This window comes from Eupeodes corollae, chromosome 1, assembly GCF_945859685.1.
Source record: "Eupeodes corollae chromosome 1, idEupCoro1.1, whole genome shotgun sequence".
NCBI classification, from domain to species: Eukaryota; Metazoa; Arthropoda; class Insecta; order Diptera; family Syrphidae; genus Eupeodes; species Eupeodes corollae.
This window is the reverse complement of record NC_079147.1, coordinates 241,962,170-242,106,348: the sequence shown is the minus strand read 5'-3', so window position 1 is coordinate 242,106,348 and position 144,179 is coordinate 241,962,170. Positions and strand designations below refer to the sequence as shown.

General features: G+C 34.5%; 7 protein-coding genes across 15 annotated transcripts in view; 5 read left to right on the top strand and 2 right to left on the bottom strand.

Moving 5' to 3' along the window:
- Positions 1-17,103, bottom strand: part of LOC129952849 (endoribonuclease Dicer) — a 24,383-nt gene extending 7,280 nt beyond the window's left edge. The window contains exons 1-5 of the mRNA XM_056065726.1: positions 16,857-17,103; positions 16,647-16,795; positions 16,397-16,574; positions 16,013-16,320; positions 1-577 (exon numbers count right to left, since the gene is read on the bottom strand). The exon at positions 1-577 is cut by the window's left edge and continues 123 nt beyond it. Coding sequence (XP_055921701.1) covers positions 1-577; positions 16,013-16,320; positions 16,397-16,574; positions 16,647-16,795; positions 16,857-16,877 — 1,233 coding nt within the window. The 5' untranslated portion in view covers positions 16,878-17,103. The remainder of the gene's footprint in view (positions 578-16,012; positions 16,321-16,396; positions 16,575-16,646; positions 16,796-16,856) is intronic.
- A 2,045-nt stretch (positions 17,104-19,148) lies between these two features.
- Positions 19,149-29,649, top strand: LOC129940500 (vang-like protein 2). Its single transcript, XM_056048856.1, has 3 exons — positions 19,149-19,306; positions 19,384-19,982; positions 27,741-29,649. Exons 2-3 carry the CDS (start codon positions 19,739-19,741, stop codon positions 29,237-29,239), a joined length of 1,743 nt encoding a protein of 580 aa, XP_055904831.1. The 5' UTR covers positions 19,149-19,306; positions 19,384-19,738; the 3' UTR covers positions 29,240-29,649.
- Positions 29,650-55,776: 26,127 nt separating this feature from the next.
- On the top strand, positions 55,777-58,345 carry LOC129938464 (aarF domain-containing kinase 1). Of its 2 annotated transcripts, XM_056046050.1 has the most exons (3): positions 55,792-56,048; positions 56,280-57,552; positions 57,619-58,345. In XM_056046050.1, exons 2-3 carry the CDS (start codon positions 56,347-56,349, stop codon positions 57,958-57,960), a joined length of 1,548 nt encoding a protein of 515 aa, XP_055902025.1. In that variant the 5' UTR covers positions 55,792-56,048; positions 56,280-56,346; the 3' UTR covers positions 57,961-58,345. The 2 variants fall into 2 exon arrangements, with proteins under 2 accessions (XP_055902026.1, XP_055902025.1); XM_056046051.1 differs by having other exon boundaries at positions 55,777-57,552.
- A 1,804-nt stretch (positions 58,346-60,149) lies between these two features.
- On the top strand, positions 60,150-62,132 carry LOC129940938 (acetyl-CoA acetyltransferase, mitochondrial). 2 transcript variants are annotated; one of them, XM_056049465.1, is made up of 3 exons: positions 60,150-60,308; positions 60,369-61,570; positions 61,831-62,132. In XM_056049465.1, the coding sequence occupies exons 1-3, from the start codon at positions 60,282-60,284 to the stop codon at positions 62,102-62,104; spliced, it is 1,503 nt and encodes a 500-aa protein (XP_055905440.1). In that variant the 5' UTR covers positions 60,150-60,281; the 3' UTR covers positions 62,105-62,132. The 2 variants fall into 2 exon arrangements, with proteins under 2 accessions (XP_055905440.1, XP_055905441.1); XM_056049466.1 differs by lacking the exon at positions 61,831-62,132 and having other exon boundaries at positions 60,369-61,764.
- Positions 62,133-65,652: 3,520 nt separating this feature from the next.
- LOC129939062 (putative nuclease HARBI1) lies at positions 65,653-67,194 on the top strand. Its single transcript, XM_056046928.1, has 4 exons — positions 65,653-65,837; positions 65,955-66,396; positions 66,456-66,600; positions 66,658-67,194. The coding sequence occupies exons 1-4, from the start codon at positions 65,731-65,733 to the stop codon at positions 67,044-67,046; spliced, it is 1,083 nt and encodes a 360-aa protein (XP_055902903.1). The 5' UTR covers positions 65,653-65,730; the 3' UTR covers positions 67,047-67,194.
- Positions 67,192-68,294, bottom strand: LOC129939063 (uncharacterized). Of its 2 annotated transcripts, none has more exons than XM_056046929.1 (3): positions 68,137-68,294; positions 67,889-68,069; positions 67,192-67,827 (listed from the first exon to the last, which is right to left on the bottom strand). In XM_056046929.1, the coding sequence occupies exons 1-3, from the start codon at positions 68,151-68,153 to the stop codon at positions 67,192-67,194; spliced, it is 834 nt and encodes a 277-aa protein (XP_055902904.1). In that variant the 5' UTR covers positions 68,154-68,294. The 2 variants fall into 2 exon arrangements, with proteins under 2 accessions (XP_055902904.1, XP_055902905.1); XM_056046930.1 differs by having other exon boundaries at positions 68,129-68,292.
- A 6,352-nt stretch (positions 68,295-74,646) lies between these two features.
- Positions 74,647-116,149, top strand: LOC129943189 (receptor expression-enhancing protein 2-like). 6 transcript variants are annotated; one of them, XM_056052470.1, is made up of 9 exons: positions 74,647-75,100; positions 91,950-92,022; positions 92,244-92,441; positions 92,497-92,610; positions 99,291-99,377; positions 99,449-99,591; positions 103,277-103,406; positions 103,506-104,443; positions 115,078-116,149. In XM_056052470.1, exons 1-8 carry the CDS (start codon positions 75,069-75,071, stop codon positions 104,409-104,411), a joined length of 1,683 nt encoding a protein of 560 aa, XP_055908445.1. In that variant the 5' UTR covers positions 74,647-75,068; the 3' UTR covers positions 104,412-104,443; positions 115,078-116,149. The 6 variants fall into 6 exon arrangements, 5 of the variants coding, with proteins under 5 accessions (XP_055908445.1, XP_055908446.1, XP_055908444.1 ...); XM_056052471.1 differs by lacking the exon at positions 74,647-75,100 and adding an exon at positions 90,519-90,537; XR_008781183.1 differs by lacking the exon at positions 74,647-75,100 and having other exon boundaries at positions 91,258-92,022; positions 103,506-104,543.
- Positions 116,150-144,179: the final 28,030 nt, after the last annotated feature.

Sequence of the window (144,179 nt, the reverse complement as noted above, 5' to 3'; positions counted from 1 at the left end):
AACAAAGTATAAGCATTTAGCAGTGTATCGACGTTGAACAAAAACCAAAGCACTTATTTCATCACCTTTCTTTGAACTGAATTCCGAAACCAAATAGGACAACAGATATTGAACTTTGGATTTGGAAAAATTAAGTATAATATCAGCTTCATCCATGTCGTCTTCGTCATCGTCATCATCCGATATAAATGCTTTTATTTTCTTTATCAATAAATGACGAATTAATTCACATTTGGTTATAACATATCTGAACATCTTGCGCAAATATAATGTTGGGGCGTTGCGTTTATTTACTTCAAGTTGGACTATAGCTGCCATTATAGCCACAGACGCAGCATACAAACCCATATCATCCATTTGGTAGACAAAATCAGTTAAAAGAGATTTGATTTGTTTCCGTTTGGAGGGTTCGCGTATTTTAACAAGACCTTTTGAGTATTTAGTTTTCTCTCCCGTTTCCCAATAATCTAGTTGCGTACAGCAGTTTTGAATTATTGCTCTGATTTGATTTTCAACATCATACACCATAGATTCGTCAGGGTATTTAACCATTATTTCATAAGGTTTTGTTGAATAGCTGCAAAGATTTATTTGATTATTAGCTTAATTAATTGTTGTTTTGATTAATTTGTTTATAAAATTTAACTAGTATTTATTTTTAATTAGTATTTATTTTGTATGGATTTTGAAGTAGAAACTTTTTTATTAAACAAATAACAATAAGGGCTTATAGGGTTTGCAAAAAATCTGCATGTTGAAGACTCGTATTTATTTTCAACCTCACACTCAAAAATCCAACTTGGAAATAATGTACATAGTTAAAAATTACAAAGTTACTAAGTTTCTAGAATAAGAGATTTTGTTTGTCAAGGGGTATATAAATTAAGACACCTAAAGTAAGGGACACCTGTATACAACACCAGGCGCATTAGTTAGTCAATTCGAAACTGTGATATTAAAGACAAAAGCAAATATGTAAAATAAGAAACATTGGGTAAGTTCAGGCGAATAAGGGACTTGAAAGTAAGGCAACTTTCTAGTTAATGATAGGCCAGCTGCCAAAAAATTACCTTTAAATTAAGACAACTTTAATCGAAAGTTGACTGGAAAGTTAGTCAAGAAAAATCTCCCTAACTATAAAGTCAAGTCAACTTATGTCATAATGATAAATGATCATGTTTTTTCATTCAAGTGAAAGCTTAGCTTTACTACTCTATAATTTATATATTTTCTGGACAATTCCATTTAATGTTTTCTGTAAAAGGGCTCCTTGTAAATTTAAAAAAGAAATAAGTACTATCCCTCTACAATACAAAAGACAAATCGAATTGGACTTGTAGCATTTTGGGGAGTGTTTTGTAGACAATAATGTGTTTGGTAGTTCTTGTACTATGAACTTAATGTAGTAGATGTTTGTGAAGGAAAGTTCTGAATTTGAAATTCATGACAGTTGGAAAACTAATTAGTTGCCTTTGTCAAAATTTACGTTCAAAGGATGAGCAAATGAAGTCCCTTATGTTAGCTGAACCTGCCAATTTTTGATTTGAAAACTTTAACTTATCTTTTGTGGTTTTAAATTAAAAAAAAAAGAGGCTGGGATGCGACCCACACTGATAACTTTCCATCCTGTCTGTCGATTTGTCTTGCTTAAAAGTTTGTCTATATGCATTTTTACCAAATTTGCGCACTATTTTTTGTAGATTTTATTTTTTATGAAAAAAACGGACTGTTGGATTTTTATATAAAAATTACTGAATATTGAAAACAATAGTTTCTCTGAAATAAAATAAGTTTGAAGCCAATATTTTTTTATTTTTGAAAAGCTATTTGAGCCGAAAGTAAATTTTTACCAAGTTTTAGTAGGTATTGTTTTTTTAGAGTTTTATTTTTTGTAAAAAAACTGTCAATTCGAATTTTTTAAAAATTTTACCAAATGTTGAAAACAATATTACTTATAAGATAAAATTAGTTTGAAGCCAATATTTAAAATTTTTGAAGAGATATTTGAGTCGAAAATCAATTTTTACCACATTTTATACATTTTTTTCAGGTTTTTATTTTTTGTAAGAAAACTGTCAATTCGATTTTTCTCATAATTTGTCCTAATGTTGAAAACAATATTTATTATAAGAAAAAATTAGTTAGAACCTATTATCTCAAAGTTTTTAAAAGATATTTGAGTCGAAAATCATTTTTTACGAACTTTTGTTAATTTTTTTTTTCGGTTTTTATTTTTTTGTACAAAAACTGTCGAATCGATTTTTTTCAAACTTTAACTGAATATTGACAACAAGATGTTTTGAAAGATAAAAGAAAATTAAAGCCAATATCTCAAAGTTTTGAAAAGACATTTGAGTCGAAAATCAATTTTTACCAACACATTTTTTTTCAGGTTTTTAATTTTTGTAAAAAAACTGTCAATTCGATTTTTCTCAAAATTTTTCCTAATGTTGAAAACAATATTAGAACCTATTATCTCAAAGTTTTTAAAAGATATTTGAGTCGAAAATCATTTTTTACGAACTTTTGCTAATTTTTTTTTCGGTTTTTATTTTTTTGTACAAAAACTGTCAAATCGATTTTTTTCAAACTTTAACTGAATATTGACAATAAGATGTTTTGAAAGATAAAAGTAAATTAAAGCCAATATCTCAAAGTTTTGAAAAGATATTTGAGTCGAAAATCCATTTTTACCATTTTTTATACATTTTTTTTAGGTTTTTATTTTTTGTAAAAAAAACTGTCAATTAGATTTTTTTCAAAATGTTATCAGATGTCAAAAACATTATTCTTCGTTGCTCAAAATTGTTTTAGAGATGAAATCATATTTCAGTCGTAAAATTTTGGAGGTGGCAAATTTTTTTTTCAGTTTTATTGATTTATAAAAAAACCGTTATATTGATTTTTTTCAAAAAATATGCCTGTTTGGTATCACATTACAATATATTATATAAAATTTAATTCAAGTCTCTAGCGTTTTTTAAGCAGAATAATTAATTCAAAACTGGGCAACTCTTCTAGTAGACGATTCGTTAGTAGAGGGACACCGCAAGGTGGTGTTCTATCCCCTCTCCTCTGGAACCTAGTGGTGAATGAAATCCTAACTAGTCTGGATGCGGAGGGTTTCAGAGTGATAGCCTATGCGGACGACGTTGCTATAGCAGTTTCAGGAAAGCATCTTAATATCCTAAAAGAACTCTTACAAAATGCCTTGGACAGACTAATACTCTGGGCTGATCGGTGTGGACTGGGTGTTAACCCACACAAAACCGATCTGGTCTTATTTTCGAGGAGATACAAAATTCCATTTGTCAACCCTCCTTACATTAAAGGAATCCAATTAAAATTCTCAGACGAGGCCAAATACCTAGGTCTTGTCTTAGACAAAAAACTAAATTGGAAACGCAACATACAGGAAAGAGTCAAAAAAGCTACTGTAGCTCTCTTTTCTTGCAAAAAAGCTATTGGTAATAAATGGGGTTTACAACCCAGAATCACGCATTGGCTATACACACCGGTAATCAGACCGATTTTAACGTACGGTGTGGCAGTATGGTGGACTGCTTTAGAGAAAGGTATAAACAGGGATAAGTTGAATAAAGTTCAACGTTCAGCCTGCCTATGTATAAGCGGATCGCTTCGCACGACCCCGTCTGCGGCACTGGACACCTTGCTCTACCTTACACCTCTTGACATATTTAGTAAACAAATAGCTGCAAGCTCTGCTATCCGCCTCAATGCTTCGTCGCAGTGGACTAACAACAACATTGGCCACTCCGTAATTCTAAGGTACTTAGAATCAATTCCAAAGCACACAGACTACACCATCCCCCAACTACAATTCGATAGGAATTTCCAGATTTCTATACCTACCAGATCTTTTTGGGAGGATAGGACATTCTTAGAGGATGAGTCAATCCACTTTTACACAGATGGCTCAAAGACCAAAGAAGGGGTTGGTGGTGGTGTGTACTCTGAACGACTGAAATTAAGTCTCTCATTCCGCCTTCCCAATCATTGTAGTGTGTTCCAGGCGGAACTTTTGGCGATTAAGGAAGTCTTGTCTTGGCTCAAAGAAAACGTGATATCAACATCTGATATCCGTATTTTCTCCGACAGCCAGGCCGCTATCAAATCTCTGGACTCAGTCTCTACAAACTCTATAACAGTCCATAACTGTCGATCATCTCTTATGGAGATGGCGCAACAGTTTAATATTCACCTTTGCTGGGTGCCGGGCCATAGAGACATTCCAGGTAACTGTAAGGCAGATGAACTCGCCAGGAACGGTACAGTACAACCCATCCTACCACGTTTGGCAAGTACTGGCATACCAATCGCTACTTGTAAACTGCTACTAATGCAAGACGCTGTGAGGAGGGCAGGCACCAGGTGGACCAACATCACCACGTGTCAAGCCACAAAAAACATCTGGCCAACACTGGATTTAAAACGTTCAAGGTGCTTGCTCTCTCTAAGCAGATCGCATATAAGCTCGATAATAGGTGTCATAACCGGACACTGTCTAATAGGAAAGCACGCCTTGAGACTAGGCGTATTCTCAAATGACTTTTGCAGAAGCTGTATGGACGAGGAAGAGGAAGAAACGGTTCTTCATCTTCTCTGCACATGCCCTGCTCTAGCTCGAAAACGCAAGAATTACCTAGGAGAATTCTTCTTTAACGATCTAAACGATCTAAATCATATCGGGATAATCAGCCTCTCACGTTTCGTAAGAGACTCTAACTGGTTCCATTGAGCTTAGGAGGAAGCCTCAAGATTCATGTGGTATCACAATGGGCCATTAAACTGGCCTAAGTGTGTCCGTTCCATCTTGGACAGCCACTATAACCTAACCTAACCTAACCTAGCGTTTTTGGTTCGTAAGATATTTACGGTTAACCAAAATTTTCACCTTTTTTTTAAACTGCTATGGTAAAAAAACCACCCACGCAATTTTCTTGAGAGCCCTTTCTGCATCTTTCTGCCTTATTATCTGTATAACAAAATTTATTTGAAGTCGATATCTCTTCTGGTTCTTGAGCTATGGACGACGAAAAAAACGTCGCGAACGTACGGACGTACGGACGTACAAACGTACGTACAAACGTACGTACACACGCACGCACAGACATCTTTCTAAAAATCTTTTATTTCGACTCTAGGGACCTTGAAACATCGAGAAATGTCAAAATTTTCAATTTGACAAATCGGACCCATTACAATAACTTCCTATTTGAAGTTAAAAAAAAAAACAAATTTGAGTATTAGTATTTAAATACTGAACGATTTTTTCATTTTGAATTCTTGTGTCTTTACCGAGCAGCATGGGAAATTTTAAATACTTTTGTAGTTGCATTTAGCCTAACACAATCCCTTGACTACGTAGCAGCCACTAGCTTAGTGAATGCCCCCACTGTCTTTTATTAAATAACGTCTTTTATTGAAATAAATATTTAAAAAAAAAAAACGTATTTAAGTTTACTTGGCAAGCGTACTGTTGGTTATTTTATTTTATAACTCATAGTAAGATAACAACTCTTTCATGACAAATAGTTCACAGCTATTTGTTTAAGAATCCCAAGCTCTAGAGTCAAATAAGTCCATGAGGTCACCAAGTTTGATTTTTATTGTATGTACTAACTTTAGAAACCATATTTATGAATAGCAAAACATCTCTTTTTGTTTAAAGATTTGTATTATCTTACACTGCATCTGCAGTCAGGCGTAAAAACTTACATCACTCTCACAGATAATTTATAAAACACTAAAATAAACACATCTGCATTTAAGAAAGAATAAGTTTTTAATCATTTCATATTTTTTTGAACAGTTGTTGGTGCAAAAATGTTGATATTTTAATTTTATTTTATTGCTTATTATTCGACTTTATTTACATAAATGTTTGAGACCGGAGGCTGTGCAGAACATTGTATATGATATTTTGATTGATATGCTACTGGGGAATGAACAGCACTTTATCCTTTAAATTTTCAATGTTTTAAGTTTTTTTTGATAAGAATACTTCTGTAAATTTAGATTCTTAGTTAAAGCATTCTTTGTTAGAATGGGACCCAAATATTTACATTCTCACAAAAGCTTATTTTGTCATATAAAATGCCTTAAGTTGTGTTCCTGATATTTCGGATAATGACCGAAAATGTTTATCTCGGTAGTATTTTTTCTCTAGAACTTCTTATTATTTGCCTATATTGTTCAGAAGTATAGATGAATTCGTGCTACTGTAATTCCTATTCTGAAAATTCCGATCGCTTTCTAGATATGTATATGTGTCCGACTTTTAATAATTTGTTCTTTATCATAGCAAAATACTCTACTAAATTATGTAGTGGATTCACAAATTCGCATTGCTGGAAAATATGAAGAGTTCATTCATCACCTCAGTGCTTCCTCTATGTGCTATGTCTACGCTTCATGCCATCATGCAAGACATTTCGACATGTATTCTAGAAATGACATGTGCAGTACATATTCCGAAATCGGTTTTGTGTGGGTTAACACCCAGTCCACACCGATCAGCCCAAAGTATTAGTCTGTCCATGGCATTTTGTAAGAGTTCTTTTATGATGTTAAGATGCTTTCCTGAAACTGCTATAGCAACGTCGTCCGCATAGGCTATCACTCTGAAACCCTCCGCATCCAGACCAGTTAAGATTTAATTCACCACCAGGTTCCAGAGGAGAGGGGATAGAACACCACTTTGTGGTGTCCCTCTACTAACGTATCGTCTACCAGAAGAGTTGGCAAGTTTTGAGTTAATTATTCTGCTAGTAAGCATTAAATGAATTAACTCCCGAAGCGAATTCTTTACATTTAGAGATGTTATTGCAGATGTGTCCACGTTTGTTAAAGGCACCTTCGATATCAAGAAAAGCAACCATAGTGAACTCTTTATGATGGAGGGAATATTCGATGGTGCGTACTAAAGTGTGTAACGCTGTTTCTACCGATTTACCTTTACAGTAAGCATGTTGAGACGAAGACAGAAGTCTTGTATCGATACTTGCCCTTAAATGAGTAATGATAGACTTATAGGTCGTAGATCTTTAGGATTGACTTGCGAACATTTAGCTGCTTTGGGTATAAAAACAACTTTAACTTCTCTCAATGCCGAGGGAACATGGACCAGGTAAAAACAGCTGGTAAAAATTGCCTCAATGATTGGTGCAATTATGTCAGAAGTCTTTTGTAACTCGGCTGGTATTATTCCATCTGGTCCTGCAGATTTAAATGATTTAAAGCTGTTGAGAGCTTTTGTAGCTTGTTCCTTGTGATCAGACCTTGTGGATATGTTGTATTTGAACGTATATAATTGTTGCAAGTTTCGGTAAGAGAACTACCAGGAAAGTGAGTGTCCAATAGTAAGTTCAGCGATTCATTACTTGAATTTGTCAAGGAGCCATCTGCATTTTTGAAGCAGCATGGCATTGTTGGACTAGTTGAAAGAATTTTCCGTAACCTAGAGGCTTTAGAAGTTTCTTTTATCGTGCCACAGAAGGATCGCCAAGAATATCGCTTCGATTTCCTTAGTGCCTTCTTGTAGATTCTTAGGGATTCTTTGTAAGAGTCCCAGTGAGGGGCTAGTCTTGCGGCTTTGGCCCGGTTGAAAAGTTTCTTTTTTCTTGAGCGAGAAAAGCTCTGAGGCCCACCATTGTGGTTTCCTCTTTCCTCTTATGTGTATAAGAGGAAAAGCAATTTCTAGCGATCTGTTTCATAGCTGAGGTAAGGTTCAGCGTTAGAGGAAGGACTAGATAGTCCAGGTTCTAGTAAACTCTGTAATGATATGTACAGGATATGAAGCCCAGTCAGTTTTTAAACAGTAGAAATGTGGGAGATGAAAATGGTGAACTGACTTGTTGTTGTTGGGTGGATTTTCTAAATTTTATAAAAAACTCTCTGTCTTATCCAAACCATACTCTGATCAGTAGAGAAAACAAGCACTGTACAAAATTTAATTTTGCCAAAAGAGCTTATCTGGCACCCAAGCATGTTTCATGAGTATCAAATTAAACTGGACCAACTGGTAAATTTGAATAAATATATAACAGTCTTACAAATATAAATAATCAAACTGAAAATATGAAACATAAGATCTTCTGTATGATCCAAAAAATAAATGGTTTGACGCACAGTGCTCAAACGCTAGGCGGAAAATGTTTACTTGCTTAAGAGTGTACCAGAAATACAAAATTGATTCGTTGAGAGTAAGATATAATGAAAGTGCCAAACATTTTTAAAGAATTTGTAAGGAAAAAAAAACGTATGCATATGTATATCAAAACACTCTGCTTATTAAGCTCATTAATATAAGGAACTGTAAGGATTGGTGGGCCTTGGCAAATTCACTTAAAAAGAAAACAATTATTGTTGGTACTAACTTATCCGTTATTTTCCAAGCGTGATAAATGCAGTTCTTGATTGAAAGTTTTCATTAACAGAATTGTGTACAGTGTTATCCGGGTTAAAAGCCAACAAATCACCAGGTTTAGACCGAATACCTTTCGAGTTTTATAAAAACGCACCCCTTAGTTTTATTAATGAGATTTTGCTATTTTTTAATAATATTTGATATATTATATAGTGATACTGAGTCAGCAGTATGGGATGGTACCTCATGTTCTAAATTTTTTAATGTCCGTCAAGGTGTAAAGCAAGGCTGTAAGCTAAGTCCAACTTTGTTCGCAATATATTTAAATGATTTAAGTAGCGAATGGCCTAGGGGGGTTGAAATATGTGGTATTAGAATAAAGGTGTTACTTAACGCTGATGATTTGGTTCTATTGGCAGAATCCCTTCAAGAACTTCAAAGCATGATAAAGAAACTTGCAGAGTACTGCGAACGTTGGAAGTTAATCATTAATCTGTCAAAATCATAATATTTGGTTTTGCGAAAGGGTGCAAGACGTCAGCTTGAGCAAAAATGGTTGATGAATGAAAATCAATACCTCGGGGTACTATTAACTTACAATCTCAAATACAAGAAACATCTGGTAAACAAATTAACAAGCTCAAAAAATGCAATCAATTTTTCGTGGTCTTCTTTTATTAATAATCAGAATATTTCCCAAAGCAATAAGTTGAACATTTTTGAGGCAGCTTCGAGATCTATCATGTGTTATGCGGCACCTATTTGGGGACAGTGTGACGTTAAAAAACTGTTACGTTATTTCCTGAAAAAATGCTATTTCCTCCAAAAAAAAACACTATCAACTAAATGTTTCACCTCGAAACAGATATCAACAAAATGTTTATATTTACTCTCAATTTACATTTTGAAAATTCTTCATTGTGAAAGTACATACGGAAAGTTTTTAGTTATCCAGGAAACCGACTCCCAAAAGTATTAGCAGAGGAAACAATTCAAAAGTCAACATTCTGGGTTAATGATTGGGTTAAAGTTTTTGGTGATGCTGGAATTGAATTGAACTTTTATTCTCAACTTATTGATTGAAGTTTGAACCATAAGAACGTTATTGAAACTTAAATTAGAAAGGCTTGGGGAAAAATTTTAAAATGGCACGAATGTCACACTTTCATGATGAATATTGTCGTCTTGAATATACGAAAAATGAGTTCTATTTTAATGACGTGTTGCAAGCTACGAGTAAAGTCCTATCATTGATTTTTGAGGCAAGAGGCGGGCTTCTGAATATTAATGCTTAGGCATTTAAAGATAACACAAATAGAATATGCTCAATTTGTAACTTGGATCTAGCTAAAACTACTTTCCATCTTGTGGCAATTTGTCCAACTTATAAAAGAATTAGATTTTTCTACTTCGGGAAAAAAAGTTGAACGAAAGATGAATTTTACATAAAAATGAATGGCTAAAACTACACAACTCTTTATTTGCCCATATCTTTTAGAGGTTTTGAAATATAGAAAGTTAATTATTAATGAGTACATTTTGAAATACAGTGAGTGTCATTAATATTCGGTTTTTATCATGCAATTTCTTTTTTCATATTTTCCACTTATAAACATTATTATAAATCTTAGTATTTGTTTATTTTATTTATGAATGAATATATTCTTTACAATTGATCAAAAATTATCCGCCATTTACCATCCTCCCCCAAGATTATTAGATGTAAACGCATAAAGGCTGAATGTAAACGCTCCATTAATATTCGGTTTTTTCTTCCTCTGCTTGTTTTGACATTTCTTAAGACTAACGGTTTGTTTTTTTTAAATGTAAAATTAAACCAAACTAGTCTGTAGGTTTTTGCGAACATTTGTAAAGTAATTAGAAGTCAAACATTATAGAATTATTCAATAAATAAAACATGGGTCGTAAAGGACAAAATTCGAGTCTTGAAAAAAGAAAACTTGTGATTATTCAACACGAAAAAGGTGAAACTTACAAGAAAATTGCAGAGTTATTAAATATGAAGCCAAACACTGTCGGGGATATAGTTCGGAGATACAAAAATGAAGGAAGAATCGAGTCAAAGAAGCAGTTGGGCCAACCAAAAAAACTTACGGCGAAAGAAGAACGGCTTATAGTACGAAAGATCAAAGCTAATCCTCGTTTACGTGCCCCAAAAATAGTTGAAGAAGAATTGAATGCAAAAAGCAAATATCTGCATCAACCATTCGTCGTACCATCAAAGCATATGGCTAAGGTGGTCGTGTTGCCCGAAAGAAGCCCTTCATTAATGTGAGCAATAGGAAAATTCGAGTCAACTTCGCGAAGGAGCATAAAAACAAGGATGCAAGTTGGTGGGACGACGTTATTTTTGCCGACGAGAGTAAGTTTAATCTCTTTGGTTCAGACAGAAGGGTTATGGTTTCTCGGAAACCTAACGAAGAGCTAAAGGGCAAAAATTTAAAACCAACTGTCAAACATGGCGGCGGGCACGTCATGGTTTGGGGTTGCATATCTGCAAAAGGCATGGGGAAACTTGTTTTCATCGACGGCATTATAAATAAAAAACAATATTTGAGAATTTTGACAGAAAATTTGAGACAAAGTGCTGAGAGATTGGGTTTTTTGCGCAGTTTCAAGTTTTACCAGGACAACGATCCGAAACTGTCCAAAAGTTATCCAAAACCTGCGCAATCCCCAGTCTAAAACCCCATTGAAAATTTGTAGGATTAATTGGATCGAAGAGTTCGTGAAAACCCCGTTACTTCAATAAGTGGACTTAAAATTCGAGACCAAGAAGGATGGAACAAGATTAGTGTTGAATATCTTTCAAAAATTATAAAAAACATGCCTCAAAGACTTCAAGGAGTCATATCCAATCAAGGTTATCCGACAAAATATTAAATCTTTTCTTAAAAAATGAATTTCTTAACGATGCATTTGTGTTTTTAGAAAAAAACGAATATTAATGAACTATGTTTTTTTAAAGTTTTGTTCATTTTCTATTTTTTTATTTGTTTAGCTTTTAGTTTGGTAACCAAAAATTATACCATTTAATAAGAAATAATACATTCTTTTTTTACAAGCAAGAAATAGTTGTATATATTTTATTTTTAAACAACAAGTCGAAGTAAAAAAAAAAATTAACAAAAACCGAATATTAAAGGCAGTCACTGTATATATAAATGAAATATAATGTTATATACAGTGTCGGACAAAACTAAAGCACGAAATCATTTTATTTTGAAAAAAGTCAAATAAAACTACAAATTATATTTTTTAAATAATAATATTATTGTCTTAAATTAAAAGTATTTAGATTTGCTATCATTATTTACATATTTAAAATATTACAAAATATTAAGAATTCTTATGAAAAACGGTTGGACAAAACCATTGTATATATATATTTCCTATAGTACTCCTATGGAACGAAAATTTTTATTTCATCTCCCCGCCGTTTATGGCGCTGCGTGTATCAAAATGCTTGGTAGGAAATCAAAAATGAGGAGAAAATTACTAAAGAAAGAATGAGAAAAGTAAATTTGTTTAGGTTCCATAAGCATTAATATGTTCGAGGGAGTTAGCCAAAGTACAAATTTCAAACCAAAAAGGAATAATATTTGTTTACATTTTTGTTTTGCTTTCACGCGTGAATGTAGAGGAGATGTGCATATGTATTCATATGCTTGTAGCTATGTATACTTTAACGTTATAGGTATTTTGAATTTAAAAATTGTCGTTAGATTTTAAATTTTCAATTTTCAATTTTTGTGAAAAATGAAATGTTGCCAAATTTGGCATATGATGCATTGAAGATTTTAAATATATTCAGTTATTTTGTTGTTGTTATTCTTGCGTATTATTTGTTATTTGTACGCATCAAGTATAAACACAATCAAAAATTAAAATTTATTCAAAACTTGGATGATTTTTGTTTTTTAACGGCTAAATAGGGTGTACTGAATTGAATTTTAAATTTTTATATAAAAACATTCAAATAAATAAATACAATATAATATAAAACTAGGTTCAAAAATTAACCTTACAGATATCAATGCCTTTATTTGAAAGATATAAGCCTAATATATAAGATATCGTGATTTTGACAGAATGGAAGTGTTTCTTGTGTGGAGATATGATTATGATAACATTAATTGCTTCTATAGAACTCTTCGATTCATATAGTCCAGAATATTTTACTTTTTTTTCGGTTTTAATCTTTTAAGGTCTTTTCTTGTAAAAGATACAAACATACTTGTAAGTGCATTGTATGCCGAGTTTGCACCTTGTTTCAAGAGTTTTTTTTCGGCGGGCATTTTAATTAGCATGTCTAGGAATTTAGCAACAAAAACTTCTCAAAAATTGATATCTTATCAGAACAAATAGCCCATTTGACTCTAGTATATGGGATCTTACTAAAGAATTCGTAGATAGTTGGAGGTTTAACTGCAAGTACTGACGAAATAAAAATTATTACCGAAAAGCTAATCAAGAAAAAAAAATCTTTTTGAAAACAAAAAAGTCCCTTTTAAAGTGAAGTGAGATTTTGTACCTGTTATCTTTTTGGCAACACTGGTTTAAACGGCTGACGCACGTTTCGTGTTTTGTTTCACCGTCAAACATCTTCAGTTTGGTCTATAATTGCACCATAAATCGTCTTACAAACGAACAACGCTTGCAATTTGTTGAATTGAAATATTGGAAATTGGACTAAGCGAATGGACCCCTTGAGGCGCGGTAAAGTTCAACATCTGCATGAAATAATATTCAAAAATTAAATTATATGGACCGTACTATCCATTCAAATAAAGATTTCATGCATTTTTCCGAATTGTATGTGTTTGTTTTTAACTTTCATGCTTTCATATGACTTTTAAAAATTCACACAAACATATAGAATTAAACATATAAAACGAAAAAACTGAAGGAATTACGTGAAACTACATTTTTGGTATACAAAAGATAAAATATAATTTTTTTTTGATTTAAGAGTCATATCAAAAATAAAGACAATTATCAGGAACACCCTATTGAATTGGAAAACAAATATATTATATTCACTACCTACCCCAAAAAAAATACTCATGCAGTACTGTTTTGCGTTGTTATTGTTTCTCTTATAAATACTTTTTCTATTTCTTGCCAAAGCATAACCGTAAAAACTTTCCTCTTCAAGTATAATATGCATACACACATATAATTTCAAAACATTGTTGCTATTATCTCCCTCGATCTCCTACTACATTTGCATAGGTTCTTCTCTATTTTCTATTCTTTAATTAATGTTGAATTTTCTCTCATTCTCAACTATTGAGGGGTATAAAAAAAGGGATCAAATTCAATCATCTCCACGCCTCTCAGATGTCGCTTCGATCGTTCCTCTTCATGAGAGTACTATAGAAAATATATATACAATGACAAAACTAAAGCACATTTCTTAAACACAATCTTTAAAACTATTTAAATTTCAATATTTAGTGGCATATCCTTTATTTTTTATGACGGCAGCTCATCGATGCGCCATGGAGTTGATAAGGTTTTCTATGTACTGGCTGGGGATATTATTCCAAGCACTTTGAGCCTTGGTTTTTTGCAATTGGGGCGATCAATCCTCAGATCTACAATTCCCCATAGATTCTCTATGGGGTTGAGTTCAGGGGATTGTGCTGGCCATTGCATTACTTTATTTATTATTTAGGATGGTTTCATGTTGAAATATCCATCTCAATGGCATGTTTTCTTCTGTATAAGGATACATGACATTTTGAAGGATAACTCTATACATGAAACGATGCATTATACGTCTTATTCTGTAGATCGGTCCGACTCCTTCACTGGAAAAACATCCCCAGACCATAATACTACCCCCACCGTGTTTTATTGTTCCTTTTGAATAGCGAGGACTTAAACGTTTACCTTCTGGCCTGCGTACTGTATGAAATCCGTCGGATCCTTTCAAATTGAACTTCGATTCATCAGAGAAGAGGACCGTCCTCCATTTCGCCGCATTCCAGTTCAAATGTGCTTTTGCAAATTCAAGTCTGGCACGTCTCTTCTTCGCAGAAATAAATGGTTTTTTCGCTGTTCGATATTATCGGAGGCCAACATCAACCGCTCTTCTCCGGATAGTCCTGCTTGATATCTTTAAACCCAATTCTTTTTTTAATGATTTCCGATGATATGAATGGATCTTTTTTAATAATCCTGATGATTTTTCTGTCTTCGCGATTTGAAGTTTTTCGCGGTCTACCACCACTATGAATAGTTTGCACTGTTCCTCGAGCACGAAAACAAGAAATTACTCGGGAAATCACTGAATGATTAATACCAATTTTTTTGCTTATGAATGTAACTGATTCAGCATTATTGAAATCGGACACAATTTTTTCTTTTAATTCTTCGGAGTATTTATCGTGAGCCATTTTAAAATCTCGATGCAATGCTTGCAACGGATGACGCGGAATGGTGAACAAATCACTTTTCTTAGTCGCAATGGAAAAAAACATAAGAAAGAAACAGTTATTTTTTCATAAGAATTCTAAATATGTAAATAATAATAGCAAATCTAAAAACTGTTAATTTAAGACAATAATATTATTATTTAAAATAAATAAACAAAAATAATTGTATATCATAATTTGTAGTTTTATTTGAATTTTTTCAAAATAAAACGATTTCGTGCTTTAGTTTTGACCGACACTGTATATACATGTATATCAACATAAACATAAACATTTCACACTTTCAATATTTTAAGTTTAATTCCGTCAGTTTTCTCCCATTTCAATGTACGTGATTTTCACTTCGAATACCTAATTAGCTACGAAATTATTCACTTATAAGTTCTAAATAGAAACGAATCAATATTTCAGAATTAAAATAAACAAAATAAAAAAAATCGAATTTCTTTGATATTTGATACTATTATGTATAAAGCATAGACAAACCATATATATGGTTTGTCTATGGTATAAAGACAGAGTTAATGTTATACACACTAGGGTGGTCATCCAAAATGATCTAAAGCAACGGGAAAACTACACATTTTTAAATTCCTTTTCTTTAATCATTAAACGCAGCTCAGCCTACAAGGAGTGTACATAGATTTTTTTATAAAAACAACCCTTTAAAAAAAAGTAATAAAAAAATCATTTCTACAATTTTGATTAATTGAAATTAAAATTTTGACTTACGTAACTTTTAAGATATGTATGTTTTTAAAACTAACCTATTCCTATAGTAGTCAAAAATAAAAAACCAAAAACTATCTGTTTTTTTTACTGCAATAGGAAACTATGAACATTTATTTCCTTTTTTATTTTATTTTTATCGTTGCATGAAATTCTAAACTTTTTCACAGAGCTGTAGAAATATTTGGATTTCTAACCACATTCAAAATACCATGAATTAACCGACTCAACTTCCTTGATTTGAATGTTATAAAAAGTTTTCAAATGCCAAAAAAGAAAACGTAAACACCCTTACCTACACAAACAAAACAGAACCGAACGTGCACCAACTAGAGCAAGCCACGTCAGCAATATTGAAATACAAACTGCATTCTATTTACAATTGAACAAACAAAGTTAAAGATTTATAAAGAGTAGGTACAGTACTTACAGCAAAACATTATGGAATTCGTCCAAATTCTCTACTGTAATGATCTTTCCTCGAAAAACAGCTTCCAATTCCTTGAGATATGTTAAAATATCTCCTTTTTTTTCTGTTTTTAACAAAACCCCCGTCAACCCGACAACCCTCGGTAGCTCAGCTTGATTGGCATATAAGAAGAGAGATAAGAAGCGATGCATTGGATGAGATTTGGTTGCATGATGACACTCGTCCATAACAACGCAGCTCAAATCATTGATGGACAAATACTGATGGGTGACCATGTCTACAAACACCTGACTCGTTCCTACAAAAACCTGTGGAGCGCAGTTAATGGAGATGGAGATGGATACTAATAAAACATTCAAATTGCATCATTATTTGTCTACTTACTTGATTGCCCATAATTTCAGATTCCCATTTTTCCTGAGGCCAATTGTCGACGTTCATATCACCAATAAAGAGCCCAACTTTGAAATTTGTCACATTGGCTATTTCTCGGGCATTTTGACGAGCTAACTCGACTGTATTGCAAAGGAAAACACAACGCTTTCCACCTTCATTAAATGGCCTTAATTGATGTCGCATTCAAATATTGATAAGATTATAGATGTTTATTTTAGTTTTTGTTAAGTATACTTACTTTTGGAAATCCTTTGAAAAATGCTTAATCAACATAACTGCTATATAAGTTTTGCCACTTCCTGTTGGTAGATATATTATAGAATTGTGCTTAATTGCGTGTTCAAGAAGCCGCAACTGGTAAGGTCGGGCAACCTTTTCTCCCGGTTTCTTTATGAGATCAAGATTTGATTTTTTAATGTCCATAATAATTGATACTATGCTAAATTACCTTCACAATATTGTTTTCCATTTTTATTTTTAAATTAAATTGAATTACTATAAGATTTGCTTTTTTTCTGTTTGAATTAACAAAAACGAAAGACGATGTGGACTTATCACCACACGGATCGTTTCTGGTCAATGTTCGGCATCAAGTTTAATCACGAACCACAGCGACAGCCAAGCAAAACACAGTCGGCCATGAATATTTCTTTTGACTTCTGGAAAAAAAATACTTGTAACTTGAATGGGGAGTTCCCTGACTTCGTTTAAAAATAAAAACAAAACACAGATGTGACATTTAGAGATAGGAAACTTGGAAAGTTGCAACTTATACCCCCCCCCCCCTCAACAACACAATTTGCTTAAATTTTGTATTTTTATATTATTGTGAATTGATTTTCTTGACACAATAAATGTTTTGGTACCTTTACTTCATTTTGACAGAACTTTGAACTTTGGGCAGTGCTCACATTGGATGCGTATGAGGCGTCTCGTTTTGAAGTTTTATCATTTTATTAAAAATGTCCATTTTATTTATTCAGAAAAACATGTAATAATTACGAAACCTGTTAACAGAAAAACATAGCCAAGAATGGTAATCCCATATAATAAAAGTTGGCAGCTGACCCAAAAAAAATAAAAAAAGCGAAAGAGACATTAATATTAAGATTTAGTTTGAAAATGTGCGTAACCGACTTAAAGGTAATTTAAAGAAACCATAGGAAAACTGTTCGTTAGTTTCTCTAAGTGGAAAATTGGCTAGTAGACTAATAGCCTATTTGAGAAAAACTAAGACGGATTTATCTGTCAATCTTTTTTACTTCCTATAAAATACTGTAACTTTATGGCTGTACAGTGATGTCATGATGTTACAAGTTTTTTAAGAATTTCATTTACAATTCCTTTTAATTTGTAGGTTCATGCAACTAATTGGAATATTTTCCTTACGTTTTTATTATATCAAGAATTATAAGTACCTTTTTATCATCCCTTTTGGAAAAACACTGTGCATCTAATTATAGCCGCATTTTTATTTCTAACTTGGGGTCTCCATTGAACATTTCCGATAACATCGGCCTGTCATCAGATAATCCAATATTGACCAACAATCCAAAATCCAGTCCATGATCAGGTCATCGCAGTTTGGATTTTTCGAGTGGATTAAAATTCTGTCATCAACTTTGACGTTTGTGTTGTATGTAGTGGTGAGCGCCCATTTTCCGCAGTCTTTTTGAAATAAAAATTTCATTTCGTTTAAATTGTCATCGAGTGCGGCCATACCTCTATATTTTTGACATTAAGTAAGTAAAATTTATTAAAGAAAATGGAAATATATTTAAATTCTTATATTGTTGTTGCTTACAGTACTCAAAGGAAATTTTGTATATAATTTATTTTAATTTTAAATTAAATTAAATTCGGTGGCGCAACAGTCCGTTTGAGAACTAGGGCCTAGTGACTGACAACTCTCAACCATTCCTGTGTGTGGGAACTGTTGTCAGGGATGGAAGGGACCTACAGTTTTAAGGCGAATCCGAACAGAAAATTTGAGAAAACACTTTTCATGACAAGAATTACTCTTGAAGGATTTGTCAATTCCTCGCAAGAGGCAGTACCTGCGAAAATTATTTTTTTTGTTTTTTTTTTTTTTAATTAAGGTGGCACAGGCAGGGATCGAACCCAAGACCTCTCGCATGACAATCCAACGCACTAACCATCATGCCACGGGTACTACCCTATTTTATTTTGTAAAAAAACAACAGCTACCGACACAAAAGGTAAATCAACAAAAAAGTAAACCACAGATTAACCGTTGTGTCAAAAGTGACATTTGAGGTTGCTCATGGCAAGACATAATATGCCCAGTCAAAAAAAACATTGGATTGCGGATGAGATTACGGAAGAGGAGTTGAATTGGATTCTACGCTTGTGGAGGCCCAGGGTAAGCAATATTTTGTTGGATGCTATTATAAAGATTAATTGCTCCTCGAATTTCCTATAATGCACAAATTAAGTTCTTTTCCGTTTTTCTGTTCTCTTCTTTTTCTAACATAAAATATGAATTCTTTATTTGGCGTACCTTTTGTTTTGCAGAAATCAAATGTAGATGCATGTAACTCCACCATCAATAGAGATCGCCTCCAAGAAATATGTGAATTTCAACCTTTTGCTCTCCAGTACATTATCGTGTGCCCTGAGGGTAATTTTTATTTGTGTTGTTTCTTTTTTGACATAACGTAACGTATCTAACAGTCAAACCAATCCGCAGGTCCACCAACTTAAAATATCAAATAAATGAAATATTCGCTAATAAGAAAATGGCTTCTTTGTGTGCAAAGTGTGGAATTTCTAAATAGTTTTATAGTCTTTCTAGTTAACGTATTTTCTTTACGCTTTTTTCATAAAAAAGAAATACAATACAATCAATATGTATTTCACTAAATAAAACTATACAACGTAAGAAAACACATTGAGAAGTTTTAATTGATAAGCGTCTATAAAAAAGAAAACTAATAAAATACTTAATTTTCCAGACAAAAATAATGCTGGCACTTGTTGGTAACGTCTTGGTCTTCTTGTTCTTTGTCGGTCTCCTCGGTACGCAAGAAGTCGCAAAGCATTCTTTCTTACAAATCAAGTTTATTGATTAACCATTGAATATTAAGAGTGTGAGAGACGAATATTAAATGCAATCAAATTAAATAGAATAGAAATAAAAGGAATGCTGCCGTTGCTTTTGTTCTCAGTGACTTCTTGGTTGGATTTTATTTCATTTGATTTGCATTTGGATTACTTTGCTTTGGCTCCTGCTGCGGACTCGAATTCGGCTTTAACATTTTTATCTCTAAAGAGAAATAGTGATTTTTTTAAACTGTCGTTAAACATACTATGGAAAACGAGTCTGTAAAGTCTGAGCATAGTGGTCGTTCACGTCGCTCAAGAAGTCATAATAATAATAGTTCAGGCGGCGGCGGCGGTGGTGGTGGTAACGGGGGAGGAGGAGGCGGTGGTGGTACCATTAACAATAGCTATCATCGAGACCGGACGAGGCACTCGCATCGGAGTACCCATTCCAAATCAAGCAAACAGCCAAGGGATATGGCTCCATTCCAAACAAGCGTCAACATGACTGGTGAGTATAGTATTTAAAATAATCATAAAGGGTGGGTCATATTAGTTTCTTTTTTAAAAGGCACCGAAATTAATAACATAAATTGTTTTCCATGTATTATGACTTTAAGAACATTAACAGTGATTATGGAACAGTTCAATTTTTCAAAACTTTGTTTACTGTTTCGGGCTTAAATAATATTTCTCTTAAGTGCTTAAAATGCTTTTAGATTATTAGTATAACTATCAGGTAGTTGACAATGGGCTTTGTCGCCCTTATACAGTGTGCAGATGCGGCCCTTCCATATGCTCAGCATTTATTTTACTACAATGTTTCCACTTCCGCCTTTGCAGCCTTCGGTTCGAGTTTAATGCACTGGTTGCATCTGCTCAAGACTTTCAAGCTTCATTTCTGCTTCTATACCCTCTCAACATCTTCGAACGCACGCATGCACTCTCTTTTTCCTCCTGTAAAGTCAGGTGCTCTTCTCTCCTCTTCTGCTCATTGAGCTTTACCGACGTTGCTCATCAAACCAGGGGTTTCTTGTTGGTGGCTGTTTAAAACCTAAAACGACAGAGGCGGCTTTTCTGATTGCATCTTGGCTACAACGAGGTAGTGGTCCGGTGTTAGCTATTCGATGATGGTGAAAGCGTGTCTTGCGTCGAACGCAATATGGTCAATCCGGTGGATTGTAGATTGGTCTGGATAACTATTAGGTTCCTTTATGGATGTTGAGGTGTTAAACACGCGTACTAGCTACAATGACGTTTCGCCCTGCAGCAAAATCGATAAGCCTGACTCCGTTATCGAAAGTGTTATCGTTCAGAATGTTTTACCCTATTATTCCACAAAAATGTCTTCCGTTTTTAGCTTGGCATGAAAATCTCCCAAGACAATTTAAATATCGTAGCTAGGACACTATTCATACCTATGCTTTGTCCATGACCTCGAAGAACATATCCTTCTTGTTGTCACCCTTCTCTTTTTTTTTACACAGATGGCTCAAAAACCAAAGAAGGGGTTGGTGGAGGTGTGTACTCTGAACGACTGAAATTAAGTCTCTCATTCCGCCTTCCCAATCATTGTAGCGTGTTACAGGCGGAACTTTTGGCGATTAAGGAAGTCTTGTCTTGGCTCAAAGAAAACGTGATATCAACATCTGATATCCGTATTTTCTCTGACAGCCAGGCCGCTATCAAATCTCTGGACTCTGTCTCTACAAACTCTATAACAGTCCTTAACTGTCGATCATCTCCAATGGAGATGGCGCAACAGTTTAATATTCACATTTGCTGGGTGCCGGGTCATAGAGACATTCCAGGTAACTGTAAGGCAGATGAACTCGCCAGGAACGGTACAGTACAGCCCATCCTACCATGTTTGGCAAGTACTGGCATACCAATCGCTACTTGTAAACTGTTGCTAATGCAAGACGCTGCGAGGAGGGCAGGCACCAGGTGGAACAACATCACCACGTGTCAAGCCACAAAAAACATCTGGCCAACACTGGTGCTTGCTCTCTCTAAGCAGATCGCATATAAGCTCGATAATAGGTGTCATAACCGGACACTGTCTAATAGGAAAGCACGCCATGAGACTAGGCGTATTCTCAAATGACTTTTGCAGAAGCTGTATGGACGAGGAAGAGGAAGAAACTGTTCTTCATCTTCTCTGCACATGCCCTGCTCTAGCTCGAAAACGCAAGAATTACCTTGGAGAATTCTTCTTTAACGATCTAAACGATCTAAATCATATCAGTATAATCAGCCTCTCACGTTTCGTAAGGGACTCTAGCTGGTTCCATTGAGCTTAGGAGGTAGCCTCAAGATTCATGTGGACCTCAGTCAAGAGGACCTCCAGCCATTACGAAAAACAATGCCCGATTGGGATTTCAAATCATTGATGTCTTCTGCCCAATTGGATTCAGAGTAAGCGGAAATTGGTTTGCCTGTTCCGAATACAGAATTTTTTAATTAATTGTTCCTTTTAAATACTTAAGAACAGATAAAGCTAAATTCCAGTGCTGCTTTCTTGGGTCTTGATTGAATTGAGACAACATCTAACATGTTGTGGGCGACTTAAATTAGAGAGATGTAAAAGGCTACCGATGAGTTCCTTGTATGATTGTTTATCAACGGATGTTCGTTCTTCATTCTGTGAGGGTTCTTTCTCCATTATAGTATCAGGTGGCATTGGTAGGGTATTCGGCTTGCAATTCAAGAGTTTGTATTTGGTTTCTTACATAAGACGGGTTGACTTATTGTAACAGTTCCTTTGGCACGGTCTCGTAATACTTCTAGTCCAATAGTAGTTCGTGGTTCACCTAGATCTCGAATATCAAAATTAGTTTTTAAATGTCATTTGTTGCTACGATCAAATCATCTACATAAGCAGCTATGAAAATAACTAAGTTTAAATTTCTTTTAAAATAAATACACGAGTCATAGCTGGAATTAATAAAACCATCCTGTTTTAAAATGGTGTCTTATTTCTTATTCCACTGATGACCAGATTGTTTTAAGCCGTAAATAGACTTTTTAAGCTTACAGACTTTATTTTTATTTTGAAAACATCCTTCAGGCAATTCCAAAAAGATGGTTTCATCCAAGTCTCCATAGAGGAAAGCGGTAGACACATCTATATGAAAAAGATCCAAGTCTTCCTGTGTAGCAATAGCGTATAATAGTCTAATTGAACTTATTTCTACAACGGGCGCGAACGTTTCGAAATAATCTACTCCATACTGTTGTGTATATCCTTTTGCAACCAGTCTAGCCTTCCTGCATTCGACTGAGCCATTAGGATGAAATTTGGTCTTGAAAACCCATCTGCAACCGACATTATTGGTATCCTTTAGTCGGTCTACAAACTCCCATGCCCCATTTTTATTTAGAAGTTCCATTTCTGATTTTATCGCGTCTCTCCATTCATCTGCAAGTTCTGACATTTCTATTTCTTTCATACTCTTTGGGTCGGTTAAATTCACAAGATTTGCAGATTCGTTAAGTGGCACAGTTCCTCTGGTGTATTGCTATCGTTCGGTTTAGTGGGACATCAGTCACGAATATACGCAGAGGTATGAACTAGTTCGGCCCATAAAAACTTCGGCAAGTCGGCATCAACCATTAGGCAACGTGCCATTTCTACGAGGGTTCTGTTCGCACGTTCTGCAACCCCGTTTTGCTGGGGAGTGTATGCGGATGTAAATTCTTGTTTAATTCCACTAGCCTTACAGATCTCGGAAAAAGCCCTACTCGTATATTCAGAACCATTATCTGATCTTAATCTTCTAATTCTAAGGTTCGTTTGATTCTCGACATAGTTTTAAACTCAATCTCTTGTACAATATTCAAAAAGGCCTTTTGTAATATTTCTTGCCTCCAGTTGCATTCTTCCCTTTAGGGAGGCGGAATGAGATGCTTAGATTAAGCTTTTCTGAGTACACTTCACTTCCAACTCCCTCAGTTGCCTTGGATCCATCTGTACAAAAATTAATGCTTTTGTCATCCAAAAGTTTTTTAGCTTCTTATTCATCTTTGGATTGAATGGACACCTGGAAGCTTTTTCCAGATTAGGGGGCGGATCTGGGCCTCAACCAATATGCGTCTCCAGCCAGCTCGGTCCCTAGCTAGCTGGTTCCATTTTCGCACGCCAAGTTGGTTGAAATCCTCTCCCACCTGGGTGCGCCACCTGAGTCGCGGTCTTCCTCTACTGCGCCGTCCCTCGGAGCGTTGATGTCCATCCGCTCTACATGACCTAGCCATCTAAGCCATTGGACTTTAATTCTGCTAACTAGGTCAGTGTCGCTGTACAGCCCGTACAGTTGGTCGTTATATCTTCTCCTCCATTCTCCATCTATGCGTACGGGACCAAAAATCACCCGAAGAATTTTTCTCTCGAAGCATCCTAAGACGCTCTCATCTTTCTTTGACAGGGTCCAAGCCTCAGCGCCATAAATGAGAACCGGGATGATGAGTGTCTTATGGATGGTGATTTTAGATACTCGAGAGAGGACTTTATTTCTCAATTCCCTTCTTAGTCCAAACAAGCAGCGATTTGTAAGACTTATTCTTCGTTTGATTTAAGCGCTGGTGTCGTTGCCTGTATTAATGGCGGTGCCTAGGTAGACAAAGTCCTTAACTACCTCAAAGTTATAGCTGTCCATGGTGACGTTTTGTCCAAGACGTCGTTGTTCAGTGTCCTTTTTTGATGACAGCATATACTTGGTCTTGCCCAGACCAAGTGATGACAGTGCATCGCCTTGTCTAGAACCTTTTTTGACATCAAATGCATCGGTGAGATGTTTTCCGACCTTGATAGAGCTGCGTGCATTCTCCATCGTCATTCTGCAAAAACGGAGTTTGACAGGGATGCCAAAACTAGACTTTGCTCTGTAGAGCTCTTCCCTATGGATGCTGTTATACGCGGCTTTAACATCGATAAAAAGATGGTGGGTATTGATTTGAAGCTCATATGTTGATTCCAAGATCTGCCGTAGTGTGAATATTTGGTCGATAGTGGACTTTCCTGTTCTGAAGCCACACTGATAACGACATATCAGGTTGTTGACGAACGGCTTCAGACGTTCACATAATACAGTAGAACAGATACTATGCTGAGATTCCACTCATCGGGCATGCTTTCTTCCGACTATATTCTGCAGATGAGTTGGTGCATGCTCCCTTCCAAGTAATCGTCTACTGCTTTAAATAGTTCGGCAGCGATGCCGATATAGCTATCTTCACTTCGTCAAGGTCGGGTAGGCGGAATTGTTGATCTGCGTCGCCGAGGTTGAGTGGTTCTATCTCCCTTACAGCGGAATTCGGTTCGTCATCGCCGTTATTTAATTTGGAGAAGTGATCTTTCCATATTCTCAGCATCGACTGCGGTTCTACTACGATGTTCCCCTGATCGTCTTTACGAACATTTACGAACCTCATTCCTGTTGTGATATTCATTCCCTTTATCTACTCGATCGCGCGCTTCTCATGCTCTCTTTTTTTCCATCTAAGAAGCCGTTGTTTCTCTCTCCTCTTCTGCTCTTAGAGTCGTCGTCAAACCAGGGGTTTCGCTGTGGTGGCCGTGTGAAACCTAGCACTTTAGAGGCGGCATCTCTGATGGCTGCAAGGCAATGTTGCCACTGGTTTTCAATGCTTAATGCAGGCAGCATAGGACTCCTTAAGAGGTTATTAGAGACTCGATCGGAAAAGGATATGGCAGTCTCTTGCGATTGTAGCCGTCTAACGTCGAATCTTCTCACAGTACTTCCTTGTTTTGGCTTGGATCGGGATATCCGTAGCCGTACCTTGGCTACAACGAGGTAGTGATCCGAGTCAATGTTGGCCTCTCGGAATGTTCGGATATCCTTGATTGATCAGTAGATTTTCATGTACCCTTGTGGATATTAAGATGCGTGAACTGCGTACTAGCTACCAGAACGTCTCGCCCCGCAGCGAAATTGACCAGCCTGAATCCGTTGTCGGAGGTAGTGTCGTGCAGGCTGTATCTCCCGATTATGCCACCAAAGATGTCTTCTCTTCCTAGCTTAGCATTAAAATCTCCTAAGACAATTTTAATGTCATAGCCAGGGCACTGCTCATATGTCTTGTCCAAGAGCTCGAAGAATATGTCTTTGGTGTCTTCATCTTTCTCATCTGTTGGGGCATGCGCGCATATTAGGCTTATGTTGGCGAATTTAACCTTGATGCGGATTGTCGTGATGCGCTCGCTCACACTGTTGAAACTCAAGACTTTTTGCCTGAGCCTAGTTCCAACAACAAATCCACACCCAAATAGACGCTGTCTTTGTTCTCGGTAGCAGTTGCCTCAGTAGATATCGCAGTCTTTTAGTTTGCGTTTGCTTGGTCCATCCCATCGCACTTCTTGGATGGCTGTAATAACTGCCTTGCAGCAGTTTAGGGCTTCCGCTAATTGTTCGGCTGCACGTGGTCTGTTAAGGGAACTAACATTCCACGTATCCGAAGTTCGTTGTCCTTATTTCGTTTGCGTGGGTTGTCAACAGTGAATCCGTCCGTATCCGAGGCTTGTTGGTGCTTCGAAACTAAAGGTATTTTGTACGTGGCCAGGAAGTCACCCCGACGGCACAACCCCCAACCTGGAGGGCCAGATCCTTAGTATAACTCCAAGGAAGGGGAGCCGGATAAACCGCTCCTTACAGGCCTGGGCTCCGAATATGTCGAAGAAGCCCTATAAGGTGTTCACTAAGTAGTTCAACCTTACTGGAACTGTAGACGCCACCGTTGATTCCATCTCTAGAATTCGTCCGCTGCCGCCTGTATAAGGAGAGGTGCCTTAGTGGAAACATCTCTCCCCCCTCTCTCGTTTACTGTCCCCAACAACTTTTCAATGGGGTTGGAAACGAATCTCCAGTTGAGGTACTAGGCACCCGATGTTCACCGCGTAGTAGGAGTAGGAGTTGATAAACAGAGGTGGGTTTTGAGAAAAACCTGTGAACGCTTGTGTCCTATTGAATGCACATGTCTACCATTTGAACATCGTTTTTTTTCAAATTGAGGTTTTGGAATAGTGTAGTCTATGCACTGTGGCATAGAACCAAAGAGGTTCAAAATGATGGAGTGCCCCACATTGTTGTTGCAACCCCGTACATAAGTATTGGTAGGACGACCTATGTGTATAGCAAATAGGTTATGAGAGGTTGAAAAACCCATTTGCTTCCTATGGCTTTCTTGCAAAAGAAAAGAGCTATTGTAGCTTTTTTAACTCTTTCCTGAGTATTAGGTTTCCAACTTAATTTGTTGTCCAATATCTGACCAAGATATTTGGCTTTATTGGTAAAAATTAGTTGTACACCTTTTATTGAAGGAGGCTCAATTACTGGGATCTTGTATTTTCGTCTAAAAAGGACGAGGTCTGTTTTTTGAGGATTAATACTAAGTCCGCAGTGATCAGCCCATCTAGTGAGTATATTGAGTGCGTTTTGGAGAAGGTCTCAGTAAGACGATAAGATAACGATCTCTGTCCCTCGGAGCCAACACGTTTACCCAGTTTTGGGTCCCATGATAATGTTAGTAGAGCTTCCCCCAAAATGCGTTTCGAGAAAGAGGTACTTTTAAAAACTAATTAGACCTAAATTATTGCTATTGATTAGTATCCTTACAGTTCACTACTCAATATTTCCTCTCGTGACGAAAATGAGTTCGTCTGATTTTGTTAGGCAGTGTGGAGACGAGAAGACAAACTGGGCTACCTTTCACTTTTTGTGCGAATGCCTAGCTAAGTTAATAAAAACAACACCAAGGATACAAAGAAATACTGATATTTTCAGGAAATATTGAAATCAGCCTTCCACATATTCTAACCCTAATCATAAGGAGCATACTTAATTGACATGAATGAGAGTGTAATGCTCTTTAAATATTGCTGATGCGTCACCCCGTAAAATCTAACTTAAACTGGCCATGTCGGTGTTTACGGAAAAAAGGGTCTACGACTTAACCGACAGGACCAGTGAAGTACAGAAAACTAAATTAAAAGAAAAATCAACAAAGGAATTGAGACGTATAGATCTCGAATCTTTGGTTTGATCCTTTCTAAGACTAACACCAATACCAATTGCGCATTAAATGAATTCCATTTCCAAATCTATCTACATTAGGCTTTGAGGTCGCAACGCAATTATATCAAACTTATTCCATGTTTTTTTTTTTTACTAAATTATTGAATTCAAAATGGGAAAAATCAATACATAAAAGTATTTTTGTTTTATAAAATAAATATAGTATTTCAAAACTTTTTCAGGAGACGAAAATCGTGACGGACAGGAGATTATCGAAGTTCAAATACTACCACAAGATGAAAACTGGGGAGAAAACACAACCGCTGTTACTGGCAACACATCCGAGCAAAGTATTTCCATGGAAGACATTAACAGTACATGGAATAGAGATAACGAAACTAGTTTAGGTTTTGCCTGCAAACGATATATAGAATCAGTGTTTTGTTTGATTCTTGGTTTTGTATCATTTTTTTCCCCTGTGGCTATGGTAATGATGCCGAAATTGGGATTTTTTCCCTCGGCTTTCGATCATCCCGAGCTAACGCAAACGGTAAAAACACAACTGCTAGCGTGCAGTAGCGAATGTAAAGGTCTACTGGTATCGCTTACAGCAAGACTCATCCTATTGGCGCTTGGTTTGTGGGCTTTATTTTTGCGACGACCAAGTGCAACTATGCCGAGAATATTTCTATTTCGAGCCACCGTTCTGCTGCTAGTTACGGTGTCAACATTCTCTTATTGGCTTTTCTATATTGTGCAGGTAACAAATGGAGCCAAGATAGTCGTCGAGACGGGAGGCGATGCTGTAGACTATAAATCGTTGGTGGCCTATGCAACAAATTTCGTCGACACTTTGATATTTATTCATTATATTGCTGTTGTTCTGCTTGAATTGAGGCACACTCAACCTACGTATTATGTAAAAATCATTCGCTCACCGGACGGTGTAAGTCGGTCATACACACTGGGCCAGCTAAGTATACAGAGGGCTGCGGTTTGGGTACTCCAGCGGTACTATGTTGACTTTCCCATATACAATCCGTATTTGGAGAGGATTCCCATATCAAAATCACAGCGAAACAAAATATCCACAAGTTTCAAATACTATGAGGTCGATGGAGTTAGTACAGCGCAACAACAGAGCCAGAGCAGAGCGGTTTTAGCTGCGAATGCCCGTCGTCGAGATTCTTCGCACAACGAACGATTCTACGAAGAACACGAATACGAACGGCGAGTGAAGAAGAGACGTGCTCGCCTTATTACCGCTGCAGAGGAAGCATTCACTCACATCAAACGTATTCACAATGAACCTGCGCCAGCCATACCTCTCGATCCCCACGAAGCGGCACAAGCCGTTTTCCCATCAATGGCTCGAGCCCTACAAAAATACCTCCGAGTAACGCGACAACAACCCCGTCACACCTTCGAAAGTATTCTAAAGCACTTGGCACACTGCCTAAAGCACGATCTATCACCCAGAGCATTTCTGGAACCATATCTCACCGAAACGCCGGTTTTGCAAAGCGAAAAAGAACGTCGTTGGGTTCAATCGTGGTCGCTTATCTGCGATGAGCTTCTATCACGACCCATATCCAATGAATGCACATTTCAGTTGATTCAAAATGATGTCTCGCTGATCGTGGCAATTCATAAATTGCCTCATTTTAACATATCTGAAGAAGTCGTTGATCCAAAAAGTAACAAATTTGTCTTAAAACTCAATTCAGAGACATCTGTATGACAAAATAGCAACCAAACATCATCCTCATATTTGCACATTTTAGTATAGGAAAAATAAACATTTTATAGACTAAAACTTCTACAAAGAAGACACAACATATCAATATTAAGAAACCAACATAAAAAAAACTTCGAATAGTATTCCTCATCCATTATCCGTCATCGCATCCTTGTCTTGTGTCCCTTAAACCGATGTCCTTAAACTATATACTTTAAAAGCAATTAACTTTAAAAGCGAAGAAAAATCTCGTTTCTTAAAACATTAACCTAATGCTTTACATATTTTTTTATAGTACATAAATTATATAAATGTAGTTTTTGTTTATTTTTAATTTAGGTTAGAACTCATTAAATACTATTCCACTGTAGGCTTTAAGATTAATAATATTTTTATTATATATTTTTTTTTTTTAGAAAATTAACGCGCTCATACTATGTAAAATTAAAGATTCCTCTTGACATGATAATAATACTGAGAGTAATGGAAAAATACATTTTAAGTATTTCATACACTCAATGACTGCAAAAATAAAATGAACAAAAGTAAATCAACATAAATATAAGATTAGATTTTAAGAACAATTTTTTACTATAAATGGTAAGTGCACAAAAATACATTTATTATATACCTTAAATCAAAATAAGAATCCCACTTAAAAATAAAATAAAAATTATGTCACATAAAATACAAAATGACAGCTATTTAAAAATATTTATTTGTTCGTTTGTTTTTTTTTTTTTAGGTTTTTAAATGTTTTACTTTTGTATAATCTAGACAATTTTTCGTAATAAATAATCATTTTATAACGCATTTTAATTAAACAACAAAGAAAAAAATAGAAAAGAAAAATGAGGTTGAGAATCAAAAAGATTGAAGAATAATGAAGAATCGCATTTGTAATGCTAGTTGATGAAGAGATTTTAGTATTAAGAAAAATTGAACCTTTTTGTAAGATAAAGTTCCATTTTTTAAATTTGAAAACCTAGTGTTTTATTATGAGAACCTTATATTTTATTCTACAGAAGTGAAAATTAATTTAATTTCAATTTGGATTTAAGTTTAATTCGATAACATCGTGGGAAAACTGCTTGGAATGCTTTTTGGATTTTTGTTCCCCGGGATTTTGATTGAATAAATTAACCTTAAGATTCATGATAAAGTCCGTTCAGGAAAATACGATCTCAGTTTTTTCAATGTGCTTTCAGTCACTGAGAGCACATATGACTCAAAATCACCAAGGTGCAGAATTGGCTTTGCTAGCAATTTAATGCCTTGAATCTTGACTTAATTGAAAAAAAGAAAAATGAATAAAGTACTTAAACTAACCTGTTTTGTGTGTCCATCAAACAATATAATTTATTAATAAGGGAAATTTAAAATGAAATCAAAAAAATCATTTCGGGAACACGTCCTAATTTACAATCTTCAACAACAAGTCCAAAATATAATTGAAAAATTTAAGGTATTCAACCCCGGTCATAACTCAATTCAGCGTATTTTTTATACAAAATGTAGTTTTAGAGATAAAGATTATAAATTTTTAACTATAAAAATGCAAAAATAGTTTGTCCCAATACCTTATAAGCCATTTTAGTAAACATATCGATAATCGATCAAAAATAATTTTAAGTAAATCCAGCCAACAATGCAGTAAATCCAAAGAACAATAACAAAGTCGGCTGTCAGAGCATTTTTCGTCAAATAAATTATATCTAAATGTTAAGTACCTTTCTATTCATTATTCGTAGAGCGTCCGTCATTCCGTGAACGTATTTATTACATTTAATTATTGATACAATTCTTTTTTCCGACTCGAAATAACAAGAAGCCTCAAATATGTTCCTATTGACAAAGTCAGACCGCATTTAAGATGGCCGCCGCGCCGTATAATCAAAGGGCGCTCTTAATTGAAATCGTCATTTCGGGAACGTTCCCGGACATATTTTGACGTATTTTCCTTGTTAAGATTTTGTATGTATTGTTTTCAATATTGCTTATTTAATATATGTAGATACATAATACACACATGTTATAAATCAAAGCTTTAATTATGTGCTTTGTATTGTTCTTGTTGATTTTATCGAACTTAGGAAAACGTTCTCGAATTGATGGTTTTTATAAGATATTTAATACTAAAAGATATTTCTAATAAAGTATAGGATTCTGTGCACTGCCCTGTCAAAGTTTATTAATATACAAATTTTAAAACAGTATAAGCTTGCAATTTTTATTGTCATAAAACTAATTTTGAAATTTAAATTTGCAACCTTGGTGATTTTAAGCCATATGTACATATGTATGTACGTATTCTCATATGCATTCTCATGCTTACTCTTGACGAAGCCAAATCTTTGAATTCTTATTTTCCTAAGACCGACTGCTTTTTGGTAAGTTTTAATTCGTTTTTTTTTAATTTCAGGTTATTCAATATTATTTTAACGATCGACTACATAAGATAATTGAGTTATTTCAAAGATCCTACAAAAAAGAGGGATAACTAAAGGAATTCATAATAATTAATAATATTAAATACAAATTCAATTGGCATCAAATCAAGCTATTTCTTAAAACATTTAATTCAAACAACGGATACATTATCATTAACTAGAATTTCCTACAAAAAGCTTATTTGTAAAGAATAAATAATTTCCAGAATGCTATGAATCAAAGCTAACGGTAAGCTCAAACAATTTTTAAAATATGTTTATAAGATTTTTAAAATGATTACTTAAACGCTATTGTACATTTTATATGTGTTCAATTCTTAAAAAGCTACATTACTTACTACGCGCTTTATGTCATATGATATTAATTGATGGATTTGTCTATTCATCGCAGGTTACAAAACCCTTGCGCCAACCCACACAGTGGTTCGGGTTGTATGGGAGACCGCATAAAAGTCTGTAAAATCTGAACTATTAAACGAATTTTAATGACATTTTACACACATGTTATTAGTCTTATACATGCTTGGTCAAAACTTGATGAAAAATTATTAGAAAAAAAGTTATTGACATTTTTATAAAATTTGAGGCTTTTGTTGTTATATTTAAATAAATGTTTTTTTTTAGTAAAATCCCTTAGGGCATGTCTTAATACTTCATATTGGCGTTTCTGCTTGTATAAATAGAATCGTCAGTTGTGAGAACGGAATAAGTCTACTTTTTTTAGAAATTCACTTATTGATGCAGATGTTATCTTTAGACGTAGATACGTCTTCTAAGTCGAAAAAAAAACAAACAAAATATTTTGGTTGTCGTATTAACAGGGGGTGAAAAATTTCATAAGTTTGAAGAACAGTCCTCAAAAGGTGGCTGCCAACTCATGTGTAAGGCTTAGAGCCACCTCTCAATGGACGCGTCTGTCTCCACAAATTCTCAAACAGTCCACGATTGTCTATCATCTCTGAATGAGATGACGGATCAGTTTAACATTCACCTCATTTGGGTGCCGGGCCACAGAGACCTTCCGGGAAATTGCAAAGCCGATGAGCTCGGCAAAAACAGAACACTTCTGCCTTATGTTAGACAAAAACATAACATAGGAACACCACTTGCTACATGCAAATATCTTCTCAAGCTATATGCTCTAGAAACAACAAATGCTAGATGGTCACAAAGTACCACCTGCCTAGCAACCAAAAATCGGAATTGATCTTTTTGAATTTCAAAAGAAAGTTTACATGCTAGTTGTTGACTATTACTCTAAATATATTGAAATCGCTCTTTTAAATAGTGGTTTTGCTAGCAAAAAACTAATTTTGGAACTTAAATCTATATTCGCTCGGCACGGCATGCATTCCGAAAATAGTGGTAAGTGACAATGGACCACCTTTTTCTTCGACAGAATTTAACCACTTTTGCAAATCTTGGAACATTGAACATGTCACATCTAGTCCTTATACACCGAGGTCAAATGGTCTTGCAGAAAGATCAATTCAAACTATAAAACGATTGTTGAAGAAAACCTTAGAAAGTAATTCCGATCCATATATTGCACTTTTAAATTACAGGGCAACACCGAACTTTACTACATACTCACCCGCAGAATTGTTGATGAATAGAAAACTAAGAACTAAAATTCCAACCAATTTTGAAAATTTAAAGCCTGTTAGAGTAGATGAGCAAAAGGTTAATTTGGCCTTTAAAACTAATAATGAATCAATGAAAAAATATTATAATCGAACAACAAAACCCTTAAAAGAATAAGAGAATGGGGGAAATATATACTATCAGAAAATTCCTAAATCGATTTGGTACCCGGGAGTTGTTAAGGAGAAATGTTCAGAGCCTCGATCGTATTTAATTCAGGATGAAAATAATCAGATTTATCGACTTAATAGGCAGCAAATTAGAAAGGTTCCCTCGCCGCCGAACAAACCAATTGTTGAAACTTTGTTGGATCCACAAAGTAGTCCATCAAGTGATGGTTCAGTTTTGAGTCCTGAATGTGATAACGAAGATCATATTTTAGCTTCAAAAAATAATAAACCAATGACATATAGATCTGGAAGACCACTCAGGCCACCAGATCGATTAACATATTATAACTAAAATACACTTTTTTAATACTGATATTGAAATCTATAAAATACTTGATCTTGTACCACATAATATTTAAATTTACATATATTGCTATGAATTATGATATATATTATTGAAGGTATATATTTTACATTATTATGATTAGATATATTAAAAAGCTTAGTATTATATTAATATATATTAAAAGGGAGATGTTAGAGTAAGTGTTATACAGTATAACAACATGTAAACTAACTAAGTAGGTACATGCTTATATGACATCAACATTATCATAATAAAGTCAGTTATATCTTGTCAGCCGTGTGTTTCACTTGTATAATACAAATATGACCAAGTATTGACTTAAAACGGTCAAAAAGCTTGATATCACTGAGCAGACAAAGTATAAGCTCTACAATTGGAGTAATAACGGGACACTGCCTCATAGGAAGACATGCTCTGAGGCTAGGGGTCTACACAAATGACTTCTGTAGAAGCTGCATGGACGAGGAGGAAGAGGAAACAGTCCAACACCTTCTATGTACATGTCCAGCACTCTCCATTAGAAGGAATTACTTTCTCGGTAATCCCTTCTTCGATAACACCAGTGAACTGGCAACGATTGACACAAAACATCTCTCTAACTTTATTAAAAGTACAAAATGGTTTGTTTAAATTCATTACTCTCCCATGAGTAACCTCATTAGTGGTATCACAATGGACCCTTGAAGTCTACGTGTGTCAATGACAGCCACTCCAACCTAACCTAAGAACAGTCCTGGACTTTTCTATTCTTAAAACTTATGGAATTTCGTGTACATTATTGAGTTGTAGATTTCTTAAAGATTTTCTCGGAATCATTTCTTGTAAGGAAAAACTACTTATTTTTTAATTCAGCTTTGACAGGTCACTAGGCAAAAAAATGAAATGTAAGATTTTACCTCTTTTATGGCGAAGTTGCGTTATTTATACCTGTCTATATTATATCTATAAGAATTTTTTTTTACCAAAAAGTAAATGTTCGGCAAACAGAGAAATATATTGGGGTCATTAGGAAAACCCACGAACTTTATGAAAGAAAATAAAAAAAGGTATTTTTTTTTCAAACTGCGCGAAAAAGTGTACGGATCTCGAAAAACTTATTCTATAAATGTGACGTTATTTTCCATCAATATCTATTTTGGTTTCTATATTAGAGAGTAAACTATTTTGAGTCTAACAGTTTTTGAAAAAATGTTTTATTAGCGAAAACTGTGACTCTATGTATTTTGCGTCCATGATTGAAGACGAACACTGAAGGCATAGCAAAGCGAGGAACTGATGACGTTTGCAGTTTGCTGTGAAAGAGTATTCAAAATCTTGATCCTGCTATCAACCAACACACTAGTAAGATTCTTCCTGCTCCTAGTTTCATTGGGTCGTTTTAAGGTAATTCATCAGTACTTTCCTGTACGGGGTCACTCATGCTACAATGTGATCGGAATTTGGGACAGCAAACACGCTTATAAGAAGAACTGATCGGATATACACTCCCTGCGAATACAACAGAATGATATTCGACGCAAAACGAAATGGATTATTTAGAGTAACGAGCATTTCGTCTGATGATTATACAGGATTTCAAATTATTACAAGAAAACCAGCAAATCATTAAACAAGGATTCTATGTTTATGATTTCTAAATACAGACATCTGACCTACAGCTCAACATCTATAGGGCGCGTGAAAGCTTTGGAATGGATCGACGGTCTTATAAAAAACCAGTTTTTGCTCCAAAAGCGCCTCGCCACTCCAGCCTTACCAACGACAATGGCTTTTGAAAATAAGATTCTTATAAACCATAAAAAGATGGAGGATGTCAGCAAAATCATATCGTATACTTTTGTATGGTATCTTGCTTATGTATACCAATTTTTTTTTTAAATTACATAATCTCTACTATTACTTAAATATTTTGTTATCATTTAAAGCTTTATTTTAAATAAATTATGTATTTATTTCATTTAAATTTGAGTTTTATTTGAAATTACAAACCGTGATCTTCATTTTATCTATAGGTCAAAAAAGTAAAATATAGACGCTATTCAGTTTTTTGCGTTTTCCCAAAACTTTTGCAAAATGGACTTATACCGTTCTCACAACTGACGATTCTTTTTTGTTTTAGTAAAATCTTTTAGGGCATGTCCTAATACTTCATATTGGTGTTTCTGCTTGTATACATTATAATGCAACAGCCTTATCCGGATCAAATTGTTAGCAGGGAAAGCTTTCTAATGTTGCTGCATAGTTTATCTCTTCTTGAGCAAAAATATTTATAATTTCGTTCCTCTTATACCTTTTAGCTCGATCACACTATTCGTCAAAACTCTTTCGTGGTCTTTCCGTATTAGTTGACGTTCCGGGAAATACACTTTGGGTTAGTTCTACTTCGAAAACTCCCTCGAGCCAATGAGTGTATTTTTTTTTTCAAAATTACTTTTTTTTGTATGAACTGCGTTCCACAGACTTAAAAAATGAGACATAAAACGTTTCTTCAATTCTAACAGTACAGTTTCTATTTGCTCAGAAATTAAGTTTGGGTATTTTTTTACAAAATATGGTAGAAGGTTTTGACCATCATGACCATTAGTAATAAGTTCACTATACACAACACCGAATAAGGAATTTAGATTGAATCCATTTTAATGTATTGAATTCACTATACATATATGTTTGCTATTATATTTCACTTCTTGTTTGATCAAAGAGTAAAAATTGTTCTTAAACACCTTGCAGAAATGCTCAATAACTCAATACTGACTTTTTTTCATTAATCCTTTATATACATAGATATAATTAAGAGATTTTACTCTATTAAGCCAGGTAATAAAAAATTACGCAATACGCAACAAAAACAAAGCAATAAAACTTTAAAAATAACAGCTTTTTTATTTCTACCTGCCCTACTTTTAGTGAAAAATTAAAAAAAAAAATAAGGACTATACCTAATCCTTTTCTTTATTTTGTATTAAGCTGTATCATATAATTTAAAATATCATAAAGCTATATTGTTTATCGTGTGTTGAAAAATTAAAGACAGAAATAAATGGTTTCGCAAAAATCGAAATTCTTAGACCTGGGTCAATGTATTAAATTTGTTTCATTTTTAAAATAAATAACAATGGGCTTAACAAGTTCATTCTGACAATTAATACGGAAGAAATCAAACTTTTTGGTAAACACCACCGTCAAAACAGAGTTTTTAAAAATCCGATTCAGTGAAACATTTTTGATCATAACTTCCACATCTGCACGTATGTCTTCCACTCCCCTTCGATGCATACGGGACCGTAGATCACACGAAGAACTTTTCTCTCGAAGCGACTTAAGGTGCTTTCATACGCTTTTGTCATGGTCCATGCTTCTGCACCGTATAGCAGGACGGGGATGATAAGGGTCTTATATAGCAACACTTTGGTCCCTCGAGAGAGGGCTTTACCACTCAATTGCTTTCTTATTTTAGTTATTCTGCGTTTGATCTCAGCGCTGGTGTTGTTTTCTGCGTTTACAGCGGAGCCTAGGTAGACGAAGTCCTTGACTACCTCAAAGTTACGTCTGTCGATTGTGACGTTTTGACCAAAACGTCGGTGTTGTATGTCCTTTCTAGACGACAGCATGTACTTTGTTTTGCCCTCATTAAGCGTTAAACCCATTTTTGCCGCCTCTGCCTCAAAACTCACAAAAGCCCCATTGACATCACGCTGAGTTCTTCCGATTATGTCAATGTCATCAGCATATGCCAGTAATTGGACAGACTTTTAAAAGATAGTGCCTCTAGTGTTGACGTGTGAGTTTTGCACTATTCTTTCAAGCACGATGTTAAAAAAATCACATGACATCGCATCACCTTGTCTAAAACCTTTTTTGACATCGAAAGGGTCTGTTAAGTTGTTTCCAACCTTTATGCAACAGGGTGAATTTTCCATGGTCATTCTGCACAAACGAACGAGTTTGGCAGTGATGCCAAAACTAGACATGGCTCTATACAGCTCGTCTCTGTAGATGCTGTCATATGCGGCCTTGAAATCGATGAAAAGATGGTGGGTGTCGATTTGGTGTTCTTGGGTTTTTTCCAAAACCTGCCGTAATGTGAATATTTGATCAACTGTGGACTTTCCTGGTCTAAAACCACACTGATAAGGACCTATCAGGTTGTTGACGATGGGCTTTAGACGTTCACATATTACGGCAGAGAAGATTTTATAGGCGATGTTAAGTAGACTTATTCCTCTATAGTTGGTGCAGTTTAGAGGGTCTCTTTTTTTCAGGATCGGGCAAACAATACTGAGAAGATATTGTATCTTACTGTGTAATGCTATTCCTTTTTAATAAAGAACTAAAGAACCTTACAGATAAGTTGGTGCATGCTCCTAACCAACTTATCTCCAGCTGCGTTAAAGAGCTCGGCATTCAAGCCATCCGCTCCAGCGGCTTTATTAGACTTCAACTTAGATAAGGCAATCTTTACTTCGTCTAAGTCGGGAGGACAGGATTGTTGGCTTTCGTCGTCTATGTTGAATGGATCATCCTGCCTGACAGCGGAATTCAGTTCTTCGTCGCCGTTATACAGTCTGCAGAAGTGGTCCTTCCATATCCTCAGCATTGACTGCGGTTCCACTTCTGTTCGAGGTTTATGTAACTGTGAATTTCGTTTCACCTGTTCATAAAACTTTCGAACTTCATTCCTGCTTTTAAACCTCTCAACATTTTCGACCGCACGCTTCTCATGTCCTGACTTTTTTCTTCTCAGAAGACGAGGATTGCTCCTTATATTTGTGTTGACGGGAAAGCCAACGCTTTTTGTTGTGTTGTGATAACACATGGATCGTAAGATCTATCTTACTGGTTGATCCATTTTAGCTCTTAAGCGTTGGAGACCATTATATCGATATTTCTTAAAAATGTATAAAAATGATAAAACTAAAAAACAAACATATTGAGTAAAATATCACTACGAAAATGAACTGCGCTTAGTATTTATATTTTTTATGAAGACAATATTTTCTGTGAGCAAAATAATCGCCCTCAAATGTTTTAACAATCTGAGTGTAGTTATTTTTAAAAATACATTAAGAGACCTTACCTAAATTACCATAAAGTGTTCTTTTAAATTCCAAAAAAGTTTTTAATTGATAATGTTACAGTTATTCATCCATCAACACTCGCTAAAGCTTTCGTTTCGATCGGACGTCTTTTTGTCTAGCTCTTGTTTTAAAATTATTTTGCTATAAATTTCCCTTGCATTTTGCCAAACATGTCATCTAATGTGTGTAATTTATGTAGTTTAGAGTTTGTGGATTCAAACTTTATCCAATGCGAATATTATTGCAAAAATAAATACCATAAAAAATGTGCCGGGATATCTGAAAATAGCTTTAAAGTTTTGGTCGCAGATCCTAATATAATGTGGCGGTGTAACTCTTGTATTGTTTCACCACAAATAGCGAATGTTTTGTTTGATAAACTCGATAAACTATCTTCTGATTTAAAAGACCTTAAAGATCAATTTAATCTGAGTGAATTAAAAAGATATGAGCTATCAAAGGAATCAGTGAATGGTGCAAAGAAGAATAAATCGAAAAAAAATGCAAAAAAAGATAATTCCAACTCTGTATTAGGTCAGTGTCCACAAAGCTCTTTAAATCCACCGTTGAATATTACTCAAAGTAGTTCGGAAGAGAAAAATAATAATAATAATTCTACCTATGAAAGTAAAAATCCAGCTACTGAGCAAGTCGTCATCCCTCCCCAAGCCCCTGAACCTGATCATGGCATAACGATGCTTTCTCGCAAACGTATAATTGGAAATAACTCTTCAACGTCACTACAAGGTGTTTCTGTTCCCATTATGAAGTGGTTGCACTTGTCTCACCTAGACAATAAAACATCAGTGGAATCAATCACTTCATTTATAGCGGATTTACTTAAAATTGCCCCAAATGTGATTAAGTGTATTATGCTTACTAAGAAAGATCAAGACATATCGCAACTTTGTTATCTAAACTTCAAAGTTGCAGTTCCGGAAAATTACATCGATCTATTAATGCTAGCTTCAATTTGGCCAACCGGAGTTCAAGTAAGAGAGTTTATTCACATTCCAAAAAACGAAGAGCGAATGTTATCATCAAAGCCACCAATAAATTCTCTTTAAAAAACTCATCGCTAATAAACACTACTGCTGCTCTTACAAAATCTACCTCGTATACACACGATAACGAAGATTTCATAAATGTTTCTGATGATGTTTCTATTGATGCTGCTGTTGCTGTTGTAGATAATGCTCCCAATGCTCTTGATGCTGATAATTTTGTTGTTGTTGCTGATGTTACCAATGCTATTGATGCTGATGATGTTGCTGTTGTTGCTAATGTTCCCAATGCTCGTGTTGCTGCTGCTGCTGATGATGTGGAAGATATTTCCAATGCGCTGTCTGTATACTACCATAATGTAGGGGGAATGAGATCGAAGCTTGGAAGTTTTTATTCTGCTGTAGTCGATTGTTGTTATGACGTCATATGTCTCACAGAGACGTGGTTAAGTGATGATGTTTTCAATGCCGAAATATGTAATAGTGACTACGATATATATAGAAGAGATCGAAATCAGACCTGTACTGGCTTAACAAGAGGAGGTGGAGTGCTGTTTGCGGTGAAATCTAGTTTTAAGAGTAGGCAAATTTCTCTTCCAGATTCTTCAGGTTTGATCGAACAATTATGTATACAAATCAATGTTCCATATTCAAATGCTAATAATAATTGTTGTGCTGATGTATATTTTTTTCTGTCTTATATTCCTCCGAGTTCAGACTTAGATATTTATACTGCTCATGTAAATAATGTTCAAACAATAGCAAGTGAATTAAATTCTAATTCTAACATAGTTGTTTTAGGAGATTTCAATTTAAATAGAATTAAGTGGATTTATTCTGACGATGATAAAGCATTACTTCCCTTTAATGTATTAAGTGAAAGCGAAATTGTTGTATTAGACACAATGTCAGCTTTAAATTGTTTTCAAATTAATAATGTTGTGAACACTCTTGATAGAATTTTAGATTTAGTCTTTGTTTATGAAGAACTTAATGTTTGTTTATATAAAGAAGAATTTCCATTATTAAATAATGAAAAAAATGATGTTCACCATAGTGCCTTAAAATTTTCTATTGATTTTATTTCTTTTTATAGGATTAATTGTAAAAGTAAAGATTTAAGTATTTACAGATTTGATTTCAATAAGGCTGATTATGGCAGCATTAATAATTATTTGAGTGATATCAATTGGAGTTCATTCTTATGTAATCATAATGTTACTCAGAACTATGAACATTTTTTTGGAGTTTTAAAATATGTAATTTCTAGTTATGTACCTGTCAAACGAATAAAGAAGAATTGTAAACCTCCTTGGTATAGCAAGAGTTTATCGCGTTTAAAGAATGCAATGATGAATATGCAAAAAAAAAGTAAACTTAATTCTAGCTGTCGAATCGATTATTGCCGTATGCGTCGAGAGTATGAATTTTTAAAGAAATTCTTACATAGTCAATATCTATGGTCACTTGAATCAAAGATAAAAACGAATTCGAGGTGTTTTTGGCAATATATAAATTCTAAACGGAAAACTTATGGTATTCCAACTTGTATGAACTATAATGAAACTGAAAGTTGTGATTTAAAGACAATTTGTGATTTATTTGCATCATTTTTCCAATCAAATTTTAAGATCAGTTCATTTAATTCTGAAAATAATATGGATAATATTAACGCTATAACAAATATGGGGCACATAGAACTAACAGAGAACGAAGTTCTCTTGGAATTAGGTAGTCTTGATGGCAGTATAAGTTTGCCCCCAGATAATATTCCTGCATTGTTTTTAAAAAATTGCAAATCAAATCTATCCAAGCCTCTTGTTTATATTTTCAATTTATCTCTAAGCGAAGGTGTCTTTCTTGACTATTGGAAAAGCTCGTATATAACTCCGATTTTTAAATCGGGGTCTAAGCAATCTGTAGTAAACTATAGGCCCATTGCTAAGCTTCAATTAATTCCAAAAGTTTTTGAATCTTTAGTTAAAAAGAGAATATATGAAGCCGTTAAAGATTTTATATCGCCGTTTCAATATGGGTTTGTCATTGGGAAATCTACTGCAACAAATCTGACGTTATTAACGAATTTCTGTGTGAATGCAGTTGAAAATGGAAGTCAAGTAGATGTTGTCTACACGGACTTTTCGAAAGCGTTCGATAGAGTCAACCACACAATACTCTTACAAAAACTTAAATCATTAGGTTTTCATGCTAAGTTATTGAAATGGATCGAGAGTTATTTAACCAATCGCATTCTATATGTAAAAATCGGTCATGAAGTATCAAAGATGGTTGTAAATGTCTCGGGAGTTCCCCAAGGCAGTCATTTGGGCCCATTGTTGTTCTTACTGTTTATTAACGATTTGCCTAGTCATATTTCTTTTTCTTCATGTCTAATTTTTGCTGATGACGTAAAAATATATAAAGTTATTAAATCTCTTGTTGACTTTTCTCAATTACAGAGTGACTTAAATAATTTTTATCATTGGTGTATTTTAAATGACCTGTCCTTAAATGTCGAAAAATGTAGTATACTCTCTTTTTCAAGATCCTTCTCTACGATGATTTTTAATTATAAATTGTCAGACAACGAGCTTCGGAGAGTATACAATCATAAGGATTTAGGTGTCATATTTGATTCTAAGTTAGAATTCAAAATGCATGTAGACTATATTGTTTCTAGAGGCAACTCTCTTCTGGGATTTATCACTAGAAACTCTAAAGATTTTAAATGTCCATACACCTTTAAATCTCTTGTAACCGATTTTATTTAAAAAAATGAATTAAATTAAATAAATTCGAAAAATAAACACGACATTCAAACTAATTTCTTTATTGACATTTAATAAATAATTGAATTGTCAAGTTGACAGCTGAGGACATTCGGAATAGGGATGGGCAAAATTGAAAAGTAGTAGAATATAAGTAGGAACCTTAGCGACAAACTCAAGACAATCATGAGAATGTTGCCAAGTTAACAAACTCAGAGCGAAAGTCAAGGGAAATATGAAAAACCTTCTCTCTCAATTGAAAAGTGCAGAATTGAGAAAAACTCACACTAGGCAGAAAAAAACGTTTTAACTGAAAAAGATTTTTAGTTTATGAATTTGGTAACAAAGACCTTTGTAAGTATGCGTTAAGAACAAAGAAATATTAGCGAGCTTTCGAGCCTTCGGAGGTACTTACATTGCTCAAAAGCCTGGTTATTTCTTTTTCCTTTCGACCATAGCAACGATCAGTTTATCCATATTGCAAATTTAAAATTTTGAATATATACATATACATATATATAGAAGTTGAATTCAAATTCAATTTAAAATTTAAAATTAAAAGGAAAAGACGGTATACGTCCATCACATGTATACTGAGAAAAAAATTATAAAATAAAAAGGAGGTAAGAAACCGGAAGGAAAATTTGTAGATTTTCTTGTTAAAATAATAAGTTTTTTTTTAAAACAGGCATTTTCCTACAGGCAACTTGAAAAGCCTAAAATTCCCTCTACAAGTCCTTAGGGACTTGAAGTAACCAATAAATATCAGGCGCGCAGAATATTAGTAGCTGTCTAATCATCATTAAACAGGATAACCAGGTTATTAAGTAACCTGGTCGAAATTTTGTGAAATTAATCATCACTCCATCTTAAACAAAGAAGATAGCTTAGTTGGTTAGCTCGTTGTTTGAAGTGTTTAACAAGCCAAGGTCCTACAGTTCAAATCCAGCTAGCTGCAATTTCATTTTTTTATACAATTTAAATTTTTTTATATAACTTATTTTTTTTAAATCTTAATCAATTAGTTTTTTTAATTGTGCAAATTAAAATAAAAGTGCAAGTAAAAAGTAATAAAAATTATAGTGTCATAGAAAAGAAAAGCAAAATTATAGTGTTATAAGATCAAAGTAAAGAAGTGTTAAGTAATCTTGCGGGAGTAAGAGAATAAGGAAAAATAGAAGTTATAGCAACAACGAATTCAACGCCGATCGACAAGCAGCAGTGGCCACTTCTACTTCGTTTCCGGTGAGTCTTTCAACAATTTGATATAATTTAAATATTAACTTACGCCAGATTACTAAAAATTACATATATTTCGTACTTGAATTCATCCCGAATAATTTAATACAGGGATTAAACTATAATTTTTGTTTCACTTTTATTAAACTTTTATTTTCAATTTTTTTAACTTAATAAAGTAAGCTTTAAATAGTAAAAGATATGAAAGTAACGTAACTTAAAATCTAAACATACAATAAGAATAAAATGAAATTCAATAAAGTTAAATAATGTATATTATAAATTTGAAATGAAGTGGTAAATTTTTTTTATTAAGAGATGAGTGTGGCTAAACTAGAAAGATGAAGAGAAATTAAATAAGGGCACCAATATTAAGGGTCGTCTAGGCGAGTAAGACGACAATGGAAGGGAGGGTAAGGTAATATCACTCGCGTACCTACTAATACCTATAGGTACCCTAGACTGGTATGATTAATTTTTGTAACGATTAGGAGGTCAAAGAACCACCCCAACCGACGAGCTACAGTGGTACCAGCATACCAGCATCGACCTTTACGCCAACAAAGTCGTTACAAAATGGCGCCCATAACGTGTAGCCGCTATCAGGGATAGCGAAGCTAGAGACATTTTTTTTGAGCCACATCAAATTTCTACATTTTAATTATTAGTCAATTTTATTAACATTTCTTTTAGCTTACAATAGTATTTTTTTTAACAAATTGAAAGGCCAGTTTAATTTAATTTAAATTTCTTGTGAGTCACGATAACTTGAAAGTTCATTTTGGTATCGGTTGCCACCGGAAGTTTAAATTGATATGGCAGTTTCAAAAAAACAAAACACAAGAAGGAACTTAAGGTTCGAGTCTTTGATAAATCAAAGATTGGTTTTTAAACGACCGAATAATTAGCCCTTGCTTGGAGATTTTGTTGGAAGTAGACTCGCGGAAGCGAAAGCGTCTTCAAAAGTGCTTCCAACAGAATACTCAATTTTAAACTTAACTAGGATAAATTATTTTTGCCAGAGTCATCGCAGATGAAAGGTTCGTCCGTTGGTGTCCTGGGAAAGAGATTTTGTCTAAATATTATTTTTTTTATATAGTTTCAGATACATACCACTAGAATATTTAAATTTTGATTTCATTTCGGCTCGTAGAACAATGGTGTCCTTTAAATCCTTTCAACACATCTTTTATATAGTGAAGTCACACTCATCTCCTTACGTTTTATGAAATTTTCTGAAAAAGAAATCCAAATAATTATCAATTTATAGATAATACTTTTAAAATAAGTTGTTTAATTTAATAATCATTCAGTGATTAAACTATAATTGTATCTCACAGCGACACAAAATTAGTTTGAATTTGAATAAGTTGCAAGCCTGCTGGAGAGAACAATACATTTTGAAAAACAGAGTCGAGTTTTTTTTTAGAATTAGTATTTAAAATTACATTTATCTTTTTTGAAAACGAGGAGGCTCAATAGCATGAGCCAGGAAAATCCCAGAACAAGTGTAGCTAGTAGTTGGAATAATCTTCGAGCTATATCTGAAGCAACTTTCGAGGATTTTGTAAGGCGGTTTAATACTACAATTGACCGATTCAATTTAGACAATTCTTTAGATTTTTCGCGGGAGTTGAATACGATAATCGTAGATAATAGTCCGGAAATGTCAAATAATAGGGAATCGATACAAGGTGTAGCGAATGAAGGCGCTAATCAAGAAGAAAACAATGCCTTACAGGATAATGACAATCATAATAGACGTCAAGAAAATATAGATAGGGCCCGCACGATGGATCAAGAAGACCTACTCGATAGGATAGATAGAAGTTTGCTGGACAATCAAATGCGAATTTTCCAGCAGATGAAAGAATTTATGGAAAGCGTCAATAAACGCATAGAGAGTTTCGAGAAATCTCATAATGTACAAAATACTATAGAAGCACCGGTAAGCGGTTCTTCGTCTCACGAGAGACAGGCCACTAGATCGCCGTTAGAAAGACAATTTGCTAATTTGTCTGTGAGCAATTCCAATGCCGTAGACAAATGTCGTCTAGATCGCTGGTGTATCCAATACGATGGGTCTTCAAACATTGGAGATTTTCTATTTAAAGTTAACCGCATGCAAAAGTCTTCAGGTTATTCAGACGAGCAAATCGTTGCAAATTTGCATGTCCTCTTGAAGGACAACGCCAATAAATGGTATTGGAGATACTTGAAAAAAAATACTGAAGCTAGTTTGGAGGAAGTCAAAGCAGAAATGCGTAGGGAGTTCGGTCGACCTGAGGGTGACGTCGACATTTACATGCGACTACTCACTCGGAAGCAAGGTTTTAAGGAACCTTTCGACGAGTATTACAACGCAGTCGTTACAATCAACGACCGTATGAAAGAGCCGTTTGACAGCAAAAAGTTGTTAGAGGTGCTCAGAAATAACGCAAAAGATAAACTTGGGGAAATTTTGTTGTCTTCGGATGTCAAAACTTTGGAGCAACTAAGGTTGAAAGCCAGACAGGCAGAGAAATTTCTAGCCAAAAGATGCCCCAAGCCAGTACACGAGGTAGTCTTGGAAGAAGACGATAAGTCGGAAATAAATGATGAAGACATTTCCGCTATCCTTCACGGAAATAGATCAAGCAGTACTTTTTGCTGTTGGAACTGCGACGATAAAGGGCATTCCTTTTATAACTGTCCTTCTCATACGAGGAATTTATTTTGTTTCCTTTGCGGGGCTAAGGGAGTTTCTACTCCTGAGTGCAATAATAAGCACTCGGAAAACTTTCGTCGGGACGAAAAGAAGGGCGGGGAGAACCGTCCCACGAAAAATCTTGCAGGCCCTTCAAAACCATAAATAATAATAATAGCATACTCACTGAAAAAGATTCGCATTCCAAGCAACATCTAGGAAAAGACGGCTTCAGTGAATCACCCATGAAAACTTCAAACTCAGATCCAATCCAAACTTTAAAAAATGTTGAAAATCAAGAAATCTCTAGCCATCCAGTTCTCCATTTCTCACATAATTCTTTGCATGAACGAAAATTAAATTATGCAAAAGTCAGAGCTAAAATTTTTGCAAAGAAAGAAACTTTAGTTAGCCGAAAAATTCAAAAGTGTAGAGACCGATACAAGAATCGTAAGGCTTACCGTAAATTAATTGTAGACTCCATAATTTCGTTAGAAGGCGATAGTAGGATGTACGTTAACGTACGTCTTAACGAAGAATCTTATTTCGCACTGTTAGACAGCGGGGCATCAATTTCAGCTTTGGGCAAAGATTGTTTTGACTTAATTGAAAGAATTGGTGCCAAAGTTAAGCCTTACAGAAATCATGTCCGCACGGCTGATGGTAGTTCACACGACATTGTCGGGTATTGTGATATCGTCACCAAATACAATGGTATTGCAAAAACTCTTTGCTTTTATTTAATCCCAAACTTAACCCAAAACGTCTACTTGGGAATGAATTTTTGGAGAGAGTTCAACTTAGTTCCACAAATCAGTGAAATCGCCTGTGTTGCTCAAGATCAAGAGCAAGAATTCAACTTCAAGGAAGAAGCAGAATTGATTGAGTTATCTGCGGAACAAAGAGCTAAGTTAGAAGCAGTTAAAAGAATGTTTCCCAACTTTGTTGAGTTAGGTTTAGGAAAAACTCACCTAGGTCAAAATCAATATTGGCAAATTCCTTTAGAGGAACAATCACGACCAAAAACGGCTTTTGCGGTTCCCGGTAGACCACTATACCAATTTAAGATTATGCCTTTCGGTCTAAGCAATGCTGCTCAAACCTTATGCCGTACACTCGACAAGGTCTTGCCATCACGCCTGAGAGAAAATGTGTTCCTATACCTCGATGACCTCTTAATATGTACCGCTGACTTCGAAAGTCATATTAGTATCCTAAAAGAAGTAGCATCGTGCTTACGCCGGGCAAACCTAACCATAAACCTCGATAAGAGTAAATTCGGCATGCGGGAAATAAAATACTTGGGATACATAGTGGGACAAGGAACGTTGAAAACGAACCCGGAAAAAATCGAGGCGATGGTAAATTTTCCTGTACCTAACTCACAAAGGCAAGTTCGACGATTCTTAGGCCTCACGGGGTGGTATCGTCGCTTTATAAGGAACTATTCAGAATTAGCAGCACCACTTACTGATTGTCTTAAGAAAAAAAAATTTGAATTCAGTGCCGAAGCGCTTAACAGTTTCAACCAGCTGAAAGAAGCTCTCTCTTCAGCCCCGGTTTTGAGTCAACCCGATTTCAAAAAGCTCTTCGTCATTCAATGCGACGCTTCATCAGAGGGAATCGGTGGAGTTCTTTTTCAACTTGATGAGAGTCAGAATGAACGGCCTATCGCTTTCATGTCTAAGAAACTCAACAAAGCTCAAAAAAATTACACCGTGACTGAATTAGAATGCCTTGCTGCAGTCTTGAGCATAAGGAAGTTTCGTGCCTATGTTGAGGGATCACCTTTCAAAGTGATTACAGATCATTCAAGTCTTAAGTGGCTCATGTCACTCAAAGATTTGAGTGGAAGGTTAGCACGGTGGAGCCTTGAACTACAAGGGTTCGACTTTTCTATTGAGCACAGAAAGGGATCACTCAATGTTGTACCTGACGCCTTATCGCGAGTAGACATGGAAGGCATACTGATTCAGCCATCCGAAGTAAGCTGCGAAGAGATTTCAGCAAATGTAATAGGAGAAGAAGTGGACTTGAACGCTGACGACTTTGATTCGGAGCAATATTCCAAATTGAGAAAGAACATCACCGATAACCAAGAGTCTTTACCGGACCTAGTTGTTTCGGGCAAATATGTATATAGGCGCGTTAGGTTTAGAACTGGAGAATGGGGAGAAGAGGATTCCCGGTGGAAGCTTTGGCTCCCAGATTCTTTAACTAAACAAGTCATACAGATGTCGCATGAAACTAAATTAACTTTACAAGTGGGTTTAGTAAAACTTACGCACGAATTCGTGAAAAGTACTATTGGCCAAAAATGATTTTGGACATAAAAAGATATGTTAATGATTGCGACATCTGTAAAACAGTAAAAGCTCCCAATGTAACTCTTCGTGCTCCAATCCAGAACCAGACTATAACAGAAAGACCAATGCAGCGTTTATTTATAGATCTTTTAGGCCCTTATCCAAGAACAAAACGAGGAAATATTTATATCCTAATTGTGTTAGACCACTTTTCGAAATTTGTCTTTTTAACAGCTTTGTCAGTAGCTACATCGGCCAAAATAATTAGGTTCTTAGAATGTGATGTATTCCATCAGTTCGGAACGCCTGAAATATTGCATTCTGACAACGGCCGACAGTTTGTTTCGAAAGAATTCGCAAATTTCTTGAATGAATATGGGGTCAAACATCTGAAAACTGCTTTGTATTCACCGCAAGCGAATAACTCGGAAAGAGTGAATAGAAATATCCTCAGTAAACTAAGGATACTCATTTCCAAGGAGCAGAACGACTGGGACTTACAATTGTCCAGCATAGCGTGTGCATTAAGGACAGACGTGCACGATTCAATTGGATGTCAACCATATTTTGCACTTTTTAATCCAAATATGATTACGCACGCCTCGACTTATAAAATTTTACGGAATATAAATTCATTAAACAATCACGATACAATGTATTTACCGAAAGAAGCTAAAGTAAGTCTAGCACATCACAAAATTAAAACTAATTTGGATAGAGCATATCAAAAATCGAAAAATACATACAATTTACGTGCAAAGCCGGTTCTGTTTAGGGTAGGACAGGAAGTGTTCCACCGCAACTTTGCTCAAAGCAAATTTGTGCAAGGCATCAATGCTAAACTGCTACCCAAGTTTCTAAAATCCAGAGTGAAAAGAATCGTTGGTTCGTGTATGTACGAACTTGAAACCAGAGAAGGAAAACCCATAGGGATTTTTCATGCCAAGGATATCCGGCAGTAACCTGAAAAACAAAAAAAACTTTTCACAAAGAATGTCTTATCATTCCTAAAATGTACAAAAATACTTATCTGATAGTAGCCCGGCTTGAGACGTCAGGGAGTTAGGTACGGCTCCCACGTTAAATTTAATTTAGGCATCAGTCTATGACTAAAAACAATGCGACCAAGTTGGCGTCAGAGAATGATGCAATTTCAATCTAGTTGCTAGTCGCACTTAAAAATTATTACTTATTGAACACTAAGTTTACACTGATGAAAACACTCGTGGGTTCATATGCGTAGTTTCCAACAATTCATTGTTAGAAACCAGCATAGCCCTGTAACCGATTTTATTTAAAAAAATGAATTAAATTAAATAAATTCGAAAAATAAACACGACATTCAAACTAATTTCTTTATTGACATTTAATAAATAATTGAATTGTCAAGTTGACAGCTGAGGACATTCGGAATAGGGATGGGCAAAATTGAAAAGTAGTAGAATATAAGTAGGAACCTTAGCGACAAACTCAAGAGAATCATGAGAATGTTGCCAAGTTAACAAACTCAGAGCGAAAGTCAAGGGAAATATGAAAAACCTTCTCTCTCAATTGAAAAGTGCAGAATTGAGAAAAACTCACACTAGGCAGAAAAAAACGTTTTAACTGAAAAAGATTTTTAGTTTATGAATTTGGTAACAAAGACCTTTGTAAGTATGCGTTAAGAACAAAGAAATATTAGCGAGCTTTCGAGCCTTCGGAGGTACCTACATTGCTCAAAAGCCTGGTTATTTCTTTTTCCTTTCGACCATAGCAACGATCAGTTTATCCATATTGCAAATTTAAAATTTTGAATATATACATATACATATATATAGAAGTTGAATTCAAATTCAATTTAAAATTTAAAATTAAAAGGAAAAGACGGTATACGTCCATCACATTTATACTGAGAAAAAAATTATAAAATAAAAAGGAGGTAAGAAACCGGAAGGAAAATTTGTAGATTTTCTTGTTAAAATAATAAGTTTTTTTTTAAAACAGGCATTTTCCTACAGGCAACTTGAAAAGCCTAAAATTCCCTCTACAAGTCCTTAGGGACTTGAAGTAACCAATAAATATCAGGCGCGCAGAATATTAGTAGCTGTCTAATCATCATTAAACAGGATAACCAGGTTATTAAGTAACCTGGTCGAAATTTTGTGAAATTAATCATCACTCCATCTTAAACAAAGAAGATAGCTTAGTTGGTTAGCTCGTTGTTTGAAGTGTTTAACAAGCCAAGGTCCTACAGTTCAAATCCAGCTAGCTGCAATTTCATTTTTTTATACAATTTAAATTTTTTTATATAACTTATTTTTTTTAAATCTTAATCAATTAGTTTTTTTAATTGTGCAAATTAAAATAAAAGTGCAAGTAAAAAGTAATAAAAATTATAGTGTCATAGAAAAGAAAAGCAAAATTATAGTGTTATAAGATCAAAGTAAAGAAGTGTTAAGTAATCTTGCGGGAGTAAGAGAATAAGGAAAAATAGAAGTTATAGCAACAACGAATTCAACGCCGATCGACAAGCAGCAGTGGCCACTTCTACTTCGTTTCCGGTGAGTCTTTCAACAATTTGATATAATTTAAATATTAACTTACGCCAGATTACTAAAAATTACATATATTTCGTACTTGAATTCATCCCGAATAATTTAATACAGGGATTAAACTATAATTTTTGTTTCACTTTTATTAAACTTTTATTTTCAATTTTTTTAACTTAATAAAGTAAGCTTTAAATAGTAAAAGATATGAAAGTAACGTAACTTAAAATCTAAACATACAATAAGAATAAAATGAAATTCAATAAAGTTAAATAATGTATATTATAAATTTGAAATGAAGTGGTAAATTTTTTTTATTAAGAGATGAGTGTGGCTAAACTAGAAAGATGAAGAGAAATTAAATAAGGGCACCAATATTAAGGGTCGTCTAGGCGAGTAAGACGACAATGGAAGGGAGGGTAAGGTAATATCACTCGCGTACCTACTAATACCTATAGGTACCCTAGACTGGTATGATTAATTTTTGTAACGATTAGGAGGTCAAAGAACCACCCCAACCGACGAGCTACAGTGGTACCAGCATACCAGCATCGACCTTTACGCCAACAAAGTCGTTACACTCTCTATGTTAATTTCGTTCGTCCTGTTCTGGAATATTGTAGTGTTGTTTGGTGTCCGTATTATAAAAACGCTTCGAATCGAATTGAAAAAATCCAAAAAAGATTCACAAGATATTCGCTTCGCCAGCTAGAATGGAATTTGCCTTTGCCTCCTTATAAAGATCGGTGTACTCTCATTGATTTAATGAGTCTCGAAGCCAGAAGAGAATACTTTCTGATTTCTTTTGCGAGAGATATTGTAACGGGTCATATAAATTGTCCTCCTTTACTAATGTTGTTTAGACCATACAGCCCAGCTCGATGCTTAAGACCAAGGGTGAACAATTTTTTCTTTATTCCCACACATACAACAAACTATGGTAGCAATGAACCTGTTTCTAGAGCTTGTAAAATGTTTAATAAATATGCTCATGTAATAGATTTGGAATGTTCTAGAGATGTATTTAAAAAAGAAATAATGAAAGCTATTAAAATCGAGTAATATTAAGTAAATTATTTTCTTGTTTTATGTAAAATATAATATTGTAAGAATGTATATACAACATATAAAATGTTAAGTCTAAGAAAGTTTATACTTATAGGCAATAAATAAATAAAAAAAAATAAAAAATAAAATTAAGTGCTAGTTAACAATCCCAATAACCCCAAGCGTAGCGAGTTACAACTCTCAACCATTTCTGTATACGAATAATGGCAAAAATTGAGGGGACCTACAATTGTTTGCGCAACTCGAACTGGAAGTATATGACAAGAATGATTACTCTGAGGGGATCTGTCAACGCTTAGAGGTCTCAGCAGCGCCTGTGATAAAACAATTATGATGGCGTATTTACTGTTTCAATCCAACGTTTACTTAATGGCATATTAGTAAAGGAAGGAGGACAGGCAAAATAAAATTATATTTTTAATACAAAAATTTATTTTTATTTTGAAAATTGAAGATAATTAGCTTAGCATACACGATTGGAAGATCTTCCAATATTGACATTTTCAAAAAACATTTTAACCAATTTTCTATCAGCCATGTAAAAATAAATTTTCAATAAATCACTAATCTTGCAATCGTTTTCAATCGTCTAAACACCCCAATTTTTGTATTTTTAAATAATTAGACGATTGTCCACTATTTGTATACTGGATGATGTTCTTTCCAAACAGGTAGACAGCTTTTGAGCAGGAAATGACAACAAAAGTTCAGAGGATTTTGAAAGAATTTAAAAACTACTGAAATCGAAAGTAATAAGTAGTCATTGTTTGTCAAAATAACGATAAAAAAGTTTTACAAACAAAAAATTGAAAAGGATGGGAGAAAAGAACAAATTTAACAATAAATTCGTTATTAAATATTTGGATAAATTTAACCAACCGTATAAACGGATAATTTTGACTTAATAGAAAATTGACAATTGTCACCTTATTTGATGCTATAAGAAGACTTTTGACACTTTGGTCAATATTAGAAGATCTTCCAATCGTGTCTGATCAGCATAAGGTGTGTTTTAACTTACATAGATTCAAAAACACCGTTTTTAGTTGAGAAGACATTCGAAGAGAACTTAATCCTTTAAAAGATACTACTACAAACAACATCTGGAATCAAGAAAGAAAATATTAGAAACGTACAAAATGTGAAATAACCTTTAATAGGTACCCACCTAAATCAAAATATGTACGTATTTATATTTTAAATACACCAATTATCTAATATATAAAATTCTCCTGTCACAGTGTAGTTGCCATTCTCCTCCGAAACTGCTTACTTCCATAAGCAATGCTTAATTAAATTTTGTATATACATTCGGTAGGTATAAGATTAGGTTTTTATCTATTTTTTATATTCTTAAGTGCTATGGTTTATTTGCATGAACATCGTACACGGTGCAACGATATTACGATAGTTTTTAGTGTAGCTATGTACAATGGAGCATTGATTGCTATTGAGGATTTTTGCATTATAATTGCCACTCAGTCATTTCGGTATGCATTCACCAAATCGAGATGCATCTGATTTAATAGACACTGAATTGAATCGTGAACTACAAAACAATATTGTAGAAATGGCAGCGATTGTTCCTCGCAATGTCCCAGTAAATGAATGAAGAAGAAAGAACCATTTATGACGACTCCTTTTTGGGCAGGACAAAGTGGATTCTTTTTTTTTTGCATGCACCAGGAGGAACTGGCAAAACATTCCTTATTTTGGTAATTCTTACTAAAATACGATCAAATAATGGTATCGCATTGGCCGTTGCATCTTGCGGCCGGCAACTTTATTGGATGGAGGCACAACAGCTCGTTCACTGCCATTAAATTTTCAAATTAACCCAGACGCGCTGTGTAATATAAAAAAAACAATCATCCATAGCCACAGTGACAGTGCTGAAACAGTGTAAAATTATTGTCTATGGATCAACATTCTCAAAACAACTGTTAGATAAAGGCGACGGAAAATTTACTACAGATGAAACTAGATGCATAAAATTACTGGTCGATTTCTGCCCGATTATTGATTCACAAGATGCTCTCATTCACCAGATATTCGATGATGTACACAGAAAATATACAAATCATGAATGGCCGGCAGAAAGATCAATTTTAGCAGCAAAAAATGTGGAAATCAACGAATTAAATCCCGAGATACAACATTTGTTACCAGGAGACTTGGTGTCGTAAAAATCTATTGATACAGTTTGTGATGCTTCGGAAACTGTCAATTATCCAACTGAGTTGAACTCAGTTGAGAATTCATTGCATTTATATATTATGTATATAATTTACAACTGAACGTGGGATCTCCGGTAATTTTGCTTCGTAATTTGAACCCACCACGGTTGTGCAACGGCACAACTAAATGGCAAATTCCGAGGTGAAAATATATTATTACCCCGAATCCCCACAGATGTACCAATTCAATTTCCAATTAGATTAGCATTTGCAACGCCTATGAATAAATCTCAAGGTTAACAATGTCTGCCTGTTGCTTAGATTTGAGCACTTCATGTTTTTTACCTGTATTTTGTCACCGTTTACTCTATACCTCTCCCACTTGTATAAAGCATCCTTACACACTTACAATAAGCTAGTAAATTATTCCTAGCAAAATATTCTCTAGAAATTATTTATATGACAAAGCAAAGTTGGTCGGGTCATCTAGTTTATGTATAAAAATAATATTTAAACAAATAAATAACAAAATTAATCTGAAAAATAATTGCCACCCTAATTAATGAGATAATCTTGCTAAAAAAGGCAAAATAGGTACAACATTTTAGATACACAAATAGGTAACATATTGCACCACTCTGTTCCTCAAATAACGTTAGTCTTTAAATCTTTCCTTTATACATGATTCATAATTCCTGCCTCTAGCATTAAGTTACTAGGTAAAGTAACAAGGCTACAAAACATCTGTTTGTAACCTTTGGACATGACGCATTAAAATGTGAGTGCGACTGCGAAAACCAAACTGAACTGAACAGACGAAACTATCTCGTACCCATTCCACTTGTTAGAAGACCACTACTGAGGCTGACACTGAACCAAAATCTTGAATGTCGTCAAACATCTTTTTCTGTTTACAAATTTCATTCATTCTCGTAATCCAGATCACAATAACCACGTGTGCAATAGTCAAGACATCTAAACAAAAATATAAACCAAACATAAGCAATAGCGATAGAGAAAGATATGCAGTCGAGAATTGGGCTGGGCTATGGCAAATTAGGGTTGACGAAGTGTGAGGATTGAAGAGCTCTATGGGTACATACATGACGACATGAAAGCAAAGTAAATGTCAAAATTTATTCAGACTCGCACTCTCGCAGTCGAGCTCTGTCTCTGCCTCTGCCTCACTAGCAAGTAGTGAGTAGTTGCAAAAAGGTGAAAGTAGACATCGTTGTCATCGTGATTTGGTGAAAATTCCTAATATTTTTATATGTAGCTACTGATTTAAAGTAACTTGTAAATATTAAAGATCTTAGACAATGAGATAATAAACAACGAAGAGCATTTTAATTTTATACCAAAAATCCATTTCGTTTAGTCATAAGATGTGAGTACTCTATTTATGTAACTTCAAGCTAAAATGTATGCTCGTCAATCAACAACAAAAAAAATATATAACTTTTGCTACGGGAGTCTTAACCGTTTATGATTTAAGACTGTGCTACATTTGTGCAATAGACTGGATGATAATCGAATTAATTTGAATAACGTTAACGTTAAAAGTACCTATACCTACTACCCACTTAATTATTCACCCTGTGTTGTTTTATTCATATAGATATTCATATTCATATAGCGAGCGCGCTCCATCACTACGTTGGCAGAGTTAGAGTTAGTTACAACAAATGATTCGCCGTGTCATAACGTACTCGATAGTAGGTGCTGGTGCTGTAGGCACTGGATTGAGTCTTCGAGCCAACGACTATGACGTCAATTCGCTGGGCATTGTCCGTTTATCGAGATCCGCCAAAACTGTGTTTGATGTTGCACTTACCTACAAACGAGAGCTCTACTATAGAGAATGGGACAAATCTTCACCAGAGTACAAAGCAGAAAAGAGTCGTGTGCACAAAATTGCTGCCCAAAAGTTACTCGAATTGATGTGCACTAACAAGGGCGTTTACATAAAAGTTGGACAACATGTTGGCGCTCTGGACTATCTGCTGCCCAAGGAGTTTGTTCAAACTATGAAAATTCTTCATTCGGATGCACCAACAAATCCTGTGGAAGATCTGTACAAAGTAATTAAGCAGGAGCTCAAGAAACATCCGGATGATTTGTTTGAATCATTTGATCCAAGTCCACTTGGCACAGCTTCGCTGGCTCAGGTTCACAAAGCAAAGCTAAAGACCGGTGAAGTGGTGGCAGTAAAAGTACAGCACCCTTACGTGAAGGGTAATTCCGTTGTGGATATGAAAACGATGGAGATTCTAGTCAACATTATGGCCAAAATTTTTCCCGACTTTAAAATCAAATGGTTGGTGACTGAGACTAAGAAAAACCTCCCTATGGAATTAGACTTCTTAAACGAAGGCAAAAATGCCGAAAAGGTGGCAGGACAATTCAAACATTACAATTGGTTAAAGATTCCAAAGATATACTGGGAATTATCGACTCCTAGAGTTCTAGTCATGGAATACCTCGATGGAGGCCAAGTTACTGATCTGGATTACATAAAGGCAAACAAAATCGATCGTTTTTCAGTGGCCAATAAAATCGGCCAGCTCTATTCAGAAATGATTTTTACCAATGGCTTTGTACATAGTGATCCACATCCGGGCAATATTTTGGTGAAGAAAAACGCAAATGGAAAAGTCGATCTTATTCTATTGGACCATGGACTCTATGCCAATTTAACCGACAAATTCCGCTACGAATATTCCAAGCTATGGTTAAGTATTTTGAGAGTGGATAAAGAAGCTATGCGTCTGCACAGTAATAATCTTGGTATAAAGGATAATCTTTATGGATTGTTTGCGTGTATGGTGACAGGACGACCATGGGAAACAGTTATACAAGGAATCACAAAAATCAAATACTCCGAAAAAGAGGTGAGTTAATTAAAAATTGGGTACCTTAATGAATTAATGAAATCTTCTTTTTTTGTATCCCTTCAGAAAGACACATTACAAAACAATACATCTTTGGTGCTTCCACATATATCGGATGTCCTGGAGCAAGTCGATCGACAAATGCTTTTAATTTTGAAAACAAATGATCTAATTCGTGGTATTGAGGCAACACTTAAGACTCAAAATCGTATGACTGCTTTTTGGGTCATGTCCAAGTGCTGTGTTCATTCTTCATTTGCTGAACAAAAACGTAATGAATCTAGTCGTAGTTCAAGAATCAGTATGTCGCTGAAAGAACGTTGGGAAATATTTAAGCTAAATATTTACTACTTGTATTTAGGGCTTATAAATTTTGGATTTATTGCTGCAGTTAAGCAATTGATGTGAATACATACATAAGAAGGACATTTGTTTTTAGTAATTTATTCTTTTTTTTTCCAAAAAACAAACAAACAAATGAAAAGTAAAAAATAAAATATCTTTGTTATTTTTGTATTGTTATTTAAGAAACCGTATTTCTTTATTTGTTTTAGTAACTAGTTTAAGTGGAGACCTTTATATTAGTTTTTTTTGTGTTCCATACACACTCTTTATGTAAATCACATCTACCTACCTTTATCAAATTCATATTTTATTTCATAAAGCATACAAAATAATGAATGCCAGACAAAATATTAAAATGAATATACAAAATTTTCAGCAGCAGGTACATAAATGCCTTATAAACACCTTTGTATATATTTTACTTAAATAAACCGGTAAAAAGAGAAAACTTATAGTTTTTTTTTAGCATTTGACCTTGAGTAGCAATAGGCTTGAAAATTAGGTTAAATACTAGAGCGTGACGCTTAGATAATGATAAGAAAAAAATATTTTGAAAATTGACCATTTTGGCCCTTTTTATGTAAAATTTATTTAGGATCTAACGAACATCAGATATTATTGATACATAATTTTTTGGACAAAGAACAAAAATCTGAGTACATTTGGAGAGAAGTTGTGCAAATCGTAATCTCGAAATAAATATTAACGTTATGGTTTCTTCTTTTCATCAGGTTTGAACTCATATGGTCTGGATGAGTGGGGCAAGTACAAAAACATTTTACCGAGGGCAAGTTGGAATCCAAGCCAATAGTAGTTTCCTTAGTAAAAATGGGAACAACGTCGTTATCGAAAGCCAAAGACCCATATTAGGTAGAAGAATGTAATACAAAAAACAAGGCCAACATTTTTAAATGCACTCTCTTTTTTAAAAAAGGCAACCAAAAACTGTTTTTATATTTATTAGTCGAAGTAAAAACAATTTAAGTTTAGTGGGTTCACAAAGTCCAGTGAAATGAAATCGGAATTTAAATAAATGTGGAGTAAAATTGTTTTCTAGGGTTTTATCATGCAATCGATTTCGAATGCTTTTCGAAATAATTACTCGACAAAAGAAAAACAAACATTTTGAAAAAATCTACGTTTATTTTTTAACATTGTCGCCATACATTTTACCCAGCGATGCTCCAATTTCGAAGCAGGAATGCCTTCGGGTTGCACTTAAACGGCGTTAAACACTCCTCCGATGTAGTGAAGTGAAGGGGGAATCATCGCTCCGACAGCTTTCTCATACTCAAAATTTCATGCAGGTTATAACCCACGCGGTCTTTTGAGAACCCAAAGGTCTCACCTTACTTGCGTTCTTTCAATCGAATCGAGGGTCATCCAATACAAGATTGTGGTGAAACATGGGCGTGGCTCATCAAAAACTCGTTTTTCAAATTTTTGACGGTCGCCATAGATAGGATCCAAACGCTCTTGGATTTCGAGGTGCGATTTCTCTTCTAAAAACAAGAATCGAATGATCGAAAATTCACGGACACGTAGACAAAACTATGAACTTGATGCGGCTGAAATTTCTGCAGTAGCAGTCGTTCTACACGATAAAAAATTCCTCTAGCGATAGTGGTGCTATCAGGTGAGGCTAAAAACTTATCGGACCGCACTCGTATATCACATCAGTCAAAAAACAATTGTGTGATTTTCATAGTTTTTATAGTTTCTTATAATTTTATTTGTTTTGTGTTTCTGAATAAAATAAATATAAAATATTATTGCTTTTAAAAGGCATTGTGTTCATACACTTTAACTGCAGATTTTAGGTTCTTTGCTATAAGCAGTTTTCAAATATTGTTTGCGAAATACTGTATTGTATATTTAATAAAATTGTGGTAAAATTTTTCGGAAAAAACATTGTTTTTTTCCACATTTTATGGAGATTATAATTGGCGGGCATTAAATGCTTTTTCCTGGAGCTCTACAGGTTGGAATGTGATGGCCACACGGCTAACATAACACAAAACAGCTCCATGATAATAAAATCCTAAACATTTTATATACAATCCGTTAAAAAAAATTAAGAAAAAATCAATTTCGAAACAGTTTAGGGGGCAACACTGACAGTGGACACTGAGCTGACGAACCATAGACACACCATATGGTGTGGTGACGAACTTTTAGTTGTCTCGCTCATAGATTTGTTGTTCGTCTGCTTTTCGTTATCACCTATCTGTCAGAGCTTATATAAAAAAAAAACTTGGTTCTATATTTTCACTCGTTTCTGGGACTGGCCGGCCACCATCTCATACCACACATAACAACACTTTTATTTTCTTGGATTTTCATATTCTTAGACTTTGACCCTTTGCAAATAAATATCTTTCAGGATGTCTGCATTTCTTAAAGCATCGAAGGTAAGTGGATTTTAAATTAATCTACTTCTGCTCACAATATCTAAAATCTAAAATCCAAAGGTTATTGCTCAGCAAGCACGCAACTTCAGCTCAAAAATAAACGATGTGGTTATCGTATCTGCAGCTAGAACACCAATGGGTAGCTTCCAAAGCTCATTGGCACCACTTTCTGCTACACAATTGGGTGCAACAGCAATCGAGGCTGCCGTACAGAGAGCTGGCATCGCGAAAGAAGATGTCAACGAAGTGTACATGGGAAATGTAGTCTCAGCTGGTTTGGGTCAAGCTCCTGCTCGTCAAGCAGCTATTTTCGCTGGACTCCCTAAGAATGTTTGTTGCACTACAGTAAATAAGGTGTGTTCATCTGGAATGAAGGCAGTAATGATTGCATCACAAACACTGATGTTGGGCCAGGCTGAGATCATTGTAGCTGGTGGTATGGAATCAATGTCCAATGTACCATACTATCTTAAACGTGGTGGAACTCCCTATGGAGGGGTTAATATGATTGATGGTATTGTGCATGACGGTCTGTGGGATGTTTACAACAAGTTCCACATGGGTAATTGTGCCGAAAATACGGCTAAGAAAATGGGCATATCGCGCAAAGAGCAAGATGACTTCGCTATCAGCTCTTACAAGCGTTCGGCGCAAGCATGGGCTGATAAGGTTTTTGATGCTGAAATCGCCCCTGTTAAAATCCAACAAAAGAAGAAGGGAGAAATAATTATTTCTGAGGATGAGGAATTCAAACGAGTTAACTTTGATAAATTTGGACAGTTGACAACGGTGTTTCAGAGAGAGAACGGCACTGTAACAGCTGGAAATGCTTCGACATTGAACGATGGTGGTGCTGCTGTTGTTCTGATGACTGCTGATGCAGCCGAACGTTTAAAACTAAAACCTTTGGCTCGAATTGTTGGCTTCCAAGATGCTGAAACTGATCCAATTGACTTTCCTATTGCTCCAGCACTAGCTATTCCAAGGCTTCTTGAAAAAACTGGCATCCGAAAGGATGAAGTTGCAATGTGGGAAATTAATGAAGCCTTTGCATTAGTTGTTGCAGCTAATATAAAAAAATTGGATGTTGATCCAGCAAAGGTTAACATCCACGGAGGTGCAGTTTCTCTGGGTCATCCAATTGGAATGTCTGGTGCTAGATTGATAGTTCATCTGTCACATTCCCTCAAAGCTGGAGAATATGGATGTGGTTCGATCTGTAATGGCGGTGGAGGTGCCTCATCAATTCTCATTCAGAAATTGTAAGACTTCTTAAACAATAACAGAAACAAACTTTATAAAAACTTGTGCCTTAAATATAATATAAGCCAGAAATTGCATTTTTATAAATTTTTCAATAATATTTGAATAATGTTGATATTTAAGTTTAAAATTTACTATTTTTATCCCTTATAAATAAATACAATAAAAGTGAAAATTTTTCTATAATTTAAAATATTTGTTTGACCTCATTTCATCTTCATAACTATCACATTTTGAAATGCATAATTTTAATTTTCAGATCTCATCAAATGCCTGATGGAAAACCAGTTCTCACATTATACACAAAAGATCCATGTCCATTGTGCGACGAATTGGTAGATGAACTTGAAGCACATTTTAAGGGAGAATATAATCTAGAGAAAGTCTACATAACTGAAAAGGATAATTTAAAATATTTGCGTCTCTATAAATATGATATTCCAGTTGTATTTTTGAATGGACAATATTTGTGCAAACATAGGTTAAACAAAAATCTTTTACGAAACAAATTAAATGAATTGTGTAGTTACTAGAAAAAGAAAGAAACAAAAACAAATTGAATATTTAATGGAGATTTTGTTGATTTCACTGTTCTATTCAAAATGAATGACTCTAGCCTCTTAGTAGTCTTTAACTATTTCCAATGCTTTAATAACCAAGCACTTGCTTTTTTACTAAAGTTCCCCTAAGATTTAAAATTACGGATTTTTTAAAGAAGCATTTAGAACGAATGCTTTCGTTAACCGTTCCAAACCTTAACTTAATGTTGGAGAATATAAGAGTGTTTAGAGATCCGAGTGCGATGTTTTAAATTAAATTTATTCAACTTTCGGATAAACCGTTAAGCAAACATCTTTTTCACGATGACCACGTTTCAATAACAATTAAAACAGTAAAATTTCCGTTAGAACTATAATATTAACTCAATTTGTATTTAAAGTTGTAAAACTTCGAATTTTATAGTTTTGGTTTCCAATAAACGTAGTTAAGAACCGTAGGAATGCCCGTTTTCACTTGCACGGGAAGTCTATGGGTATAATATCTTTCCCTCATGTATGTAAAAGTATCAAAAAATAAGTAACGTAAATAAAGTTGTGGGTCCAGCAGACCCATGCACATGTCAATAGACACCTAAGGAGAGCGAGCGAAATGCGTCCTTCTCACTACACAAACATTGGATTATTACAGGAAGGTACTGAGAAATTGAGAGATCTGCGGTGACTGTGTCGTTTTCTGAAAACATTTGAAGATTGTGTGTGGGTCCACTGGACCCACGACTTTAGTTAAGGGTTAAACTTCAACCCATAAAAGTAGTTCCAAATAACGAAGAATATCTAAAATTTGATGGACACAAAAGAAAAAGATGTTTTTTTTGTGTCCGGCAAATAAAAAATCGAAAACGGTACATTTGGGTGCTAAGTCCAAGGTGCCCATTTGTATGAGTTGTTCAAAACAAGTATGTTTTTCATGTTTATAGATTGGTTGACTTTGACCATTGTCAGAATTTTGTCAGAAAAAGATTTTAAGTTTTTGTTTTTACAGTTTTGAAGAGCTGTTTTTTAAAATTCCAAAAAAATGTATTTATGGATTTTTTACTTTTGATTTAGTATTTAATTATGTATTTATTAAAAATGTTATATTTCAATTTTACAAATTGAGACTGCCTGACGAAAGTGCAAATTTTAAGTGCAAATGAAACTTGCTGTGTTTGATTTTTTAAAACTTGTTTTCTATTGTTTAAGTATTACGTTTAGTAAAAAAAATACATAAAATATATTATACCTTTATTTTTATTGACCTTTTAAAAGGCCTGGGTCCAGTGGACCCACGACTTTAGAACCGTAGGAAATATTCACGACTTTAGTTAAGGGTTAATAGTTGGTCTTTAATTTTCATGAATAAATTGGTGTCTAATTTTGGTATAATGAAATAATATTCAATGATGACTAATGATTCCGAAGAATTAGGCATGGACTCAAAGTGATTTTTGTACACTTTAAGTGTGTCAGAAATGTCAAAATTAACATTGATTTCGTCTGCACAATAAATTACTATAAATACCAAAGTTTATCGTGTAAAGTGCATCAAAATCAAGCGGGCAAAGAGTCAGCAAACATAAAACTGTCAAAATCATTGTTTGACAGATCGAAATAGAAACAAATTGAATTGATTTTAACCGTTGCGTTGGTTGCGTCAAATGTCAGATAGATAGGTTTTTTGATAATTATTTCCATGTAAAAGAACTGCTGTTTAAAAACAGCTGGCCTATCAAAAAAGACATCCAAAGCTATCGAAGAATATCTGGTTTATGTGGCTAACTGACTAATAGCTAGCTTTGATTTTAATTTATTACAATTTTTTGACTTCGAAATCTAAAACGCATAAATGAAATGAAATAACTATTTGCATTTTATTAATTTTGTTTATTTAAATTTTATATATGATAATAATGAAAAATGTAGAAATCGTAATATTTTCTTAGCTCGCCCTTTTTGAGTTTAAATTTCAAACTAAAAATGCAAGTTCTTAAAAGATGCCTTAAGGAATCAAAAGAGGTATATACCTACATTATTGTTGTGAGTAAAATACAGGAGTTAGGATTTAACTACCAATAAAATACTTACTTTACAATCAAAAAACTGTTTCACTTTGTTGTGAATACGATATACGGAGCATAATGCTTGGAGTCAATTGCTTTGTCACATAATAAGTATGGCCGACTATAGTGAATATAAACAAATTGGTTACAACAACAGCTGTTGTTGACAGTTGATAGAATTTGGGAAATGTAAGAGGTTGAGTTTAACATGCGCATGAAGTTGGAAATAGGATTCACCAAATTCTAAAATTATCTAACAAAAGTTCACCTAATTTTTTAAATCCGTGAAAATTGGATGCTTTGTTTGCGGAGGTGGCTAAAAGTAACATTGGATTATAAGAAATTTGTGAAATATATATAAAAAGAGGAAGTATGATAAAAGAAATCTAAAGAAAAATGCAAAGTGATTTTTACAGATCAGTTTCACCGTGCTTCAACAATTATAACTTCATTTGAATTCTAAATGCATACAATTATGTATGTACTATGACATAAAGGAATTTTGTTTTCAGAAATTAAAAATGAAAGTAAGAAACAGTGAAGATTTGAGTAGCTGTCTCCAGTTTCGCACGACAAATTGTTTGAGGTCTTCATCAACCTGCGTGTGCCACCCGAGTCGCGGTCTTATTCTCCTGCACCGTCCATCGGGATTGGATTTGAAGACCTTTCGGCTGGAGCGTTGATGTCCATTCGCTCTACATGACCTAGCTATCTAAGCCGTTGGACTTTAATGCTAACAAGAACAGTGTCGCTGTACAGCCCGAACAGTTCGCCGTAATATATTCTCCTCCATTCTCCATACTTGACCAAAAATCACCCAATGAATTTTTCTCTCGAAGCATCCTAGGACGCTCTCATCTTTATTTGATATGGTCCATAAATGAGAACCGGGATGATGAGTCTCTTATAGATGGTGATTTTAGATGCTCGAGAGAGGACTTTATTTCTCAATTGCCTTCTTAGTCCAAACAAGCAGCGATTTGCAAGAGTTATTCTTCTTTTGATTTCAGCGCTGGTGTCTGTGTTTATAACGGTGCCTTATCTTACCTGCTCTGGAAGTAAACCTTCCGGAGTTTAACCGGAGTATAACACCAAGGACGGGGAGCCGGATAAACCGCTCCTTACATGTGTGGGCTCCGAATAAGTCGTAGAAGCCCTATAAGGTGTTCACTAATTAGTTTAATAGACAGAACTGGGTTTTGAGAAAAACCTGTGGACGCTTGTGTCCTCTGGAATGCACATGTCTACCATTTGAACATTTATTTGGACTTGAAAAATCTATTTTAATTTTATCCGTTAAATTCACCAACATAAATTTCAAATTCAGATGAAAAAAAATAATTTTGGTACAAGTAATAAACAGGGGTACAACAATTTTTCAAGCAGTCGAACGCTCCCATTTCAAAGGAAAAATTCCGAAATTCGAACTCATATAGTTTTCGGACTCCCACTTCTACTTGGTGTTGACATTTCTTCTTTTTATATGTCAAGACTTATGGTGTTGTGACATAAAAACAAAATAAATAAACAAATTCCTGTACATTTATTTCATGGGAAAGAATGGACTCTATGGGATTTTACGTGAAATCAAGACAGAAAATTGTAAAGAAAAACAGAATAGAACTACGTAACAAAGCATCGCAAATTTTTGACCTTCCAGATTCCGTGTAAGTGGCTTTAAAACGTTCGTTATGTTTAAAAGAATTTTAGTTTCCCACCTTTAAATGAAAAATGTATATCTTGTCTTATAATGATTATACCTTTCTACTGCTCTTAAATTTCAGATTCACTCAACGTTTTAGATTAAATAAGGCTGCTTTTAAATATGTTCTACGAGAACTCAAGCAGAAACTCCCGCCAATTGTTAGATCATCATCTGTTTCAGCAGAACTCAAATTGGCTGCTTGTTTAAGGTTTCTAGCCAACGGAGGCTATCAGGATGGAGTTGGACAGGATTTTAATTTTGGAATGGCACAATCAACCATTTCGGTTGTGCTCTCTGATGTGCTCGCAATATTGGAAGAACAATTGTGCCCCAAATGGATAACACTCGCAATGACCGATGAGGAGAAACGTGACGCCCGTGTGTATTTTTATAGAAAATGTAAAATTCCTGGAGTTATTATGTGCATGGATGGAATTCATATAAAAATAGTCAAACCAAATGGAGAAAGTTCACACCAGTTTTTAAATCAAAAAGGATTTTTCAGTCTTAATGCAATAATTGTAAGATGACCTTAAATGAAGCTGTGTTTTTCACATGTCTGTAGTTTGTTTATTTTCAGATCTGTGATCACAAACAAAGGATCAGATATGTGGATGCAAAATATCCTGGTTCAACTCAAAATGCATTTGTCTGGTCAAACAGTGAGGCCTATCTTTATTTTAAGGAATTATATGAAAACGGCGATTGCTGCACAAGACTGCTTGGTGTGAATATACTTAAAGAAAAATGTTATTATTACAGTATTTTTTTCATGTAACTAGGATACGAGGGATATCCACTTTCACCGTGGTTGATAACTCCATTTAAAGATGCTTGTGCAGGAACTGCAGAGAGTCGATTCAATGAAAGCCACAGCAGTGCGCTTAATGTCATTAAACAAACTGTTGGCGCTTGGAGGAATTGGTGTAGATGCTTTCTTGGTACTCGACAACTACACTACTCACCGAAAAAAGCAGTACAAATTATCAACGTTGCCGCAGCCCTCCATAACATCCGAATACATTTTAAACTACATCAAGATTATGACCCCGATTCGCTTGTAGAGGAGGAAGGACCAGAGGATGAAGTATTCAACGAGGAATACCAAACTGAGGATCCTTACTTCGAAGAAGCTATTCAGCTTAGAAACGAATTCCTATCAAACTTTTGAACATTTAAAGCAAATTTTTATATTTTTTTAATTAGTGCATTAGGTATTTTATTTAAGTTCTTATTTTTAATTTATGTATATAATTAATCAGACTTATTTTTTAAAATTAAATACAAAAAATAAATAAATTCAATTGCTATTAAGTTCATTCAGACATACTGTCGGAGAGATATTGCTCTTTGTCCACAACAAGTTTCTCCATTCTTCTGTTATGTCTTCTGGTCTCGTCGAGCAGCGACTGGAGAATATCATTTCTCCTCGCTTCATGCTCACCCAATCGGTCCAACGAAACGAATATTTTTTCAATTTTGGTATTGAGATTTTGAGTTTGTTTTGTATTTTTGATCAAAGCAACTGATACTTTATCATTTAACGTCTTTTGAATTCCTATGAGATCTTCCAAAAGTTGCGACTGAGTTTTTGTCTGCCCGGTGTTCTTTTTCTTGGAAGTTGAAATTTCAGACAAATTTCTACTGCTATCGTCTTCCTGTTCCTGAGAGACATCATTATCGTTATTAAAAACTTCTGCTTCAATATTTGGCAGAGGAGAAATGGGTGGAATAGATTCGGTGGAAATTGTCTCGGGTTCTTCGAATTTTCGTTTTGTGGGCACACCGAAAGATCGTGTTTGAGGAACAACTTCAACAGAATTTCTGAGCCCCACCAATTGTATGACTTCTTCTTCCAGGCTAGTTACAAATTGTTCTTCCGACTCTTCTCCAGCTGTTTTCTTATTAACACTCAATTTCTTTCTTATAGAAGATTTGAAGTCTGACCAAACCTTGAAGCATTAAAATCAGTAAGTTATCTTCTTTTTTTTAAAGAATTGAAACATTAACTACCTTCTTCCATTCTGATATTTCTTTGAATGGGGGACCTAAGGAATTTAAAGTCTCTGCCAAATTTTCCCAAAATGCATGTACAATCTCTGGCTGTTGTTTAACAATGTTCTTAGCTATGTCGGGTTGGGTCTTTAATTGATCAACCATCTCTTTAAATTGCCTTCGAGAGGTTGTTCTTCTCCTGCAATAGAATAGATAGAAAATATATGCACTCAAATTAAAAATTTGATTTATTATAACTTGTCTACATTTTTGCGCTCTCCATTTTTAAATTTAAGAAATTACTTTATTTTGATTGTAAAGTAAGAATTAATTCGCTTTAATATTCTATCGTGCTAACATTAAATTAGTATGCGATGCGAATTATTATATTATTTACGATTTTCATAGACGTCAATTTTGCGGATGATGTTCGGATTCGGTAATACAATCTGAAACTACGTTATCGACATTATTGTTTATCAACTTCCCTACCGGCTCGTATTAAACTGGAGTCTACATTTCGATTTTTTTTTCTAATTCAACCAACAAAATGGATTTAGTTTGATATTTTTAAATTTTTAAAAGATATAAGACGTTGTATGGATTATTGCGTTAAGGTTGCTGAAATGCTTTTTATATAGTAAAATACAATTTTTAAGGTTGTTTATGTAAGGACGAAAAGCCAAGGGGCGCCTTTCCATTATCGCAGCACGAATTTCCTTCTGATTTTTTTTTACAGTTAGGTAGGGGTATCAATAGAACATGTTTTAAATATTAGGGCGAGGAAACAACTTTAATTCATAAAAAAAAATATTTTCTTTTTCGGACTTAAGCCTAGTACATACTTGTGAACCATCTCGTGAACCCATACAAATTTCAGTTTTTGGTTCACCCGTGAACTTGCTCGTGAAGCTGAGTGGAGAACAAAGTGGAGAGTTTTCGTTCACGGGCAATTCACGTGCAAAATGTACGGGAACTGTTGGTGAAGCTTTGACAATGTTCACAACGTGTACTCACAAGTGTGTACCAGTGAGCAATGTCAAAAGTTCACTTTCTCCACTGGCGAACGTTCACTTCACGAGGAAGTATGTACTAGGCTTTAACCCTACTTTTTTTGTATTGCATTTTTTGAGCCTAAAACAAGTTTTTTTTAATTGATAGCACGGCGTACTAACAGCTAGGTATGTAACCCCCCTGCTTGGGGTCACTATAGGATTTGGGGTGGGTGCGAGTTTGGGTATGTGCAAAGTACTTTTCCATTTGAGCACTAAAATAAAAGAAATTACCAAGAAAAAAAAACAAGTATGGCAACACTGAACAAAAAACAGGGAAGAAATGTCAAAATCAACCATTTTTGAGTGTTTTGTATGGAAAAAAGTGAACTTTAAAAATTAATTAAAAATAGAAATAAATGTTTCCTCGCTCTAAAATTGCTATAGTTATTATTTATTTGCACAAATCTATCGAATAAAAAAAACGCAAGTCGAAATTCGTGCTGCGGTAATGGAAAGTTGAGCCAAAGCCAACATTAACGTGATAAACCAGATAAATTTATCTCTACAAAAACGAGCTGTCAAAATTTTTGTCAAAATTGGGCAGGTTCAGGCAACATAAGGGATTTCATTTGCAGCCAACTTCATTATTTGAACGTAAATTTTGATGAAGGCAACTAGTTAGTATTCCAAAAGTGTCATGTATTTCAAAGAACTTTACTTCACAAATTTGTACTTTAAGTTCATAGTACAAGAACTACCAAATATATTATTGTCTAAAAAACACTCCCCAGACAAACTACAAGTCGATTACGATTTGTCTTTTGTATTGTTAAGAAAATAATTCTTATTTCTTTTTTAAATTGAGAAGGAACCCTTATATAAAAAACATTAAATGGAATTGTGCGAAAAATAAATAAATTATAGAGTAGTAAAGCTCAGCTTCCACTTGAATGAAAGATCATGATCAGTTGTCTTTTTGGAATAAGTTGACTTGACTTGATAGTTAAGCACTATTCACATGAGCACGACGAACTAATGAACGAATATTCGTCGATTTTGACATTTCTTTCACATGAGAGTTTTTAATTCGTCTCGAATGAAGTTTGACAAGGAGCCACAGCCGAAAACTATTCAACATCGAAACCAAAACAAGAATGTTTTTTATTTTAAGTACATGTGATTATTTTATTCGTTGCGAGTGTGGATAACGTGGAACGCGAATAAAGTTTGACAGTTGGTATGAACTACAATTTTTTTCGCGATGAATAAATTTGTTTTCTTAAATTTATTAGTATATGATATTGAAAAGTAAAAGTATGCATCATAAATCAAATAGAAACTATATTGCTATTGTGCTCTTGAGAATACTGCTTTAGGGAGATTTTTCTTAAATTACTTTCCAAACAACTTTCCAGTAAAGTTGCATTAATTGGAAGGCATTTTTTTGGCAGCTGGCCAATCAGATACTAGAAACTTGCCGTACTTTCAAGTCCCTTATGTCACCTAAACCTGCCCATTGTTTCTTCGGAATTTATTGATAAACGTAGAATGGAATCAAAACCATTTTAAGCTTTAATTTGACGTTTTACAACAAAATCAAAAGAAAATCGGAATGAAAAATAGTATGACTGAGTAAAATTTTCATTTTGATCACTAGCTAATATATTATATGATTTTATAAAATAAATTAAAAATGTCCTGGCATTTGTTCCAAGAAATATCTTTAGCTAAACATGCACGACCGAGCCGATATAATAAAAGTTGACAACTATACATCAAAAATAAAAAGATCGAAGGTGACATTGAGGATTTGTTTCATTAAATGCTTGAATGAGATATACTGAGATAATTAGATAGCTGTAAGGTGGTAAACCAAGATTGTTTAAGCAGAGAGAACTACTTGGCTCGTTGATTCGACATTCGATGGGCGTACAGAGATAAGTTTCCCCACAAACGTGAGTTCTTAACTCGGCTTGGTGACATTTTGGCTAAGTCATATATGGCCACCTTTATGTACTGTATTAGCCTTTTCACACCAAACCCGAAACCGGTTTTTCGACAAAAAGTTTTCGAAAACAAAAAAATCCTTCCGAACATTTACACGTTTTCATTTGACATTTAAATTTGTTTAACATGTCAAATTTGGTATTGATGAAAAAAATTGTAAATAAAATTTTTTGTTGTATTTGTGAAAATAAAATGAATTCTAACCAAATCAAATTGATGTTAATACGGAAAAAGAAAGTTGAACAAAATATGAAGATTTTGTTAAACTTTTTTTCATTATCTTAAGCCTCTATCATAACGAAAACGTCGTTTTCTTTGCAAGTCCTGGAACTGCGAAAGAAAAGAAAACCTTTAATTGATGCAATTGAAAATCGTAATTGAAAAAGAAATATATGGACAAAGGTTAGCTTGTTATAACAATTCAATTAATAGGAAGATATGTATATTAATATTTTATGCTGGTACGCGCCAGCACTTTTTGGGAACGATTATAATATTCAAAAAAAAAAATATTTCGGAATGAGCTGCAGAGCTTTCAATATACTCTGCAATGAAGTGAAGATCTGGAAATGCAAGATACAAACTTTAGCCTTATGTAGGTACTTATCAAGTTGATTTTTAGGAAGACAAAGATACATACGAGCTTCTAAAGAACGAATGGGATCCCGTCATTGAGTGGTTTAACAAACTTTTCGATACGAACATACAAAAAGCTCCCACCGTCTCGGATGCGGATATAATGAAAATATCCAAGTACTTCCTTTCACACAGTGAAGATGTTCTATATGGTATGTATTCTCTCAAGATTCAATTTTTTGAAAATTCTTAAATGGAAAACATTTGCCTAAGGGTGTCTTTGTCGACACCCTTAAGTCGATAATCCTTTCCTGTGCTGTGATAGAGCAGCATATCAGCGCAGACAAGGCAGTAACACTAGCTTGTCTCGAAGAAGAGTTTCAATTAAGTTCTGGGGACGGGTGGAATGGACTTACGACTTGAAGCAACAAGAACTACAAGCTTGCTTGTCACTTCAACCGGTCCCAGCAATTTATTAAAGAGAAGCTAATTGTCTAGAAAATATATCAACAAACAAAATTGTTACAATAAAAATTAATTTTATTTAAAACATTTTCTTCTTCTTTCACAACACATTCAATAGAAACTACTGAGCTTTTGATTATTGCTTCTGTTGGCCAAATGTGCCTTCAAAATCGCCATATATTGTGGTTGTCGGAGGAACTTATAGGTGGGGTTGAGAAGATTTTGAATGATTTCGTGTAGGTGCTTATGGCCGGTGGGCGATAGCCAACTGTTGTGGTTTTATTCACTGGAACAACGATTCCCACATTGTGGAATGCTTTGGCGCAAATGTTCCTAGCCCGCTGCAACTTAGCCTCCACAAGAGATTTTCGTTCATACTTATTCTCCTCCACAAATGAACTAATGAAGAGAACCTACAGTTTTAAACCGAATCTGACCGGCTTATTTGAGAAAGCACTTTATATGTCAAGAATTTCTCTTTTAGAATTTGTCAGTTCCTTGCAAGAGGTAGTACCCAGTAAAATTGCACAGGCATGAATTGAAGTCAACATTTATTTTGTATTATTATTTTTTGTATTTATTAACTCATTTTGGTAGGTCTACAATGTTTACAATTATAATTTAAGTATAGAAGACGTTATAGATAAAAACATATCATTTATCTCAATTAATTCATATTAAAAGGTAGCTACTAAGGCAAAATATAATAATCAGCTAATACATTATATACAAAAAATCAGAATAATTTAAAACAAAAATTTATTAATTAAGTGATTTTAGTAGTTACCTAAAAAATAACAACAACAAAATATGTAATAAAGAATAAAAACATAGTGATCTTCCGAATAACCATAGTTTTCTATGTAACCCTAACAAAACAAATTATGAGACACTCTTTAGCTTAGCTTATAGCTAGAGCTAGTGGCGAATGCTCATCTTGACAAAATTATGGACATATTGCCGTGCAAGGTGATAGAAAGAAATTAGTTTTTTTTCTTATTTTTGTTTTTATAAATTAATTTTCTATAGATAATAAGGTTTCAATTTGTAGGTGATCGTAACCAAACAGCCATGACCTTACACTTTGTTGGAAAATGGACAATACTCTAAGACTTCTTCCTTTATTTTTTCCAGTTTAAATAAATAATAATTTTCCTTACAAGTTTTAATTTATTTTGTTAATTGTTTGCATACTTTCTTGTATTCTGTTTTAAAGTGATTATTATTTGGATATTTCTTACATTTTTTACCAAGTATGTTTTTAATGCTTACTTTATTCAAAATATATCTTGTCATTCATTCCTTCAGAGGTTTATTCTTTTTTTTGATCATATATGTTGTACAACTATCAAGATAATTACCTAATTTTTTTTTATGAATTTATCATAAGCAAGTGAAGGATCAATTTCATTATAGACACTGTCCCAGGATTCAAATGGTAAAAATAAATTGAGTCTAATAAAATCAGTTTTCTTAACTTCACCATCTAATATAGTTACATCTTTGTTAACCACTAAGTCTACGTAATGAAGACTAGTCATGCAATGATCGGTGATACCTACCTAAATCGGTCAATGAGCTAACTGGTTTAACAACACGAGATAAACTATACCTGCAGAAAATATGGTCAATGCATGTTTTAGAGTTTTCAACAATTCTAGTGGGCACATTTATATAAGATTCTAAACCATAAGACGCCAACAACATTAAATAGTTATCCACGTATTGGGTTTTAGAGAGAAGCTCAATATTTATGTCACCCAGAAAAATCAAAAACACCTCTGGCATAATAGTTTAACGCACAAACCGTCATTCCAGTATTTATTTAATGAGTGCTTTTTACAGGTATGTAACATTAAGATCATACCAGAACAACGCTTTTAAATTGCTCAAATTGTGCCCAAAATAAGATTGCCGTTGTTACCCACTTTCATAAGGGAATGTTGTTAAGTGTAGAAGATAATATGGGTATGTATCAATAAATAAAACTTCCGTATTTAAAATGGCCAAAATTGTAAAGTCAGTAACCGCCATAGAGCCATAGAGATAGCTGCCTTTTTTATTAATATAAATATAATAACCATAATGTGAAAGAGTAGTGGTTTCGACAAAATGACGCACCATTTCACACAGCTCGTGCTACAATTGCTTTATTAAAGGAAAAGTTTGATAGCTGCATAATGTATTGCGATTAAACACCGCTTATCTTAGCTTAGCTTAGCTTTTGTGTGGATATGTAAAGTCACTAGTCTTTGCTAATAAGCCCAAAAGGAAGGACAACATTCGTCATGTCATTGCTAATATACGGCCACATATGTTATAAAAAGACATTAAAAAATTGAACATCCAGACATTCATTCCAGTGTTAGAGCTCATATGCCACAAATTAATCATATTTTAATAATAATTCCAAACAAATATCTTTCCAGTGAAGTAAATTTGTTTTGTTACATTTCAAAGTTCTAAATCTCCAAAAAACAACCTTTACAAAGATGACATGCATTTGAATAGTGTAAATCTGCTTTTAAGATTATTTCTGTTTTCACTATAAGAGTATAGGTGGCGTAGTAATAATTTGATTTCAACAATACCCCAACCAATAAACGCCCCTAAATACCTATTAAAAAAAGCAGCTGTCAATTTTTGGTAATTCCATTTTGTCCAACTGTTTGCTTTGCTATTTGCTTTTGTTTTTCGTTCTATGTGTTTTGTCAGTTTAGTGCGCTGGACTTGCGAGTGCTATAGATAGAATAGAACAAGTTTTAATTTTATCAATAATTCGGAGAGAAGTCCGTTTTATTTTAATTCACACATCAAACTAAAATGACAGGATTCACAAACTAAAGAAAAATCCTACATCGCTTAACATAGAAGTAATTCTCAAACGAAACTGCTAACTTGAACGGGAATTAAAACTGCAATTGGAAATAAATCCAAATCCCAACTACACCATTTTTTCTTTGTTCCATTGCGCTCCTGCTGCTGACTTCTTCGCTCGACGCTATCGGTGTATCCCTCGAAAGTGCAGTGCAGCATACAAAGGAGGAGAGAATCGGAGAACACACAGAATCTTAATAAAAGTCTTCAATAGCTTTTTTGAAATAAGCAAGATTTATTCAATTCTTATCTTAATGGGAACTTGTTGAACAGACGCAATGATTAGCGCACTTATATCTCGATTAATCATGTAAGTAAAATTTTACGAACAATTTTAAGTTGGTTTTAAGTTACTTTTGTTCTCTAACTTCCAACAACAACAACACTGATAAGCCATCCCCTTGGAAAATATCGATTTTGTAGGATTGCTTTCCCTTTTCCTTGCAACCTTGTATATATTTTTAAGAGCAACTCTGTCAGCGTTTTTAAAAAAAAAGATTCGATTTTCAGTAAAGCTGGTTTTTGTTTGATTCTTAATTAATCTGACATTGTAGGAAGCCACCTCTCTTCGTCCGTGGGCGTAGGTAATGTCTGATATAATTCCTTCAACTGGCCTTAAGAAACTTGCAAGGTTTTCAGCGGTTGGATAATAATGTAATCCCAGTTTCAGGGATGAAACTTTTCATTCTCATTCCATTTCAAATTACATCGTACCTCGGCCGACTGACCGACGAACGATGACAATGAACAAAAAATCATACTTAAAGAAAAATGTTTTTCTTGTTTCATTCAATTCTTAAAATTGGATTAATTAATTGCGTGACAATTACGGTACCTACTCTCTCTCGGTTTTTGTCAACAACAATATTCCTCTTCTGTTGCATAAAAGCCACCGTGCCTCAGTGCCACTTGTCATTCTCATTATTCCAAATAAGTAAATTCGTTTGCCTCACGTCTAGGTTCCCCAAATAATAAAATCGTAACTAGTTGGTTGTTTGCCTCTTGATTCCTTATTTGGAATGTTGACGGCGAACTGCCTAGCACAAGTTTATTTTTAAGATCATTGTGTGCTATGTTGTGAGTTGCTGCTGTGTGTTCTGTGGGCATGAGAATGAGAGATATTGACCATGAATCATAGTGTTGAATTATTTGACTGATGCTCTTTCGAATAAAAAAGTAATCACACATGTAAAATGAGTCTTTTTTAGTTTGTTTGATTTTTAAATGAATGCGAATATACCTACATTGGATATGAGCTAAGCTGAGCTGAACTGATCAGAGCATGGGCGTAAAACTACAGACATCGTCTAGTTGGTACTTCTTGTATAGGTATCTATGGTTTGGAAGAAAAACGAACTTCCGTGGTTGGAAAGGGGGCATTGAACGTATAAATGTTGGTTCGTTGCCGTTCGTTGTTTTCTTCGAGATATGCATAATAAATATAAATTAAATTCTGCCTACCTTGACTTTAAACTCAACGGTTTTGAGACCTTATATGTTTAGCTTGTAAGTGTTTTCCAAATCAGGCTTGTATATTGAGTTGGAACTTAGTCATTGATTGATTGATTGATAACCACTTACAATAAGTTCTATATGGCGATTGGAGATTTATGTATGTAGGACTTTAGAAAGGTAAGGCTCATCATTGAACTTTCACTAAATTACACTAACCTATCGATTTTTTTTTTTATTAAACTCCCAAAGATTTTCGAGTCTATTATGATTAGATTTAAAACGCTTCAAAACGCAAAAAGTCATTTGTTTTGCTGTTTTTGAAGATTCTTTTATATTCGAAAGCTGCATTTTTGACAGTTTGACCAATTACTCGTATCTTCCAATCTTTTAGGACTGTATTAAAATGAGTGACAGAATTGCTTTGTCGTTAATAAGCATCAAAAAAGATATATCAGGAATCTAAATTGGTGTTTGAAATTCAATATTTAAAATAAATGTTTTCCAATAAAAACAATGCCATGTTTTTCAAAAATCATATTTAACAAAACGCGAGTTAAAGAAATTGAGTTTTTTAGTTTTGTGCTTTAAGTTCTTTTAATTGTGGTGGTATATTCACGACTGAATTTATAGGTGTACATTTTTTAAGTTGTTCGATCAGATATATTTTGTATTTATTTTCAATATGTTGATCGAACAATTTACTTAATATATTATCTCATAATTTCATATTTTATTTGATGTCAATTTGACATTTAATTTACTCATATTCCATTTTATATTTAATTAATTGAATACCCGTTTAGGGTTGTTTGACTGCAATGGTGACGAAGGTCACCATACAAATATGTAACTTCTCCCCCTTATTTTTAATATTCTCCTGAATCGTTGGGAATTTCTATAATTTTAACATTTGGTTGGGGCTTTGTAACATAAATAAATAAATTGGGTGGTGCAACAGTCCGTTGAGAACTAGGGCCTAGTGACTTACAACTCTCAACCATTCCCGTGTGTGAGTAAAGTTGTCAGGAATGGAAGGGACCTACAGTTTATATGCCGAATTCGAACGGCTAATTTGAGAAAACACTTTCATGACAAGAGTTACTCTTGGAGAATTTGTCAATTCCTCGCAAGAGGTATTACCCGTGACAAAAAAAAACTAGATGGCACAGGCAGGAATCGATCCCAAGACATCTGGCATGACATGACAGTTCAACGCACTTTGTTTTTAATTAATTTTTTATTAATTCAATTTTAATCCTATCTTAAAGTTAGACAAAAATTCGTAAAACTAGCCTAATTAACCATAACTTACAACTAACTTACTGGTCCCACACAATAATACTTAATTCTAATGCCTTTCGGCCATATGATCTATTTTACTATTACTCCATTCAAGGGCGGATCCAGACTTTTCATCAGGGGGGGGTCACACACTTAGATGAGTTTTTACTCACCGCTTAAAAATGTTCTTCAATGTTTTGTAAAGGATCCTAACAAAATTTAATAATTGCTAAAATGCCCACTTTAGTTATCAAATTATTTAGAACACTGTTGTCCAGCAAGGTATGGTCTTACTATTTAATTTGGATGACTCATATGAAAGCATTCCAAGATTCTAACAGTTTTCTAAATATGCCATATTTAAGAAGAATTTAAAATACAATAGTTTTTGGCAAAAATTTAAAAATCCAGAAAATGAGAGAGGATCTGATATGTAAAAATGTCGGGCTTTTTTTGATGTAGTTTTTTCGAAATCAATCTCCGGGAGTCTCTTATTACTATCGTTATCAATCTGCTTACTCGTATTTTGATCTTATAAAGGCGTCAACAAAACTTAAAAATTGTAGAGACAAACAGGTTTGAATCTTAAATTCAAGAAAATAGTTGCATTTAAGTACATACATTCTCTATAAAAATTAGATTAAAAAAAAAGTAAGGTAAGTAAACAAATAAGTTGGGAAGAAAAGTTTTGTAGTACTCACAAAATGCACGTTTTAAAGCTTTTATATCAATAGATATGAAACTTTTATGTATTATGTTTTTCACTTAGCCATTAATTTAACAAAAGTGTCACTTGATTTTTTTGGGACATTTGTATTATTGAAATTATTGAATCTTAGTTCTAGAACATCCAAAGAAAAATTCACTTCAAAAGTAGATTTAATTAACTTTTTAAAATCTTTTGTATTCAACAGAAAACTAATTTTGAAAAAAATGAAACGCACGAACTTGATAATTTCTTAAAAAAAGTCTGTTTAAATATTTCCTATATTTAAAGATTCAAAAATGTACCTGCAAAATAAGTTTTTCTCAAAAATTTAAATGTCATTTTATTTGTCAAAAAATCTAGATTAACCTATTTCTTTTCGAAAATCATTTTAAATTTTATCTTAAAAACATTTTTATTTAAGGCACTAAAAAAAGCGCTTATAAATATATGAACATTTTACATTAAAATTTCGTCAAAAAATGTTGTCCCTGAAATATCGAGTTTTTAGTTTGGTATTTTATTAAAAATCAATTTCATAAAAAATCATCAACAATTTGATCATTGACAAGAGCTTGCACAGAAAAAGAAGAATTTTGAAATCGTTCCATTAGTTCTTGAGAAAACTTAAAAACAAAATTAAGTTTTTTGTACCCTTCTGGAGCAATACGAAAATATGTTTTTCTTGTAGAAAGAAGCCAAATTAAGAACACAATTTATAGAAAGTTTTAGAAAAATCGCATGTTGAACCAAAAAATATTTGTGGGACTGCTGTTATTTTTCGTATTAATAAAATGAAAAAAAAACGCCTTACACTAATGGGCTGAAAATCTTAATTTCAATCAACACAATTGCTTGGAATGTAGGGGCCAAGAAAGACAGACAGACGGAAGGAATCGAGGTACCTACTTATTCGACTTCTCTACCGTCGTAATGTCATATTTGATTAAAATCTCTAGTTTGAAATTATTTACTAATGTAAGACTTGCTATATAGTTCTTATATGTATGTCGCAGTAAAAATCACTTCAATAATCAATATTTATGTTTGTCAAAAAAATGTAATAATAAAATTGAAGGCTAGTTTAAGGAATTCAAAGGCAACATAATATAAAATTCATGATCACTTATTTAAGGTTTCTTCTTAAGAACCGGAATATTTGTTCTTTTTCTTAGAAACAATTTTTTATGAAATAATTTAAAGCATGACTAAAGTTTTTTTCAAATTCTAAATTGAGCGAAAATTAAAATTTGAGTTGTTTTCGACCGCAAACCACTCTTTGATGCATGTGGTTAAATTACTAATAATTCTATAGATGAAATCCTTACTTATACAACTTAACTGTATAAGCTGTTTAGCTCATGTGACCCCCCCCCCCCCCTGGATCGTCAATTGGTCAAAAGTTGATGAATTTGTGCTTTAATTTTGGAATAAGGCTAAATATCCGATTCATATTATGTTCTTGGTCCAATCTTCAGTCAAAAGTAGTACTTTTAGCAATAAAATTTAAGGAAGTAACGACACCCCCCCCCCCCTTGGATCCGCCATTGACTCCATTTCAATATCTTTTTCTTATTTTTACTTTAAAACTACTTAAAATAAGGTCCTTAATATAAAACTAACTTAAACTACCAATTCTACGTATAAACTACTTTAAACTAGAACAATCACAGCAGCTAATCTAATTATCTAATATTTTTTAATTTTAATATGTTTTTGTTTAGTATTTTTCGTGCCACCATGCCTATTCTACTTAAAACTAAACCCTAATACTATTAAACAAGTATGTAAGCCGGCCAAGGCTTAAGACCCCAACCCGACTACCCACTTTCAAGTACCGATTGAAGCCACCAAAACTGGTTCTCCTGCTTCACCCTATCAGTTCGGTCCCGTTCGGACACAGCCCTACTGAACCGAAGGAGCTCTGCTCCGCCTTGTGCCATGACGTCCCGATTGTACAGGAGTCGCCTATCCACGGTTCTTCGTCTGACGTGGTAGATTAACGGAACTGCCAATCTATCCTGTATCAGACCGCATTTGTCTAGAAAGAGGGATGCCTCTGATGGAATAGAACGCCCCGAAAATTAAATTGTTGTTGGAATACATAGCTCTTGCAATGTGACCTCGAACGAGTTTTATTATTATATTGTCAATTCTGTTAGTTCGAGCCCTGTTGTATAGGACCTCGTTAGAAGATATGACTGTTCGATATAAGGCGGTACAGCGTCGTAAACACTGCCGCCCGAAATGTCTCCATCTGGGAAGGGGCAACATTGAACCACACAGGACAAGAATAAACGATCATCGGCCGTATGAGGGCCATGTAGCAAATTACCTTCACTCTGGAATGAAGTCCACTGCTGTAAAACAGACGTTTCTCCTTTGGCCCTGGTCAGAGCAGCATTTATAGGTATGTCGAAATATAAATACAGATCTAACCAGATACCGAGGTACTTTACTACACTTTTCTTCGCTGCCCCTGAAGATCAACGTATCCCTAGTGGCCCTAGCCAAGAGAGGGAAACAGAATTGTCTCTAACTTCTGGATATTTATTTTTAGTTTCCAGAAGTCGCAATATCGCTGAATCTTGTCGAAATCACGCTGCAAGAGAATTCTAATAACCTAAACCTTTCGGGCCGTTCTGTACGCAATTAGATCGTCGGCGTACGCAATTGCCTTTGTAAGACTACAAAGCCTGCCAAGCCTGCTAAGTTTTAGGTAAAGACCCTCTAACCATTCGGTGTCAAAGGCCTTTTCCAAATCAACCAAAACAGCACCTGTGCATTATTGTTTTTTTCGAAAACTTTGCTGATGCTCGGAAGAAGACATATCGACCGAAGATTTGACGGGTTGGAGTTGTCCTTTCTCTTTTTCGGGCGAGAAGATGAACCACAGCGGTCTTCCAATGCACTGGATAATATGCATTATTCAGTGCGTTGTTGAAGAGTGTGGTGTAAATGTCAATTGCTTCCATCGGTAAATGTCTTAGTACAACGTTGGATATACCATCGACACCTGCTGACTTTTTATTTTGTATTGTATTGAAGATGAGCTGGAGCTCAACCTTCGTCACTTGCTCCCATTTGCTCGGCGATTATGGCATTTGTCACGGAATCGTCATTGAGCCGCATGAAATCGCGATTCCCAGATCGCCATTGTGTGATATCATTACGGAGGTAAAAGTGATTAAGTAGGGCTCTGTTTTCCAGGTCGTGGTTGGGGAGAATGCTAACATTTACCTTGTACACTTTCTGGAAGGCAGCTCCCACCGCCTCCACTTTTTCCTTCGGATCTTCAATTATGAAAAATTCATAGTCAAAAATGGCTTCTTCTGGATCTATTTGCTTTGTCCTAAGTACGTCTCTGTTCTCTTTAGTTTTTTTGGAGTTGCAGACGCGGGAGGTTTTTGTCGTTCTTTTTCCTGAATATCTTGTTGATTTTAGGGAACATACTAGGGTCACTGGGATTAACTGACCTGTATCTCCTTAATCAACACAGTTCAACGCACCAACTATCTTGCCATGGCCAATATTGCTGTACAATGAATTTACGATACAAAGCATCTTGAAATATGTGCCCTTTTACCGAATGCGGCAACATGAAAAATTTCATCGTTCTTGTAATGACCATCTATTAATTTTTTAATTTAATTTACAAGATAAGGACAATCAATTTTTGAATATACAATTTTTTTCTAAACGGCCTATTTTTTAGATTAAGTTGTTGATTTTTCTATTGAAACCAATCTTGAAAAGAAAGCAAATTATTCTGGAACAAAATACAATTATTTATGAATTTTTTTTCTATAAACATTTTAAGATCAACAGAAAAAAGAATGTACGTCTTAAATATATAACAATAAAAAAGGAGGGGATCCAAATGGCTACATTCGGGCACACTAGAGTATACAGCAGAAAACTTAGAGACAAAATTATCAACTTTTACTACATAAAAAGGTCTTAAGTCAAACAATTTCATTTTAGGTCTTTGATTTAATGTAACAGCATTTTTGTCTCTTTCTTTCTTTCTTTCTTATTAATTTAATCTTTAGACAATAAGACAGTAAAATGCATATTCATTTTAATTTTAATGTCTTAAGTTCATTGAGTCTGTGTGACCAGTTTCTGACTCAAGTTCTTTTTTCCGAATCTCAGATGTCAGGAACCATATCAAAATGTTTTTTATCACCTTTAAGTATTTCATTAGTAGCACATTCAACTTAATTCTTCTAAAGTTCTATGCTTTTGTTGAGCTGTAATGCAAACATTTGTGAACTTTTTAAAAATTGTACTTGAGGATCTAGAACTTATAAGACCACGTTGGAATTCTGTTATACGGTTTTTTATAATATTACACAATTTCTTAACTTCTAACTTGGGAACTGCTCTATTGGTTTTTAATTGAGATAATGAAAATCTTATAATATGAAATACTTATAAATAAGCTAGTTGATTTTTGTAGAGTCTGAAAATAAACGGTTAATCTAGAAAAATCTAAAGTAATGATAGTAAGAAATACACAATTAAAACTTAAATCCAATGCACCACTGTTATTTAATGGTGAGGCCATTGAAATTGTAACAGAATACAAATAACTTGGAATAATTTTAAAATCTAATATGAAGTTAACCTCACATCTCGAAAAAAACTGATAGCATCAAAAAGTATGATTAACGCGTCATGGGAAGATGTTATGAACAACAAAGTTGTACCAACCTCAGCTAAGTACAAGGTATTTGATGCTGTTATGCGCTCTGTTATGTGCTACGGCTGTCAAATATGCGGATATCAGTCACATTAAGAAGTAGAAAAACTTCAACGTTACTTTCTCAAACGGCTTTTTTACTTACCATCCAATATTCCAAACTATGTTCTATTACTCGAAACCGTCCTTGCTGCTCTTTTTACTCATACTCTTTAACTTCACATTGACTACATCTTGAAATTACTGGCATATAGACAAAATAGAATCCAATTGGCAATAGCAAAGTACATCATAGATAACAAAGTGTAGTGGATAGGAGAATGGAGACAATGATCAACGAAGTGTGGAATTGAGCTAAATCTCTAACATACTAATTTAATAGTACTAAAAGAACAACACTACGGGTTATTACAGGCTGTCGACATCTACCAGCGGAATGAAGATTTACAAAAAATGCCATCTTCAATCAACAGAGTCATTTACTCGGATTTGAAACATGATCTCGTACATAATTTTTTTAGTGATGAATACAGTACAAGGGAAATTTCGTTAATCTGCAAAGCAAGAAGTGAGCAACTTAATTTAAACGGCTCACCTTGCAAGGGTGCATCCACTACACATTGCACCCTTCGCAATTTGAATTTAAAAGAAGGTACTTTTCATTTTTTATCAATATGCCCAGTTTATAAAGAACTTATTGTCCTCTACTTTGGAAAACCTACTAACTATGGAGCAAACTTTGATAATTTTAAATGGTGAACATTTTAAAAATCAATCTGTTACAGAGAAATGATATTAACTGAATTTTATTAATACTTAAATTAAAAACAGTACAATTATATATCATGTTTTTTCTAATTACTATTATATATTATATATTATATATTGTTGCATATTATTTATTGTTATATTATTATTATTTTAAATAACTGAAATTTTGTGTTAACTAAACTAAAAGTCTTTACATAACGTTTAATTTTTAATGACTTCAAATAACAACAATTTTAACAATTTATTATCGTTTGCTTAACACAGTAAGATACAATATCTTATAAGCTAGTGAGAAGCTATTATTACAAATAAGTATTTTTATTAGTAGTATAAAAGATAATTCAAGGTAGTTTCAATTTATTTTATAACAAAGACAAACAAAGAAAAATAAGAAGAAAACTAATTACATTAATTCTAATCATAATTAATGCTCAAAAATATAAAGACGATAGATGATTTCTAATTTCTATCCTCATCCTTCGCGGATCTTCAATACTCCTAATATCGCGTGGAAGACTATTCCAAAGACGAATACTATTTATAAAAAATTGGCGCTCCGATGTTAAGGATGAGTACCGCGGATGAATGAGTTGTCCGGATCTACTCGAAGTAGGTGTTCGTATTCTTTCAAACAAATAGCGTTAGCGTTTCATGCGTTAGTAAAATGTCAGAAAACAAAAGTAGAGTACGAAGCTCCAGGAAACTGTTAAATGTCATGTTAAAAGCCTTAACTGAAAACGCTGAAACATGCTCATATCTTCGTAAACCATAGATATAACGAACTGCGCTGTTGAAAGCTACATTTAATTTACGCTTGCTTTCAAAACTGCACGAACTATATATTTCACACCCATAAATAAGAATTGGCACTATTAATGTTTTCACCAGCATAATTCGAGTTTTGATAGGGGTAAAAGATTGAGAGGCTTTAAGGGAACGTAAAGACCATACGTTTTTCCTATGACTGAGTTAAATGATTATCCCACGTCAAGCAGCGATTAAAAACAATACCCAGATTTCTAGCTGTCTCAGAGTATATAATTGGAGTATTGTTAAGGAATACCAATGGAAAGTAGGATAAGTCTAATGGTTTCCGTGAAATAACGAGACAGTTTGATTTCAAAGGGTTTAATAGAAGGCCATGAGATTGAGACCAACGTGAAATACTCTCCAAATCTTCGTTAATACAAGCTACATGATGTTCAATGAGACCGACTCTGCAACTGAGGTACAACTGCACATCGTCGGCGTACATACAGATTTTACAGTACTTTACAATACTAGGAAGTGCGTTAATGTACAATTAAAATAAGAGTGGAACTAAAATTGACCCTTGTGGAACTCCCTTAGTAGTTGACAAAAACTCAGATAAATTGTTATTCAACTGCTTGTTTTCTTCCACTCAAGTAAGATTTGATTAAATCTACAGCACAGAGAAGTCTACGGAATCGAATGCCTTGGAAAAGTCTAGTAAAACTAGAAACGAGATTTTGTCTTCATCCATCGATTGTCGCAAATCTTCTGTCACGTTTATGAGCGAGGTAATACAGCTATGCCTTTTACGGAAACCAGGTTGGTTTGGCGTTAATAGATTCGTACGACTTAAATACGCATTCATTTGTCTTTGTACCAATTTTTCAAAAACTTTTGAGATGTAAGGCAAAATGGATATGGGCCTAAAATCATCCATTTGTGAATTTTTTGGGATAGGGATGTTAATATTCACTTGTTGTAAGAATGTAATTAAAAATATGAGTTATGTATGGTAAAAGAATCGGCAAAATAACTTTTAAAAATATGGGATGAATCTCATCAACGCCAGAAGCATTAGATTTGTAAGATAACAGGCTCTCTACTATATTTGTGTCGTTTATAGTGGTGAAACCAAAACTTAATGTTGAGGTTATGGCCCTCTCGCCCAGTCTTACATCGTTTGAGTTTTCAACGTTGATGGAAACGGGTATGAATGGTAACGAAACAAATTTACGATTTAAGACGTTGCCATCGATATTGTCAACCACGTCACCTTTAAGTTTACCAATGCCTATTTCTCTTAAATTCTTTCACAACTATAGCATTTATTTTTGTTTTAGCCAAACTAAAAGCTCTTCATTTTTGTAATATTGAATCCAAGTTTTACTCAGCTTTAATTTTGTTTTGCCAAACTCAAAGCTGTTAATTCTTTTGTCTTAAAATTATTAATTATTTATTAAGTAATTTATTTTTGTTTTAGCTAAACTGAAAGCCCTATTTTCATCTTTATATAATTTTTTCAATTGTTCATTTACTTTTTTTTATATAGTGAACATTTTCTTTGAAAATAATTTAAAAACACATATTCAATCTGGCAGACGGCATTGCCACCGCCAAAACAATTTATTTACCAAATTTATATTCCAATCAAATGTAACGGAAACGATTGTATTTAACAATTTTAAGTAATACAAATTTATCTATCTATTTTTTTTTCTAAATCATGGTTTTCAATGCTTTGTGCTAAACCATTTCCCTTTTATATTTCTAACCGTCTAAATTTCCTGTACAATATTTTAAAACTATAGGAACAATTCCATGCATATACGAGTAGATCCAAATCTTTCAAAGCTTGTATTACCCCATTTTGTTCACATGCCCTGTTACAAAAACAAAAAAGAGGCTGGGATGCGACCCACACTGATAACTTCCCATCCCGTCTGTCGATTTGTCTTGCTTAAAAGTTTGTCTTTATGTACTCGTATCAATTTTTACCAAATATGCGTACTCTTTTTGTAGATTTTATTTTTTATATGAAAAAACGGACTGTTGGATTTTTATATTGAAATTACTGAATATCGTTTTAAGCCAATATTTTTAAGTTTTGAAAAGCTATTTGAGTCGAAAGTAAATTTTTACGAAGTTTTAGTATTGTTTTTATTTTAGAGTATTAGTTTTTGTAAAAAAAACTGTCAATTCGTTTTTTTAAAAATTTTACCAACAGTATTTCTTATGAGATAAAATTACTTCAAAGCCAATACTTAAAATACTTAAACACACGCACGCACAGACATCTTTCTAAAAATCTTTTATTTCGACTCTAGGGACCTTGAAACGTCGAGAAATGTCAAAATTTTCAATTTGACAAATCGGACCCATTACAATAACTCCCTATGGGAAGTTAATAATTGGTGCACTACTGCCTTATTCCATCTTTTTAATAGGCAATTCAGTGCACAGCTTCATAAGTTTCGCAGGTCAGGTCTTTATAAAAATTGCATGACATCACTATGATCAGTGCCCGCTCAATTCCCACAAAACATCAATTTTTCAGTTGAGTGTCATACAAAATTTCTTCAGTTTAAAAAACACCTAGTTTTATAAAAAAGTTCAGACTTTTTTCCAATCTTTCGTGTTTTTTTTTGTATCATTTGAATTTGAGTACCCTTTCATAATTCTTCAAGAAAAAATAAACATTTGTATCGCCTCTCCTACCATTCACATTGTTTAATACATTTTATGATGATGAGACAATAAAGGCTGTTTCAACTGCTACTAATAATTCTCTAGCCAATTATTGTGTGCGTAATTAATTGCTACAATATCTTCTATTCTCTGTATAATTTGTGTAATTACTTGTTTAACCTTCGTGAATTCGATTATCTTGTTGTTTTGGAAGAAAATTATGTTTTAAAAGTTAAGACAAAACAAGCTCAATTTTCCAACTAGAACAAAGACACTTAAACAATGCTTTGTGCTAAACCATTTCCCTTTTATATTTCTAACCGTCTAAATTTCCTGTACAATATTTTAAAACTATAGGAACAATTCCATGCATATACGAGTAGATCCAAATCTTTCAAAGCTTGTATTACCCCATTTTGTTCACATGCCCTGTTACAAAAACAAAAAAGAGGCTGGGATGCGACCCACACTGATAACTTCCCATCCCTTCTGTCGATTTGTCTTGCTTAAAAGTTTGTCTTTATGTACTCGTATCAATTTTTACCAAATATGCGTACTCTTTTTGTAGATTTTATTTTTTATATGAAAAAACGGACTGTTGGATTTTTATATTGAAATTACTGAATATCGTTTTAAGCCAATATTTTTAAGTTTTGAAAAGCTATTTGAGTCGAAAGTAAATTTTTACGAAGTTTTAGTATTGTTTTTATTTTAGAGTATTAGTTTTTGTAAAAAAAACTGTCAATTCGATTTTTTAAAAATTTTACCAACAGTATTTCTTATGAGATAAAATTACTTCAAAGCCAATACTTAAAATTTTTAAAGAGATATTTTAGGTTTTATTTTTTGTAAAAAAACTGTCGATTCGATTTTTTTCAAACTTTAATTGAATGTTGACAGCAAGATTTTTTGAAATTAAAGCCAATATCTCAAAGTTTTGAAAAGATATTTGAGTCGAAAATCAATTTTTACCAACTTTTATAAATTATATTTTTAGGTTCTTATTTTTTGTAAAAAACTGTCAATTCGATTTTTTTCAAACTTTAACTGAATGTTGACAACAAGATTTTTTGAAAGAAAAAAGTAAATAAAAGCCAATATCTCAAAGTTTTGAAAAGATATTTGAGTCGAAAATCAATTTTTACCAACTTTTATACATTTTTTTTTAGGTTTTTATTTTATGCAAAAAACTGTCAATTCGATTTTTTTCAAACTTTAACTGAATGTTGACAACAAGATTTTTTGAAAGATAAAAGTAAATTAAAGCCAATATCTCAAAGTTTTGAAAAGATATTCGAGTCGAAAATCAATTTTTACCAACTTTTATAAATTATATTTTTAGGTTTTTATTTTTTGTAAAAAAACTGTCAATTCGATTTTTTTCAAACTTTAACTGAATGTTGACAGCAAGATTTTTTGAAAGATAAAAGTAAATTAAAGCCAATATCTCAAAGTTTTGAAAAGATATTCGAGTCGAAAATCAATTTTTACCAACTTTTATAAATTTTTTTTTAGGTTTTTATTTTTTGTAAAAAAAACTGTCAATTCGATTTTTCTCAAAATTTTTCAGAATGTTGAAAACAATATTTCTTATAAGATAAAATAAGTTTGAAGCCTAAATTTCAAGTTTTTGAAAAGATATTTGAATCGATATTCAATTTTTACGAACTTTGAGTAATGTTTTTTTTAGATTTTTATTTTTTATAAAAAAAACTGTCAATTAGATTTTTCTCAAAATTTTATCAGATGTCAAAAACATTATTCTTCGTTGCACAAAATTGGTTTAGAGATAAAATCATATTTCATTCGTAAAATTTTGGAGGTGACAACATTTTTTTTTCAGTTTTATTGATTTAAAAAAAAACCGTTATATTGATTTTTTTCAAAAAATATACCTGTTTAGTATCACGTTACAATCTATTATATAAAATTTAATTCAAGTCTCTAGCGGTTTTGGTTCGTAAGATATTTAGGGTTAACCAAAATTTTCACCTTTTTTTCAAACTGCTATGGTAAAAAAACCACCCACGCAATTTACTTGAGAGCCCTTTCTGCATCTTTCTGCCTTATTATCTGTATAACAAAATTTATTTGAAGTCGATATCTCTTCTGGTTCTTGAGCTATGGACAACGAAAAAAACGTCGCGAACGTACGGACGTACGGACGTACACACGCACGCACAGACATCTTTCTAAAAATCTTTTATTTCGACTCTAGGGACCTTGAAACGTCGAGAAATGTCAAAATTTTCAATTTGACAAATCGGACCCATTACAATAACTCCCTATGGGAAGTTAATAATTGGTGCACTACTGCCTTATTCCATCTTTTTAATAGGCAATTCAGTGCACAGCTTCATAAGTTTCGCAGGTCAGGTCTTTATAAAAATTGCATGACATCACTATGATCAGTGCCCGCTCAATTCCCACAAAACATCAATTTTTCAGTTGAGTGTCATACAAAATTTCTTCAGTTTAAAAAACACCTAGTTTTATAAAAAAGTTCAGACTTTTTTCCAATCTTTCGTGTTTTTTTTGTATCATTTGAATTTGAGTACCCTTTCATAATTCTTCAAGAAAAAATAAACATTTGTATCGCCTCTACTAACATTCACATTGTTCCATACATTTTATGATGATGAGACAATAAAGGCTGTTTCAACTGCTACTAATAATTCTCTAGCCAATTATTGTGTGCGTAATTAATTGCTACAATATCTTCTATTCTCTGTATAATTTGTGTAATTACTTGTTTAACCTTCGTGAATTCGATTATCTTGTTGTTTTGGAAGAAAATTATGTTTTAAAAGTTAAGACAAAACAATCTCAATTTTCCAACTAGAACAAAGATACGTAAACAATAAGTAATGAAAATAAAATCAAATAGAAATGCATTTATTTGTAACAAAGAGAACATTTGATCTAAAGTACAAAACAAAATATGTAAACATCCATATAAAACTAAATTTCCTGCTGTAAAGCTCTATGTCTAGTAAAAATAAGCAAATTAAAGCTCACATGTTGTAATTAGCTGTTTTTTTTTAAATTTCAATCAAAAACAAACAAAAGCACGAAAATTATATCCAAATTAGTTGCCTTACACGAAATCAATACTAAAACAACACAAAACAACATTCCTTCTATTCACTTTAAAATCAAACAAAAACATGAAAATTCTATAAACACAAAGACCCCCAGGGACTGCGCTGGAAATCTGTAAACAAAGTCAATTTTCATTCGACTATTCGTTTACATCAGAGAGTAAGAGTAGTACCTCAACAATGATTGCAAAACATGAAGCGATCAATTCTAATCGTTTCCTCATGTCAGTCGCGTACGTTTTGTATATTTTATTTTTCAATTAATTGAATTCATTTTTGTTTGTGTTGAGGTATGTACATTGTATAGTTTATAGCGTATAGAGATCATGATTATATCTGAATCTGGCGTTAAAAAGTGAAAACGAATACATATTTCACTTTGTTATTTGACGCAAATGCCGCCAGAGATCAACCACAACTTCACCTCCCCAATGAAACGACAACCAACACTGGTCTGGCAGACGACACAATGTCACAATGTAGCAACCCCCCCGCGTGTCATTTACGAAGCGTTTGTTGCCGTCGCATCTGTCGTCGTCGTCATGATGCTCGGCTGCTCCTTATTGAAATTAATGGGAAACCTATTGCAAGTAATTTAATTTTGAATATTTGCAAATTCGATTTCTGTACGTGTTATGCAAGATGATTGTTGTTGTAGACAATGCTTAAATAGTGCAATGTCCAGTGTGCTGTCTTGTGTTTCCCAAAAATACAATCTCTTCTTTGCATTCCGTTCGAAATCGGTGTCAACACTCGACGTGCAGTGTTCTAATTTTAATATGACTGCTTGCTCTCTTTTTGCAGCATTCCTAGCTGAGAATATGATTCTTTTCAAAGAACTAAGGATGTCTTGTTGGTTCTTCTCTCCTTTTTTTTCCCAACTTACTCAGAGTTACCAAAATCCATTGAATTTAATAGTTACATATCTCCCGAGTTGTAGGCTATTTTTAGGACCCAAAAGCGTGCCAACGATCTCACTCTCTCATTGGCTTTGGTTTTAGAAATATTCAGTTTTCAGTATTCTTTCGGATGCGACGTGCACTCGTGAAAATATTCTTAAAATTAAAATTTTAAAAAGGAAAAAACCAAAAACTCTTAAGAAACAGCTGTTGAAAGGAGGCGGGATTTTACAATTGTTTTCTATTCGATGACGATGAGAATTTGAGTTTAAAATGCGTAGGACTGCTGTTGTTGGTGGTGGAGGTAGTGGTGGTGGTGGTGGTAGTAACAGCGTCGGCGGATCTTCATATCCTACTCCGACGAGCAAACGCATTCGAAATATCGATGAATTGATTTATCAGTACGAGAAACGTTACCAAACTTCTCATCATCCACCATCCCGTGGTGAAGGTGGAATAGAATTATATTTAAATCGCCCTTGGCCATCCAATTATCACGGGGCGGGCTCGTTGAGTTCGTTGACTGATTCAGAATTTTGCAGCGATAGTGATGCGCCACCACGCCAAATAGCTCAGCCAAAAGTCTATCTTACAAATGCATCCCCGCGCAGTATGGTCACCATCGCCGCCACTGGGGAAGAGCAAGTCATTTATAATCTGACAATGGTTGGACGTTTTCTTGATATGCTGCAGCGGATGCCGCTGCCACGAATGTCCCTTACCGCAACTGGCATATGTTTTCTAATAGCTATTTTCATCACACCAAAAACCTGTGCTCAAAGTGTTATATTTCCAACTTTCAGATTGACCTTTGGCACCCTATATCCAGCCTATGCGTCCTACAAAGCAGTTCGGACTAAAAATGTAAAGGAATATGTAAGTATTAATTTTTTTTTTGTTGTAAAGAAAACAAGTCAATTGAAGCAATTGAAATCAATTGCACAATACGATATGAGTATTGCTTATACAATTATTGCTGTTGCTGTGTCAAGCACTACTTGTGTTATAACGTTCGAGTACAACTTGTGCTTCATTTGAAAAGAAAAATGAAAAATAAGATGAAGATTAAACATTTAATTCTCGACACAATTTCGTAGGTAAAATGGATGATGTATTGGATTGTTTATGCATTTTTTAACTGCACCGAAACATTCACTGACATCTTTCTTTCGTGGTTCCCGTTCTATTATGAAGTCAAAGTGATAATCGTGCTATGGCTTCTTTCGCCAGCAACCAAAGGCAGTTCCACATTGTATCGCAAATTTGTTCATCCTATGCTCACGCGACGAGAACAGGTAAGTTGAAGTATTTGTTGAATGTAAACATATCATTTTTAACAATTCTTTGTAGGAAATCGATGAATATCTAAACCAAGCCAAGGAACGAGGCTATTCAGCAGTTCTACAATTGGGATCCAAAGGAGTTAATTACGCCACCAATGTCATCATGCAGACGGCACTTAAGGTATAGATTTGCTAATACAATTTGTTATAATATATAGAAACAAAAACAAAGACTTATTCCTAACGTGCTTTTATTTGTTGTTCTACACGCCAAGGCTAATCCAGCAGGCAATGAGTTAACGCCAGTTGTTGGCCGAGGCACAAATTAGTACTCATTTTCTATTTGCACCTCATATCATCGCCTTTCTTCATGTTTCACATTATTTATCCTCTACTTCTTCTTCTTCTTCTGCTCATCATTGTATTTTTATTTTTTAAATAACGTATTAAAAAAAATAAATTATATATATATTATATTATCATGTTTTAAATTTTGTTTTGTTAATTTATTTGTTTTATTTACTCAAACAACAAAATAATTAAATAAAAAAAAATATTATTTTTTACTTAATTTGGAATATTTTTAAACATTTTCATTCGAACATTCTGCTCTAACATCGATTCATAAATGGCTCTTTATTCGCACTGATTGCATTTTATTTTTTTTTTATTTCTCTTAATTCAAAGACAAATTTGTAATTCTGCGCTTAATGACGGAAGGTATTTTATTATATATTGTTTTGTTTTGCTTTTTCTTCGATATAGTTGAGAGATTTTATTTTGTTGTTTGTAGTTTAGTGGGGCAAAAATTGGAATGACCGATGGGTATGTTCCAAACCGTTGATCGCTCACTGGAGTGAATAGTGGCAAAAGAATTTTGTGCAAAAGCCTTGGATGTATACAGGAGTATGTACGTACAACTTGAATACAATTAATTACCCAATGACGAATGTCTACAACGCCGCCGATTAAATATGTGGCGGTGACTTGATGCTAACGGGTGGAAATTAGCTGAAAAGCTAAAATATTTTTTGTTCTTTGTTTGAATTTTTGTTTCTTCTTGTTTTTCTTTTTAAGATCGAAATCGAGAGGGAAGTAAATAGTAGATAGAATAACCTGAAGAGATATACCGCGGATCAGATTTATTAATAGTCACCTCTTCAAGATGTTTTATTGCGTCGTTTTGTGTCTTGATAGAATTCTATATCTTATGTCGCTGTGTCGGTATTTAGGTATATAAACTTGTCATTTCTATCATATACATAACTAATGCTTATTTGAATAGATTTTGATGAATGAAAACCATAAGCTTTTGCTATGAGTTTTGTTTTATGATAAAGTATATGCAACTAGCGCAGCGTAAGAATTTATTCACATGTGTTTTTATTTTTGTTGTTATAGCAGAGACAAGTGAAATCAGTTTTATTTTTTTGTTGGAAAACATCTTGAAGATTTTGAGGTTTAAGAATAATTTAAAAAATATAAAAAATGTGTTTTCACTCTTAATCATAAGAAATGTGTGTATTATTATTTTCGTCACATGTGAAAGTGGCACATAGGAATGGCCATAAATATCGGCTAATACAGGATTTGTTTTATGGTAGATGCAATCTCATTCAAAAACCAATTTATTTAAATTTTAAAAATTAATTTACTGTTGTGCATTTTGAAATCACTCCATTGAGAAATACTATAACAATAAATGATGTTTTGGAATTAAAAGTGGCGCAACTCTCTTCTTAATACAAACTTATGAAAAATTAGGATATATCAAATTTAATATGGGATAAGAATGTTTTTGACGGAAATAAGATTTTAATCTGTTCAGCTCTTTTGTTTTTCCGTTTGATTCCTTTTGATTACTGATCTCTTTACCTTTGTTTATATACATTATGTACGTTCGGTTTTATCGCAGGCTTCTTCGAATGGAAGAACAAATATTCATAATTTAATTTGTTTTTAGGGAAAACTAATAAATGATGATTTTTTGTGACCTTTGTATCATTTAGCTTGATTAGGTCAATATTAAAAGATGTCATTTCATTGAAACAAAGTTTCGAGAATGTTTATATTTCAACATTACGTGTTTATATCCTGTAATTAATATTCATCAGATATATTTTTTTTTGTCTGATGAGGTGTATAAAAGTTGTAACAATGTTGGTGAAAACTTATAACGCTAGTGTCGAATTCGGTCGTATTATTATACCCATGACTAAGACTATAGTATGTTTTTTTTTTGTATTCCTAGTGCAAACAGTCTGCCTTTCACGGGGTTTGTGAAAAGGGAGATTTTCTTAAAAGTTCTGTAAAAAAAAATCTTGTTTATTTTTATTTGTATTTTTCGAAATATATTAATTATTTAATAAATTTCTATTATATTCCCTATCGTCTCAAACGTAATACGCATATGCCAAATGTGTTTTCAATCTTCGAAGCAATTGAGCACTTACAGTCCCTGGCCATATTATTAGACGCATTGCAGAATTTTTATAAATATTAGATTTATGTTTTTAACGTTTAAGGATGAATGTATGGTTACATTTTTATGCAAGATGGAGCTACATGCCACACAGCCCGGTCTATAAAAACTTATTTGAGGGAGGAAAACATCCCCATGTTGGACTGGCCGGGAAACAGCCCTGATATGAATCCAATTAAAAACGTGTGGGAGCTGATAAAGATGGAAGTAGCTAAAGATGCGGTCACTTATTGAAACAGTAATTCATGTGTGGAATCACCCACTACAAATGCAGGAAATAGTCAAATCATGATTTGGAAGTATGCCGCGCAGAATTGAGGTGCTTATTAAAGCAAAAGAAGGTTAAACAAAATATTGAAAAAAATTACAAAAATATTGATTTAAAAAAAAAATCTTTAAATCTGTTGCTTTACTTCTAGGAAGTAGTTTATATTCTGCGTACAAAATAATTTACACGCATTACAATATTCGAAAACCTGATTAAAATAGCTAAAAATCAAGATTTTGCATAAAATATAAAGCGCTTATAATAATATGGCCAGGGACTGTATGTGTTTAAACTTACTTAGCGATTCAGGTTTTATTTTTTCAAACGTAGCAAAACACCATTTTTAAACCTCTCTTCAATTTTCACATACAAAAAATCCACATATGTAACGTAAGGTAATCTAATACGGGGGCAGAACAAGTTCAAAACAGATCCTTTATTATATTGTTATTGTAGTTAAAAGTACTTAAACATTTTGTTACCAGATTTTATGGAGAATTCTAGATCTCCTAAATTCTGACGTACTCAAGTACAAAACAAAGTTCTAACATAACCCTGGCTGCTGGTGAAAATGTTGTTTTAGTTTGTCCCAGTTTGTCCTACCCACATTTACAGTTGTTGCCAAAAAAATGCACAGGATTAAATTCCTAGTATTTGTTAATTTTTGTAGGCCAAGCTTCAATTATTTTTATAGTCTCTGAATCAAACACGAGATGTACTTTTATATGCCTCTACCAAAGTTGTATTTAGTGTTATTTTACATTAAAATGAGCTAGCTATATATTCTGTTACCATTTCCTCTATTATTGTGAAAATGAATTTCAAAATGAGATACTTCGTTTTCTTTAATTAAGTGTTACCTTCATATGTTTATACAAAAAGTCACAATCAGTATCAGCGTTAAGAATATTAACCATTTCAGCATAGCTCCGTTAACTCTTTACAATAGTACTTCTTTTCTCGTTTCTACAAGAATTGGACATCTACCCAGAATGTCAAATACATACCCGTTCACCTGTAGATTACATAGCTCAATTGTTTCTCGTGCCTTGCTTCTATTTGGCAAGTAGTTCAGGAAAAGTAACTCGCCTGGTGCTTTTAAATTGAGGGTCATGAGGTCGGTTGAGTACTTCGCCCTAGACTAATTGTTAGCTACCAAATTGAACCGAGCTTTTGGCTTATAATCTTACATAACATAATCTTCTCGTTTCTATTTGTCCACCAAACAAGTTAAACGATAGAGTTCGCTTTTCCACATGTTCATCCTATCATCTTGAAATGAAAATGAAAGTCCACAGTATTCGGTTAAATTTCTTTAAGATTCGAACCATGATGTTTTTTTCATATTACTACTGGGCATGTAGTCAATCTGCATCTTGAGTGTTGATATGAACAGATGCGAAAGACCCTTCTGTTAGCCGTACTACATAGTAACCTCTATGTTCTTTTAATGAAGTATCCACTTCTTTAAACTGCTTGTGTCCCTAAACTTGAGCCTCATAACACATGATCGCTTTCCATTTTCGAAGTGAGGTTCATTTTGGTTGAAATTTTAGAGCTGTCGTTTCCATATTATTTACTTAGAAACTAAAATTGTATCCAACCAATTCATTTGTATTTTCTCCAAAAAATGAATCTTATGTCTTGCATGAACTTATTTTTTTTTTCATTTAATAAGCTTAATAATTGATACGGATAAAAAATCAGTAGTTTATTTTTGTTTATAATATTTGAATTCCCTTTATCTGACTTAGTTCGGTTTAGCATTGAGCCATCAAACTAGATCAATGCTTCGTAAGCCTAACTCTCGACTACAATCTTGTGATATTGTTATTCGGTAGGCTGCACCAAAGAATGGATTTTAAAATTGAAAAATAGTAGAAAAAACAGCGACAATAGCATCGAATCGGTGAAGTGAAAGAGAAAGGAGAATTGTGTAGCCATTATTAACAAATATTCTTCCGTAGAGAACATTTTCCATAGAAAACATTTTTTCATTTTAGCAAAATGCAGAAATACGCTCATTTTTCGTTAAATTACTTGCACTCGCAGATTCAAATTTTGGTCAGAATAAAACCATTCTTTCTTTTTTGCTTTTATCTCTTTTCAAATACTTTACTAAATTTATATCAATGCACAACTAAATCCTAATACAAAACTCAATTAATTAATAATTATTAAAGCGATTAAATATTCACTTAGCTTTCAGTTGAATTGGTTGTTGTGTTATTTCAAAACATTTGTAAACTTATTTTATAACATTAATACCTTTTTGTTTTTATATAACACATTTTTTATACTAACCTAATTATATTAATTAAATATCCGTCTATTTAAAAACCTGAGAAGTCTTATAGGTAATAGTTTTAAGTAAAGTAAATATCCATATTAATTGTGTTAAGATCTATGAAACATACAAAAGTGGGTACAAACAATTAATTTTCTATAGCAAAATGTTCCATTTATGACAAATGTTTAAAAATGTTCCAAAGTGCAACTTGTATGCTTATCCAACATGAAACATCATAATTATATATACAATCTACATACAAAACAAACCAAACCAAACCAAACCACCACTAGAATGTTTTTTTCTATTTTTGTTCTTTCTTTTCTTTTTTATGTTTTTTCGTTTGTGTTTGATTTTCTCAACAACAATCAATTTAAAATATAAAAACAAAAACAAACAAAAATCCATCATCAGACATTCCAATCCGGTGGCTTGAATCTTGTCGGCGAGAATCCTCGAATGCTTGTATCCAGTCAATCAGACAATACAATTTCAGTAAGAACACACCAACGCAACGGTGATGAAACTGATGGCTCCGTTGGTGATGGTCTCCATATTACGCCTCCAGATGTTGTCTTAAGATCCAGATCATTGAACGCTGTCAATTATCATGAGGAATTTTCCGAAGAAGATGATCAATTTGCAACGAATGGTGAAAATGATGATGATTACATGCCTAACGGCGGCGGCCACCAAGATGAAGGCGCTGTTAGGTGCCGAGAAGCACCAAAAAGAAAAACCAGATTGGTTCGTTCCAAAGTACAGGATAAGAAAACCACACAAATACCATCAGTTGGAAGTAAGCTTCCAATGCGAGGTCGGCGAAAACTACGCGAAAGCACTCCTGATGTCGATGTTGATATCGAGTAGACAGGACGTGTTAGATAGAAAATAACAAAAAGCAAAACCTCGAACCATTCTCGAATGATCTCCACATATAAAAAAGGAACATCGTAAAGCATTGATATCAAAGCACAAAAGAATCAGTCATTAAATTGAATGAATTTTTAAATTTGTATCGTATTAAATATCATAGTTTGTCTTTTTAACCGTTGTAGTATTTTTTCCTTAATTTAAATACATCACATTGTATTTAAAGAATCAACATTAAATTTAGTGAATCTGAAGATTTAGAGACTGTTTCTTTGGTGCTTTCAAAAACGGTGTTTTAATGTCCAATCTCAGGCCTGCCTACTGTGTCATGTTTAGTGTTTCAAAATAAAGAAAACAAAAATGAGTTCACACAAAAATAAACAATGAAAACAGTCCATAGCCACAAAATAAGTAATAGTTTAAGTTTTATTTTTTTTGTTTTTGAAACAATGTTCACTAGAAATGCTATGTTAGTTATTAAATTGAGATACATTTTTCTTTTTCTTTTTAATTTTAATTATTTAGCTAAGAAATCAGATTTGTTTGAATTTTCGCAGATGCAGAAAAAATGTTTATGAGTGCGTGTATTTTCAACGTAGATTATGTATTTTTTAAAATTATATATATATTTTTTTTAAACAATAAATTCTCAAATTATACAAATCATAATATTGCACAATGTTGTTTTTAATGATCTTTCTTGATTTTTGTTCGTGTTAATTTAATCATTTACATAATTTGATTTCGCTAAGTTATTTTGATTTGATTTAAGCTTGCACAGAATAAAAAGCATGTGTGTCCTTTAAACAATTTAGTTCTAATACAGCTAACACAAAAATATTTAAAAAAAACAAATGGTACGATCTAACTAAAAATTAATAACTTCCTTAGATTTCAAAAACACAAGATAATGTTTTTTTTAAATTGGAATATAATCGAATTTTATAGGGTGGAGGTAATTTGGTGCAAACTATTCGTCGCAGTTATAGTTTGAGTGATTTGTCTGAACCTGATGTTCATCGTACTCAAGACGAAGTATGTTTAATATTATTTTTTTTTTTCAAACATTAGATGTATTTAACAATGATTGTGTTTTTGTTTTTTAGATTGACGAAATTACTAGGCCACAGCAAAGAATGCTAAGGCCTAGAAACCCAGTAGCTCGTTCTGCCTCAGGAAGTAGACATTCGACTGGAATGTATTTCTCAGAGGTAGATGTTACATCTAAGAGTCCAGCAGACTTTACGAGGTAAGTTCATTTTGAAAAATATATTAGTTTTAAAGGTTTTTTTTATTGAGTACTTCCTATCCTTGATATTATATAAAACAAAGTTTTTGTGAGATATCATCGAGAAGTCTTATTCGTTTGAAAGGCTTATTAATTTCATTCTGCATGACAATTTTTTTGCGGATTCACGGTTTGCTTGCAACCGAGATGTGACGTGGATTCCAACGCAGATGTGGTTGAAGATTGTGCAATAAGAATAGGGTAAAATCTAATAAACCCAAAGAGAGGTTATTGGGATCAAAAATGAAATGAAATGTTTTTGCGTATTGTGAAGGGTGGTAAGTTTTGTGTTCATACTGTTTTAAACAGGCAAGCTGTGAAACCCAGGTTGGCGAAAACACCGATTATACGAAGTTTAACCTTCGTGGTTATAGCTTAGTGCCATTATTCTTTTCTCAAAATGGTCTGTTCCGTTTACGTCCGTAATGATGTTGCCTACCAGCTTCTACCACAGTATGTATGAATACAAATTTTATTTATTTATGGTTCAAATTTACTGTTCAAAGGCGCATCATTCATACTTGTTTAATTTATCGCAGCTCAAGTTTGGATAGTAAATTAACTTCAAACGAAATTAATGCGCTGTCCGACTCTATCCAGAGAATTGTATCCCATTTTCCGGACAGTGAGATCGTTGTTAAGGGCGATTTAAATGAACACAATTCTTCGTTGCTGCGCTATTCGGGTCAAACAACATCCGAAGAAGGTATGTCGAGATTTTTGCTGAGTTAAACCACCTGACTTAATCCGCCAAAATTTTAGAATTGTTTGTTACTTCTGATCCTAATAAATATACTGTCAGTGTATTATCGCCCCTAGGCACATCAGACCATTGTGTCTTATCTGCAAATTTCGCATGCCAAACAACGCCAGTTAAAGTTAAACCCCTACGAGAACCATTTGACAATGTGAGAAAGCCAACTGGGACGGTCTCAATGAATTTTTCAGGAACTTTAACTGGTCACTATGCTTCCTCGATAGTGACGTGAATCCAGTGTAGATATTATTACAAACTTTATTCTTTGTGGAATGAGAAATTTTATCCCGAATAGGGTAAAATCTATCAAATCCAAAGAAAACTCGTGGTTTGATTCAAGCTGTAAAGAGGTTATTGGGATCAAAAATGTAAGTTTCCGGAATTATAAAGCCAACCCAAATGAGGAAAACCGGAATAAGTTCAAACAAACTAGAAAGACCTGTAACCGGCATATACGACGCATTAAATTTTTGCATGACCAGAAATTATGACAAAAAATACTAAAATGTCCCAAAGGTAGTACAAATTTCTGGTCATTTGTAAAAAATGTGCGTCGGTTCCGACGCTCGTTTCCAATGACACTCCCTATGTAAGCTTGATTGATAAAGCAAACTTGCACAGTTTGACATGACTCCTCCTGTACTTGAAAGCGTAAACTATTCCATGGGACGAATTTTCTTTCGCACTCGTGCAGTTGCTAGAGTACTAGAAGATATTGACATTCACAAATCCGCTCTTCCGTATAGTATTCCCACTATTATTCGGAAGAGGTGTTCTTCAACGCTGGCAAAAACACTGCGTAAGCTTTTTCATCTGTCCTATTCTACTGGTCTCTTTCCGAGTGAAAGGAAAACTACATTTGTCCAGCCTGTCCCTAAAAAAGGCGAATCATTCTCCCCCTCTAACTATCGTTCAATCGCGTTTACGTCCATTCTTTAAAAGGTCATGGAAACGCTGATCAGTTTTCAGCTTAAGAAATATTTTGAAGAGCGGAAGCTTCTTAATGACCGGGAGTATGGCTTTCGTTACAATTAGTCCACTGGTGATCTCATGGTTTATCTCACCGAACAGTGGAACAAATCTTTACATCGTTTTGGAGAAAGTAAGATTATTGCACTTGATATTTCAAAGGGATTTGATAGAGTTCGGCATCAAGCTCTCTTATCGGAAATGCGTGCTTTTGGTATTGATGAAACTCTTCTTTGTTGGGTTAGAAATTACCTTTCGGACCGTTCAATTCAAGTAGTATTGGACGGGTTCAAATCTGATATCCACAAAATAAACGCTGGTGTGCCCAAGGGCTCCGTTTTGTCTCCGACTCTGTGGCTTATATTCATAAATGATCTTTTGTCTGAAACTTCTTACCCACTACATTGTTTCGCTGATGACAGTACCCTCTGCTTTTCATACTCGTTTTTAGATTCTTATCCTTGTTCTTCGGATGTGGACTACTAACGGCAGCGTATGATAAGCTCATAAAGTTCTAGTCTTGACAGCATTGTTGAATGGGGAACCAAAAACTGTAGAATTTAATGCTTCAAAAACTCAATGCTGTCTACCGTCGCAAAAGAGTTACCCTCTCCCAATGCCACTATCCATGAGTGGTACTTGCATCGAGGAGACTGAACAGCTATCAGTCCTAGGTATGTGCATTTCAACCACTTGTTGTGAAGTGATCACATATTTGGGCATTTGCCAAAAATTCTGCTAAGTGTTTAGGTTTTCTCCGACGATGCAAGATGTTTTTTACTCCTTCTAATCTGGCTATAATTTATGAAGCCTATATTCGTCAAAAACTTGAGTACAATTCCCATATTTGGACAGGTGCTCCTATAACCCACTGAAGTCTCTTGAACAGAATTCAAAAGAGAGAGAAAAATGATAGGTGACCGTTGTCTAACTGAAACTTTTGCATCTCTCGAGCACCGTCGTAAGGTTTCATGTCTCTCATTATTTTATCGCTACTCCCATAAGCAATGCTCTAATGAAATAGCCAGTTGCATTCCTCCCCTCAAACAATTCAACCGTAATACTCGTTCTTTTAGGAATGCCCATCAGTTTACCCTTGAGCCCAATTTCGGTCGTATTGTAAAGTACAAAGATTCTTTTTTTAGTCGCACTACACGAATGTGGAATGCTTTACCAGACTCAATATTTCCCACTCATTACAATGTGCAGACATTCAAAACCAATGTGCATCGGTGTCTCCTTTCAAATCCTTTCCTCCCTTCCTAATTACTCGGACTGTGTGTAATCATTATAAGGGTATTCAACCCTTTGAGTGCGCGTACAATATAAACAAAAAAAAACACATTCAATTTTGGCATGGCTAGAAATTATGGCAAAAAAAAAAAACAAAAATGTCCCAATGGTAGTACAAATTACTAGTCATTGGTAAAATATGTGCGTAACACTATGTCATCGTCGTTCCATACGTTCGTTTCCAATGACACTTTTGTGAGCTCGATTGATAGCGCCAATTTCCTTGCCCCGCAGTTTGCTATTAATTTGATGCTGCCAATGAGTGATATAACTTATCCTGGGGTGGAATCGGCTAAGGTGATTGTTGACTATCAATTTTTTTCCCTTTCAAAAGAATTCAAAATCAATGAACATCGACATATCCTGTCTAAACCCGCACCCCCTATTTCACAAGCTTACAAGGGAATTTAAAAATTTCAGATTCTCCTGCCCACTTCTTTAATTTACATTAGGGTTTCGTAATTATATCTTATCTTATCATAATAGCAGTTCCTTACAAATATTGATGTTGACAGGTTACATTGAAGAATGACTGTAGCTAAATTTATTAAATAAGCTAGAGAAGATGATATTTTTAATTGAATTCGTGTTAAAGTTAATATATATGTTTCATGTTTCACATTTTAGTTATAATATACGTTCATCAGAGGACATAAGCTCAGGATATTCCAGCGCTGAACAGATGTCTGGAGGACTTAGTCGCACATCATCAATGACAAATGCAAATAGAGCCCGATTTAAGGCAAAAAAGGCTGAAGTAAGTATAAATTATAAAAACATTTGAAAACATTTTTGTTCTTTTATTTCTTAATTTATTTACACAAAAAAAAACTATTTTTTGTTGAAAAATAAAAAGGAATGTTTTATTCGTGAAATTCCTGAAACCATGATTGCATATCGTTTTTACGAGGCACCACCATCAGTTTCAAGAGATTTGGTTCATGATACTTACAACGCTTGGAAAGATGAAGTTTACTTTGACAATGAACAATACTTCCAAAATCAAATTTCTCAAGATAAAGATACATGCTCTACAACAAGTACGAGTACGTATAAAGATGAAAATCCAGAATTGCCAATTATAATGGATTCGCCTGAAATGAATTTGAAATATGATCTATTTAAAAAGTGGCTTGAAGAGACAAAGAACTCACAAACATTGGACACAATTGAAAGTGGCGAATTGTCTGAATCTGAAGATGATGAATTTCAAGATCCACTCCCCGTGGATAAACTTGAAAATGAAAAAGACGAGGAAAAGGAAAAGGAAGTTGTAAAGGTAGATGAAATAACGCCTGAAGCTGATGTGGAGCAGGAAATAGATCATAGAATAACAATCGGACCGAAGGCACTCAAAGAATCTTTGGAAGAAATTCAAAATAATTTCCGTTCGGCTATTGAAACACCCCATAAAACCAACGAAACTTTATATGGTTTGACCCAAACGGCGCAACCATTTAAAACCGATTCCACCATCCGCAGATCAATAAGTCACTGTAAGGGTAAAGCACCAGCTCCACCAATAAATCAGCAACCACCAAAAGACAATGTATTTCCTGAATGCTCCAACTCTAGAAGCACCTCTCCCATGCCAGACAAACCAACAAAAAAGAGTGGCATTTTCAAAACGTACCTTCCGTCCATATTTCGTTCTGACAATAAAGAAAAAAGCACCAGCGGTGTTTCTAATTCTACAACCTCAATACCCGCTGAGTTATCAACTTCAATTTCTGAACAATACCATCTAGAAACTGAAATATAGGTTCGAATATCACTCTCAGCAAACAGAAAATAGTAAGAAGATATTTTTGATTCGTCTAGACCATAATACTACATTGGTCTTAACAGGATTGTTTTAACACTCATGCTCTGTACATACTGCTGCCTAAACAAGGTGTATATAATACTTTCACAATTATCCCTTCTAACAACCGTGTTAATCCGCCAACAAAAGAAAAAAAAACAAAAGCTTTTCGTAAACCTTCGAATCCCAATATTAAAAGCTTGCAGCAATATAATAAAGTACTTACATATATCCTACATAATTTTTAAAAACCAGCAACAAATCATAGTCATAATTTGTGTACCTTTTAACGAGCGCAGTGTAACTTTCATTCTTCTTCAGATTATGCTTGAGTGTTTTTCTTAACCTTTCTGAAATAAGATCTAATAAATCAGATTATAGGTAGAAAAAGCAAGAACATATCAAATACATAATTGTTTTTTATATTCATTCACCTATGTTATTTTTTGTACGCTAACTAAGACTCAATTTTCGTTCTCTTATATTATTAGGTATTCAAAGTCATGATTAATTGTCTCACTTTGTTTTAACAAAACCAAAAAACCTACATTTCTAATCATACTATAGATAAAATGGTTCATTTGCCAACATTAAGAATTGGTTTTCGATGTTTGTGTATAAATAAGTTCGAAACAAGTTAGCCATATGTTGTTTGATTAAATTATTTTAAATTCTATTTTTAAAATTAAAAATTGTGTATACGCCTGAGTGTACTACAAAAAACCCAGGCACAAGAAACAAATATTTATCTTCGATATGAGTCATTTTGCTCCTCAAAAATGTAGTAAGTTATAACTCACGGCCCCACTTTATCGGAATCATATTTTCTGTTATGAATCATTTAGATCTTCTTTGAATATAGAATTTATGATTAAACTTAGAAAAATGTAGATCTATTGTGATGCCCTGAAATATTGAACTTCTCTAAAGAAAAAGAAATATATAAAACCTATGATGCATATGTATTGTCTTGTTCTAGTCTCTTAGGGGCGTTGATTAAGCCTGATAGGTTGTGTCCTGGAATTTCTTCGAGTTCTTCCATATTGTCAAAGAAAAGATTGAGTTTATTTTTAGAGTGATAAAGAGGTGCTGGGCAGTGATATAATAAGTGGACAGTGTCTTAATGTTCTTGCACATATAATCGGTAGTAAGCCGCATTCCCTTTTTATGGTAACCCAACAGATTGTGACCTATTTTTCTGCTCACAAGTAATTGTATAAATTTTTTGTCGAGGTGCATATCCGAACGGGATCAAGTCGAATTGGGCCATATATCCTAACCGTTGCCCGGGTTTCGAAATTGAAAACATCTTTCGTTGCTTTTTTGCATTATCTTCTTACGAAAGACTGACATTTTAGCTCACAGGATAGGGTTTTCGCTCCTGTTATGCCTTGTGAGGGTTTTTCAGAGTTGAATCTTCTTTTCTAACGCGTTCCACTATATATATAACGCAGTGTACATTCACAATATGATTTAAGAATTCGGTCCCCAGTTCCTCCTGCGATCTGAGGTTTTGTTGGATCTCTCTAAAGTATTTGGACCCCCGTACAGTTTTTTATTCAGGTTCAATTAGGTATTCAGCTTGATCTCATAATTTGAGTGGGATTCCGGCTACATTAGGAATTAAATAAAATGGTATTTTCTACTTATTTGAAAAGAGTAATAGGTCTGTTCAAGGAGTTAATCGTCAAACGGCAGTTTTTATACTTTTACGAATTCTGGATAAGGAATGGTTCAGGTGTTCATTTATAGTAGTTATGAATTTCCCTGTCGCCAAGTAGGGATACGTCATCGGCATAAGCTACTGCTCTGACATCACTGTATTTAAGTTAAGTAAGGATTTCGTTCATGACCAGAATGCAGGAAAGTGGTGAGAGTATAACTCCTTGAGACGTTCCTCTGGATGTTGATACTTTAATCTTTGTACCCCCTAGTTTGCTATTGATCTGTCCTTGTTTTAACATACACAATTATCCAGTTTATAAAAGACTATTCTATTTCGAGAGCTGTGAAAGATTCTGCACTGCTTATTACGTTGTTGAAGACCCCTTCGATGTCTAAGAACATATATTAGTTTTATCTCTTTATCTTTTTATCTATCTAAAAGAAATTATAATGTAATTGGATTTTGAAACAAGAGTTAAAAGAAGGGCTTAGATAAGGGAAGTCAACCCTTCTGGAGTGTAGTAGTAGAAAAACACCCACATTCCTGCTTTTAAAGTAGGTAACAATATTCTAATCACGAACAAAGAAAAATCAATTGTTTTAGCAGAAACATTTTCTGCAACCCATATGGCTATTAGCAACATGACCAATAACATTATTGAATAAATTGTCAGCAACTCAATTAAGTCAATGAACTCATCACCTATAAATGAACTCCAAAACGAGATTTCGCTGGATGATATCAAAGGTATACATCGAAATCTTAAAGCAAGGAAATCAGCTGGTTTTGATGGCATTAAAAATATATATTTGAAAAACTTACCAACATTAGGTTTAAAATACCTAATAAAAATAAAACCTGGTAAAAATGCTAATCTACCTAATAGTTACAGACCCATTAGTTTGTTGAGTTCAATTAGTAAATGTTTTGAACAAGTTATTAAAGCTAGAATAAACTCACACTTAACCAATGATAACATTTTACCAAACGAGCAGTTCGGCTTAAGATTGCATCACAGTACAATAATTAAGTACATAGGATTACTAAACACATAAAAAAGTACAGGTATCGTCTGGCATAAAGCGCTTTTACACAAGTTGTTGATACTCAACTTCCCAGTGTTTTTAATAAAAATAATTCAATTATTTTTACTTCAGAAGAAATTTAAGGTTTCAGTCAATAACTGGTCTTCTGAAAAATATGATATAACGGCCGGTGTACCACAAGGATCTGTTTTAGGCCCTATTCTATACTCAATATTTACTTCCGATATTAAAACAGCAATTTTCGCTGATGATACTTGCATTTTCTATTCGGATTCAGTTGGTTTCATAATCGAAACTAATCTCCAATCTAGTCTAAATGTTATACAAAGCTACTTCCATAACTGGAAAATAAAAATCAATGATTCAAAAACGCAGGCAATCTTTTTCACTCGAAAAAGAATAGCCAGCTTTTTACCAAGCAATAATCTTCCTATGGACGGCACAAGTATAGAGTGGAAATCTGATGCAAAATATCTCGGAGTGCATTTAGATAAAACATTAACATTCGGCTTACATATACAAAAAACTATTCAAAAAATAAATAATCGCAAATCAAGGCTTAGCACCGATAATAAGCTTCTAATATACAAAGTTGTTTTCCAAGCTATCTTGTTCTACGGTTCACCCATATGGTTTAATTGTGCAATCTCTAATATACGACGGCTGCAGATAGCTCAAAATAAGATTCTGAAAATGATTCTGAAGCTTCCAAGGTTATTTTCAACAAATGAAATTCATACCATTTTAGCTATGGATATGGTATCAGGAAGAATTGTCAAACTTAATGAGCGATACCTTGCATCATGTACTATGTCTGATAATACCTTGATTTCAAACCTAGCTTCACTATGACTTTCAACTATATTTATTTATTTATTCATCTATTATTTTTTATTTAATTTACTTGTCTATTTGTTGAATTATTTAATTATTTGTTTATTTAAATATATATTTATTTGTTTGTCTATTTAATTATTTATTTATTGATGTATTTATTTAAAATTATTTTATTTATTCATTTCTGTTCTATTGTTATTCTGTTGTTATTGTTATTATTTATTTAATTGCTTAGTTATTTTCTTTATTTATTTATTTATCCATTTATTTATTTATATATTTATTGATGTATTTATTTTAATTAATTTATTCTTTTCTGTTCTATATCTTTATTCTATAATATATATTTTTTACCTACTTGTTGTAAGACTCAAAGCTTGGTTTGAATTTTTTTTTCACCGCCCACCTTTCTTTCATTCTATTTTCTTATTGTTTTATATAAAGGTTTTATGTAGCTTTTCATATTATTTCTTTTTGTAATTTTGGTTCAAATTTCCTTCTGAAAATATTGTAGATATTGTATGCATAATTTAAAGTCAATAAAACTCAGTGAAGTATAGTTTAGGTATTATTTTTTATTCATCGCAAATAGTTTTTGAGATATTTTTACATTTTTTTGCGCATAATTGGATTGGATTTAATTGGTTGTTTTTTTTTTAAAAGATTGTTAAGTTAACATTTGGAATGGCTGCAGCTTATTTTGTTTTTGTTCTTAAGCTTCTCGAGGACCTGCTGAAATTGCATGGAAATAAAACCATTGATGTTCTAAGGGAACAAATTTCATCTGTTCTTGTAAATTTTGAATTTTTTCTGCAGAAAGTTGTTTCCATTTTTCGATGTCTCTTGGCATAAAATCTTGATTTTTATCAGGACTTTTGCTACTTTTGGCTATTATGGCCTTACTAAAAGAAACATATTCTTCATAGCATTCTTTGTAAAGGTAGGAACCATACTCCTCTACTCGAATCCATTTGATTGAGTCCCTAAATTGGACCTTGTCATTAGCTACGTTTTTTGTTAATTTTTTTACGTTAAGTTTATTCTGAAGATCACTCAATGAACGAACATGATTTTGCATGTCAATAACAACTGTTTTGTTTGTACTAGCAGTTCTTATGATGTCTCGCTTCTGATCTGCGGTGTAAACTGTCTCGTGTTTTTGCAAAACCTTTTCAATTTTGCCGAAGTCTCTGTCGCTATCGAAAAACGTATGTCCAACTTCTGAAAATTTGTGGTCGATAGTTTTGAAGTATCCTTGAAATAACAAGGCTTGGTACAGGCAAATAATGTTAAAATTTTTGTTTTGTCCAGCACACGAATCAGACCAAATAATAAGGTGATCTCTATACTTAATGTCACTGTTTGATTGAACAAACGTCCATAGGGAGCTAGTCACTTCCGTACTCCCTCTATTGCCCACATATAGGGTTTTTCTCCATTCCAGGTTATAGAATGAACTCCTAAGTTGTAGAACCACATCTGCCTCAAATAGAATGCCTTCGATGTTGTGAGTCTCGGCAAGGGCATTGTTTGTTGCAAGTCAACAGTTAAATACACAACATTCTTCTCATTAAATGCCTTTTATCTATCTTTGTTTGTGTTTCAAATGCGGCCTTGTAGCTTAATCGATGCTTTGCAGTGTTGTTTCCTGCATCACAGGTGCTGCATGTATGACTACGAGGATGCCGAAAAGAAAGATTAAAGTTCCAGACAAAAATATTTCTGTAAAATTATTAAGGTCACATTTTTCAATATACAGCTTGTGCATTTTGGATACGCTCAGAAGAGGAGACATATATTTTTTAAAAGGGTTTTTATATCTAGAATAATGCGACTCTTCCGCAGGAAACTTCCCTATGTGTTTGCATATGTAGGCCCTCACTTTGTCCCGAACTTTATTCGCCCGAACAAGATGTCCTCTTTTGTCTGGTGAGGGAATTGACTGTCCAGATCTGAGCTTTTGCTGTATTATTCTCAATTTTCTTAAACTTATTTGGAAAAGAGAACAAAGAGCACACCCGAACGGATTTTCCAGCAAGATTAATATGATATTCGCAGGTTACGTTTCTTTTGCTTAAGGTTGCCCTTCGTTTTGGATATTTCATTTGAATGCTCCTAAACAATACTGCATTTTTCGCGTTAACATCTAACTTATAAAACCCAGAAAGCATTTCTTTTCTTGCACTCAAATCGATATTTTTTTACTAGGTTCACACAAGTTTCCATTGTTGACACTTTTTTCTTTTATAACTACACCTTTTTGAGAAATATATTCCTTACCTTGTCTTCTTAACAAGGCAGCCTTTCGTTTTTTCCATTGGGCATGGTTTTTCGGTTTTTTCTTTGCTTTTTTTTGGAGATTTTGAAATAAGATCAGATACTATTGCTTCTTCAGGTTCTAATTCTGGCTTAAACTTATGGTCTCATTTTCCATAAAATCCGTATCATTACTACTGCTAGTTTCTGGAATGTACTCATCGCTATCTTCTCTTGAAAAGTCCATCTCACTTTAGCTACTATTAAGACTTGTGGGAGCTGAAAGAGCAGCGTTTGATGTCACAGAAGGGGCATCATAAGCATCAGTTTCAGTAACTGTGTATGCAAACTTAGGTACCTATACCTAAGAACTGTAAACATGGTTATTTTTTTATCTTACTTTGACATTCATTCTTTTAAGTTGTATTTGAGTATTCACGAATTGGCGGTTTTTCTTCAGGACTTTCCGTTAAAACTATTGGGTACAGTTTGTTTTTTAATAAAAAACAACTGAGAATAAGTTTTTCTTACCGGTAGCTTCTTGCAATTCAGTTTAAGAAAAAATATTATAGCATTGATGCTATTTTAGCAGTAAAAGTATAATTTTATTAAACAAAATAATTAAAAATCATTTCATTTCATCAAATTCACAATAAATACATTTTTGCCGTCAGTCAGACGAGTTGATAAAGGTTTTTTGATGAACTGGGGTTGCATAGTGAACACTCTGTATTTATCACTGGGGAATTCAGACGAAATAGCTCCCCTCTAGTTTAAAGAATTGAAGATACGTCATTGAAATAATTGTTGACACTAAACTTATACTACAACCTTTAGTACATGGTTCAAAACTCACATCCGAACGCAATATATGGAAGCTCTTTAAAACATGTTTTTTGATCTAGCAAACTTTCTACTCCAATCCTCAAACCCTCTCTCCACCATTTCCACGTCATACTGAATTTCTAGCCGTGATTATTCAAAAAATTACTAAGATTTTTGCTCCATTGCAATTATGTTTGGAAAACTATGATGCTGCAGTCTCCACAAGCATCATTATGTAGACGTATTTTCTGGTAATCAGAGTTACTTTTTTAGAAAATAAATTATTAAATTGTCATCTTCATCAAATTGTTGAAAATCCCAAAACGAACCTGCATAGTGCTTCAAAATGTAATTGCTTTCCAATTTTAAACAATTCAATTTGATGTTTTCCATATCTGCTTGTTCCATTGCGAAAAAATCAGTATTTTTAATATGTTGGTTCGTGTTGGTTTTTCATCATTTGGTTCGATTTGGGGAACTCAGCAATATGACGGTATCGTCTGTTTATAAGAGCGCTTTGCTCTTAACTCCAGCTAAACTTACTCCTACATTCCAAGCCCATGATAGGTTATCTAAAAAGAGCTTAAAGGGAAGTGGAACAAAAAAAAACACCCTTGTTTAACTCTATTGTTTGTATGAAATAGACCTCTCGTTTCCAACTCAAACTACCGTTGCACATATGTACATAGATTTTAATGATTTAGGAGGCCAAAATTATTTTTGGGGTTATTTTAGTTCTAAGTTCAATTAAAATAAAGAAGTGGTATATATTTATAAAAACATACATATATTTGCCATGTTATAAAGAATAGTAATAATATAACAGAACTATATTCACTAAAAAATACAAATGAATGGAAAAACAGAACTTACAAGTTTTCTTTAATTATAAAATTACATTAAAAATCGGCATCTTCAGGTTCAGATGTCTCTACAGACTCTGTGTTTGATTCAGCAGGTAATAAAAGTTTAACCGTTTCAGGTAGAAATGCGTTACGAGAAGGTTTTCTTATTTGTCTCAAGCAACTAATAAAGGGATCTGAACTCAACAAAAGCCTATAATATACATCTACATTTTTCCCTAGAAAACTTTCTGGTAAAGTTTAGCTTCTTCCGGGCTTTTGCAGCTTCTTCCTTTAGCTGTCCAATTGGAAGCAGTAAACTTTTTATCTTATGCATAGTAGGCGTCATTGGGTGCCAACCATACTGTTCTACATACAATTTTGAGGTGTCGAATGCATACTCATCATATTTTTTAGCATCAATTTTATGGCCACTAAAAAATAGTCTCTAAAATAACCTTGAATCTGTAAATCAGTTAAAAGCTAATACCTGTGATGTCTAAAGCCAATTTGGGGTTTTCAAAAAACCTCCGGCTTGTGTTGCCATCATTGGTGTTGCCGAAGTTGGCCTTTGGCATGTCAATGAGCAAACCGGTTTCATTTCGAAACCTCTCCTGAATTTCCAACTTCTTTTGGGCTTCTAATGCCTTCTCTTCTTCAGTTTTTCTTTCCCTGTATTTTTTTACTGGCAGTTTATACGAAAGGTGTATAATGCTTTCGAAAATGCGGATCCGGGCGTGTAGTACTTACTACTTACTACTTACTTACTTACTTAAGGTGGCGCTACAGTCCTTTGTGAACTAGGGTCTTACCCAACAAACTTCTCCATCTAGCTCGGTCCCTAGCTAGATGTCTCCAGTTTCGAGCTCCAAGTTGGGTGAGGTCACCTTCCACTTGTGGGTTTTCCTCTACTGCGCTGTCCTGTGGGTGTGGATTTGAAGACTTCCGAATTCCAAAGCTTGAGGGTTTACACTATTTTTCTTTGATAGATCATTAAAGGTTTTCGAAGTAGAGCACTTGGATGTTGACTTTGTGTCCGTGGCTGCGTTGCACACCTTTCCGTTAATGATACTCATTTTGAGTTGGTGCCCGAACGAAAACTCCTCTTCATTTAACGTAACAACTGTTTTGTTTAGTTGCTTAATGGACTCCTGCACATATTTTATCTCTTCTTTAGTTATGTCCATCGTTTCTTTTACAAATCGGAATCGAATCGGACGGCAAAACCTTGACGAAGAAGGAGTTGAATTCTGCCAAACAATTTTACTGCCACAAACAATGCACAAAGGAACTCATACAAATGTTGGCATCGGAATCAGTCTCATTATCGTAACTTTGTTTAAACTTGGATTGCTTAGAACCGTCGTCGTAGCCCCATTTGCAGATTATCATTAACGACTTACTTTCTTGCTCGGTAAGCCGGATTATCACATCTTCTAGGTATTTTGATAATCGTGTTACGGTTAGATCCATTAGGCACTGTAGATTCCTTTCCGCGAAAGCAGCTGTAATTCTTAGCGATTCTTTCGGTGGATAGCACTCTTGTTTTGCTTTCAAAACAAGAACTCTAACCATGATGTTTGTTGTTTGTTGTATTTGCTTTTGCCCATCGTTGGTTAATTTGTGATTTTACATAAGAAAGTCTTCTTAAGCCTCTTTGTTATGCCCATAGCTCATAAGGAGAAAATTCTCATAATAGTTAAGTTTTTCATATAAAGTTGGTACATTTTGACTCTTTAGTTGGTCAAATAAGTATTGACTAGTCACTACTTTAGTACCCGATGTAGTAGGTAGAACTGAACCAAAAAAAAAAACAATTTTAATACAAAATATCGCACACTCAATATTTCCTATATTTGATAAAAAAACTTTCAAAAGGGCTTAACTAAAAAAGCGCGATTTTGCTCGGCTATTTCTTATGGAATTAATTAGTTACATATATGAACTATATAGTAGAATGAAAGTTATTACAGGGACGGACTCATAAGTACATTGAAAAGGCACTCGAATTTAAATATTTCTAAAAAAATAAATTTTGGATGTTTGTCGTGTTAAAAATGAATCACAGAGGATGTTAATTACATTTTTCTTTAACGAAAACAAATTGTTCTTACCTGTATTATCACAATCCATCACAGTTAAAACGAATCCTATCGATTGAGTCGAATGCTACTTTGAAATCAAAAATAAAATCATATACATAACTTTTTCTCTTGTCAGGATAAGACTAATAATACAAGTGAGCGAAAAAATATTAACAATTGTGGTATACTTTTTCCCGAAACTGGCTCGAAACTAGTTCAGGAATTTGATTTCAAAGTTGTCTAATTTGATTTCTAAACGTCTCAGCCTGAGATACGAGCATACGAGCTCTTCCATTGTTTGCGGTCCCGTATCAGTAACAGGTCTTTGTATCAGAGATTCGATCTTCCTCGTCGCGTCGTCTCGAACTTGGGGCTGGAATTCGAAGATATTCTTTGCTGGAGCATTATTGTCCATTTGCTCGATTTGGTCGAGCCAGTGTAGTCGAGCCGTCGAAGGATTTTCTTTCCAAAGTGACCAGTAGCAATTCTCCTTTTTTACTTACCGTCCGGCACTGGGCACCGTAAATTAGAACTGGTAAAATTTGAGTTTTGTAAAGCATGCACTTTGTTTTTCGATTAAGGAGTATTGAACCCATTTGTTTGGCCAAACCGAAGTCGCAGCGGTTCGCTCAGGGAATTCTTCGTCGGACTTCCACTAAGGTGTCGTTCGTGGAATTGATTTTTGTTTCGAGGTAGGTGATTCCATTGACTGTCTCAAACTCCCTTTCAACCTCTATGAACATTGAAAGTCTTCAGTTTAATACCTTCAGGAGTTTCAATAAGCCGGTTGAGACATTTCTGGTAACAGAAGAAAGAAAAACAAAAACATATCCCTACATACCATTTACCCTACTAACAATAAACCCCATTTGGGATTCGAGTAATTTTGCTAAACAAATATTTTGAGAATTTTCTAAATCCTATATTTTTAGAATCGAGCATGATGTTGTTCATAATATAGCCAGTGTTATTATTATTTTCTTTGTTTGTTTGTGATTTTAAATTTTGTATAAATAAAACAATTTTATACTTACCTAATTGTGTATTTCTTTTTTTTTGTCTTTTTAGGAAAAATCTATGTCAGCCAGTTGCACAACTCTTCCGCGAAGCAAAAAGTCAGAAAAGGCAATGAAAACACGAAAGTCCGAAAAATAGATGAAGACGTCATTATACTCTAAAAACTGGCTGCGATGCCATTTTTCAGCGCACACAAAAATTAAAAAACTAAAAATTAACATAAAAACAGAGAAACCACAAAAACAAACCCAAAAATTTGTGTGTTTATTAGAAAGAAGAGCAAGAAGTAAGAAGCATGAATTTCCCCGAATGACATATTAAAATAATGAAGACGAAGAGACTTTGTAGACTGGTTGAATGTCCTTATTCCTAATTTTCCTACTTAAGTTATCTATAAATGATTTATAAGGCCAGAATAATAATGGTCATTTATATTATATAATGTAGCATTAGCGATCTCAATGCAGGCGTTAAAAGAATAATGAGATTTTTTAATTATAATTATAATTTTATTTTTTAATTTATAATTCTGGTGCTCTCTTTGCTGTAAAAATTCAGCAATATTATCGATATTATTTTAGATAGAAAAAGATTTACCTACATATTACAATTTAATTGTTTTAATTGTGTTTTATTAGTTCCTGCTTTATTAAATTTGACAAGTTACTGTGAAAATTCTCTTTTGAATTTAAAAAAAGTCAACATAAGAGATGTTGTTAACTTTTTGCATGTTAAGGTTACTTTAATTTTTGCTTTTTGTCGATGCTTATCAGGCCACAAGGATAAAGCTTGAAGGAGGTGCACTGGGGGCAAGTTATTGAGCTTGAAGCATTTTTGTTTTAAATTTAAATCTTAAAATTATGTTTATCGTTATGTTTAAACTTTTATTTAAGTGTATAATGTTGTGTTAAGTCGATAAATAATAATTTGTTATTTCGAAGTAAATCAAACGAAACAAAAAATATTATGTATTTATATTAATGATGATTCTATACTTTATAGGACGACTCCGAAAGAAATATATAAATTATGATTAATGATTAGCAAAAAGTATTTAACAAAATTGTAATTGAAACAAAATATAGCTATAAAGATAAATAAACAATTCTTGAAAAAATACAAATTTGTTTATATCACTTCAAAATATAATACTGGTTCAAGGTCTTCTACTGCTGTAACAATATGTTGGCCACGTTAAGAAACAATCAGTTTTTTTTTAATTTTGAACCAGAAAGTCTAAAAACAATGGTTTCAAACCATTAAAAACCATGAAAATAAAAGATTTCGAGGTTGTAAATTTTATCTTTCAGCATAGAGAATAATTGCTTACAACATCAACACCTGGCTGTGACCATTAATTGGACGGCTAGTTTTTACACTTGCTGCCCCTCTCATTCTATAGCAAAAAGATATCCCATATTTTAAAAGGCAATGACAAATAAATAAACAATTTAACAGACAAAATTTATTAGATTTTTAAAATTAAATACTATGCCATTTTACGTTTAATAAAATAATGTCTTAATTTTAAACATTATATCCGTTAATTATTGTCCTCTATTAATAATACATTTACGAAGCCTTTCCCGGAAGTTTTCCATTGCTCGTCGAGTCATTTGTGGTGTAATGGCTGCCACTTCCTGAGTGATTGAATCGTTAAGTGCGTCCAAAGATGTTGGGCGATGAGTGTATACTTGGGCCTTTAAATGTCCCCAAAGAAAAAAATCACAAGGTGATAAATCGGGGGACCTTGGTGGCCAGGTAATGTCTCTTCGTAAAGAAAGAAGATGCCCTGGGGCCTGATTATGAGGTTCGCGGCGGATCGTTTTCAATTCGACCTTTCAAATTCGACTCGCTTCGTATTTCCTTATTAACGAACTCGCGGCGAAGCGAAAGTAGATCTTCCTATATTCCAGTGATTTGACACTTTGGTTTGACTTTTTCTCTCTATATTCCAGTGATTTGACACTTTTGGTTTGACAGCTTTCCACAAATTTTGTTTTGTTTTGATTGAATTTGTGAAATTTGCGGTGATTTATTTAATAAACAATATTAAAATTAAAAAATGGAATCAATTATGGTGTATATTTATTCTGAAAGTGAGGAATTTCAGGAATCCTCAAGATTACGGGTGTCCAGGAGACTACTAAGGAGCAAATCTTATCCTCTGGATCTCCCTTCAACTGAGTAAGTATTGTTTCCTTTTAGTTGAAATCAAATTAATCAATTAATTTACACACTTTGTCTTAATAGATTTATCAAACTATTTCGACTTTCGTAAGAAGCTTTTATCTTCATTTTGCAAGAGATCAGTGAGGAATTCAAGGATCAGAACAGCAACGGCATTCCTTCAATTTTAAAGCTTGCCGCTACTATGAGATTTCTTGCTGAGGAATCGTACCAAAAAGGAGTTGGACAAGAAATATTGTCCCACAGTTCATTTGTTTTAGCCCGATATTCAGGACCGACGAGTGCTCCCGTTGCAATGCCCTTATTTTTTTTTCATAAACTCGACGAGAGCCAAAATTGATGTCGATTTGTTTGCTTCTTTTTATCGTTCCTTAAATGAATTTTAAAATTTTATATTTTACTGTGGATAAATTATAAGAAAATTAAAATAAAGCTAACTCACATTTTTAAATTAAAATAAAGAAATAATCCACGAAATCGAACACTGAATAATAATAAACACTCTTTCGCCTGTGAATCCGCCAAAAAAAAGCTATCGAATTCGTTAATTGGTCGAATTCAAAACGAAGAAGGCGAAAGCGGAAGCAATCACTGAAAAATGGCAAAGTCGCTAGCAAAACGATTCGCTTCGAACCTCATAATCAGGCCCCTGGAAACATCTCTCTTAAAATGGTTAGTGAACGCCGTGAAGTGTGTGCTCTGGCTCCATCTTGTTAGAACCAGGGCCCTTATTATGAAATACGAAACCCAGAAAAATGAAACTCATAGAGCGATTATGAGAAACGAGTATGGAATCAAGAAAATGTTGCAAGCGAAAAATGAAAAATGGTATTTTTTTAAACGCAACTAACTTCACACCTATTTACAAATGTCAAAATGTGAATGTTGGAAAAGTTTTCGGTTCGGTAAAATGTTTTTTCATTGCGATTACTTGAAAGTGAAGATAAATGTGGATCAGAAGGAGAAATGCGTGTAACAAGTGCACTCTTAAGAGATTCATCCGACCCAATGAGCCTTTCAAGTTCCACGTAAGTAAATGAAAATCCTTTTGTTCATGCTGTATTTAAGGGGGTATTCTGGTCTAGAGACATGAATTTTATGTAATTTTTGAAGTGCTGTAGAAAAAAGCAAGCTACAATTTTACCATCAATTTTTTTATACATTATTTATTCACATTAGAAGCATACAAAAAAAAAATAAAAAAGTAAAAAAAAATAAAAATTCCGTTAGTTATCAGCTGATAGAGTAGTGCGTCTCAAAAATTTGGTGCGTGACCATACCCACGATTTTAACTCTCCTAGAAATCTGAAATCAAAAACTAAAAAAGATTATTAATCTACAATAATGTCGCAATGTCTGGAACTACGGAAAAGTTACAAACATTTTTTTTTACAAAATGGCGGCTGTCTAAAGAAAAATACAAAAAATTTACCATTTTTTTGAACATTCTTCGATTTGTTAAAAATAGTAAAAATGAAAATTGGGGGATGGCCGTAGTTAGGGACATAGACAAGTCCCTAAAGAAGACTCTCTTAAAATTTCAAGTAAATTGGTTCGGCAGAACCTGAGAAATCGTGGGTATCAAATTCAAAAAGACAGTTCTGAGAAAAACGCGTTTAAAGTACCCCATTATGTCTTTTGTTCTATTAGTTGCAGCCCAACCGATTTGGATGGCTGCTCAGCAAAATACTTATTTCTCCGAAAATAATTTGAATTTGGGAAAATCCTCTAGTAGACATATTCTTAAATAGTTAAACTATGAAAATATGAAAAGAAAAAAAAATCGATTTTTTTTAATTTCTAGACCAGAATACCCCCTTAAGTAAATTCCTAAAATATTTTCAAGGTTCAAGTAACTTTTTCGTCTGAACAAGAAAGTGTTTAAATATATATATATATACCAAATGTATTGAAATTATCTGCAACACAAAACGATTATCGTTTTTCATAATAACCCCCCAGACTTCTTTGTGGTTCCTAGTAAACTGATTTAAGTTTGGTTGGAGGAAGGTCTCAATCATGTGACAGTAGCGATCCGCATGAACTGTAACTTTTTGCCCATTTTCTTCGAAAAAATACGGACCTAACACCAAATTAATCAACAGCACCCAAAACTGTCACATAAGGGCTCACCGTGCCACGCCATTACGATTACTAAAAACGGCACGTATATAAAGGGTGATTTTTTTGAGGTTAGGATTTTCATGCATTAGTATTTGACAGATCACGCGGGATTTCAGACATGGTGTCAAAGAGAAAGATGCTCAGTATGCTTTGACATTTCATCATGAATAGACTTACTAACAAGCAACGCTTGCAAATCATTGAATTTTATTACCAAAATCAGTGTTCGGTTCGAAATGTGTTTATCGACAAATTTTGTTCAGCGATGAGGCTCATTTCTGGTTGAATGGCTACGTAAATAAGCAAAATTGCCGCATTTGGAGTGAAGAACAACCAGAAGCCGTTCAAGAACTGCCCATGCATCCCGAAAAATGCACTGTTTGGTGTGGTTTGTACGCTGGTGGAATCATTGGACCGTATTTTTTCAAAGATGCTGTTGGACGCAACGTTACGGTGAATGGCGATCGCTATCGTTCAATGCTAACAAACTTTTTGTTGCCAAAAATGGAAGAACTGAACTTGGTTGACATGTGGTTTCAACAAGATGACGCTACATGCCACACAGCTCGCGATTCTATGGCCATTTTGAGGGAAAACTTAGGAGAACAATTCATCTCAAGGAATGGACCGGTAAGTTGGCCACCAAGATCATGCGATTTGACGCCTTTAGACTATTTTTTGTGGGGCTACGTCAAGTCTAAAGTCTACACAAATAAGCCAGCAACTATTCCAGCTTTGGAAGACAACATTTCCGAAGAAATTCGGACTATTCCGGCCGAAATGCTCGAAAAAGTTACCCAAAATTGGACTTTCCGAATGGACCACCTAAGATGCAGCCGCGGTCAACATTTAAATGAAATTATCTTCAAAAAGTAAATGTCATGGACCAATGAAACGTTTCAAATAAAGAATCGATGAGATTTTGCAAATTGTATGTGTTTTTTTTTAAAAAAAAGTTCTCAAGCTCTTAAAAAATCACCGTTTATCTATCTATACCCGGAATTACATTTTATCTATAAACAAATTTAAATATAAATGTCTAAAAATACAGTAGGTATTTTTGCCGGACCCTGTATATTCGCTTAGTTTTTGAAATTGACCAAAAGGATTTACGTATAGATTTACTCTCTTTTATTTGGCGAAATGCTTCGAGTGAGTTCCTCTTTCTAAGCTACCAAGACATAACAAATTCACCTCTTTGTTAACCTTTGGTATTGGCTTTGTCTATCTATATATTGATTTCCTGAGTAATGAAAAAATCAATACCCCATGCATATCAATCAAATCAATACCACCACGATACTCTCACAAGGAGGCCATTACAACATATGTTTCTGGAATTAACCAGGGGGTTTTTAACATATCCCGTGGCACCACGTCATTAGTGGTATGACAAAATAGTCTTTGATGAAGTGACATCTAAGGCAGATAACCTTAGAAGTGGTCGCTCGACATCTTGTGGGATGCAATTACCCAGCTTCATCTACATTTACTACATCATTCCTTAAAATGATTTTTAATTCCATTTCAGACTTTTTTAAACTTATATTAAATATCGATGGCACTTAGTCATTCGATTTATATATTTACTAATCCTGTGTTTACCATCTTTCCTGTGTCCTGTCTTTACCATCTTTCGTAAGATTCAATCTTAGGAAGGAAGTAAACCGTAGCTTTTTGCGTTCGATCACAAGTTGAGAATTTTCTCAGTGCAGTTCTAAGCTGTGCCTTTTTAAGTAATTATGAATTGATCAGTATCATTCATTATCGATCTGCACTGATTTTTCTAACTTGCTCCCCGGGAGCCACCACGTTTAGGTGCAAGCAAGGGCTTCTTCCTTCCAGATTGTAGACAAGCATAGAATTTCTGCATCTACACGGAAGTCAGTTTGACTGCCATCATCTTCCAGCACAACAACAAAATCAGAATTTTAGACTTTTTACATTAGGTTAGGTCTCTCAGGACAGTTTATTGGCCCATTGTGGTACCACACGAATCTTGAGGCTTCCTTCTGAGCTCAATGAAACCAGTTTGAGTCCCATACGAATCGTGAGAGGCTTTTTATGCTAATAAGGTGAAGATCTAATTCCTCAATTATACAGCTTCTGCAAAAGTCATTTGAAAATTTGCCTAGCCGCTTGGCGTGCTTTCCTATTAGTCACTTCCCGGTTATGACACCGATTATCGAGCTTTTATGCGATCTACCTAGAGATGAAAGCACCTTGATCCCTTTAAATCTAGTGTAAGGCAGATGTTTTTTGTGACCTGACACGTGGTGATGTTATTCCACCTGATGTTTGACTTTTTCATATTGTCCGGCATTAGCAATAGTTTACATGTACTAACTTGCTTAAGGCGCTAAAGTCCTGTTTGAACTAGGGCCTCACCCAACAAACTGCTTTATCTAGCTCGGTCAATAGCTAGATGTCTCCAGTTTCGCGCTCCAAGTTGGCTGAGGTCGCCTTCCACTTGTGCGCAACCTGATCCGCGGCCTTCATCTACTGCGCTGTCCTGTGGGCGTGGATTCGAAGACTCTGCGGGTCGGAGCATTGGTTTCCATGCGCTCTACGTGACCCAGCCATCTTAGTAGTTGGACTTTTACCCTTCCGGTTAAGTCTTCGTCGCTGTACAGCCCGTACAGCCCGAGAGGACCTTACCACTCAATTGCGTTCTGAGTCCAAGGAAACAGCGGTTAGCAAGAGTTATTCTGCGTTTTTATCTCAGCGCTGGTGTTGTGCCTCTAGTGTTGACGTGTGAGCTCTGCACTATTCTTTCAAGCACGATGTTAAAAAAATCACATGTCAGCGCATCACCTTGTCTAAAACCTTTTTTGACATCGAAAGATTCTGTTAATTTGTTTCAAACCTTTATGGAGCAGCGTGAGTTCTCCATGGTCATTCTGCACAAACGGACGAGTTTGGCAGGGATGCCAAAACTAGAAATGGCTCTATACAGCTCGTCTCTGTAGATGCTGTCATATGCGGCCTTGAAATCGATGAAAAGATGGTGGGTGTCGATTTGGTGTTCTTGGGTTTTTTTCAGGATCTGCCGTTATGTGAATATTTGATCAACTGTGGACTTTCCTGGTCTAAAACCACACTGATAATGACATATCAGGTTGTTGACGATGGGGTTTAGACGTTCACATATTACGGCAGAGAATATTTTACAGGCGATGTTAAGTAGACTGATTCCTCTATAGTTGGTGCAGTTTAGAGGGTCTCCTTTTTTCAGGATCGGAAGAACGGGATTGTTGGCTTTCGTCGTCTATGTTGAATGGATCATCCTGCAGTTATACAGTCTGCAGAAGTGGTCCTTCCATATCCTCAGCATTGACTGCGATTCCACTATGATGTTTCCACTTTCGTCTTTGGAGCCTTCGGTTCGAGGTTTATGTAACTGTGAATTTCGTTTCATCTGTTCATAAAACTTTCGAACTTCATTCCTGCTTTTAAACCTCTCAACATCTTAGACCGCACGCTTCTGTTCCTCTCGCCTCTTCTGCTCATAGAGCTTATGAGCAGATCTCGTCCTTTCATGCAGCGCCGGCCGCTTTGCGTGCCTGTTGTTTGGCTGCATTTGCCTGACGACATTCCTCATCAAACCAGGGGTTCCTTGTTGGTTGCTGCTTCAAACCCAGCATATCAGAGGTGGCTTCTCTGATTGCATCTTGCCAATGTTGCCACTGGTTTTCAATACATTGTTTTGCCGACAGAGAACTTCGAGAGAGGTTACTTTGACAACTCGGTCGGAAAAGAATTTGGCGATCTCTTGCGATTGTAGCCGTTCGACGTTGTACCTTCTTCCAGCACATCCCTGTTTTGCCTTGGGTCTGGAAATCCGAAGTGCTACCTTTGCTACAACGAGGTAGTGGTCCGAGTCGATGTTAGCTCCTCGGAAAGTTCGGACATCCATGTCGATCGCAATATCGTCAATCTGGTTGACGGTAGATTGATCTGGAGAAGTTCAAGTTCCTTTGTGGATGTTGAGGTGTGGAAAACGTGTACTGGCTACCATGACGTTTCGCCCCGCAGCAAAATCTATGAGCCTGAAATCTTTGTCGGAAGTGTTGTCGAGCAAGCTGTTTTACCCGATTATTCCACCAAAGATGTCTTCCCTTCCTAGCTTGGCATTAAAATCGCCCGGGACTATTTTACTATCGTAGCTAGGACACTAATTATATGTTTTGTCTAAGAGCTCGAAGTACATATCTTGGGTGTGGTCATCTTTCTCTTTTGTGGGGCGTGCGTGCATATCAGGCCTATGTTGCCGAATTAAAAACCGCTCCTATAGGCCTGGGCTCCGAATATGTCGTAGAAGCCCTATAATTTGTTCACTAAGTAGTTCAACCTTACTGGAACTGTAGACACCACCGTTAATTCTATCTTGGGAATTCCTCCGCTACCGTCTGGATAAGGAGAGGTGCCTTAGTGGAAACACTTCTACTCCCTCTCTCGTTTGCTGCCCCCAACAACTTTCCACTGGGTTTGGAACCCAATCAAGAACCCGATACAAGACAGCATTGCGTTTTCGAAGCATTAAATTCCACGCGGTTTTTTAAACCCCATTGAACAATGCCTTTTAGGTCGGAATTTAATGAGCTTATCATATTTTGCCTTTGCAGTTTCACATCCGAAGAAAAGGGATGTGAGTCTGAAAACGAATATGAAAAGCTAAGAGTACTATCGTCAGCGAAACAATGTATTGGAATATTGGATTAGAAGTTGCAAACAGGAGATCATTAATAAAAAGGAGAAAGAGTGTTGGAGATAGAACAGAGCCCTGGGACACACCAGCATTTATTTTATGGTTTTCAGACTTGAATCCATCCAATACAACTTTCGATTCTTTCTTGCTTTTATGGGATGGACAAATGCGGTTTTCCAACTGCTTGGAACGAGACCTGAGGAGTAGGACAGATGAAAAAGCTAACGTGGTTTTGCCACCGTTGAAGAACACCTATTGGGAACAATAGCGGGGATACCATCCGGACCAGCGGATTTATATATGTTAAGATCTTTAAGGACTCTCTCAACAGTACGAGTGCGAAAAAAGATTTGAACCATATAATCACTAACTCGCTCAAGTACAGGCAGAGTCATAACACTCGCTGGCAGCATAGAATTGGTGGCGAACTGCCTAGCAAAGAGATTAGCTTTCTCTAAAGAGCTAACAAATGGAGTGTCATTGACAACGAGCGTAGGAACCGAGGAAGAGGAAGAATTCCTCATATTTCTTACAAATGACCAAAAATTTGTACTGCCTTTGGGACATTGCAGTATTTTTTGCCGTAATTTTTGGTCATGTAAAAATTTGGTTCGTCGAATATCGGCGTTGCAGGCCTTCCTGGCATGCTTGAACTTATACCGGTTTTCCTCAGTTGGATTGGCTTTAAAACAATGGAAACTTATCTTCTTGACCCTAATAACCTCTTTACAGCTCGCATCGAACCATGATTTTTCCTCAGGTCTGATGCTTTTAACCCTATTCGGGATAAAAGTTCTCATTTTCAAGAGAATCAAACTTGTGATCATATCAGCGCTGGCGTCAACGTCACTATCGACGAAGCATAATGACCAGTTAAAGATCCGTCCCTGTTGGCTTTCTCGTATTGCCAAACGGTTCTCTTATGAGCTCTTTTTTTAACTGGAGAGTTTTACACGAGAAATTTGCTGATATGACAGAATGGTCAGATGTGCCTAGAGGAGATACAACACTAACAGTGTACTTACCAGGGTCAGAGGTAAAAAACAAGTCAGGAGTGTTTTCTGCTCGACCTAACACGTCCGTTTTTCGAGTCGGGTCGTTGGCCAGCTGACCTAGGTGGTTTAACTCAGCGAAGTTCTCAACACACACTCCTTCTGGTGTCTGGCCTGAATGTTGAAGCCATGAAGAACTGTGTACATTGAAATCGCCCGTAACAACGATTTCAGTGCGAGGATAGGACGAAACAATTCTTTGGATGGAATCAGACATTCATTCATATTACAATATTCAGCTAGTTAATTTCCAAATACTCCTTTTAAATAGCATACAGAGCTAGAGCAGATTAGGCATGTTAGGATAGGTTGGAGATGTCATTGACGCACGTAGACCTCAAGGGTCCATTGTGATACCACTAATGAGGTTACTCATGGGAGAGTAATGAACTTAAACAAACCATTTCGTACTTTTAATAAAGTTAGAGAGACGTTTTGTGTCAATCTTTGCCAGTTCACTTCTGTTATCGAATAAGGGATTACCGAGAAAGTTATTCCTTCTAATTGAGAGTGCTGGACATGTTCATAGAAGGTGTTGGACCGTTTCCTCTTCCTCCTCGTCCATGCAGCTGCTACAGAAGTCATTTGTGTAGACCCCTAGCCTCAGAGCATGTCTTCCTATGAGGCAGTGCCCCGTTATTACTCCAATTGTAGAGTTTATACCTTGTCTGCTCAGTGATATTAAGCCTTTTGACCGTTTAAGTCAATACTTGGCCATATTTGCTTGGTTGTTTCTAGAGCATATTGCTTGAGAAGATATTTGCATGTAGCAAGTGGTGTTCCTATGTTATGTTTTTGTCTAACATGAGGCAGAAGAATTTCCCGGAATGTCTCTGTGGCCCGGCACCCAAATGAGGTGAATGTTAAACTGTTCCGTCATCTCATTCAGAGATGATCGACAATCGTGGACTGTTTGAGAGTTCGTGGAGACAGACGCGAGAGATTTAAGAGCGGCTTGGCTGTCTGAGAAGATTCGTATATCCTTACAAGATATAACGTTTTCTTTGAGCAAGGATGGTGCTTCTTTAATCGCCATTACTTCGGCCGGGAATACACTACATTGATTGGGAAGTCTATAGGATAGACTGAGATTCAGTTGTTCTGAAAAGATACCAATTCCAACTCCGTGATCGGTCTTTGAACCGTCAGTATAGAAGTGTACCCTATCGTCTTCCAGGGGTCTCTCTTCTTCCCAGGAGGATCTTGAACGGATGGACACATAAAAGCTCCTGTGATGCACATACCTGTTGTTTTTAGATTTACCATCTTGTCCATTGCGGTCCACCATACGACAACTCCATAAACGAGTATCGGTCTGATTACCGAAGTGTATAGCCAGTGGGTTATTTTTGGGAGAAGCCCCATTTTGATCCTATGACCTTTTTACAAGTAAAAAGCGCTACAGTAGCCTTTTTTCTCTATCTTCAATATTTGTCTTCCAATTTAGTTTTTTGTCTAAAATGAGGCCCAAATATTTAGCTTAGTCGGAAAAGCTTAATGGTATTCCTCTAATCTTGGTGGGCTAATCTGAGGAATTTTATATCTTCTTGAAAAGAGTATTAATTCTGTTTTGTGTGGATTGACGTCCAATCCACATTGCTTAGCCCATTTAGTTAGCCTGTTTAAGGCATTTTGTAGGAGTACCGAGAGGTGCTTCCCAGATACGGATATTGCAACGTCGTCAGCATAGGCAATCACCTTGAAACCCTTTGCTTCCAATGATGTAATAGGTTGTTTACTACCATGTTCCTTAAAAGAAGCGAAAGGACTCCACCTTGGGGAGTACCTCGATTCACCGATTAGGCATGTTAAAAACACTCAAAAGGTTGTCGACATTTAACTTAAGCGTTTTAATAAAGAACGGATACAGTCCGGTTTCAATTATGACCATGTTTTTTAGCATGTTTTTCGGTAATTCAAAATATCTTCTGACATAAATACTTTGTACTTTACGTTATGGGAACAAATATTACTTGCAATGCTGGTAGCGCTTATTATGCTTTTGGCTTTCATAAGATTCTCTTTAAAATGAGTTTTCATTTGAAAGTTGCTTGTAATCATTACACCAAGGTATCTATATTTAAATAAACATATTTTTGCATAAAATGTTTGTGCATTAAATTGTATCCATGTACGCACAAGATTAAAAGAAATCTATTTATTTAAACTTACAAATAAAGATTTTATTAAAACAATCTTCAAGATCTATTAGAATTAAAACTAAACCATCCTTGTTCACTTGCAAACCAAAAATCCCAGCTGGATGTCCTTTTTTTACAATGTTTCTATAGTTTATCTATATTCCCAAAAGAATAAAAGGAAACCAGCCAGCAACACTTCCCTATTCAATCGTGCAGTTACCAAACAAAAAGTGAAGAAATCCCAATGAACTAGTTGCCTCATTTATCACCATGTTGTATGCCACAGCTTTTACAATAGAAACAAATTCGCAATGCTCCATTGCCACATATACATACATATTTACCTAGTCTAGTGAGTGATTCACAATGATTCTGTTTCTATGTAGAAAAATCCATTTACTCATTGAACTGATTTCAAAGGATGGTGTTGAGTTGATGAAAAAGTAACTTGACAAGGGCTTAAACCATTTCCCTCATGGTTCTAACCACATTCGAATGGGATTTAGGAATACAAAAAAAAAAAGCTGTTGAAAAGTTGTGGAGTAGGTAAAGGTTGCATCGTAGAGGAACGAACTAAAGTTCATGAGATCCTGGAACACAAGGGCGGAAAAAATGTGTTTAAAATGTTTGTTTTTTCTATAAATATATACCGCACGTAAAAGTGATAAGGACAAGCCGAACTTTGTTAATTTTCATTTTTATTATAAGATTTCAAAAAACAAATCTTACTTTTATTAAATTAGTAATAAAATAATACACATTTTTTGTTTCTTTTTTAAATTAAAGCTTTTTCAATAGTTTTAATTTATTTTTTAAATTTAACCAGAAAGAAATAATGATAAGGCCGAATTTCATTTGGACTTATTTGTGTACAAGTATCTTGTCAAATCAACATTTAATGCTTGGTGCTTGATCCCTTGCCGTTAATTAAATATTGAATACGTCTTTTGGCATTGAGTTGATCAATGATCGTATTTGATTAGTGTCAATTTTTGCCCATTATTCTTTGATGGCTTTTGTTATACGTTCCGTGATAAGATTGCCCAAACGTTCTCAATAGGATTTAAATCCGGATTGCAGGCTGGCCAGTCTAATAATGGGATATTTCGGGCTTTAATACATTCTTTAGTAAACTTGGATACATGGATAGCCGCGTTATCCTGTTGAAAAATATATTCTGTACCAAATATTTCATCGCCAAGATTTGCTAAACTATCTTCTAAGAGCTCTGTATACTTTTGGCTGCTCATTTTGGTAGAAATGAAAAAAAAGGTGACTTTCCAAGGCAGCTAATGGCACCCCAAACAATTAACGTGCCCCATCCAAAATTGCGAGCATGCCTCTGCTGCTTTTCAACTCTCTTATCATGCCAATATTTCTGCCAGCCGCCTGGGCCATCTAAATTAAACTTTTTCTCGCCAAAAAAAACCGCTTTACACCATTCTTCGTCCCAGAATTGATACTTTTCGGCAAAACACAATCTGTTCGCCTTGTGACGCGATGTAAGTTTTGGTTTCTGGATTCTTTTAACGTATTCAAGGGCAGTGCTGTCGTTTTCGAAAAGTCCAAAGCAGTACATTCTAAAAAATTTTTCATAATTTTTGGACAAAAGCAATACGCATACATTTTTATTTTCAAATTCATATTAATTTTTATTTATAACAAAAAATTAAGTTATGTATACATATCAACTTTATATGTTTATCTATAAGCCTTTTAGTTAAATTTCTAAGTCTTATTTTAACAATAATATTTTTATTAATTTCAGTTTTTATAAAATAGGAACTTTTTTATAAAAAAAAATAAATATGTTTTAAAGCCATATAACTATTATACAAAAATAAATTAATAAAAATATCGCAGTTAATTTCAATTAATATTTGTGAATTTTTAAACACATTTAATTTGTAATTTTAGCACGAGAATATTTTTTTAAAAAGACTCAACATAAAATTATATTTTAAATTCAGGTAACTAGTAATAATTTTGATAATATTCTTTGGATGGAACCCACTCTATAGCGCTGCTATGCCTTACTAATTCCTCTGCCATTAAAATTGAATTGACTGTGGATGTCAGTAAAGAAGTGTGTTTCGGGTCATTGTCTTGCTGGAATACAAAACCTACACCGATTAATCGGAGTCCAGATACCAAAACGTGGTCTTCCAATATCGTTTTATAGACTTCTTTATCCATTCTTCCGATCACTCGTGTTAGATCTCCTACTCCATCGAAGGAAAAACATCCCCACACCATTACTAAAACGCCTCCATGCTTTACAGTTGGGACCAAACAATCTGGTAGCATCTTCTGTTCAGATCTGCGCCTGACGTACACTCTGCGATTTGAGCCAAATATCTCAAACTTGGACTCATCGCTCCATAAGACTCTGTTGAAGTCTTCATCTGTCCAATCCTTATGGGTTTTGGCCCATTCCAAACGTTTGATCTTGTTTTGGGGTCGTAGAAGTAGTTTCCGCACTGCAACACACCCAAAAAGTCCAGCATGCCTTAGCCTTCGTTGTATCGTTTATACAGATAATGGTTCTTCCCGGATTTCATTGATCTCGGCGCGTATTTCTGGTGCTGTTTTCTTCCTAGAACGCTTGCTTATGGTGATGATATGCGGATCTTCGGTTTTCGTCGTAACTCTAGGTCGTCCTGACCTCGGTTTATCTTTAAAGCCGTCGGTACTAGAGTAACGCTGTATGGTCCTGTGAACTGCTCCTTTGGATATCTTCAGTTTTGTGGCGATTTCTCTTTGCGAATAGCCTTCTTCAATAAGGGTCATAATAGCAGATCGAGTTTCAATAGTTAATTCCTTAACTTTTTCCATAATGCGCACTTTGTTTACTGGAGAAGATCACGGTCTCAAATAAATTTAAATTGGATCAAACCGAGCATTATATACAAAATCCTGAATATTTAGGTATTCAAATTTTAAATTTTAATATTACCGCAGTCATAAAAAAATTCCAAATTGTATGTAAAAAGTCATAAAAATAAAAACTATGGGAAATCCAAATAGAAGCCAAAAACCCAATACTGTTTTTTTTTTAGAATTAATATCTGGGGTTTTTTCACTTGCACCTTTTATGAATGGTCTAAGTTAACAATCCTATATTCATTCATAAACCCAAGCGCCAGGTACAAATAAAGCAACCCTTCGCTGGATAATTATTGGGGATTTATTTTTTGGACCTATTATTTGCAGGGCTTCTAAACATTATCTTGGAGCTTATTCTTTTTCTTATTTGCGTACATAATTCGATATACCTATAGTAATCTCTACACTTATTTATATTTTGTATAACTTCACCTGTTAAGCCCCCAGAGCAAACTAAAATGTTAGCTTCGAAGATTTCTTATGAACAACGAATTTGAAGAAAAAATACAAATGGCAATACAAAATTGAAAATGCAGTACAAATGAAAAGTGTGCAGTACGGCAGTACGTACCAAGCTAAAGCAATACAAATATTGCTTTTGCAGTACGTTCGACAGCATTGTTCAAGGGTTGTATTTGAGTATAAAATTTGTTGACACATTAAGATCCAAAATGACAATTTGCGATGGACTTATAAATTTATCAACAGCGAGACGTCTAATTTTACGAGTATCTCTAGGTGTCAATTTTGGCCCACCTGTATTTCGCTTAACTCCGTAATTTTCTAGCAGATTTAAGTAGTTTGCTATAACGGTTTTACTTCTTCGAAGAATAGCTCCGATTTGAATTGTTGTTTTCCCGTGTTCCATGTAAACAGCCTCACGCCCTCGCTGCTTGCTCTTCTTGTGTTAATGGCTTTCCATGACGCATTATATTTTAAAAATTATGATACTGTGATATAATCTATTGAAATCAAATTAATTTAAATAATTCATACAGTTATTTTGACGAACAAACCCTTTTTTCTTAAAATCAGCTTTTTTTCTTTATTTATGACTGTTATAAAACTTGGAACAATTGTCCCTATCAATATTTCTCACAACAATGAAAATCTTTCATCAGAGTAAAACAGGCGAAACAAAAAAAAATTATTGGAATTACAGTTTTGATCAGTGTTGCCATAATCTCAAATTTCATAATGCTATATTTAAAATTTTATAATGCTAGATGTTATGGGAGCTCAAAAAACAAAATGCTAAATTTTAAAATCCATATAAAAGTCCATATCGGTGATTAAAAAACAAACATCTTCATTCTTCCGAATATTTTTAACAATCTGAGAATAGTCTTTATTTTCATCGCTTTTACTTTAACCAGCCTTTTTAGGCGGTTCCTTCTTAGTATTGTTTTCAGCAGTTAAATCGGTATGTACTGTGTTTCTGGGTTTGTCTCTAGCAGATGTGTTTTTGCTTTTGAACTCTTGGAATTTGTAGGCAACTGCGCAGCCTCTATAACTTGCCGGGTGATTACTCTGGCATCTCGCACATTTTGCTTTGGGATCTTTGCTCATAGGACAATTTTTAGTTGCATGTTTTTCTTCGCACTTTACACAAGCAAACTCTCGGTTGTAGTATTTTTGGGTATGACCAAAAGCTTGGGCAACGTTTGCACTGCGGAACAACTTTAGATTTTCGGAGTGGTTCAATTTTAACAGCTATGCTCGAGATTGATCTTACTTTATAAATCCTCTCGAGACTTTGTTTGCTGTCAAAAGGAAGTATGAATAAAGGTAGCAACCTCTTACTTGTCATTGATTCTCCAGAGGAGTTTTTAATTGTCTCATTCTTAAATAGATTGACTGCATCAAGGGCTTGGAAGCCTTTTTGTACAAGATCTTCTACTACTTCTTCGGGAGAGCACGAGGAATGAAGACCTCTGGCTACTACTTTTATTGACCTTGTAGCTTTGTTCTCATATGAGTGCCATTGTATTTTGTGTTTGCTCAGTTCTTCAGTGATAGATCTATACTCGTCAGATTCTTCGACTGTGACTTTCCAGTTGTCTTTGTTGTACCATGTGCAACCTTTTTAGTAAATTTTTTATATTATTTTCTTAAGATCTCCAAAAATAGCAAATCCTGAGATCATAATTGGTGGTGGTTTAATTTTTTTGCTGCCTTTAACGTGAGATATTGATTTAGCAAGAGCTACCACATTATTCGCTTCTTTAGTTCCTGTATTCAACTCTTTGTTATTTTCGGTTTTAGAGCTTTTCTGATTATTTGAACGAGTCTCGGGACTACGTTTACGTTTCTTTGTATTATGCTTATTTTTCTTTTTCTCAGTTTCAAACAAGAGCTCTTCTTCATCAGTTTGATATTCAGGTTCAATATATTTTGGACTTAACTGAAGCGTGGACTCTGAATCTTTCTTGTCAAGCAAGAAAACTTTCTCTTCGAGTTTTTTTCACTTGCAGCTTAAGACTTTGAACTAGTACTTTAAGTTGTTTTCTTGCCGCTATTTCAATTTGCCATTCTTCAAAGTAGTTCTTTGATTTTGATTGGTCTTTCTCTTTGACTTTGTTGGAACTCTGTTGATCTGTGATGTCGATCTCTTCATTGATCTTGGTTACTATTTCGCTGATGTTTTAATATCTACAGTATTATTTGAGATTGTAGATGATGTAACCCCTGAAGTGAATTTGTTTGGGGGAGTTCTTTGCATCTTTGAACTCCGTCTCTTAATATTTTTAAGCAATAATTGGTCCTTCCCAGAATCCATAGGACCGACCTCAAGAGAGTGGATTTACCAGTTTCACTGGAATACCATCTGGGGCTGGTGCATTCAGAGCGATATTTCTATTCTTTGCTCCTAGTTCCTGAAAAGATAACTCAGGTTACTCAGCTCATGGATCCAATGGATCCAACGCTCGTCGTTAGTTGAGTATCCAGCGGGCGGTGACGATGCGATTTTGCCACGCCATTCAAGAATGCAAAACTTAAAAACAATAATGCCAGAAAAGCATTTAATATTATTTTAAAATTTCATAATGCTTTTCTCTTCTCTATAATTCTAGATCTAGCATTAATAATGCCGTTATGGGAACACTGGTTATGATGTGTTAAGAACAAACGAAAGTGTTGCCACATTCTATAAATTTCGGTGAACACATGTGTAAAAATGAACAACGTTTTTTGTCCTCATCATTATTTCGTAGAGTGTATAACATATTAAGCTTTATCGGTAGTCGAAAGGGGAATTTCTTTCTCCTCTGAATTTTGTTTCCCTGAAAATATTTTTTGATATAGTAATAATTGTCCCTCGTTCCTTCAAAGAAATTTCCTTGTACAGGAATCCAAAGTAATGACAGTCAATATTGTTTTAAAATTTGTGTTGGATTTCAGCGAAGTTTTTTCTTATTTATAACGTTTCCAATGTTCGAGATAGAGAAACAATCCCAGGGATTACAAAGTTTCCAATACGATACAATCTATGATGACAGAAAGTCAGGCACAGGCTGTGCAAAAACATTTAAAAAATATAAACAAAAAAAAAAAAAACAATAACTACTATCTCGTACAAATTGTACCCTTTTTACAGTCGGTGCTGTGAACACGGTATACTTTCGAAAATTGGACTTAGTGCACTTTTCAAAAGTGAAATAAGACCAATTTTCAGGAGTTGATCATATTGCATTTTAGCAAAGTGAGAAATAAGAAATACGGCGAGGTATTTAGGGGAGGGGCCTTGATTTGGAGCACGTGAGAGATTGAGTGTATGATCAGACAGAAAAGACCACACAAGACTAGATAAGACCAGACAAGACCCGTTAAGACCAGACTATAGACAATATCTGAACTACCTACGAGATGAATGATGAATAAATTAATTTGTGGCTACTACAGATGCGCAGCTGGTCTGCAAGCATCACTCCATGTTATTCTGCACATAAAATAGTTCTGACAAATAAAAACAGAGCAGCCGATATATTTCCTTTTTATGTATCAAAGAATTTAGTACAAAGAAAAGAACTACAATATCAAGGATGCCACCTAAACATATATTAAGAGACATGAAGTTGGATGCACTTCAAAAAATTTTTTTTTTTTTTATCTGGCAACATTTTTATGGATCCAGTCGTAGTTGTTCTGTAATTCATTATCGGTCTGTGTCGTGACCCTTTAATTTTTGTGTAAACCTGTTTACCGAGAAAGAAACATATTTCGCGAGTTTAAATTCAAAAACAAATTATTTTTTTCTGTCCCTATGGAATAAAAATTAAAGAAACTTGGATATTTTGAAAGATTTAAATAAAAAAATATAAATGTGTCCAATTATCTTGAAAACAAAGCCAATTTCCTTGATGGCAACTATTTGTTCCAAAATAGTTATATACCTACACGTATTTTTGGAAAATGGTAAGTACCTTTGATTGTTTTATAGTAACTTAGGTTTAATTATGATTTGTTTATTAGATTAGATTAAAATGATTTATTTTTAAAAAATAATAAGTATATGTATAACGATTTACATAAACTAAATCTTTGGGGCGTAGGTATGTATGCCGTCTGCCGATTGGTACTGTCGGGAGACTGTCTATTTGAGAGCCAAATTTTCTCACAATCGTGTCCACTTGATAGATTTCTTCTGCTAGCATATTACCATTTGGCCATGTATTCTATCCACATTGATAACTTCCCATCCCGTCTGTCGATTTGCCTTGCTTAAAAGGTCTGTAGGTGTTCGTTTCTTGTTAAAAAACCTGTCAGTTGAATTATTCTAAAAGATTTAAAAATTACCAACAAAACTTTGGATTTTATAAAATAGTTTGATTTCAAAATCTATTTTTGTAAACGAGATTTTTAGTCGAAAAACGATTTTTACCAATTTTAGTAGCATTTGATTTTATTTCTTAAATAAACAGATACAAATAAATGAATGAAAAACTGCCAAATAGGTTTTTCTCAAAAATTTACCGAATGTTGAAAACAATATTTCTTGTAAGATAAAATAAGTTGGTTGCCATAATCTCAAATTTTTGAAAAGTTATTTGAGTCAAAATTCAATTTGTATCAACTTGAGTAATGTTTTTTTTTAGGTTTTTATTTTTTATAAAAATAAAACTGTCAATTCAATTTATTAAAAAATATGTTAAAAACGTTAATCTTCCGTTGCACAAAATTGTTTTGGAGATAAAATCATTTTTTACAATTTGCGAGGTTTTGTTTTCAGTTTTTTTTGATTTATAAAAAAGCCGTTAGTTGGATTCTTTTCATAAAATATACTTGTTTGGTATCACGTTACAATATATAATATAAAATTTAGTTCAAGTCTGTAGCGTTTTTGGTTGGTGAGATATTTGGGGTTAACCAACGTTTTCACCTTATTTTTTAAACTGCTATGGTATAAAAACACCCATTAAATTTTCTTGGGAGCCCTTTCCGCATCTTTCTGGCTTATTATTCATACAACAAAATTTATTTGAAGTCGATATCTTTACTAGTTCTTGAGCTATGGACGACGAAAAAAACGACGGACGTACGAACGTACGTACTCACGCTGTCACAGGCATCGTTCTTAAAATCTTTTATTTCGGTTCTAGAAATCTTGAAACGTCGAGAAATGTCAAAATTATCAATTTGACAAATCAACCCATTACAATTACTTCCTATGGGAAGTTAAAAATGTATTTTCAAATCAAATTTATATGAAAAAAGACATAGTTTCCACTGCTTTGCCATGTTTACTCTCGACAGCTACTCGCAAAATTCGAACTGGGTTCGTATTCCGCGAGCTTATCTCGGATAGTGGTAAACACATGTGTCCACTTGCGAGTGACTTTCAAAAAGATCGAATGTCGAGAGTAGTTTGTCAACTCTCCGCGAGCTACTCTCCAGACTATGTCCACTTGCGAGATCGCTCTCGAGAGCAGCTTGAGAGCGACTCTCAGCATGTTTACTCTCAAATGGACACCCACCTTAAGCTTGCTTTAAAAGGTGACTTATTTACCTGATGTTGAAGCTGTCATTGGTTTTTATCATTAAACGTTTTGTTTTAAGATTTAAAACTTCTTTTGGTGGATTTTTCAATCATGAAAATGTTTTCAATGAACAGCTGATTGTTGATTTCATATTTCGGAACATAATCATTCTTCTGAAAGCGTTTCATTTTCTTTGAATTCCACATGTCAATCTTACTTTTAATGACGGAAATTGTCAATGAAAGCTATAACTTACCTGTCATTGGATTTTTTTGACAGGGTGTTTATAGCTATTATTAAAAATTTTATTATTATACCTTACCTTATTATTATACCTTACCCTTTATTAAAGATCATTATCATAGAATTCTTTTCTTCAATTTTATTGCCCGTCTTATGTATCGGAAATATCAAAGTCTTCTTTAAATGTCGGGGACAATTTGCCGTTACTTAGGGTTAGTACAGTTTGCATAAGCTCTGCGCCAGCTCCACGAATGCAATCATTAATGACTTCAATAATAAGATTGCATTCATTGACTTCATTTTAAGTCTTCTAACTTGAAACTTTGTAATCTTTATTTGCTTGTAGCAAAAAGGTTGTAATTATTTTGTTCTCAGATTCTTTTTAAAGCAAAAAATATTGTCAACCATCCTGTTCGTGAAACGAACGGTAGTCTTTTAGTGTCAATCGAAGATCAATTGCGGAGATAGATGGAAGGAGCACTTCTGTACATTGCTGAACGATGACCAAATTGCAAATGCAAACGTAGATCTACCAGAGGCATTAATATTGACCCCCAGACATGCACGGAAATAAGAACCGCTATACACCTTTTAAAGAACATCAAAGCAGCTGGGCTGGATGGCATATCTGCCGAATCCCTCAAATTGGACCCCGACTTGGCTGCCGGTATCTTGTCGCCACTTGTTAAGTCTGTTTGGTTTTCCGAACGAAACCTTTCCCAGGGAATAGAAGGACGGGGTAATTGTCAAGCTACCTAAAAAGGTGATCTCAAGAACTGCAATAACTGGCGTGGAATCACCATTCTGTCCGCATTTCCAAAGTTAATGGCAACCATCATTCTCGAGAGGATAAAATGTAAGATCGAGTATACGCTTAAGAGGCATCAAGCATCATTTCGAAGTGGTCGATCATGTGTCGACCACATTAACACCTTGCGAATTATTCTTGAACAATCGTCGGAGTACCAATCGCCGCTTTAACTCATCTTCGTCGATTTTGAAAAAGCCTTCGATCGCGTTAGTTGTGATGTTATCTGGAGATCGCATGTTGCTGCAGACATTTCTGATAAAATTGTTGCTATAGTAAAAGAGTCTTACAACAACGCAAGGTGTTCGGTTTGCACAATGAATGCATTAGAAGTGCGACAGGGAGTAAGGCAGGGTGATGTATTGTCACCGATTCTGTTCTTGCTTGCTATTGATGATGTGATGACTGCTACGGTGGGTGAACACGAGAGACTGGGTATCTGAAGGAAACTTAATGGCAAACAGAAATGGAGACCTCAGCCAAATGTGCCACTCTCTTCAACAAAATGGGGAGGTGGCTGGCTTAAGGATTAATGCCAGTAAGACTAAGTTAATGCACACCAGCGGAAACCAACAACAACAGGTTATTGTGAGACAAGTGGCAGTAGAAGAGGTCACTCAGTGGAACTATCTGGCCAGCTATTTGGCACTCGATGGTGGAACGGACCTGGATGTCACCAATAGAATAAATAAAGCCCGAAGTGCATTCGGAATGCTTTCTAAAGTGTGGAACTCAAGGAAAAAAGCGCTCCGTACCAAGTTAAAGTTATTTGAGTTCAACGTCAAATCCGGGCTGCTACATGCCTGCGAAACGTGGAAGTGCTGTGCTGGCATCTCGAGAAGGTTGCAAATTTTTGTCAACCGCTGTTTACGTTACATCCTGAACATACAGTGGCCACAAAATATATCTAACGATGAACTGTGGCTCAGGACTGGGCAAACAAAAGTGGATGTTGATATCGCGCAGGAAAATTGGCGCTGGATTGGCCATACATTGAGGAAGCCGGACGACAACAGCAAAGCAGTGCTTTCAATGGAATCCTCAAGGTAGAAGGCGGCCTGGAAGACCAAGAGAAACATGGAGATCATCTGTCATGAGGAAGCTCGGTCCCAAAACTTGGAAACGTGGTCCCAGCTGAGGTATCGTGCTAGGAATAGAGAGAGATGAAAGGAAGTGGTTTCGCTACCAAAGGCATTCCCTCTTATTTCTTTAAGAACTGGACATCTTCCAACAAAGTGTAAAACATCCTCCCTTTCCTTTGCACAATGAGCATATAATTGGTAGGTCATCGCTATGAGGTATAAAATTCAGCTGCATAACTTCACCTCTCAATTTAACCATTATTGAAATTTCGGCAAAGCTATTATCGTCCCTAAAATAATTCCTCTCTTCCAACTTGTGATGTAGTTGACAGTAGAACTGCCTGTATAAAGATCCTGTGGCGTGATTAAAGTATTTTCCTCGTTGCTTTATGTCCACTGCGGAAATGAGCTGTTATAAAGAAGCTTTTAAATCATCCTGATTATTACACAAAATTTTAAGTTCTATTCCATATTCTCTTGCCAAATTTATCGAATCAGCACACCAACTTGTTTTGGTTCCTATTACTTGAAGCGCTACTATCATCAGAAGCCTATTATTGCTCATCTTCATAACTCTCAAGATATAATTGATTTACACTTTAAGGGTTCTGATGAACATAGGTAATAATCCTGATTCCAGCATAATAACATAGTTGGGTGTATTTGATGGCTTAATATAGTATCGGAGAAGTTTCTCAACTGTTTCGTATTGTTTCGTTCCCCAAGTTTGTGCCGCGTAAAATATAACAGACTCAGATTCCGCTTCAAATATCTTGAACATGGTGCTATGTGCTATACTTTTGATAGAAAGACATCTTTTCCAAGTTTTTCTCTTAGATGAATTTCCATGCTGGTTAAGTGAACTCCAAGATATTTGAATTCCGTGACGACTTCAATGACCTCTTCACTATAGAACCATTTTTCGTTCGCTGAAATGCGGATTAAAAATGTGGTCAACCGTCGAATAACCTGTCCTAAAGCCTGCTTGAAACTCCTTGAAGAGCTTGTTGTCTTCTATCCATCTATAAAACAACCAGCGTGAATATTTTATATGAAACATTTATAAAGGGTATTCCCCTTTAATTAGACACCTCGGCCAAGCTCCCTTTCTCATGAATAGGGAAATTGATGGACTCCTTAAATTCTAGTGGTATCATTCCTGTTTCCATGACATTTTTATATATAATCGTCAGTCGATTGATTAGCTCATGTCATTAGACATGTCATTCGGTCCACATGCTTTCCCATCTTTAAGTTCCATTACAGCTGAAATTACTTCTTGGCGTCTTATTGCAGCATCAAGAGTTTCATTTTTAAACTGCCAAGCTAGGAAGGGACATCTTTGGTGGAATAATTGGGAGCAGGCTCGACAACACTTCCGACAACGGATTCAGGCTCATCGATTTTGCTACGCGGCGAAACGTCATGGAAGCCAGTACGCGTATTCCACACCTCAACATCCACAAAGGAACTTGGAGTTCTCCAGATCAATCCGTCAACCAGATTGACCATATTGCGATCGACGCCAGACACGATTCCAGTACTATGGGTGTACCAACTTTCCGAGGAGCTAACATTGACTCGGACCACTACCTCGTTGTAGCCAAGGTAGCACTTCGGATTTCCAGACCCAAGGCAAAACAGGGAGTTGCTGGAAGAAGATACAACGTCGAACGGCTACAATCGCCAGAGATCGCCAAATCCTTTTCCGAACGAGTTAAAAGTAACCTCTCTCGAAGTTCTCTGCTGCCAAGACAATGTATCGAAAACCAGTGGCAACAGTGCCAAGATGCAATCAGAGAAGCCGCCGAATTCACAGGTACATAAACCTAGAACCGAAGGCTGCAAAGACGAAAGTGGAAACATCATAGTGGAACCGCAGTCAATGCTGAGGATATGGAAGGACCACTTCTTGCAGACAGTATAACGGCGACGACGAACCGAATTCCGCTGTCAGGCAGGATGATTCATTCAACATAGACGACGAAAGCCAACAATCCCGTCCTTTCGACTTAGACGAAGTAAAGATTGCCATAACTAAGCTGAAGTCTAATAAAGCCGCTGGGGCCGATGGCTTGAATGCCGAGCTCTTTAAGCAGCTGGAGATGGTTAGGAGCATGCACCAACTTATCTGTAAGATATGGTCGGAAGAAAGCATGCCCGATGAATAACCTCAGTATTGTTTGCCCGATCCTGAAAAAAGGTGACCCTCTAAACTGCACCAACTATAGAAATCTTCTCTGCCGTAATATGTGAACGTCTAAAACCCATCGTCAACAACCCGATATGTCATCATTAGTGTGGTTTTAGACCAGGAAAGTCCACAGTTGATCAAATATTCACATTACGGCAGATCCTGAAAAAAGCCCAAGAACACCAAATCGACACCCACCATCTTTTCATCGATTTCAAGGCCGCATATGACAGCATCTACAGAGACGAGCTGTATAGAGCCATGTCTAGTTTTGGCATCCCTGCCAAACTCGTCCGTTTGTGCAGGATGACCATGGAGAATTCACGCTGCTTCATAAAGGTTGAAAACAACTTAACAGAACCTTTCGTTGTCAAAAACAGGTTGTTGACAAGGTGATGCGATTTTTTTTAACATCGTACTTGAAAGAATAGTGCAGAGCTCACACGTCAACACTAGAGGCACTATCTTTAAAAAGTCTGTCCATTGACATAATCAGAAGAACTATCAGTGTGATGTCAATGGGGCTTTTGTGAGTATTGAGGCAAAAATGGGTTTAACGGTTAATGAAAGCAAAACAAAGTACATGCTGTCGTCAAGAAAGGACATACAGCACCGACGTCTTGGTCAAAACGTCATCATTGACAGACGTAGATTTGAGGTAGTCGATATCGTCGAAACAACACCAGCGCTGAGATCAAACGCAGAATAACTCTTGCTAACCGCTGTTTCTTTGAACTAAGAAAGCAATTGAGTGGTAAAGTCCTCTCTCAAGGGACCAAAGTATTGCTATATAAGACCCTTATCATCCCAGTCCTGCTATACGGTGCAAAAGCATGGACCATTACAAAAGCGGATGAAAGCACCTTGGGTCGCTTCGAGAGAAAAGTTCTTCGTGTAATCTACGGTTCCGTATGCATCGAAGGGGAGTGGAGGAGAAGATGGAACGACGAGCTGTACGGGCTGTACAGCGACGTTGATTTAGCCAGAAGGGTAAAAGTCCAACGACTAAGATGGCTGGGTCACGTAGAGTGCATGGAAACCAATGCTCCGGCCCGGAAAGTCTTCAAATCCACACCCACAGGACAGCGCAGTAGAGGAAGACCGCAGTAGAGGATCAGGTGGCGCGCACAAGTAGAAGGTGACCTCACCTAACTTGGAGCGCGAAACTGGAGACATCTAGCTAGGGACCGAGCTAGATGGAGAAGTTTGTTGGGTGACGCCCTAGTTCACACAGGACTGTAGCACCACCTCAAGTAAGTAAGTATAATTAATTCGATGTAAAATAATTCAGTGCAGTATATTTTAGATAAAAGAGCAGTTAAGTTTTTAGTTAAGGTCTATTGAAATAAACATAACATACATTTTTAAAAAAACATCTACTTATTCATAACAAATAAAGTCTAGTTTAAAAAACCATAACTTTGCTACACTATTTCTAAACACATCTTTTCTGTTTTTGCTTGTTAATGCCATCTATCTGTAACTCAAAGAAAGAGAAAAGAAAAACAAATTCACCACAATCTACCGTTATAATGTTTACCGTAATTTATTGACAAACGAATATTGTTTGCTGGAATTAATTTGTGAAAACCAGAGAGAGAAAGAAATATCAAAAGTCTCAATTCTCTCTGCTCTCCGAGGTGAATACATGTATACACTATACACCGATACGAATTCAAACACGCTATAAAAAATGAGAGTAAGAGGTTTCAAAGGGACGGAGACGAGGAAATTTCGCTCTCTCGATTAGTTTTTTCTCTCTGACTATAGTCTATAACTCCTCCTGGAGAGTGCTGCTACTAGCAGCCGGAAACGAAAAAGAAGAAAATGAATGGATGGAAAAAATGATTGCAGCCTTTTTGCTACAAGTGAATGGTGAATGCATAATTTGAAGTCTGAAGTCCAAAAGAGAAATTATTGAATCCAATAAATGGTTTTCAAAGACCGAATTCACAAAATACAGCATTCTTTAACAAGTCTGCTCTACGGAACATACTTATAGAATTACCCTGGAATTTTCAATTATGATCTATTGTATGAGTTATGCTTCAATCATTTTTATTTAAAATTAATTATTGTTTGAGGTATGGTTAAACATAGTTTTGTATACGCCCTAAGACCTCCCCTTCGTTATTTAACGCGAATAGCCCCTGGGATATTTCCCCAATGTAATGCCACATGTACACCACTTTTTAAATTCAATTAAAATAGAAATGCCAGCTTTTTAAAAACTTTATATTTTTAGAAATTAAATAATCTGCCTCTCTGTCTCTATATTGAGTGCCGATGACAATGCAAGGACCTTTTCAAACCATTGTTTCAGAAAATTGAAATGTAATTTAAAAAAATTACCACTAAAATTTAATTTGATTCACAGTTCCGAGAATCAGGATTATTTCCACTCCAAAATTTAATCTGGTGTTTTTTAAGTATGTGCATTTTATTTATAATTGAATATCTGTTACGAAATTTTCGGACAAAAGTTACATCTTATGTACATTGATATGTGGGTATCGTCGATAACAATGGTCAGGTCATCCTTGAAAGCGTTTCATTCACTTAATTAGTTTTGTTATAATTTGGAAGGTACACATCCTTGTACGCTATATCTACCGTTAATGCAAATTTTGAACAATGTCAATATAGTTTTTGTTTATCCCTGTCTGAATTCAGAAGTGTCATTGGCAATAAAATATAAGTAAGTGGCTATAGAAAAAAAAGGAATCAGTTATTTAATTAAGCTATATGCCTACTTCAACACACAGAACAGAGACGCCAAGAGCGGAGGCTGGACGGAAAGCGAAGTTGGCCCCCTCCTCTTTGGACAGCTCCTGCAACGAATAAGCAATAACCGAACAATAAAGATGCCAATCCGAAATGAATGTGATTACGGCCGCTCGAATGAATTTCGAATATTGTCCTTCCCATGAGGACTTTCCTAGGACCGAACGAACACAGAGGCATGGAGTTGAGGTAATCTTAATGAACCATCAAGCTAAATTAGCTGTAGACTCGTTTGTGAAGGCTTTTTGTTGTTTCCAAACTATACTCAAATACGACTATGATTATACTATTTAGGTACATACATATATATGAAATACCCTATCCCTCCTTATTCTACTCAATACCACGCCTCCCACCCCCTTTACGCTTCTTCTAAAAAAAAAGAGGAAAAATAAAAGAATTGGGAGAAGAATGAGGGTTCTTTTGGGAAATAAATTGTTTCCATACTATCTATCAATAATTTTTTGTGTTCGATGGGAAAAAAGGACATTTTATGGTAATGAGATTGTCCTAATGGAATTTCCATTTGGAAAATCTTACGAATTGGTTGGTTTTTAGGCTTGCTGCGTCCTCAACTACTCCCTCACCAATTTTTTTTTTGTTTAGCTTTGCTTTGGCATTGTTATTGTTTTCAGAAGTTTAGGTAGCAGGATTCTTTTTTGAAGGATTAGGATGCTCTTTGGGTGCCTACTGGAATTTTATAGGATTTGTGGTATTTGTCAATGTTTTATGTACCTACTAGTAGAAGAAGAAAGTTGTTCTCCTAATGAATTGCTCAATCGTCCATTTGAAGTACATAAAGAGTGATCCTTGTTTTATTTGATGTCAGATGAAGTAGAAACAGAACCATTTAACTGACAGCAACATTTTTTGGGTTGAATATTATATAAGGCCCTCAAAAAAAGGAGAAGGATCTTTTTTTCCAAACTGATATTATGATGATAAGAGGAGAAGTACCGAATG

Coding starts and splice junctions, on each gene's coding strand:
- LOC129939062 (XM_056046928.1), top strand. CDS start 65,731: ATGGACTCTATGGGATTTTACGTGAAATCAAGACAGAAAATTGTAAAG. Junction 65,838..65,954: donor TTTGACCTTCCAGATTCCGT/GTAAGTGGCTTT, acceptor CTTAAATTTCAG/ATTCACTCAACGTTTTAGAT. Junction 66,397..66,455: donor TCAGTCTTAATGCAATAATT/GTAAGATGACCT, acceptor GTTTATTTTCAG/ATCTGTGATCACAAACAAAG.
- LOC129940938 (XM_056049465.1), top strand. CDS start 60,282: ATGTCTGCATTTCTTAAAGCATCGAAG. Junction 60,309..60,368: donor CATTTCTTAAAGCATCGAAG/GTAAGTGGATTT, acceptor TAAAATCCAAAG/GTTATTGCTCAGCAAGCACG. Junction 61,571..61,830: donor TCAATTCTCATTCAGAAATT/GTAAGACTTCTT, acceptor TTTAATTTTCAG/ATCTCATCAAATGCCTGATG.
- LOC129939063 (XM_056046929.1), bottom strand. Junction 67,828..67,888: donor AAATATCAGAATGGAAGAAG/GTAGTTAATGTT, acceptor TAATGCTTCAAG/GTTTGGTCAGACTTCAAATC.
- LOC129938464 (XM_056046051.1), top strand. CDS start 56,347: ATGATTCGCCGTGTCATAACGTACTCGATAGTAGGTGCTGGTGCTGTA. Junction 57,553..57,618: donor TCAAATACTCCGAAAAAGAG/GTGAGTTAATTA, acceptor GTATCCCTTCAG/AAAGACACATTACAAAACAA.
- LOC129940500 (XM_056048856.1), top strand. CDS start 19,739: ATGGAAAACGAGTCTGTAAAGTCTGAGCATAGTGGTCGTTCACGTCGC. Junction 19,983..27,740: donor AACAAGCGTCAACATGACTG/GTGAGTATAGTA, acceptor AAACTTTTTCAG/GAGACGAAAATCGTGACGGA.
- LOC129943189 (XM_056052469.1), top strand. CDS start 91,420: ATGCGTAGGACTGCTGTTGTTGGTGGTGGAGGTAGTGGTGGTGGTGGT. Junction 92,023..92,243: donor CTAAAAATGTAAAGGAATAT/GTAAGTATTAAT, acceptor ACAATTTCGTAG/GTAAAATGGATGATGTATTG. Junction 99,378..99,448: donor TTCATCGTACTCAAGACGAA/GTATGTTTAATA, acceptor TTTGTTTTTTAG/ATTGACGAAATTACTAGGCC.